Source organism: Canis aureus, chromosome 5 (assembly GCF_053574225.1).
Source record: "Canis aureus isolate CA01 chromosome 5, VMU_Caureus_v.1.0, whole genome shotgun sequence".
NCBI lineage: Eukaryota > Metazoa > Chordata > Mammalia > Carnivora > Canidae > Canis > Canis aureus.
Window position 1 is genome coordinate 42,867,193 of NC_135615.1, and position 144,179 is coordinate 43,011,371.

The 144,179-nt window shown below is 39.2% G+C and overlaps 3 protein-coding genes and 2 pseudogenes across 3 annotated transcripts; 1 reads left to right on the plus strand and 4 right to left on the minus strand.

Annotated features, from left to right (window-relative positions):
- Nucleotides 1-23,743: 23,743 nt before the first annotated feature.
- Nucleotides 23,744-32,426, minus strand: SPINK1 (serine peptidase inhibitor Kazal type 1). The gene is made up of 4 exons (XM_077897786.1): nt 32,300-32,426; nt 29,095-29,129; nt 27,284-27,390; nt 23,744-23,866 (listed from the first exon to the last, which is right to left on the minus strand). The coding sequence occupies exons 1-4, from the start codon at nt 32,352-32,354 to the stop codon at nt 23,821-23,823; spliced, it is 243 nt and encodes an 80-aa protein (XP_077753912.1). The 5' UTR covers nt 32,355-32,426; the 3' UTR covers nt 23,744-23,820.
- Nucleotides 32,427-58,055: 25,629 nt separating this feature from the next.
- Nucleotides 58,056-61,679, plus strand: SCGB3A2 (secretoglobin family 3A member 2). The gene is given in 3 exon segments (XM_077896492.1): nt 58,056-58,107; nt 61,442-61,573; nt 61,576-61,679. Coding segments are annotated over 3 exon segments (288 nt in total).
- On the minus strand, nt 59,882-60,536 carry LOC144313412 (dynein light chain roadblock-type 1 pseudogene; annotated as a pseudogene).
- Nucleotides 61,680-69,240: 7,561 nt separating the features above from the next.
- On the minus strand, nt 69,241-81,891 carry C5H5orf46 (chromosome 5 C5orf46 homolog). The gene is made up of 4 exons (XM_077896451.1): nt 81,750-81,891; nt 77,520-77,655; nt 73,327-73,383; nt 69,241-69,456 (listed from the first exon to the last, which is right to left on the minus strand). The coding sequence occupies exons 1-3, from the start codon at nt 81,817-81,819 to the stop codon at nt 73,335-73,337; spliced, it is 255 nt and encodes an 84-aa protein (XP_077752577.1). The 5' UTR covers nt 81,820-81,891; the 3' UTR covers nt 69,241-69,456; nt 73,327-73,334.
- A 61,294-nt stretch (nt 81,892-143,185) lies between these two features.
- On the minus strand, nt 143,186-143,727 carry LOC144313557 (chromobox protein homolog 3-like; annotated as a pseudogene).
- Between the last annotated feature and the right edge of the window lie 452 nt (nt 143,728-144,179).

Consider the following 144,179-nt stretch of genomic DNA (forward strand, 5'->3'; position numbering starts at 1 on the left):
TATTTTCTTCATTTTCCCAACCATTTTTATCTTGGCCCTAAGATATAATAGTATGAGGATGTCAAAGAGGAAGAGAAAAGTGTTTTATGTCATGCAATAATCCTAATTTCCCAGAATTTTCTGGAAAATAACCTGGGTCTGACTTTACACAGAAGATCTGTATGGAGATATTGTAGAACAGTATAGGTTTGTTTCATATATTCTCCTTGAAGGAGAAATCTTCATTTTACAGACCTCAGTAGGGGATATCATGCCAGGAAGAATATTTTATGCCTAACTGTGACCCCTGTGACTTAAACTCGACTAAGTCAAGGGCCTGGCCTTTTATAGGTCATCATGACAATCTTTGTTATCTCTTGAACCAAAGGCTGGAATGAATATTAATTTTTAAGCCTTAGTTCCTCAGATTAACCTGGTTACATCTCTATAATCAGGATTTTAGAAGCAAGTGGTATGAGACCAAGAAAAATAAAAAGCTTCATACTTTGGCTATAAACATCTCTCCTGGGCTCCCCAGATTTCTTTTTCTTTTTTTTTTTTTTTAAAGATTTTATTTATTTATTCATGAGACACAGACAGAGAGAGAGGCAGAGACACAGACAGAGGGAGAAGCAGGGAGCCCGACATGGGACTCGATCCCGGGTCTCCAGGATCAGGCCCTGGGCTGAAGGCGGCGCCAAACCTCCGAGCCACCCGGCTACCCGATTTCTTTAATCTAAGTTTTAGCTAATATAGCACCAAATAATTGTTTCATCCATTGTTCTCAATCCTCTTCCAATCCTTCATTCTGAGACCTATTCTCAGGCCAGACAGATTCATGTATAATTTGGAGGATGAGAAAATGGTTGAGACCGACAATTCTGGATATGTGATGGCAATTTTTCAATCTAGAGCTTGGTCTGGGAGACTAAACTTGGAGAGGAATCCTGATGCTATTTCTCTCCCTTTTTTCCCCCAAGACATATTGGAGCCACGAGCCACCACCAATCCTTCATTCTGAGACCTATTCTCAGGCCAGACAGATTCATGTATAATTTGGAGGATGAGAAAATGGTTGAGACCGACAATTCTGGATATGTGATGGCAATTTTTCAATCTAGAGCTTGGTCTGGGAGACTAAACTTGGAGAGGAATCCTGATGCTATTTCTCTCCCTTTTTTCCCCCAAGACATATTGGAGCCACGAGCCACCAACATTCCTAGTGTCCTGGTAGTAAGTGCATCACCTCTCCACCTTGATGGCTCAGTAGAGAAGTGATTCCATAACTGTTATCAAGGTTCCTGTAGGACCCTCAGTCTTTTTAGCTTTGCATGGCTTTAGCTTTTGCAATTGGAAACCAGAAGTGTTCCTATCCTTCTTCAGTGAAAAGCCTTCTTCAATGAAACACATCTTTCTTAACTCTTCCTCCAGTCTTGACTTGATTAGAAATTTATCGATAAAATACTGAATCTCACCCTGCCCCAGGATGGATCCCCAGAACTTGTGCAGTCTAACCATAAAGACCAGGATCTTTTAAGTCATGCCTTCTGGCAGGACCTCATATGAACAATGGGGCAGTGCATCTATTCTGCATCCTAAGCCATGAAACAATCTGGGGTTGGTTTTCACACATACATTCTTGTGAACAAATGTGCCACAGCAGAATCAAGTGAAAGAGAGCTTCCCTCTGTCTTATTCTGTTTCTCCTTTCAGTCACTTTGTACTCTGGTCAAGAATCTTAGCACTGAGGGCAGACAGAGAGGAGTAATATAACCCTTTGCTTTATATCATATACTCATCTTCCCAATATTCCTTTTTACACTTAATTGTCTTTTTTTATGTGTAGTCTTTAAAGCCAAAAGAGAGGATTTTTTTCCACTGAGCTACTCCTGAGGACTCCAGAATCAGTGGTAGTCTTAAAAACCTAAGTCTACTATCAAGAAAAGCCTTTCAGACAGGGCTTCATAAACCTCCTCTAATTTGTGCTGATTTAGGTTGGCCCTTCTTATGTTTCCCATATACAAGGAAGTAGGTAGACAGAGGTTACTCTGAAATACCTAGCCTGTCTTGTACTGAAGGCTGAAGGCAGAACTTCACACCCACAGCCACAATGAGGGGAGTCCTTTGGAGACATCTAACCAACCACCTGTGCCTCCAGACTGGGACAGAGCACACACCCTTTTAAAAAAGATTTTTATTTTTAGGTAATCTCTACACCGAACATGGGGCCCAAATTCACAACCCCAAAATCAAGAGGCACGTGATCCACCAACTGGCCACCCAGGCCCCCACAGCACATACTTTCAAGTGGCATAATGACCATTGCCCCTTCCTCGATCTATGTGAGTCTGGCCTTTATGACTAGAACAGACCATTGGAAACTGTCTTATAGAATCAGATTATTATAAAAACAACTTCTGTTGATGATATTGTGGTGAAACAGACACTCTCATAGATTGGTTGTGTGAATGCAAATGGATAGTGAGATGCAGAGGAGGGGCAGGGGAGAAAGAGAGAGAGAGAGAGAGAGAGAAGTACACTAGCTCTGTCCACTGAGAGGGCCTAGCATTAATGGCACACCAGTATCCAAATCTTGATTCCTAAATACCATGCTTCATTAAAAGAAAAGAAGCCAAGGATCCCTGGGGAAATGGATGATTCCGGGGCTGGGGCAGTAAAGTACAAGAAGAGCTAGAACATCTTGCCATACCAGAAAATAAGGAAGTACTCAAAGAATGATGGGACACTTTAAAAGTCAAAGGAGACAGGGAGATCTCTGGGTGGCTCAGCGGTTTAGTGCCTGCCTTCAGCCCAGGCGTGATCCTGGAGTCCTGGGATCGAGTCCCACATCAGGCTCCCTGCTGCGTGGACCCTGCTTCTCCCTCTGCCTGTGTCTCTGTCTCTCTCTTTCTCTCTCTGTGTGTCTCTCATGAATAAATAAATAAAATCTTTAAAAAAAGTTCAAAGGAGACAATTCGTAAGGGCTGCCATTAGCAAAATATGGGAAAGTTGGAACATAAAAATGAATAATGATAGTAATGGAACACAATTCATAAAATAAAATTAGAATCCATGAGTCCATACTGTTATAAACAGATAAATAACGTAGAATAAACAGGGGAGAAGAGAAAGCTCTTTCTTACAGTAGAATGTCAACTAGTAACTATCCAAAAATGATAGTTCCATCACTTGGCAAATAGTCATTTAGCAAATATCATAACAAATATGTTTAGGTATGAACTATCAACGGATCCTAAAACTAGTAAGTGCAAGTTTGAAGAGGAAGAGGCTATTTACAGAGTCTCAAACTATCTCCCCACAAGGTCCCTATTAATTACAAAAGGCAAAATACTAATTTTGCAATAAAGAAAGCTAAGCTGGTTCACATCTCTTTAATCAAGTGATTACAGTTAAAAGCTCCAAGAAGAGGACAAATAGAAACCTCGTGTCTCTTTAACATGACGCACCAATAAGAACTCAGCATCACTTCTGAAGGTATTTCTGCCCAGATGCATTATATATATCAATTCTAATCCATGAGAAAACAGTAGACAAATCCAACTGAGAGACAGTCTACAAAATAACTGACTTACACTCTTCAAAAATGTCAAGGTAATAATAGACAAGGTAAGAGAACTGAGAAAACCTTCTAGATTAAAGACCAGAGACATGATTATTATTAAATGCTGTGGAATTTTGGACTGGATCCTGGGGAACCAAAACAAAATAAAACAATTTGCCATAAAGGACATTAATGGAATAACTGGCAGCATCCGAATGAGCTATATAGATTAGAGAGAATTATATTAATGTTAATTTCCTGATTTTGATAATTGAGCTCTTGTTGTGAAAAGAAATTGTCCTTATTTTTAGAAAATATGCACAGAAGTATTTAGGAGAAAGAACATGATGTCTGGAATTTGACTCTGTAAGTTTTCTCTTTTTCCTCCCCCTCTTTTTCCTCTGATTCTTTCTACTCTTCTCCCCTTCCCCTTCTCTTCTTCCAGTGTTGTTGGAGTGATGCTCACCAGAACCTCAAGTACAGGATACAAATGGAAAAGAACAAGTCCCTTCTCCCTCCTACAGTCTCCTAGTCTCCCTCTAACACTCCCCAATTGGCAGAGTTGGCTGATTGCTCAAGCAGCAATGGGATTTGCATAGTCCCAACCCTAATATCACAAATCAGAGTATTGAAGGGTGAAGTCAAGGTGTGAAAGATGTGTTTCCATTCTCTTAAACTTTCAGAGCTTTGTGGGAGGTGTCTTCATGATTTATACTCCAGTATAAGAGACTCAGCCTTGGTGGGGGAGTTTCATGTTGCTTATTCAGTATACAGAACTCTGATCTCTAAGCGCTCAGAATTCCTAGTGTCATTTCTTAAAAAGGACACTTTCATCCATAGGAAGTGAGCTGTATGCTTTATTCTCATAGTGAGAAGTTTCTATAAAATTCTCAGCAAGTTTTTCACAGCACCGGTGTTGGGACTTTACTTGAGAATCAAGTATTACAAGCTCCTTCTCCAGGGAAGACTGTTTAGAAATCATCTACCTCTTTCCTCCAGAATTTATTAAATGTAAGATCCTTCCATTGCATAGTGAGTGTCTCTCCCTCCCAATGGCATAACCAAATCTCTCTAAATTTGACCTTCAGGGCTGAGATGTTTTTTATTTATTATTATCACTATTTTAAATAGGTGATGACTTCTGGAAGAATATCATCAAGTTAAAAATCAGAAAACTGGGGCAGCCCAGGTGGCTCAGCGGTTTAACACCTGCCTTTGGCCCAGCGCATGATCCTGGAGTCCCGGGATCGAATCTCACATCAGGCTCCCTGCATGGAGCCTGCTTCTCCCTCTGCCTGTGTCTCTGCCTCTCATTCTCTCTCTCTCTCTCACTCTCTCATAAATAAATAAAATCTTTAAAAAATCAAGAAACTGTGTGGTTTGGGGTGGGCTTTTATAGATCTAGTTTGAGAGCAAATTCAATACAGAATTGGGAGAAATAAAGTTTCATATTGCATCTTCTACTGTTCTCCCTAATTCCCCAAGGATTTTTCCTCATTGTATCAAGCCCTGACTTGTAGAAAATACTGGTAAGAAAGATCAGGATTCTGTGCCTCAAGGAATGTCCTTATTCTTTGAGATTTTCATCTACTTTACAGTCATGCTTAATGGCAGAGAAGTGTAGTCAGGACACCTCAGGGGAAGGGATTGCTTCTTGCTACCTGTGAAGCCTATCAGATCTGTCTAGGAGGGGTCTTCAGATCCAGTTCTTAGCATGAGAGACAGTCTATGAAGAATACTTTAAGAAATTATGTATGTCCAGGTTTTCTGCCACTCAATTAAAAGACAGCAGATTATCCTGTCAGAATCTGAGCCTCATACCCCCTCATTGTGGTTGCTGTTATCTGCTAGGTTTTCATTTAGGCTTCATCTTTGGGCTGTGGGTAGCCATGCCAAGTCAGAGTCTCCCAAGTTAGAGAGGGACCCTAAGAGATTATCAAATTCTACCTCTTCCTTCCCGATGGGCTAAATTTAACTCCTCAGAATGAACCCCAAGTCTTTTCTGATGAAAACCTTCGAAATACTTTAACAGTCAGAGTGATGGGAAGAGATTACCTGAACGTCAGAGAAATGAAGACTCCTACTCTATATACTAAACTATTCTGCATTCACCCAGAAGGCTGGGTTCTGTTTTACTTTTACTCTGTTATTTCTGCCCTGCGTTTGTAGTAGAGATCTGATATAGATCGGCCTAAGAGAACAAGGAAAGGGGAATCCTCATAAGGCCACTTAGGAGCTCCTCAGCACTACTGGGTATTGTCTGTGAGACCCAGAGCATACCTGAGAAACCAGAGTGGTGGGTGGGATTTGAGTCCAGTGGGACAATCATTTCTACACCCCTCTCACTTATGTCCCTGGTGCCTCTTCAAGAACTGAAACTTCTAGTCTGTCCTTCCCTCCCTCCCTTCCTTCTTTCTTTCCTTCCTTCCTTCCTTCCTTCCTTCCTTCCTTCCTTCCTTCCTTCCTTCCTTCAAGTAAGCTCTACACCTACCATGGGGCTTGAACTCATGAACCCAAGATCAAGCGTTGCATGCTCCATGGACTGACCTAGTCAGGCTCCCCCTTCTAGTTATTTCTTCATTAACTTAGGGAGGGCTTACTATTTGTCTGGTAAGTGAGATGTAAAACAAAACAATCAATATACACCTAAAATTGAAGCTGAATCCCTAGAATTGGTTGCCATTACTGGCTTTCTTTTTTCCTCTCAGTCTTCACAGCTAAACTCCTTGAAGCATCACTTGCACTAGAGACTGGAGTTAAGGGTTCTCCTCCTAGGTGATTTATAACAGTCCTCTGGGCCCCTGCCTCCCAGCATCCTTCTGGATCAATCAAATATCCCCTCTGTAGAGCTGCCCTGAATAGGTTTGCTGCATTAAGAAGCCCTGAGACACTGACACTGAAAACATGTTTAAGCTTCATTTCCTTCTATTCTTCCTCTTAGAAAACTAGCATTTCACAATATGTCTCTTCCAGATATTTATAATTAATTTAATTTCTATCATGACATGACAATATATTCCTTATCCTTTCTCTCCATTTCTCTGGCCCTTAGTATTCTAGCTCATATTTTCTTAAGCTTTGAGATGCATTGTAAACCTTATTCCTATCTCAATCCCCAATGGAATATTTAGATTTGACTCTGTGCCCTGAGTTGAGTTCTTATTTCCGCAAGAATTTCTATTAGACTTCTTGGTTGTGCTCAGGGATATACTCTAACTACACTAAAATCACAAAATGTTTAATCAGTAGTTGTCTTTACAGGCATCTGTTATCCCCTCCTCTGCCCGAAGACCTGACTTTGGTGCTTGAAAGCTTTACATCTGACTATTTATCTTGCTTAAATCAGCCCAGGTTTTGGTATCATCAGGAGAGATCTCTTTAGTCTACCTTCTAAGACTCTGGAATAAAGAGAGCCCTAAATATTAATGAAAAGTCTGTTCTCCTTCAGAGTTTCTTTCTTCTAATGTGTTGACTCTCCCAAAATACAGCCAGTCAGTAAAAGACTGAATAAAGAAAATGCACACTTCGCTTAGAGGAAAGGAGTAAACCAGGAACTAGATTAGGTAGGAAATGAAATACAATCTTCTGTCTCCTCCGTTGGACTCCTGAGGTCCTGCTCCATGGTTCTTACAGGACATGAGGGCTCAGTTGAGCTGAATGGCTGGGTGATTTTCTTAGCGCTGTACCTGGTCCAGTAACAATTTTCATTGTTGATCAATTCTATGAGGTAATTATTCTTCAAAGAAGTACATTTCAAATGTCCTATAGAGATTGCTTATGTAGGGGAGTTTATTTATTTTTTATTTTTATTTTTGTAGGGGAGTTTAAAAACAGCCAGACTCGGCCTTTTCTATCCTTCCCTTCACAAATCTCACTGCTTGGGCATTGCTGCCCATCCTTGCTAAAAGGAAATAATACCTCAGGTATGGTATAGTAAAGAGCATCAGGAGTACGTTCTCTGGAATGGGAGAGAGTTCCCTGAAATTAGGCATTTAGGAAAGTAGTCTCCATAAAAAGGACAGTGAGAGTAAGACCAATCAGAAAGTCAAGGTAAGCAGACATAGCAAAAACAAGGTAACCATGTGGGCAGGTTTACTGCAAGATCCAGATAATCATATAGAACATGCTGTGTTTTTTACGTGTAGAAAGAAGTCTTTTTTTAAAAAAATATTTTATTTATTTATTAGAGAGAGAAAGAATGAGAGGGGGCAAGCACATAAGTTGCGGGGAGAATCAGAGGGAGAGGGAGAAGCAGGTTCCTCGCTGTGCAGGGAACCTGATGTGGGCTCCATTCCAGGACCCTGGGATCATGACCGGAGCTAAAGGCAGATATGTAAGTGACTGAGCCACCCAGGCACCCCTAGAAAGAAGTCTTTTAGTCAGAATTTCCTGCTCATATTTATAATAGTCTTTTAGGCCTGAGAATCGGTATTTCTGATTTTAAAACTTCTCATATGCTGCAATATATGAATCACTCTTGGTGTAAGTGCTGAAAGTTAGTGATTTTGTATTTACCTAATGACTTAAAAAAAGATTTTTTTTTAGTTATTTGACAGGGGGAGAGAGAGAGAGAGAGAGAGAGAGAGAGAGAGGCAGGCTCCCAGCTGAGCAGAGAGCCTGGTGTGAAGCTCCATCCCAGGACCCTGGGATTATGACTGGAGCCAAAGGCAGATGCTCAACCGAGTCACCCAGGCACTCCTATCTAATGACTTTTTAAAATACCAGTTTTTATATTGAAAATTGATTCATTTGCAGTCTAGTATTAATATGAAAATAAAAGAGGCCAGTTAAATAGCTCTTTCTTATTTCAGGCAAATATAATTTCCAAAATAAAAAAGCTAAAAAAACATTTTCCTTTGACTCCATACTGAGAGACATAGCACATATTGAATATAGATTCCTTTGATTACATATGGTAAAATGCAAACCTGGGGCTTTGAGTAAAGAAATGCAGCAGTCTACCTTAGGGGAAGTGACTCCATTCCTGTTTTCCTGAAACATCAATAAAAAATCTTCTTGTTTGCAGCAAAGAGGATGTACCCATTTAAATTAAGTTGATCTGGGGAGACAGATGAACTTGTTCTACACCTAGCCTGCCTGGGGCAAAAGATATATCCAGCCAGAAACGCTGAGAAAACAGCAGGTTAAACAGGTAAGATAAGATTTACAAGCTGGGTCAGGTGAGTGCCAAGGTTAACCAGAGACTTGGCAAAGAGAATTAGAGAGTTTAGTTGGAATGGAGGGAGGGGAACACTAAAATGGACCGTCTTATGGGTATAATATTGATATGATCTGAGCCCTGAGAAATCTTACTCTAATGTTTGACTTAGTTTTGCTCTGTCCCTTACCTTACACTCTCTGGCCAATCTCGTCCTCAACACCCCTTACACCTGTGGTTTTCCTTCTCTCACGTGTAAAGTGTTCTTTCCCCATTCAGGAGGAACAACTCATCCTAGCAAACTTTGCCCACTCAAAGCTAATTTCAAATGATTATCTTGAAGTATGTTTACCGGGTTTCTGGGATGTAGAGGTATCAGGGGGAGAAACTAAAGTATACACACCTCTCTACTCCTTCATTTCCAAGGGGAATTAGACAGGTGGTGATTTGGTGACTCTCAAAGGGGAGAAATCAGAAGTCCAAGAAGATACAGGCAAATATTTCTATCTGTCGCCTAACCCTTTGTTTTCCTTTTCAGGGAAGAAAAACAAGTGACCTCTGAAATATACTTCATTCTGAAAGGATGGGTGGATAATTATATGTAACCTCAATGCCTGGCATCAGGGCCATGGTGGGCATCATAAAGAGCACCAAGTCTTCCCACATGGGTTTTCTGGGTTTTAAGAGAGACTTCATGTCAGACAATACCAGAGTCTCAAGGATGTGTAGGTCAGAGTGGAGAGGGTAGGGTTATCTGCTCCTGCTTTCTCTTTCCGTCCATTCTAGGGAAGCTCACAATTTCCTTTTCTAGGACCAAAGCACAGACTTTCTCCTTGCTGAAAGGACCCTGTTACAGTGTCAAATTTTTCCTTACTTCCTTGTCTACCACCTGAAAATGACTTTCAGACAGTGTTGTCCTAAGAAAGCAGATGCTGTCTGAGTGTTAGGGAACCTTGTTCTCTGTCCCAGACTTGGTCTCTGCCTGCTTCAGTGACACTCAGAGTATTTCACACAAATTCCTCAAAATAGGCCAGATTGTACCTCTTCTCTCTTTTAAGACTTATATCACTGATACCATCTCAGTTACGCTTGGGTGAAAGTATTTTATATCAGGTAAATAACCTCTGGCCATTGACTATTTGAATGTCTGAGAGGAAAACTCTGTCTAGCTTTCTGAAATAATTAATAAGCCTCCTTCCTCATTAGGAGAGCAAAATACCCCTTTCAATTCTCATAGATACAATTGGTAGGGATGATTTGCTTCACTGTCTTGCAAGAGAACTCTAGCTACACATAGTAAAAACAAAGGCACAATCAGAGGAAGGTAGAAATGAGAGAAGGGCATCAGTTACATTGGGGTAGGATTTGGTAGTAGGGGCATGAAACAAGTGAGAAATCTAGCACAGGGATATCTTTGAGAACAGTGACAATCTTTTCCTTGCAGACAGCTTGCCCTGAGGCCTAGGTATGTTTCCTCATGCCTTATAGCTTTCTCTCCTCCGATGTCTAAGAAGCCTTGTCCTCACTGTTGTCTACCTAGAAGGCAGGGGGTTTATTGGCATCAATCCTCCATCCCTAGACCTTGTTTTCTTTGATGGCTGTGGTTTCTTTTTCCGTGGACAGTGGCCTTTTCTCCTGTCCTAGGATGTTCAGCATTTTATCTATTGAACAGAAGGAGTAGCTCATCCAAGAATCCTCCAGGCTCATGACATTTTGTTGGATTATGCCTGTGATCAGCAGCAGTCTCATGAAGGAGCCTAGGGAGGCTGATTCTTTACCCAGTGGGATAATTCAAACCCCAGTTCTTGAAGTTCTTGGTCATCTTTTTTGTTGGGTTGCTGAAGTTTTCCATTAACTGTGTTACTGAACTTAGAAGAAATGAGAGGCACCCTGGGGAATCCCTTGGGGTCTAGACATAACCCACCCTGTCCTCAATGCGGAGTAGCATACTGCTTTCCCTTAATAACAGAGAACAATGACCTTGTTTGTTTGTTGTCTCGGTGACATGACAATCCTCAAATGGCCAGGTGACAGTCTAATCTTCCAGTTCAGTGAAACCATTATGTAATGTGGTGGAAATACTGTCCTTGGAAATTAAAACTTAAAAAAATAAAATCACAGTTTAAATTCATTGGGAGAGAAAAACCAAAATTATCTAAGTTGGTCATTAACATACTTCTGTCCCTTACTTTCCAAAGGCAACTATTCTGGTTATGATTGAAACAACATATTTTGACTGCTGGTTCAAAGTATATATCATATCTTTAAGGAAAGCATCATAACTTTGGAGGGAATTATCTATTAAGAAGTACCATAACTAAGTCCTCAGAAAGTCCTGTGATGATCTACAGGACTGAGTGTTTTCTAGGTAATGAAATATGTCAGAAGAATACATGAATTTCATGAATGTGGCCCCAATGACACACTTTATTTCCCATGGATAAATTTATTGGTAGCTGTAGTAGGCTAAATAATGGTACCCCAAGATATGTACCTACTAATCCCTGGAACTTATTAATGTCTTACATTATATGGCAAAAGGAATTTTACTCGTGTAATTAAGTTACAGATCTTAAAATAGGGTGCTTATCCTAGGTTTTCTGGGTGGTTCTAATGATGTGACCACAGGTATCCTTATAAGAGGGACATAATAGTATAGGAGAGGAGAGGTGATGTAATGAGGGAAGAAAAGATTGGAGTGATATACTTCAAAAATGGAAAAAGTAGTCATAAAGCTAATAATGCAAACGGGCCACTAAATGTTGAAAAAGGCAAAGTTAACAGATTCTCCTTTCGGAGACTCCAGAAGGGACCAATCCAACCAAGACCTCCAGAATGGTAAGAGAATACATGTGTGCTGTTTTAAGCCTTTAGTGTGCGGTAATGTATTACAGCAACAATAGGAAACAAATACAGCAGCAATGTTACGTGGAATATTAAGATGCCAAATAAAGCATTCAAAGTGGTACCTATAGAGGCACACTTCATGCAGGTATGAGAAATCTGGTCTCAGAATATCTACGTCTTCTAATGAGGACAAATCATTTCCCCTTCTCTTAGAGAAGGGGTTAAATGAGACCAACTTGCCACCAGATAGCAGACTGTTCCCCTCTGGAATAATGTTATTACAGGGACTCAGCATCAACTTCTACAGGAGAGTGGATTTTCAACAGTAGAGTTAGCAAGATCATGCCTGGTGAAATCCACGATGTTGAGCCAAGGAGTGATTTTCATTCATACAACCAGAGGCAGCTTTAACCTGACTACAGAGTTACTGTCAACTTAAAATAAGTTCACATCATTTTAGGAAGGAACCAAGAAAATATAAAAAATGATTTTTAATTAATAAATTTTATGTGCATATTTTATCACCACAATATATCTGGAATAACAGAATCCGTCTATCCCTTGCATTTAACTGGAATTTGTTTTCAGTCTAAAAAAATACGATTTCATTTCAATTTACAGATTTGTAGGTCTGTGGAGACTATAATAGTAAGAGTTATTTAGGAAAGCTCAGGTTAATAGGCATTTATTGAGCCTCCTGAAGACAAAGATATGGATAAGACATGTTCTCTGTCCTTAAGGAACTTTAATATAATGAGAGATACAGATCATACAAACAGATAATTAAAACATGAGGCATGCTATAGAAGTGGTGTGCACACAAGGCCACCAGAGTATAACAAAAGGGTACTGACCCACTTCCTCCATCCATACAATAATAAAGTACTGATGGAGGGAAGAGGTGTAGTGAATGAGCAGAAGAAAAACGTTTATAGATTAATAGAAGTAGATTTAAGGTATGAGAGAGAAAGGGCAGGGTTACTGCAGTTTAAATTAGCACTTAGGCAAAGGTTGAATCCCAGCAGGTATATGAGAAAGTAAAAGCTCTCATTTTATCCTGAAGGCCACTGGTTCCTACCATCTTTGAATTTGAAGGAATTCTTTTTCTTTTTCTTTTTATTATTTTTAAAGATTTATTTATTTATTCATTCGGGGGTGGGTGGGGAGACAGGCAGAGGGAGAAGTGTGCTCCATGCAGGAAGCCCGATGTGGGACTCGATCCGCGGTCTCCAGGATCACGCCCTGAGCTGCAGGCGGCGCTAAACCGCTGCGCCACCGGGGCTGCTCAGAGGGAATTCTTTTTAATGTAAAAACTGGAATGTTTATTGTCCGTTAACTGAGAAAACTCAGAGATGAAAACTTTGTTTTTAAAATAAAAATAATTAATAGTGCTTTCAAATTAATTTTTTAAGAATCTGAACCTCAAATAAATACATATGAACACTTTTGCTACCAATCTGTGGGAGCTATTTCCTGTCTACCAAAAATGCATGGTACATGTAGAGATTAACTGATCTCTTTTACCGTAGTGCACATTAAGAGATAATATTTAATGTTTGGAGGAAGTAAGCATGGTGTCATGGGAGTCAAATAGTTAGACATTCTCATTCTGCTATCCTTTGGCATTAGGAAATTTCTTCTCACCTGAAATATGGACCAAAAGGTCTTACGTAGGTAAGATTTTTAAAGGTGTAGGTATAACCTATGACCTAATGACATAAGGGGGAGGGAGAGATTAGGAAGAAAGAGTGTCCTTATAAGAGGGACATACTACTACAGGACAAGGCAGTGTGAATCCCAGGTTATAAGATGATGACAAGGGGATGGTTGAGTCACTGAAAGAGAATGAAAGGAATGGGCTGGTCCCCAAGGGGTTGGGAAGAGTGGGCCGCTTATTAGGGATGACAGTGAATACCTACTCGCGATGAAAAATGAATTTGATCTACTTAGCAAGTTAGAGCATAATAAGAGTAGAGATATGAGTAGGAAGGCCTATTTTCTAAGTTCCGAAAGAGGAAGAATGAAGGAAGACGATGTAAAAATAGTGCCCGAACATTACTGTCAATACCATATACTTTATCAACAACAACAAAAAAAAACACTGACAAAATCAGAGCATTTTGACAATATATTAAAATGTTGATAGTTTCATTGGTATTACCAGTCACATGTCATAATATGAGGCAAAGAAATGGGCTCCATTTTAAGTCCCATTTTCTTTTTTTTTTTTAATATTTTATTTATTTATTCATGAGAGACACACAGAGAGGGGGGTTGGTGCAGAGGGAGAAGCAGGCTCCATTCAGGGAGCCTGACATGGGATTCAATCCCAGGCCTCCAGGATCAGGCCCTGGACTGAATGCGGCGCTAAACCGCTGAGCAACCCGGACTGCCCATAAGTCCCATTTTCTAATCAATACCAACTTCCTGGTGTTATGGAGGTTAAGAAAGATCCTTCTACAAAATACTCCTATCTCTTCAGCTACTAACTACCCCTTGCCTTGCCTTTTTTTTTTTTTTTTTTTTTTTTAAGATTTACTCATGAGAGAGAAGCAGAGAGACAAGCAGGCTTCATGCAGGGAGCCCAATGTGGGACTCGATCCCGGGACTCCAGGATCACAACCTGGGCCAAAGGTAAGCACCAAACCACTGAGCCACCCAGGGATCTCCAGCCCTTGCCTTTTTCCTCTCTTGTCTTTCCTTCGCTGAGAGCAGAGGCAAAAAGCACATACGTTATTCACCTGAGGCTTATGAAGGTAAGAGGTGTTGGGAAGACAATACCAAAGTCCCATTCAGTTTAAGGAAGTAGACTGGAGAAAATTTTACATTTTTGCCTAATCACATTATAGTGATGAATATCCTTTATTCCACATGTAACTAATTAGAAAATTTTCTGGTTAGTCTTAACTCCTAGAAATATCTAAGAAACAACTCCATGAACAGATAATTCCTGGGAAACTCAGCCCATCTCCTTAACCCCCTATCCTGGGCAAAGCATCAGTCTAATCTCTGTATCTATGAGCTTGTATTTTGTTGTATTTTCTTTTGTTTTTTAGATTCCACATATAAGTGAGGTCATATAGTATTTGTCTTTCTCTGACTTATTTCACTCAACATAATGCTCTCAAGTTCCATCCATGTTGTCACAAATGGCAAAACGTCATTTTTTATGGCTACATAATACTCTAGCATGTGTACCACCTTTTCTTTATCCATTCACCCATCAGTGGACACCTGTTATTTCCATATCTTGGCTGTTGTAAATAATATAGCAATGAACATGGTGGGGTGGAGGGATACTGGGTTTTTTTTAGGGTCCTTAACAGAAGCAAAAAAAAAAAATAGTTCATTATTGTAGCTTAGTAAAACTATAGTTGCAACTGCAGAATCAATGTTGGATATTGTGTATGTAATTTAAAACAAAACCTAAATTGGGTTTTGAAGGTCACAAATATATAAATACACAATATTCAATCAAGTAGAAAATAAAAAGTTAACCACCTAATTAACACAGACATTATTTTTCCTTTATGGATGTCTTACTTAGGTTTCTACTATTCAAAATTTCATTACAATCCCATTTAATCAAACATTTAATTAAAAAATTTTAAAGATTTTATTTATTTATTCATGAGAGCACAGAGAGAGAGAGAGAGAGAAAGAGAGAGAGGCAGAGACACAGGCAGAGGGAGAAGCAGGCTCCACGCAGGGAGCCCCATGTAGGACTCGATCCCAGAACTCCAGGATCATGCCCTGGGCCGAAGGCCAGCACCAAACCACTGAGCCACCCAGGCATCCCTATTAAATTCTTTAAACATGTGGTTCGATTTTAGGGAATTCCACTAGGAATTCCAGAGTTGGTATGATAAATATCTTCAGTTGAAGGCATTTGAGAGTCAATAAAAATAGAAGGAAGGGTGCCTAGGTGGCTTAGTAGGTTATGTGTCGACCTCTTGATTTCAGCTCAGGTCATAAGACCTGAGGGTTGTGAGATTGAGCCACGAGTTGGGTGCACTGGGCATGGAGCCTACTTAAGGTTCTCTCTCTCCCCCTCCCTCTGCCTTTCTTCCTGCTCATGCATGCACATGGGTGCACACATGGGCATACTCTCTCTTTTTCTCAAAAAAAAAAAAAACAAGCAAACAGGGGTAGCCTGGGTGGCTCAGCGGTTTAGCACCGCCTTCAGCCCTGGGCATGATCCTGGAGACCTGGGATCCTGTTCCACATCAGGCTCCCCGCATGGATCCTGCTTCTCCCTCCGCCTGTGTCTCTGCCTCTCTCTCTCTCTCTCTGTGTCTCTCTGTGTGTGTCCTTCATGAATAAATAAATAAAATCTTTAAAAAAAAACAAAGCATGAACACACTTTCTTATATTTCAAGGTTAACTGCAGTTACAGTAAGAGAGGAATCAAAACATTATTATAGGAATTTAGAAGAGAACATTTTGAGGAGTGTCTAGCTGGCTCAGTCAGTGAAGTGTGTGACTCTGGATCTCCAGGTAGTGAGTTGGAGCTTCATGATGGGTGTAGAGGTTACTTTAAAAATAACATCTTAAAAAAGATAGAGAACACTTTGAGAAACATTTAATTGAGACTTAACAACTGAGTTTGATGACAAGTCATGGGGCTCCATCCCAAGTCAGCTGATATCAAATATCTGAAAAGTGAGGCATGGCCACTGAAATTGTAAAGAAGTTCTCCAGGAAGACTTGAAAGGATCTTAAGTTTGAGAACCACTCGCTTAAGTGATAGCACTTGTGTGTGATGTTTATTAAGCAGGTAAAAGTGACAGGTTAAAAAAAAAAGGGCAGAAAGGCAATTTAGTGGGGAAAATGTCTAGAATGAAGGCAAAAACACATGTGGTTTTATATTCCCAGGGCTTGTAACCACTAAGCTAAAGCAGAACTTTCTTTAGTAGACAAGGTGTAGCCACTTCAGCTTTTTCATTGAAGAGTAACTGTTTTTGTGGTTTGGAGGCAATCACTGGTTCAAGAAGGCTTAGCATTTTATAGTGGACAGACTGCAAGGCATGTTGGAGGGGAGATAGGCTGAAAAACTCTGGATAGGTATAGCATCTAGTCAAGTACATTAAACCATATTAGAAGTAATGCTGGGCTAGGTGACGGCAATTCCTAAGAGGCTGGATTTGAGAGAGTGTGCTTTAGGAGGTATTCCATTGTCCAAGTTCCATGAAAAATTTTGTTGGCCCTCACTTTGTAGCTCAGCTAGATACCAGAGGTTTTCTGGTGAGCATGGACTGGGGGAAGGGGAAATAGTGTTTAGCTCTGAAACATATTTAGTGACCCCCTTCAATACCTAAGAGTGTTTGGGATGCCTAGGAAGCCAAGAAAGGAGAAGTTAGAAAACTCTGGGGAGTCCAGGGCTTCTGCAGCAGAAGAGTTCTTAGACATTTCAGAAATGGGCAAGCACATAAAAGGAGCAAAAAGCCAGGCCACAAAATAGGAGTTATAGGAATTTAAGAACGAGTCCTCAGAGGAGGTGATACTTGCATTCTGATAAGCCCTGAAAAAATTAGACAAATGGAGTGTGGGAATGGTTTGTGTGTGTGTGTGTGTGTGTGTGTGTGTGTGTGAATCATGGAGAGGTAAAACAATGAGAACAACTCTGTCAGAGAAGTAATGCAGAGGTCAGAGAGAATGGCAGGTTCAGAAAGCCTGGAGTAGTAATTTTTAAAGAAGGAAAAGCTATAGCTGCTGTTACAGAAGACACAGTGGGCAGCAAGTAGTGAGAGATGGATAGACAGGTAAACCTGACAGAGAAGCCAAGAAGCTGTGCATTTTGAGTAATTCTTACCCTGAGTCAGTTAGAATCTTCGTTTTCTCACTCCTAAAATGAGGATCTAAGAGTTCATAGTGAGGATTCAACAGGAGAATGAATTCATGGGAAGCATTTTGTGTGGGCATTGGCATGTAGAATTACTCAATACAGGCTAGCTCTTATTATCTTTATTACTATTTTTAAAGATTTTATTTATTTATTCATGAGAGACACAGAGAGAGGCAGAGACACAGGCAGAGGGAGAAGCAGGCTCCATGCAGCGAGCCCGACGTGGGACTCGATCCGGGGACTCCAGGATCACGCCCTGGGCTGGAAGGCAGACGCCCAACCGCTGAGCCACCCAGGCGTCCCATCTTTATTATTCTTTATTAACTTTCACTTGATGCAACATCTTTAAGGTTTGAGGATTAATTTCTATTAAGTCGTTTTTTGAAGGTTTTAAAAGTCTCCAGAACCCCCCCAAATTTTTATTTCAAACAGCTGTAAGTTTTAAAGAAAAACACATATAATTCATTTCAGTAAATAAAGGAGCTTCAAAAGGCTGAAATTCAACATGAACAGTTCAAAATATAATAAGGCACTGGCCTTCAAGATCCACATTCACTACAAAATTACACATTCAGGGCAGCCCCTGTGGCTTAGCGGTTTAGTGCCACCTTCAGCCCGGGGTGTGATCCTGGAGACCTGGGATCGAGTCCCACGTCGGGCTGCCTACATGGAGCCTGCTTCTCCCTTTGCCTGTGTCTCTGCCTCTCTCTCTGTCTCCGTGTCTCTCATGAATAAATAAATAAAATCTTTAAAAAAACAAACAAAAAAACCAAAATTACACATTCACTTAACTAAATTTTCTCTATTTTTCTATTTCTCATTCTTTTTCTATTCAGGTGCTTATGTCTAAATTTTTTTTATAGTATGCATGGCTCTTGCTACTTTTTTCCCCTCTAACTTCCACAGGTATGTGTTTTTTCTCACTTTTCCTGCTGTTTTCTTTTTGTGTTTACTTTTCTGTTTCTAACACAAGTCTTGCCCTGGTGACTCCTAATCCCCAACTTTCTCTTATTTCTTTTGCTTGTCAGCCGGGAATAGTGAAAAGCCTCCCCCCCCCAATTGTATTTATTTTATTTTATGGGACGCCTGGGTGGCTCAGCAGTTGAGCATCTGCCTTTTTCTCAGGGCGTGATCCCGGGTGCCTGAAAAAGGCAAGAGCGCAAACAGCATGCCACTCAACTAAATGTCTTTTGCTTTGATCTCCAACCAGCCTTATTTGTTTGTTATTTGTGACTTTTTAGTAAATACTGATTTGTTGAAAGGCAGATTTATGTTATTCCTTTTTCCTAAATATCATTTTATTTTCTATATATTCCACATTTTGAGCTCAAAGTTAGCTACCGCTTAAACAATGGGGAAAAAAAAAACAAAGGAAATTGTTGGCAGTGCTAAGGCATTGAAAAGTAAGAGCCTTTATCTTTTTATGTAATTCCCTCCTGTATTATGCAAATCAACTATATTTTTACCTCTTTGGGTTAAAGTATGGTTTATAGGGGATAAATTGGGTCAAAGAAATGGAAATAAAGTTACAATTTCCATTTTAACTTGGAATGAACCTCCTAAGAAAGGAGGAGGTTCTTTCTTAGGAGGTTCATACAATTTTTTTTAATGTTTCATTTCAAGTGTACTTCTCTAATGAGATAAAAATATTTTTTATATACTATTCCTTTCTGCTAGCTTCACCGTAAAGGAAACTGTTCAGAAATCTATTGGCCCTGTGACCATGCATTCTTAGAGTTTACCTGTAGTTGTGTTTCTGCTTTTAATGAGGGCCACAGTTCTTAGTTTTATCCTGGGATGGAGATCTCACAGCAGGGACCACAAACCCATGCATAAAACTCCATCCATAAAACCTGTTGTCAGTCATGTTCCTATTTGGAGGGGTGTCATTTATAATTCTAAGAATTTTTTATAGTTAAAAGCAGAGAGATTTTAGTGCTATCTTGTACCCAGCAGAGGAATCTCTTCCATAAAACCACTGATAATTCAATAATGCAATGAACTGTTACATGAAGAAGCAAAATTCCTATCAGGGAAATGTTTTTTTTTTTTTTTTTTTTTTTTTTTTATTGGTGTTCAATTTACTAACATACAGAATAACACCCAGTGCCCGTCACCCATTCACTCCCACCCCCTGCCCTCCTCCCCTTCTACCACCCCTAGTTCGTTTCCCAGAGTTAGCAGTCTTTACGTTCTGTCTCCCTTTCTGATATTTCCCACACATTTCTTCTCCCTTCCCTTATTTTCCCTTTCACTATTATTTATATTCCCCAAATGAATGAGAACATATAATGTTTGTCCTTCTCCGACTGACTTACTTCACTCAGCATAATACCCTCCAGTTCCATCCACGTTGAAGCAAATGGTGGGTATTTGTCATTTCTAATAGCTGAGTAATATTCCATTGTATACATAAACCACATCTTCTTTATCCATTCATCTTTCGTTGGACACCGAGGCTCCTTCCACAGTTTGGCTATAGTGGCCATTGCTGCTAGAAACATCGGGGTGCAGGTGTCCCGGCGTTTCATTGCATTTGTATCTTTGGGGTAAATCCCCAACAGTGCAATTGCTGGGTCGTAGGGCAGGTCTATTTTTAACTGTTTGAGGAACCTCCACACAGTTTTCCAGAGTGGCTGCACCAGTTCACATTCCCACCAACAGTGTAAGAGGGTTCCCTTTTCTCCGCATCCTCTCCAACATTTGTTGTTTCCTGCCTTGTTAATTTTCCCCATTCTCACTGGTGTGAGGTGGTATCTCATTGTAGTTTTGATTTGTATTTCCCTATCAGGGAAATGTTAATGCACCAAGAGACCTTTTTAGTGAGTTCAAAGGGTCACAAGATGAATAATAATAATAACAATAATAAACAGCTGATAATTCTTAAGCACTTACTGTGTGGCAGATATGGTGCTAATTGTTGGGAAACTATTATTATTCATCCCATATTAGAGATGAGGGAATGTTCTGGCTTCTCCTAGGGCATGTGGTTATATGGTGGGAAAACTGGATGCCAGCCCAAGCACCAGAAAACAAAGGATCCCATCTTAACCATCCTACTATATGCTTTCCTGCTGAGCCCAAATCAGCTTCCTTTAATCCTCATTTAGTCTAAATTCTCCTTTTAGGGCAACCAGAACATGCTTATAACTTTTCTTTTATGTAACAAAAAGAATATTAATTGAGCACCTCCTAGATGTTACGGTCCTCCAGCTTATAATACAACAATGAAAAAGGAAGATTCTGCTGTTTTTATGGTGTTAACTCTCTCTTAAATGGTGTGAAAAGACCTACCAGATACATAAGGACTTTCCTTTCTTCAGACCAAATTTTCCTACTTCTTTCAAGCATTTATTGGAGGACAAAATTTCAAATTCTTATTAATCCTGGTAGTCTCTGTCTTCTAAAGATACTTCCACTTGCAAATATGTCTTTTAAAATGTAACCACCAGGGATGCCTGGATGGCTCAGTCCGTTGAGGGGCTGCCTTCAGCTCAGGTCCTGATCCCAGGGTCCTGGAAGTCCCTATCAGGCTGCCTTCTCCGCAGGGAGCCTGCCTCTCCGTCTGCCTCGCGCCTCTGTTTCATGAATAAATAAATAAAATCTTTAAAAAAAAAATAAAATGCAACCACCAGACCTGAACACAATAATCCACATGCGTTCTGACAGGTCTGTTAAAAGCAAGGCAACAGACCCAAAATAGGGTCATTTACGCAAACCGCAGAGCAGCAAGCCAAGACCTAGGGTTCCGCTCTCCCGGAGATGGCCTCAGCCGCCCAGTCAGGACTCCCTGATCTCAGGAGCCCCTGGACAGCCCGAGCCCGGGGCTCTGCCTGAGAGACGCTGCCCCCCCACCTGCTCTGCGCCTTTGTTCCCGCCGCCCGGGCTGAGAAGCTCTTTCCCGCCGCGCAGCTGCTCTCCGCCCCGTTCCACCTGCCCGGGGGGCTGTGGCTCGACTGGTCCCCATTTTGTCCAAACGAGCCCCTTGAACTGCGGTGCGCCTCAAGTGCCTCCTCCCACGGTTCTGGAGACACAAGAGGAAACCCAAGGTGGCTCGCAGCTTCCCGCGCTTCTGGCCGCAGCCGGAGGTCCTGGTCCCCCCGCGGGAGCCCCGCTCCGCCTCTCGTCGGGCCCCCGGGCTCTCCCGCAGCATCTCCCTTGCCCAGCGGGATCCAGGACCGGGGCCGCCTGGAGGGGGTCTGGGTTCGCGCGGGGCCGGGTCCGCTTGGATCACCGGCTGGTCCCGGCCGAGGGGTCGAGCCGAGGCCCGGTGGACCGCGGGCTCGCGGGCCGCTCGCGCAGGTGCAGGCAGCGGAGACGAGCTCGGGCTTCAGCGGCCACAGGCGAGACCTTGGGCCGCAGGTGGGCTTCCCCGCCTCGAGGCGCCCGGCCTCCCGCGTGGTCGGGGAGGTGGAGGGAAACGGGCTCCCTCCTCTGAAGCATCTGGTGACCAGGGCGAGAACGCTGGGCCGTCGCGCTCACCCCACAACCTGCAGAAGGTTCTGGAAACTGGGAAAACTGACCGAGGACGACGAAGGCCAAGAATTCCCAACTAAAGTAAGCTCTCCTCTCTCAATCCCTGTCTGCGGCTCCTGGTGCATAGAGGAAGGTAAAATTTCCCTTTGTCCCTTCCTTTCCGAATCCAGATTGGCAGGCAAACAACAACAACAAAATTAAAAAGAAGCCCCAAACCAAAAAACCAACATTAGATCTAAGAATTATGACTTGTGAATTTGCTTTTAGGTGCATTAGTTGTCGATCCCTTCCGAGGGGCAGCTGTTGCCTTCTTGTTCGCCTTGTTTTGTGTCCTGAGAACCTGGCTTGGAGACTGCCAGGTTGGCCGTAACTTCCTCATATTAAATGAGGAACTCGGGCCCTGTGGAAACGGTGGCTGCCTCTGTTTACCTTTTAACAGGTCAGAGAGCGAGCAAACAGAACCATTAAAGGCAACCAGTGTGAGTTTATGTATTGCTTCTACCTATGATCTTCAAACCTCTTCTCTCCGGACCTGTAAAATGGTTCAATTAGACATACTCTCTAGCATTCAGTGATTTACCTTCTGTTTACTGTAGCAAAGTTCTTTAGTGTTAAGGGTGCCCTTCAGGTGTCCTCTGGCATCACAAGGTGCAGGAAGCCATCTTGCATCCATAGGTTCTGTTCGCCTGGTAGCTGCGAGCTGTTAGCTTCTGGTTTGCCCGAGTCGCTCCGGAGGTTGCAGCATCCTCTAGTGGTCACATTTACACTTCAAGAGCCCTTAGTCTAACCATCAGAAGAAATCACCCTAAACCCTAAGAGTGTCAGGCAACCGTGTTGGGACAGATTTTGATGCACCTGATATATCTTAGATTTTCTTAGACCTCTGTCCACCTCTCCATTCCTGGCTAATTCTTTGTAAGGGCTCAGGAATTCAAGCTGCTTTTCCATCTCTTTTTTAGTGGTTAGGTACGTTTTTCTTTTGAGATACTGACTTATTTCTACCTTATTTTCTGTCCTGAAGTACATAGGTTTTTAATTTTTATTTATTTATTTAAACAATATTTAATTTATTTATTCATGAGAGACACACGGAGAGAGAAGCAGAGACACAGGCAGAGAGGGAGAGAAGCAGGCTCCATGCAGGGAGCCCGACATGGGACTCGATCCCAGGTCTCCAGGATCACACCCTGGGCCCAAGGCAGGCGCCAAACCACTGGGCCACCCAGGCGTCCCAGACATAGGTTTTTTAATATAAAGAAGTTACCTAAAGTTCCTACAGAAGAAATAGGCAAGAATAATCCACCTGAGGTGATCTGTGGTTTAGACAAAACATTAGATTTTGAGTTCACCTTGGGTTAAAAACCTAACTTGATACTCTACTTGCTGGTGCTAGTAGTCAGGTTATCTAACTTTTCTAAGTTGACTCACAGGATAAGGATAACCTTACGGAGTTACTGTGGCTCTCATATACAGCCAAGTCAACTACACAGAGTACGGGTACAATAGATGCTCTATTAAATCCCAAGGAAGCCTAAAGGAATTATTATAGTCAATGAAAGCTAACAGTGTGTTTCTGGACTGAGAGTTTTCCAAGTATTCCTTCTGATGCTTGTTTAATTATCTGTGGGGTTATATGTCCCCATGATCAGCTGAGTCCTGTGAGTTAATATCTGTAATCACATTTCCTGAGGTATTCAGTTGTCAGTATGTGAGAAAGGGAATGGGGAAGGAAAAAGCATCATGATGGAAACCTTGTCCAAGATTTCAGGATGGCTGTGTTTTGTAAAATTTGGTCTGTTCTAAGTTTGTCTCAGTCCCCTGATCCCAATCTAATAAAACATGCCTTTGAGGAAAAGGATACAAGAACAACAGGAAGTATTTAGATGCACTTTATTCAACAGTCAGGCCCACTAGGCATTGTAGTAACCACAGGGTATTTTAGAATCTTGGTTATCAACAAGGCCCAGATTTTTCAATCAAGATAGAGGTTTGTCGTTTCCTGTAGAAGAGATTTAAAAAATCAGCTTAAATTTTGCTGACAAAAAAAAAAAATTGACCATAGGAGAAAAACAATGGAAAAACATCAGGTTTATTTAAAGTAGAAAGGTTTCAGATTTATTCCCATTTCCCTGTCTTTCATTCATTTATTCATTCACTTACTCATTAATTCATCAAATATTGACAGACACTATTCCTTACATACATTACAGATACAACAGAAAGGAAAAATGTCTGTCTTTAGAGTTTAAAGATTTACTAAAGGTGGCTTACAGTAAACCTCCAAAATCAATCTCTAATTCATCATTGCGTCTTTTGCTCCTAATATCATTTTCCTAGCCACAAGGTTTCCATCTTAGCTGGTGCCTGGGCTACTTACTACAGAATGTGCTAATTGGCTGATCTTCTGTCTTAGAACTCTGGGGTTTAATATCTGTGAGATCTCACAAAAGGAAATAATATCTATATCCTATCTGATACCTGCTAGCTCTGAGCATCCTCCCATCCAGATAAAAAACTTCTGTGTTCCCCAATACACCACTTTTCCCAAATCAGTTTTCCTTTTGGTCAGCTAAATATTCCTAAATCCTATAATTTTGCCTCATGAGATTGTTTTTCAGAGCTCTCTCTCTCTCTTTTAACCATCCTTTCCTTGAATATACTGGTTTATAAAAATTCTTCTTTTTCTGTTACTTGAGGACATCTGACTTCCATATATCCATGTATGGATTTATCTGGAGCTTGATGATTCTTCATTTTAAGAGTTTTTAATGTTTTGTTGTTCCATAAATATTATCCATGCACAATATTTATGTCTGAGTTGTGTAGCAAACATAGCACAAACATCTAAACACAGCACACAAAATGACCTCCCTTTTACAGCTATGGTATCTTTTTTTTTAAATACTATATTCATTTATTCATGAGAGACATAGAGGGAGAGAGAGAAGCAGAGACACAGGCAGAGATGAAGCAGGCTTCATGCTGGGAGCCTGATGTGGGACTCCATCCCCAGTCTCCAAGATCATGCCCTGGTCTGAAGGTGGCCCTAAACCGCTGAGCAACCTGGGTTGCCCTATAGCTATGATATTTAGTATAGAAGACACCATCTCTGTTTAGCTGTTTAAATTCAAATCAGTTAAAGTTATATAATATTAAACATTTAGTTTCTCAGTTGTACTAGCCACATTTTAAGCACTGGTGGCAAGGCTAATAGCTTCCATACTAGACAACACAGATATAGAACGTTTCCATCATTGCAGAAAGTTCTACTAGAAACTGTTGGTCTATAGAACAGAATTGACATAGAGATAGAAAAAAGTCCTTCCTGACTGTATCTGACAAGTACATATTGATCAAGGAGGTACAAATCTTTGTCTACCCATCTCAAAACCTAACAACTAGGATTATAGCTTGGCTCTAGTAACATCTGCAATGTATTTGGGGCTTTTAATGGGCAGTAGAGAGAAAAATATGGTACATTGCAAGTATTTAACATTAGATAAAAACCACATTTTCTCTCTAGACATTTTTTTAAAAATTAATTTAAAAAATTAATTTATTTGAGAGAGACAGAGAGAGAATAGGGGGAGGGGAAGAGGGAGAGAATCTTCAAGCAGACTCCCCACTTAGCATGAACTGGACTTGGGCTCAGTCCCACAACCGATGAGATCATGACCTGAGCCAAAACCAAGAGTCGGACTCTCAACTCACCTACCTACCCAGGCCTGTTTTCTTATCTGAGAAATATAGGAAGAGAAGTTGTATTTTCTGGCATTCAAATGTTCTTTCCTGGGACGCCTGGGTGGGTCAGTGGTTGAGCCTCTGCCTTCAGCTCAGGGCATGATCCCAGGATGTGGGATGGAGTCCCACATCAGGCTCCCTGCAGGAAGCCTGATATTCCATCTGCCTATGTCTCTGCCTCTCTCTCTCTCTCTCTCTCTCTCTGTGTGTGTGTGTCTCTCATGAATAAAATAAAAAAAATGTTCTTCCCGTATTTAAATATTTTTGAAAAAAAAACAGAACAAGTAAGCAGGAAGGTGGGTTTTAAAGGCTGAGGGAATGAAGTATCTCAGCTCTATGTTCATATTTTCCCAACATTTCACTCTAAATATTGGGCCTTTTAGCACTTGGAAATTTTCTCAAACTCCAGGCTGTTATATAGCTTTCTCTTCCCCTTGGACGGAAATACGATGTTTGACCTTTATGTCAACAGCATAGGTCATGAGAAAATTAACATGTGTTTTTGAGTTCCTTTTACAAATCTTCAGTGTGGAAATAAATTCACCACAAAGCAGAACACTTAATATTTTGGTTCTCATATTTATAAATGAAAATGTTACATAAGTATGTTTTTGCTCACCTAATCTATATAATTATTAATTGCATTTTTGAGGGTTTGAGTATATAATAGTCATTACCATCACCAAGCATGATTTTTTTTGAGATTTTATTTTTTAGTAATCTCTACACCCCACATGTGGCTCAAACTCACAACCTCAAGATCAAGAGTCACATGTTCTAGCAACTGAGCCATCCAGGCACTCCTGTGATTTTTTAAACTGAAAGGTATTTTGGCTATATTAGCTTTTTAAAAATCAGTCTATCAACTGATTTGCTGTAAAAGCATGGATTTTTGTTATACAAGTGATTTTTTTTTAAAGTTGAGAGAATCATTCAACCACTTTCCTCCTCGATTCCACTATCTTTTCCTTAACACATTTATCTTGCATCATGTTATTAATACCTTTCTCCCTTTTGTTCAGATTTTTCTTCTTATTGGAGTGCTTCTCTTTCTCTTTCTTTATGGCCTAGACAAAGCCTCCAAACTTTTCCAAATCCTAGCAGGTATAATTAGTTGTTTTTAATCGTATGCTCTCAGAGCATTTTGCTCTTATTTCCACTCACCACACTGTATTATCATTGAGTGTAAGCAAATTCAGACTTGAAACATGTTGGACTTCCTTCTGTATCTCACACTTAGTCTGGTATCTGACTTTAAAGCACAGTTGAAAGAGCAAGGATTTGGACCCAGATCTGTCACTTACTGCTGGTTGATCTTGAGCAAGTTATTTAAGTTCAGTATCAAATTCTTCATGTGTATAATGGGCTTAGTATTTTCTGCCTCAGGGGTTCATGGATATTCAATGCTTTGCCCGATGCTTAGCACAATAAATATTATTTTCTATCACAGTACACACACATAAATACATGCATATCTGTGTAGATAATCATACCAGATATATAATGAGAAAAAGAGATTGAGAATTATTTTTGGAAAGACCAGATGTTTTGTTTCTCTCATGCTAAGATTAATGTTATTGGTTTATTGATTGGAACTTAGAGGGATAAAATATACAAAAACTTGAAGACCACTAACTTAAAATATATTTTAAAGTAAATTCAAGTCTGTACTCACTTATTTTCAAGACATAGCAAGCATTCATTAGCATAGGTAATTCCATCACTCCCGCAGATAGGATTATAGATCTTGTTACATCCGTTCACCTTAAGGTTACAGTTAGCCTAAAAATGGGATTAAACAGAATCATTTTCCATCACTTAACATTCTTTGAGTTTATAGCAAAGGCTCTCAAATGATTTTCACTTCCCTGGAGTTGGTCAGCTTGAAGATGGAAGCATGGCTGTGACAAAGGGAGTGGTACTGAGTGCCTAAGAGGGAGAATCCAAGGTTTGGAATCAGAATGCCTGATTGCACATAATGCCTCTGCTGTTCACAAGTTGTGAAACATTGGCAAATCTGGTGTCTCTGAGCCTCAGTCACTTCATCTGCACAATGGGAAGGATATTATCACTTCCACACCTATTTCACGGTGGTGGTGTGAGGTCTAAATAAGGTGAGTGAGGTCATGTTCAAGTTTACAATGATGGCAGGTGCTGGTTCCTCTCAGGTCAGCCACACCATGAGCATGTCTTCCTTACTCACTGTGATTCCATCACGTGGCCCTTCTCTTAGTCATGTGACAACACCAGGTGCTTTCTGCCCTGGGAACCCTTGCACAGCCTATTTCCTGGACATCGGTAAGAATCTGTAGTTATGGAATGGCTGTCAAAGGCCAGACACTTTCCTAAGTGTTTTCATGTATTACTCTATTTATTTATTTATTTTTTTAGATTTATTTATTTATTTATTTATTTATTTATTTATTTATTTGAGACACACAGAGAGAGAGAGAGAGAGAGAGAGGCAGAGACACAGGCAGAGGGAGAAGCAGGTGCCATGCAGTGAGGCCGATGTGGGACTCGATCCCGGGTCTCCAGTATCACATCCCGGGCCGCAGGCAGCGCCAAACCGCAGCACCACCGTGGCTGCCCATATTACTCTATTTACACTTTACAACTATCCTATGAACTATTTATTATACTATTCTTCCAATGAAGATACTTAAACACAGAGATTAAATCACCCAGAGGCCACATAACGGGTAATTCCAGATCTAGGATTCAAACCCAGTTGGTCTAGGTCCTGAAGTGGCTTTTAACCACTTCAGTCTACTACTTCTACTCACCAGTTATTTTTTGCTAACATTCACTTGTCCTTCATGGCTCAAAATATATCTCATTCTGTGATCTAACCAGGCTAGGTTCCAGATGGTACCGGAATTTCTTTATAACCCTTAGCATTAGTGTAATAATTTATTTACTCATGCCCTTTTGGTTTGCCATCTGTCTCATCACTAGATATAAATGAATAGAGGGACATTTCCTCCTCTTGTCTTCAAATTCACTGCAATTTACCTTATAAAAGAAAACTTAGATATAGAATATTTTTGTAGAGGAAGAACCAGTTTATTATTTTCTTTTGCTCGTTATAAATTAGAGCTCCACCTTGGGGATTGGGAGAACTTTATGCCGACATGGTCAAACTGGCTGTAAGGAGGAAGGACTGCTTGGAGTGAAGTTCAGCAGAATACCATCCTTCCACTCCAAATCCTTGTCCTACCAGATAGTCTCAGAATGTTCAAAATGCCTTCCCGGCAAGCATTGCATGACTGTGTGGAAACTGCCTGTGTGTCAGTGCATTTGTTCTTCAGCAAAAGCTCTGGTGCGGGCACTGCTGTTACTTTGCACACTTAGCAGGTTCAATCTTGCTAGTACCACACACCTGTCTTGACTTGAGGTAGAACTGAAATGTCACAGCTTCACTGTGTGTTGAGTGGAACAAACAGTTCTAGCCTGAGAGAGAAAAAAGTACAAAATTGTCTTTACCTGTCTCTGCAGCATGTTATTAGCTCTGGTGTTACCTAGAAAACATAAATCAGACATATGAGGTCAAGAACTAAATGAGAGAAGCCAGATCTGCTCTTATTTGCAGTTTTTGGCTTTCATTGAAAACTGTAACTTTTTCTTTTCTTTTTTTTTTAAGATTTTATTTATTTATTCATGAGAGACACAGAGAAAGGCAGAGACACAGGCAGAGGGATAAGCAGGCTCTCTGTAGAAAGCCTGATGCAGGACTCGATCCCCAGTGTGGGGATCACAACCTGAGCGGAAGGCAGACGCTCAACTACTGAGCCACCTAGGCATCCTGACTGTGACTTTTTCTGCTGGCCTCTTCTCCCCTCCTCCTCCTCCTCTTCCTACTCCCCCTCCCCATCTTCCCCCCCTTCTCTTCCCCTCCGCCTTTTTAAAAGATGTATTTATTTATTTATTTGAGAGAGAGAGAGAGAGAGCATGAATAGGGCAAGAGACAGAGGGAGAGGGAGAGAATCCTCAAGCAGACTCCCTGCTGAGCACAGAGCCTGATGCAGGGTGAAATCATGACCTGAGCTGAAATCAAGAGTCAGGCACTCAACCAATTGAGCCACCCAGATGCTCCACTCTACTCCTTCTTATTTCTGTCTTCTCTCAAGGACATCTCACTGGTGTTTAATCATGCCCTACCTGCTGAAGCCTCAAGAAAATGAAGCAGAATTTGATTATGACCAAAGCATCTCAATTGGGCATTTCATAAAAGTTGACATTTGAGTCCTTTATGCTTTTTTCTAGAGCCACCAGTAGCTGTATAATAGTGCTTCTGAATTGGCTTTCTGACATTGAATTGTAATCCAGATTTTGTAACTCTGTGGGAGAGAGGACTGTTTCTGATTCTTTCTTTTGAGGTGAGGTTTTCCTTCTAGTCATTTTGCTCAGTGCAGAGTGGCCAAAAACAAGTTGTATTGGGAAAAGGAGAAAAACAGAGAAGAGAAAGAAGAAAAGAAAAAGCAAAAAAAAAAAAAAAAAAAAAAAAAAGAAGAAGGGAAAAAAAAGAGGAGAAAAAAGGGGGGGGAGCAAACAGAAATCAAAAAACAAAAAACAAGGGGGGAGTATCCTCTGATTCTGTATACTGTGAATCCCTCCACTTCCCCTGGAACTTTATAGTGCTGCTTGGTCAATAATTTGTTTTTCCCCTCTCCGTCTAGCTGGTCTTCTGGCAGAGGGGTCTGTTGTGCTGATTTTCAGGTGTGAGCACTTGGGGGAGCTGCTCAGCCCCCTGCCTGGTGCAGGGCTCAGTGGGGGATGTTTACCCCGTGAGGCCCCAGGAGGAACAGCCCCAGTGGCGGGGCCAGCTCTGGAGCCCTGGGTTCAGCTCCCACAGCAACTCCGGAGCTCTCCGTCTGCAGGGCCTGGAGGCTCCGGGGCGGGGCCGCTGATCTGCTCAGCTCGGGGCAGGAGTGTCCTCGCTGTCCTGGGCCCTCCCGGCCTCTGCCTGTCCCGGGGAAGGCCGGATCCTGGGCTGTGTCCCGGCGCCCTGTGCTCCGGGGCCTGCGCTGTTGGATTCGCGCTCCCGGGCCGCGCAGCCCCCGCCGCGGAGCCTCTTCCTCCGCCCGAGTCCTTCCGAGCTGCTCCGGGTCCCGCCGTGCGCGGTGCAGCCCTTGGGGAGCTCAGCCACGGGGTATGGCGCACTCTCCCCGGGGCGCAGGTGTCTGTTACTGTCCCAGGGAGCCCGAGGGCACCCCCGCCTTCGTGGGGTCCTGCTCCAACTCCCTGCGAGCCCCTTTCCATCTGGGAAATTTGGTGCAGCTCCTGCTTCTCCAGGTCGGGGCTCTCCTGTCCTGGGGGCTCTCACCACGCCCTTAGCCCGGCTCTTCGCGGGGGCCCCTCCCCCTTGGAGGCCTTTTGTTTCTTTAATTCTTTTTCCCCGTCTTCCTACCTTGATAGAAGCGCAAACTCTTCTCACTGTAGCATTCCAGCTGGTCTCTCTTTAAATCTCAGGCCGAATTCGTAGATTTTCAGGATGATTTGAAGGTTATCTAGGTAATTTGGTGGGGACAGGTGACTTGGGGACCCTACTCTTCTGCCGTCTTGCCCCGCCTCTGACACATTTCTTTGAAAATAGAAGTGATGCACGGAACTGCTTGAAATGTGTCAGGCACAGAGCAGATATCTTCTGAATGCTCACCACCTTCTCACAACTGGCTACTAGACCTTTGATCTCATAATTAGTGATGTGAGAAGTGTCTGTGTCTTCAATTCAATTTATAGATGGAGATGTGGAGAGTTTATATGAAAATTTGTGAAATAGCACTAGCACTAACATTATCTTGTGACACAAAACTGCAATTATATGTCTTCTCTAATAAGTAATGTTAAAAACGGAGCTCTTTTGACATCTCACCATGAGTCCCCAAAGAGTTCTTTCCCTCTGATTACACTGATTATTAGTCCAATTCACATTTCTTGTATTTACAGATAGATACTTAAAATTGCCATGCTACACTCCCCAGAAAATAACAGGTCTTGCTGACATCATGTAGGGGATGGTACTTTTGGATGAGTTCATTGAAGGGAAGAGGAACTAACCTGATAATATCCAAAGGAAGATATGTTGGTGAGAATAATTTTGATATTGACAATTTCTGAGGTGATCAAGGTAAGGAAGTAGCTCTTGGTAGCTAAATTTTATGAGAAGCAGCAAAGTGCTTCTGGGCTTGAAGAAATCCCTTGGAATAGGTCCCTGACCTTACTTCATTTCATTGGGACCAAAAGATCTGTCCAGGACTAGACTTTAAGTCTAGAATGTAATGAGCTCAGTAATGCAACAAGTCAAAAAAGTTTTGCTCATTATCCACCTGGGTGGCTCAGCGGTTGAGTGGTCATGGGATTGAGTCCCACATTGGGCTCCCTGCATGGAGCCCGCTTCTCCCTCTGTCTCTGCCTCTCTCTCTCTCTCTCTTTTTAAAAGATTTTATTTATTTATTTATGAGAGGGAGAGAGGGAGGCAGAGACATAGGCAAAGGGAGAAGCAGCCTCTCTGCAGGAGTCCATTGTGGGACCCCATCCCGAACCCCGGGATCACGCCCTGAGTCAAAGGCAGATGCTCAACTGTTGAGCCACCCAGGCATCCCATCTGCCTCTCTGTGTGTTTCTCATGAATAAATAAAATCTTAAAAAAAAAAAGGTTCAAATCAGAAAAATATGCAAAGATACCTACCAGATAAGCTCAACAGGGCCAACGCACTGAGAAGAAAGACGCTTGTTACCTTCATAGCTGAAAGTTCTGCTTCCAGAGCTCAGTTGAAAACTATTGAACTAACCACTTCTCTTCAGAACCCTGAGACTGGAAGAGTTATATAGTCAGGGTGGCCACCCAGGCTCCACCTCCTGCCTTGTCATGGATCTTTGGTGACTGATTGACTCTGTAGCATAGCCTGGCCCCATGTTTCGGGAATGTATCTGCATAAGAAAGTGAAAGAAACAGTGCAGGCCTGGAATATTCAAGGCCAAGATTCTGTCAGAAAAGTTCTGGTGGTTGGTTAGTTGGTTCTCCCCCTAACTTCCTCTCTGACTATGGGGAGCCCCAGTGTTCTCATCTATAAGGTGAACTCAAAGATCCCCTGTATTCTGTAGCTCTGGATATATAAACAGGTGTGGATATCCAAAAATCTTGCTCTATCCTTTCTTCTTTTCCTTCTGCTTTGTCAAGGTAGCTGACATAGAGCCTGGTTAGAGTTAGCCTGACATAGGGCTCAGGTCCCTACAGTATGTATGTGTGCTCGTCAGAAACTTAATAGCTCTGTGTTCTGTAGTTCACTTGTGCTGTGCCTAGACTTTATTCATCTGAGATTTGAAGTAATAATAGCACTTAAAGTGTTTATCTTTCCGTCAATCATACATATTGTGTCTACCTGTGTTATTGGGAGACACTTCTCCATTCTCTCTTATGAGAAGAGAGACTACCTCTGCCTCTTTTCAAGAGTTTGTACAACAAATGGACTGCACTACCTTGCCAAGTGCCTGGTAAATAGGAGATTCTAAGTAAATATTTGCTGAAAACATGAATAAAGTAATACATGCATATGCTTCTTTTCTTGAAGACCCAGATCTATACCTTGTTCATTTCTGTGTCTCTAGTGCCTGCCACAGATAGTCACTTATTGGTTCATTTGGTCTTTTATTTATTCAGCCATCATTATAATTCAGATACCCACTGAGTTCCTCCTATTTACAAGTCCGGACCTGACTGCTAGGGAAATAGATTTTGATTTCTGCATTTATGGGGTTTAGGCTAAGCATTGATAGATAACAGGATGAATGAGTAAAATTGTTTTCTTTTCACCTCACATCATAGTTTAAATAGCAGTTTGGTTGACAGTAAGAAGGTCCAAATCGCCACTGTAAGGGCTGTAAGGGAGTTAATATTTGAGAGAATGAATTTTTCTTTGGTTTCATAAGCAGTCTGAGAAGGGAATTGACTGGGATCTCATTGCAGGAACTCTTCAAGTAATGATATCAGCAGCAATAACATTCAGATTTAGATCTGTCTCATGCCAAACCCTGGGCTTCTTACACCAAACCTTGATTTTTAAACATTTTGACTGTGTACCCAAAGCAAAAAATAAATTTTGTGTTATGGCCTAGTGTATGTATACATATGTGTAGACAAAAAAATTGTTAAGAAACAAAATGTAGCTTTATTATATGTGATGTCTCTTGGTACCCTTTATTTTATTCTATCTCATACTTCACTGATCCTGACTTGCATTTTGAAAAGCTCTTAAGTACGGTAATATCCTGTACCCTCATACCCTTGTGTTCTTAATTGCTATAAAAGTAGGTTAAAATTCTGGTTAGAGACTAGTCCTAAAACTGATGGGAAGTGGCTCTTCGGAGGCAGCAGGTTGAAGAGGACCATGAAGAGGCACACCTGTCTCCAATTACAAGTCTGCCATTTCAACTGCGATATGACTTCGGGTAAATCCTCAACTACAAAAATGTGTGTCATGATATATTCATTTGGTGTGAAAAAATAAACATGGAAAAGCAAATAAATATAGTGCAAGGATGTTATCCTCTATTTCCCCTGGAGTAATCATTACTAGGTGGTAATAACATGAGCCTTCCACAGATTGGAAATAAATGGATAATATATAAGGCTTTCTATGATCACTGTCTTGACAGAATGAATATTGTTTCCCCAAGGGATGAAAAGGGGTAGACATTGGCTGAAACAACTCTCCTCCTCTGCTGGCCTTGGGTAAATCTCTCCGTCTGTCTTTTCTTCTCTAGGTACATATTTAAATGTGCGTGTCGTCAGGAACTTAGCAAACATACTATGACCTACTCCTTCTGTTTCAAGGACTAATTATTCACCTGAATAAAGAGTGATGACAAAACTTAAAAGAACTGTTCTAATGGGTGCTGATAATACTTGCTGGAATGGGGATGTTGCTTGAGCACCTGTTGACTTTCACATCCTTGCCCAAGGTTTGATTGGTAAAAAAAAATGACAGAAACTAGTGACATGGAGCCTCATATATTTAGCCTGACATGTGAAGACCTCTAATTTAGGTGCATCTTAACTCTTCAGTCTTATTTTTCATTATTCGTGGAACTTCATGACTTTGTGAGTTTTGTTTTTTTTTTTAAGATTTATTTATTTGACAGAGAGAGAGGCGGGGGAGTGTCAGGGAAAGGAAGAGGGAGAAGCAGACTCCCTGCTGAGTGGGGAACTCAATACAGGGCTTGATCCCAGGACCCTGGGATCATGACCTGAGCCGAAGGCAGCCCTGAGCCGAAGGCAGATGCTTAACCTACTGAGCCATCCAGGCACCCCATGACTTTGGTTTTTTTTTAGAAAGAGAGAGAGAGAGAGAGAACATGAGCAGGGTGAGGGGAGGGAGAGGGAGAGAGTGAATCATAAGCCTACACCTTGCCCAGTGCAGAGCTGGACTCCTGGCTCCATCTCAGGACCCTGAGATCATGACTGGAGCCGAAATCAACAGTTGGATGCTTAATCAACTGAGCCACTGAGGTGCTCCTATGACTTAATTATAATCCTACTGCTGAAATTTTTCAAAAGCTTCTATGCGAGGCACCATGGTACTTTATTTCCATCATTTTAAATCCTTATAGCATTATTATTCCTATTTTATGAGTAAGGAAATTGAGGTCCAGAGGTTTCAGTTGTTATGTTCCCTGGTTACAGAGGTCAAATACTGATTAAAAAATATAAAAATAGACAAATGCATACAGGTACACATATATGGATAGACATATATGTACGTACATATACAGATACATATTTTATATGTATGTATTTCTGTGTACCTGACTTCAAATCTCTTGTTGTTCATTCTTCCTAATGTACCTTTTCATGCCCTACCACTTCTTACTTTAAAACAGTAATTACAGTCTTTGACCTTAATGACATGTTTAGAGCAGTGACAAACTTCGGAAGGCCTGGGTTCCTAATTTAATATTGCCACTGAAAATCTTTTTTTTTTTTTAAGATTTTATTTATTTATTTGGTACTGAGAGAGAGAGAGCTCAAGCACAAAGGATCAGCAAAGGGAGAGGGAGAAGCAGGCTCTCCCGTGAGCAGAAAGCCTGATGCGAGACTTAACCTGAGATCATGTCCTGAGCCAAAGGCAGATGCTTAACCAACTGAGAGCCACCCAGGTGCCCACCACTGGAAATCTGTCTGAAGTTTATGCAAGATCTCTTTACCCTTCCGGCTTCAGTTTTCTTAGATATATGTGTGATAATTAACTTCTACTGAATAGCTTACATTTTCACTGTCTTAATATCTTTTGATGAAAAAAGATTCTTAATTTTAATTAGTCCAATTTAGCAACCTTTTCCTTTATTGTTAATGCTTTTTGTATCATATTTAAGAAAATGTTTCCGCCCCAAGACTGTTAGGGTATTTTATGTAATCCTAGAAGCTCTATAATGCATTGTAATAAATTTTTGTGGCTGATGTAAGTAGGTTCCAAAATTAGGGGTTTTTAAAAAATGGATTTATGGATAGCCAACTCATTTTCATTTATTGAAACTAGCATTTTCCTTATCACTCTGCAATGCTATTGTCAGAAACCAGTTGACCATATCATTGTGGGTAAGTTTTTGTACCCTATTATTTTTTCTGTCATTGTTCGCATACCTTATGGGATATTTTTCCCCCAGGTTTTTTTTTTTTACATTAAAAAAAATTAATCCAATTTGCCAACATATACTATAACACCCAGTGCTCATCCCATCAAGTGCCCTCCTCAGTGCCCATTACCCAATTACCCCATCCCTCCACCCACCTTCCCTTCTGCAACCCTTTGTTTCCCAGAGTTAGGAGTCTCTCATGGTTTGTCTCCCTCTCTAATTTTTCCCACTCAGTTTCCCTCCTTTCCCTTATAATCCCTTTCACTATTTCTTATATTCCACATATGAGTGAAACCATATGATGATTGCCCTTCTCCAGTTGATTTATTTCACTCAGCATAATACCCTCCAGTTCCATCCACATCAAAGCAAATGGTGGGTATTCATCCTTTCTGATGGCTGAGTAATATTCCCTTGTCGATATAGACCACATCTTCTTTATCCATTCATCTGTCGAAGGACATCGTGGCTCTTCCCACAGACTGGCTATTGTGGACATTGCCGCTATGAACATTGGGTGCATGTGTCTCGGCGTTTCACTACATCAGTATCTTTGGGGTAAATCCCCAGTAGAGTAATTGCTGGGTCCTAGGGTAGCTCTATTTTTAACTTCTTGTGGAACCTCCGCACTGTTTTCCAGAGTGGCTGTACCAGCTTGCATTCCCACCAATGGTGCAAGGGGGTTCTCCTTCACATCCTCTCCAATATTTGTTGTTTCCTGTCTCGTTAATTTTCACCATTCTCACTGGTGTCAGGTGGTATCTCATTGGGGTTTTGATTTGTATTTCCCTGATGGCAAGTGATGTGGAGCATTTTTTCATGTGCTTGTTGGCCATGTGTATGGCTTCTTTGGAGAAATTTTGTTCCTGTCTTGTGCCCATTTCATGATTGGATTGTTTGTTTCTTGGGTGTTCTCCAGGGTTTTGTTTTTTTTTTTTTTTTTTTTTTTTTTTTTTAGATTTTATTTATTTATTTGAGAGAGAGAGCATGAGGGAGGGAAGAGGGAGAGGGAGAAGCAGGCTCCCAGCTGAGCAGAGAGCCCAAAGTGGGGCTTAATTCCAGGACCCTGGGATCATGACCTGAGCCAACCAGAGGCAGGCAGATGCTTAACTGCCTGAGCCACTCAGGCACCCTGTTTTTTTCCTAGTTTTATTGAGAAATAATTGACATGGCACTATATTAAGTTTAAGGCACATGGCACGGTGGTTTGATTTACATATATTGTGAAAAAATTACCACAGTAGATTCAGTTAGCATCCATTTCCTCATATAGGTACAAGAAAAAGTAAAGAAAGAAGAAAAGAATAAAGAAGTTGTGATGCAAACTCCCAGAATTTATTCTAACCTTTCCCTTATTACTAGCAGTTTATACCTTTTGACCGCCTTTCTCCAGTTCCCCCTACCTGCATTCCCTGCCTGTGGTAACCACAAGTCTGATCTCTTTTTCTGGGAGTTTGTTTTTTGTTTTTCAGGGTTTTGGGTTTTTTTTTTTTTTTTTTTGGTTTCAAATGTAAGTGATCACATGGTATTTGTCCTGTGTCTGACTGATTTCACTTAACATAATGCCTTCAAGGTTCATTCATATTGTTTCGAACGGTAGTTATTTCCTCATTTTCTATGGCTGAGTAATATTCCATGGTGCTTCATCTATTCACCTTCAGTGGACTTAACTTAGGTGGTTTCTGTGTCCTGGCTATTGTAAATAATGCTGCTGTGAACATGAGGTTGCAGATATCTTTTCAAGCTAGTGTTTTCATTGTCTTTGGGTAAATACCCAGAAGTGGAATTGCTGGATCATATGGTAGCTCTATTTTTAATTTTTTGAAGATCCTCCATACTATTTTCTATGGTCGCCACACCAATTTACAATCCCACCAGCAGTGTCCCACGGTTCCCTTTTCTCCACATCCCTGCCAGCATTCGGTATCTCTTGGTTTTTTGTTTTTGTTTTTTTTTTTTTCTTGATGGCCATTATAATAGGCATGAAGTGATATCACATTGTGGTTTTCATTTGCATTTCCCTAATGATTAGTGATGTTGAACATCTTCTCATGGACATTTGCAGAAATACTATTCACAAAAAAATGTCTGTGCGTTTTTTAACTGGGTTCCCTGTTTTTTTTTGCTAATTGAGTTGCATGAATTCTTTGTATGTTTTGGATGTTAACCCTTTATTAGATACATGGTTTGTAAAGATTTGTAATGTTGTAAATATTCGTGAAAAGGAAATATTGTCTTTTCACTCTGCAGAAGCTTTTTAGTTTGATGTAGTCCCACTTATTTATTTTTTGTTGCTTGTGCCTTAGGTGTCACATCCAAAAACTCATTACCAAAGTCATGTCAAGGAACAGCATACCTATGTTTTGTTCTACGAGTTTCATGGCTTCAATCTTACATTTAAGTCTTTATCTATTTTGAGTTTATTTTTGTGAGTGATCTAAGATCCAGTGGGCCCAGTTTCATTCTTTCACATGTGACTATCCAAGTATTCCAGCACCATTTATTGAAAGACTGCATACTGTACTTTTTACCTCATGGGGTTTTCTATGTGTATAAAATATCTATTTAGCCCTTACAGATGCACTAATTTTGTTTACTGAAATGCACAGTAAATGCAGCCTTCTGTATGATTCTTGTGTTTCCTATTGGATGATGTTTCTTAACTTTGTAGAGGCCTACCCTGTGGCTTTGGAAAATCCACCCTGACCTATCAGACCACTTTGGTCTCATTGAAGTAGGTCTTTAACTAATACCACTACGAATCTAACTAGAGTTGAAATATTCTTCTCTTTCTTGGGCTTGCTTTTTTGGTAGTCAAAGAATGATGAAAATAGTGGAAGTGAGTGCTTGCAGTTTAGGCATCAGTGAGGTACTGAGATTAGAGGCTCCTCATAATTCTAGTAGTATCATCACAAACATCTCATAGTGAGCCTTAGAGAATATAAATACTACTTTATTATCAACACAGCTTTAAGGCAAAATAAATGTCAAGTGGCTGTTTCAACATGCCTTTCCAAGATTTGCAGTTGTTCTCTAGAATAACTATGTTCCTCACAGGACTGGGAAGGAGAACAGTCATCTCTTCCAACTTTAACTCTCATATTTAAATCTCACCTATTAGTGGGCATCTAGTCAAGCTTAAATCCTTCAGGTGATAGATCAGGATCAGCAGTTGCTTATATGGTGCTGAAACCTCTCTTGGAATTTCGATTTATTTATCTAATCCTTGGCTTCAGAGTAATTCTACTTTATTATCTCCATGATCCTCTTCAAAAGTTAGTTAATCACACCTATAGTCCACTATAAATTTTCTTTGTGTGAGATAATCCAGTCCACCAACAACTTCTCATTTGATAGTGCTTCAGGTTTTCCCTCCTCAGCATGTTTCCTTTCGTCTTTGTGGGTTTTTTTTTTTTTTTAAGATTTTATTTATTTATTTATTCACGAGAGACATAGAGAGAGAGAGAGGCAGAGACACAGGCAGAGGGAGAAGCAGGCTCCATGCAGGGAGTCCGACACGGAACTCGATCCCGGAAACTCCAGGATCGCACTCTGGGGCCGAAGGCAGGCGCCAAACCACTGAGCCACCCAGGCATCCCCTGTCTTTGTGGTTTTGAAAGGGAACTACCGGGAAGGTTATTCATTCCAGGATGGTCTGATGACCACAGTGGCCTAAAGTCCGATACCCTCCCCGCCACCTCCTTACCCCCCTCTCACTCAACACACAAAACTCTAACAATGATGTTCAAAATCTCATTAATTATCTTCTGACTCAAAGCTGCACTTTTACATCACACAAACCACAAGTACTTCTTCCCCTGACTCATATGATGTTCCTGAGTTTCTTTTCTTGCATCTGTCCTTTTGTTGACACTCAACATATCACTTCATCTAGGGTAAGCTAGATGGAGGAGTACATTGACCTCACTGCTTTCAGAGCACATTTTGAAATTTTATAACTGATGTACTTTTTCATTCAACTGATACTTGTATAGATTTAATATGTGTTAGGTTTTGGCAAATGGGATATGCAAATTTTATTTGAAGTAAGTTAGAAAGTGGACAGAAAAAAAAAAAAGAAAGTGGACAGAATGTGAGGACATGGAGACAAAGAACAATGTCCATTTCAAGAAGTTTTGCTCTGGTGAGAGTGAGAAAGAAGGGTTGTTCCCAAACATGGGTTTAACAGGGGTTTTAAGGTGGGAAGTGACGTACTTCAAATAAAGGTTTATGAAGACAACTGTCAGGCCCATTCTAAATACTTTTTTTTTCCTCCAGGCTCAAAATTCTGAGTTCTTTTAATCATTCACCAAAGTGGCAGGAAAATAGTCATAGACCTTCCTTTTTTTTTTTTTTTTTTTAATTCTTATTTACTTATGATAGGCACACAGTGAGAGAGAGAGGCAGAGACACAGGCAGAGGGAGAAGCAGGCTCCATGCACCGGAAGCCCGACGTGGGATTCGATCCCGAATCTTCAGGATCGCGCCCTGGGCCAAAGGCAGGCGCTAAACCGCTGCGCCACCCGAGGATCCCAGTCATAGACCTTCCTTAGAGCTTTCCAGTATTAAGCATCCACTGTTGGGGTAACAAAGGAAGAAAACAGCTTGAGAAAATTATATTTTTTAATATAAGACTGGTAAGAAATAGCAAAAGCAACTGTGGAGCTCAAGAGGGAAATTTCTTCTAGCATTAGGGATCCTAGTAGTGAATTTCCAAACAACAGTTGCTAAAGAAACACATTTCAGTGTCATGTAAAGATGGTCTTCCCTGCTTTGGATGCACTTGTGGATCTAGAAGGAGAATAATGTGACTCTGCTAGGCAGACAGAGTTGCTTCTCTATGTCTGCAGACCCTGCACTTATGCATGCTTCTATTATAGAATGTTAAACTGGGAGTTCTGATTTTTTTCTATTTTATCTCTCTACTGCTAAACTACTAGAGGTCATGACTTTTTGTTTTTCATCTCCAGAATCAAGCACACTGTTCCATGTAAAGGTACTTGATAGGGATGCCTGGTGGCTCAGCAGTTGAGCACCTGCCTTTGGCTCAGGGCATGATCCCGGGATCAGGGATCAAGTCCCGCATCTGGCTCCCTGCAGGGAGCCTGCTTCTCCCTCTGTCTGTGTCTCTGCCTCTCTCTGTGTGTGTGTCTCTCATGAATAAATAAATAAATCTTTTAAAAAAAATAAAAGTACCTGATCAGCACTAAATTCTACTCCTGAGCCAATATTAAACTATATGTTAACTAACTGGAATTTAAATAAAAACTTGTAACAAAAAAATAAATAAATAAGAGTACTTGATAAAATGGGAAAAACCCATTCACTTTAAGCATTCGAGGGCATAGTAGACTTACTATGTTTACAAACTTACTAAGTTTGCAAAGAAATGGTGGAAGGGATAACATCATATATCAGACAACAAAATACCATAAAGCCATGCTTTAGAACCTTTAGAAAGATTTGCCTTTAGGGTCACTCTTACACAGTCTTTCTTGGTCAATTTTACCCCAAGCAGAAACCAAACCCACATATATTTGGTTGCTTCTTTTCCTTCTTCCTCTTTTCTAACTCCTCCACTCAAGAAAGCAACCAGTTTCTTTCCTTATCTAAAGCAGAGCCAAATGACACGTAGGTTCTTGATACCACATCTGGCAAATTTTTTTAAGGATCTTTTCCCAACAAAGACAAATATTTCCCTAAGATAAATTCTAGTGCCACTTGTTAAATTAATGACTTTTACAACACATTATATAGTGATTGAAAGCACAGTCTTTAGAGAACAAAAGACCTGATTTCAAATCTGCCTGTGTGCTTTGAGCGAAGCTACATGTTTATGACCCTCAGTTTTTAGTCTTTTCTCTAAAATCCCTGGTTCTGATGAGTTTTGGAATTCAAATGTTTTTTTAATTTTAGAAAAGTCATATGATGCACATGCTATTTACTACAGAGAGCTCCGTGGTGTCTAGGGTAGCACCCTCTGGTCAAACACACTAGTAATTCTGCAGCAAAACAAGTAATATAAAGAAAATTAATAGCCTTGAGTCATCTCTGATAGGCTTTGCTGTGAAATAAGTTACAAAATAAACAAAACAAAATCCTCTGGTCCTCAGAACTCTGTGGGCTTTGGAATGATGAATTAGGGACTGTGGACCTATACCTACTTCATGGGCTTGTCAGGAAGCATAAAGAAGATAATGCATGTGAAGCTCATAGTTCAGACTATGACACTAAAGGCTTATTAATACATGGTTATTATTACTGCTGACCTACTTTAGCTCGTGTTAAACTTAGAATCAACTTTCTGTCCTTTCTTTTTCCTCTTATAGATAAAATCTTTCCATATTGTGTTTTAATTTATAGGAAACTTCCAAACTGCTCTTGAAATATTGTTGTTATTTTTTTTAAAGGGGTAAGCCATCAGTGTTGCAGACCACCTCCGTTAGACCGAGCGCAGTTGTGAACACCTCGCATTCTTTTTTTTTTTTTTAAAGACTTTATTTATTCATGAGAGACACAGAGAGAGAGAGAGAGAGGCAGAGACATAGGCAGTGAGAGAAGCAGGCTCCATGCAGGGAGCCTGCCATGAGACTTGATCCCTGATCTCCAGGATTACACCCTGGGCCGAAGGCAGGCGTTAAACTGCTGAGCCACCCAGGGATCCCCCACCTCCCATTTTTGCTTACTTGTTGGTGGAGCCCTGAGTCTCACTTTTCAGCAGTTTTGCCTTCTCCAAGACTGGCACCAATTCCTCTCCAGGAATGATTAACTAAAGTTCAAACAGGGGAGAAGGAAGCATTCCAGTTGACAAATATAAATGTTTAGTGAAAGAAAAATGTTTTTATGACATAAAGTCTTTTATAGCCAAAGGTAGAAGCCTGTGTTTGGGCACAAAAGATCAATATATAACTGACCACATTTTTTTTTAAAGATGTATTTATTTATTTATTCATGAGAGACACAGAGACAGAGAGAGAGAGAGGCAGAGACACAGGCAGAGGGAGAAGCAGGCTCCATGCCAGGAGCCCGACGCGGGACTTGATCCCGGGACTCCAGGATCATGCCCTGGGCCGAAGGCAGACACTCAACTGCTGAGCCACCCAGGTATCCCCCTTTTTAAAAAAAAAAAAAACATTTTATTTATTTATTCATGAAAGACACCCAGAGAGAGGCAGAGACATAGGCAGAGAGAGAGGCAGGCTCCCTGGACTCTGGGATCTCAATCTGAGCCAAAGGCTTCAGGTGCTCAACTACTGACCCACCTAGGTGCTCCTAAATTTTTTTTTCTGAAGCTTCTATTTATTAGAGAGAGAGAGATAATGAGAATAAGCATGAGCAAGTGGGTAAGGGAGAGCATGAGCAACGGCAACAGGAAGAGTGTGAGAATGGGCCAAAGGGAGAAGCAGGCTCCTTGCTCAGCATGGAGCTCAATCCCAGGACCTGGGGATCATGACCTGAGCAGAAACCAAGCATCAGAGGCTCAACGGACTTAGCCACCCAGGTGCCCCTGGCTGTACTGCTCTTAAACTAATCTCTCACATTTTATTAATGAATTATTTCTTGTCGATTCTAATGATTCATTGTTAGTCTTTCTCCCATCTCTAGATACACAATATATGCCACCAGCTCTCCCTGCTTTCATTCTACACAGGGCATTTCCAATGAGGCCTTGAAATCTTTTAAGACATACTTTATAAAACAAATCTGATTATCTCTCCTGTCAATCCTTCTTTTCCAAACTTTTCTCATTTTCTTGAGAGTATCATCATCATTTCCGATCTAAGGCTTAAAGGCATTTTTGGTGGCTATACTTCTGTGGCTCTAGATCTAACCAGCCGCCAGTTTTCCTAGTTCATCTTTTATCCACATCCTATTTCTATTCCTCTTCCAGCACTCTACCACATGCCCAGATTATTTCCCTGTGTCTTTAAGGTGGGTTCTCCTATGTGTTATAGTGTGCATCTAATGGTCATAAAGAGGCAGAGGACCTGGGTTTATGAGTTGGTTGGAATACTCACCAACAATATATTCTCTGTCCCTTCTCCATACCTCATCAGTTTCCTTTGTCCCCTGATACAGTCACCAAGCTGTGTTGAAACTATTTTCAGTATATTAACTCTGTTATCTTTCTGAAAATAGTGTCTCTTTACTTCCCTAATTCAGACCTTCATTCTTTGAAATAGTTTCCTAATTGCTCTCATTACATCTTGCTTTTTTTAAGCAAACCTTTGGTTTTTGGATAGTCAAAACATTTATAGAAATGTTAAAAAGATAATACAGAGAGTCCATGTATACCCTCATCCAGTTAACATTTTGTATTACCTTGGTACATTTGTCATCACTAAGGAAGCAACACTGACACATTACTATTAACTAAACCTCAGACTTGATTTCACTTTTGGAATCTATATAAAGTGGAGAATCTATAAATTATTTTGAATTCCTCTGTAAGGAAGAATTGTCTCTTCTATATATTTATTTATTCATGTATCCAATAATTTATTTATATCAGTATAGAAGTACAAAATCTCATGGATATTTATTGTTTATTTTGGTGATAATTCAGTACTACAATATTTATTTTCTGGTCAAATTGTTCCAGCTTTTTCCAGCTGAGAGTGCTTTCCGCTCCTGTAGCCATGCTGTTCTTTTGTTTTCTGATCAATCCCTTAGTGTCGGGCACTATAAGATGCTTGTGAGCCATCTCATATTTTCTGCAACTCAGCCCTAGAATCAGACATTTCTCTTGTGCCAGCTTTTTAATTCTCTAATCTGTTCTTCATGTGGAAACAGAATGATCATGTAACTCTCTTCATTAAACATTTCCACTGACCCATTTTTGCAATAAAATGCATCATTGCTCATTTGTAATTTGTCCCTTGCCTAAGAACAAGTTCACCTACATCTTAGCAAGATTTCACTTCTAGGAAGCCATCTTTCACTCATTCCTAACCCCTCAACATGGGTTTAGCAACCTTTCTACACATTTCCTTAATGCTCTGATCACCTGGTAGTAGGCTCTTGATTAAACTACACTGAATGAATAATATTATGATCTTTACAATGGCAACTAACCAGTGTGTCCTTATTTAGAAAATGGAAATGGTGGCTCCTCTCAGATCATTAGTTTATTCACAATGAGATAGGTTTGTGAAAATCTTATGTGAATTTTAATCAACTCACAGATATGCTAGCAAATAGAGGTTAGGAATGAAGTAAGTTTCATTACTTTAAGACAGTGGTTCTTGGAGAATTGACCCTTTTATCATTATGTGATACTCTTCTTTGATTCTTATAACTTTCCTTTGAAGTCAGTTCTTTCTGAAATTAATATAGTAATTTACTTCGATTACTGTTAACATGGCATACTTTTCTCCATCCATTTACTTTTAATCTTTGTATTTATTTATTTTTAAAAGATTTTATTTATTTGACAGAGAGAGAAAGAACACAAGCAGGAGGTAGGGGCAGAGGGAAAGGGAGAAGCAGGCTCCCCGTTGAGCAGGAAGCCTGATGCGGGGCTTGATCCCAGGACCCTGGGATCATGACCTGAGCCAAAGGCAGATGCTTAACCAACTGAGCCACCCAGGCAGCCCTGTGTCTTTGTATTTAAAGAGGGGATTTTTTTTTGTTCTTATTTTTGTTGTTCTTTTTTTTTTGTAGCAGACATGTAGCTGGGTCATGTTTTTTGATCCACCATGACAATCTCTTATCTTTTTGTATGTATGTATGTATTTATGTATGTATGTATTTTTGAGAGAGAAACAGAGAGAGAGCAAACACGAGTATGGGGAGGGACAGAGAGGTAGGACAAGCCGACTCTAAGCTGAGATGAGCCCAACATGAGGCTCATCATGTGGCTTGATCCCACAACCCAGAGATCATGACCTAAACCAAAATCAAGAGTCAGATGCTTAACCAAATGAGATAACCAGGGCCCTGGCAATCTTATTTTTTAATTGGTACATTTAGACTATTGACATTCAAAGTGATTATTGATATAGTTGGATTAATATCTGCCATGTTCATTGCTGTTTTCTGTTTTTTGGCTGTGTTCTTTGTTCCTTTTCCTGCTTTTGGGGGATTTTAACTGAAATCATTTTATATGATTCTATTTTCTCTCATTTCTTAGTATATCAGTTATACTTTTTAAACTTTTTTTAGTGGTGGTCCTAGAGTTTGCAGTATACATTTAAGACTGAGTCCACTTTCAAATTCACTATACCACTTCATGGGTAGTGTGAGCACCTTATAATAACAGAATAATCCCAACTCTTCCCTCTCATTCCTTGTATCATTGCTGCCATTCATTCCACTTATATATAAGGTACATAAATATATGTATAACATATACATAAGTATACAAAATCAAATGCATGCTTGCTATTATTATTTTGAACTGTTACTTGTTAGCTAATCAAGAATAAAAATAATAAAAGTTTTTACTTTACTTTCACCTATTCCTTCCTTGATACTCTTCCTTACTTTATGTAGATCCAAGCTTCTGACCTATATTATTTTCTTTCTCTCTAAAGTCCTATTTGAAAACACTTTTTACAAGGCAAGTCTACTGGCAACAAAATTTCTCAATTTTTGTTTAAAAAAAGTACTTATTTTTCTTTTATTCATGAAGGATATTTCAAAAGTACAGAATTTTAGGTTGGTAGGATTTTCCTCCCAACACTTTAAATATTTCGCTCCACTCTCTTCTTGCTTGCATGGTTTCTGAGGAAAAGTCAGATGTAATTTTTTTTATAAATTTATTTTTTATTGGTGTTCAATTTGCCAACATACAGAATAACAACCAGTGCTCATCCCGTCAAGTGCCCCCTCACTGCCCATCACCCATTCACCCCCACCCCCCGCCCTCCTCCCCTTCCACCACCCCTAGTTCGTTTCCCAGAGTTAGGAGTCTTTATGTTCTGTCTCCCTTTCTGATATTTCCTACCCATTTCTTCTCCCTTCCCTTCTATTCCCTTTCACTATTATTTATATTCCCCAAATGAATGAGAACATATAATGTTTGTCCTTCAGATGTAATTTTTATCTTTGTTTCTCTATAGGTAATGTGGTATTTTTCCTTTGGCTTCTTTTAGGATTTTTTCTTTATTTTTGATTTTCTTTCTTTCTTGAAAATGTTGTGCATAGGCATCGGGAGTTTTTGGCATTCATCCTGCTTGGGGTCCTCTGAGCTTCCTGGATCCATGGTTTGGTGTCTGAGATCAATTTGGGGACATTCTCATTATTGTTTCAAATATTTCTTCTGTTCCTTTCTCTTTCTTCTCCTTCTGGTTTTCCCATTACATTTATGTTATACCTTTTGTAGTTGTCCCAAAATCCTTGGATATTCTGTGTAATTTTTTTCAGTCTTCGTCTCTTTCTTTTCAGTTTTCAGGACTTGCATTACTATATCCACTAGTTTAGTTTAGTTTAGTGTTTGTCCTAAGCCATGTGCAGTCTACTCATAAGCCTATCAAAAGCATTCTTCATTTCTGTTATAGTATTGTTGTTTTTTAATCTCTAGCATTTCTTTTTGGTTCTTTCTTAAGATTCCCATCTCCCTGCTTACATTGACCTTCTTCCATGCTGTCTATGTATCTATTAGAGCTCTGAGCATATTGATCATACTTGTTTTAAATTCCTGGTCTGATAACTCCAACAACCCTGCCACGTCTGGTTCTAATGCTTGCTCCACCTCTTCCCAGTGTGTTTTTTGCCTTTGGATGCCTTGTAACTTTTTTTTGAGTACCTGGATATGATGTACTAGGTAAAAGGTGGTAATGAGGAGGGAAAGAAAATGTTCTGTGCCCTATGATTAGCTCTCAGTCCTAGTTAGCCTATGCCTCTGGACCATGAACTTCTCAAATGTTTCCTACTTTTTATTCTCCCCACTTAGATGGGACAGGATGGCTAGCGTGGCCTGCAGCTGGGTATTTCTTTTCCCCACACCACTTAGGTTCTAATAATCCCCCAGTTGGTTAGGCTCCGGTTAAATAGTTTCCTCTAAGGACATATCTTGTTAAGAAGAACAGAATGCTCTGGTATATTTTTAAATGGTCACTTTTTCCCTTTCCTCTGCTGGAAGCCCAAGAGATTTTCTGATATATACCATGGGAATCCTGTCAAGCTCCTGGAGGTAAATCTTACAATATTGTGGAGTCCCCTGGAGTTTTTAACTCCCAAACTTGTGGCACTGAGCTTCCAGCAGTTCGTCAATTACAGTTCAGTACCCCAATACTGGTGCCATGGCAGTTTCCACTGATGAGTTTCTGTTCCGGTAAACTGTGATTCCCTGTAATTGCCTATCTCTCTAATCTTGCAGCAGCAGTTCGTCTTACAGATTTAATTGAAGAATTGTTGATTTTTCAGTCTGTTCAGCTTTTTACTTGTTAGGACAGAATGGCAACTTACAGGCTTCTTACATTGGAACTGGAATTAGCTCTGTCCCTTCAAATGCTTTCTGCTGTTGTTGTCGATAATGTTTTGGACGTCCTGGATTTGGCATCCATGCTAAGAAATGCAGAGGATTGGATATCACTTCAGCCTGCATTCAGCAGAAAATCTGTTTGTTTATCATGGTTCTGGCATAACAAATCTTGAAGATCTCCCTCTACACTGCTGAATATTTAGGGATGCTGTAAAAATCTAAGGATTAGAGGCTTCCAGGGATTTTAGATTTATTAATCATTTTGATTACTCTGCCATCACTTCATGTGCAACCTCTCCCCCAGATATACACATGCGCGTGCGCACACACACACACATCCTCAAATCCATTGTAATAGTTTCCACACCTTCTCCTACCTTTGAGATAGTGTGTCTTTTAGCTGGCTTATCATATGAGAAGTATAGCAAAAACCAGAAACAATAGGCCCTCTCTTTCCATTTTTACTTTACAGTTCCTTATTTTCCTCTAGCAGGGTGCCTAGCACAAAGATACTCACTAACCCTTTGTTGCTTTGCTTTGTTTGGTTTTGCAAACTGTAGCACCACCTCTAAACTGGCCAGAAGAGGGCACTGCTGAACTGTTTTTTTAAATGATTCATTTCAAATTTCACAAACCCATGGTTTCTCATAGTTTATCCTTTTTTTATTCTCTCCTGGAAGAACTAAAATGTACAGTTATGGGACTTCTAGAGTAGAGAAACATATCAGACATAATCTAATTCAGCTTGTCAACTTGAAGGCCCCAGCTCTCAGGACTTGTGACTAGTGTCACTTTGTAAAAGTATGAGACAGTGTGAGCTGTTTAAAATATTTCAAAAGAGAAGTATTTTAAGTATTTAAATTGGTATTGAGCATCAAGTAGCTTTGATTCTAACTTAAATTAGTATAATCTCATTTATCTCATAGCCAAAATCTTTTTTTAAAAGCGGGCCCATGGGCAGCCCCGGTGGCCCAGCGATTTGGCGCCGCCTTGGGCCTGGGGTGTGATCCTGGAGACCTGGGATCGAGTCTGGAGTTGGGCTCCCTGCATGGAACCTGCTTCTCCCTCTGCCTGTGTCTCTGCCTCTCTATCTCTCTCTGTCTGTCATGAATAAGCTTCAGGTTAAGGAAGCTGTTAGAATCTATGATAATCGAATTGGAAAAGGTATTAAAGATGATCGAATCCATCTTCTCATCTATTATAAGAACCTTTCTATAGTAATTATGGCCTTAGCCAACTGCTCTTTGTTGGTTTCAGTACCAAATCACTAAACTGTACATTCTTGTAATTACTCATCACATTTCAAAAAAATTCTCAAATTCTGTTCTATATCCTAGTCTATTCTTCTTTCATTAAGATAGCCCTCCAAGTATTTGAATCATATCTTAAGGTCTCCTTGATTCATCTTATTTCAAGGCTGATGTTCCCATATTCATTAACTATCTCTCATATGATCCTTTGAGAGCCTTGGACAGTCTTCTTAATAGGGGTGTGTTGTGGATTAAATATGGCCACATGTTTTTTTGCAATAACTTTCACTGAAGAGTCTATTTCCTCTCTCCTCAGATCTGGACTGGTCCTATGGCTTGATTGTGATCACAGAATATAGCATAAGAAATGTCTATCTGTTGAGGCTTAGAAATTAAGACTTCTACAGTTTCAATTTTCATATCTTGGAATGCACTTTCTTGAACTTATGGACAACCAAGACTTCCTGCAGACAGCTTCTGCTGAGCTTCTAGCCAAAGCCAACCACAAATGCTATTATTTTGGATATCTACCACCCCAGTGTCCCAGTAAATGTCAATGAAGCAAAAGACAAAGCAGTCATTTCCAAGAAACTGAGAAATAATATATGGGGGTTGTTTCAAACCAAGCTTTGGAATAATTTGTTATGCTGCCTGAAATAACTGATAAGATTTTGCAAATGGCTTCAAAATGTTGAATTCAGAGCCAAATAGGTTGCCTTGAATAATAATAATAAAACGAGATTTTTTTCTTCTGTGATTTTGATACCACATTCATATAATTCCAGTAGAATTTTACATCTGTGTTTCATAGCCTGTGGAATTTTAAATCGTTTCTGAGACCTGAACACTTTTTGCTCATGTTGAATTGAAAAGAAAGACCATGGAAATTGTGTCTTATTTCTCGGTTCCTTCTTCTGGCAATCAAGGAATGAGTCCTGAGTTTTTTTTTCTAGATCTGATGGAATGAAACTATGATTTTGGTTATTGTAATGCCGACTTCAAACATATACTAAAGGGACTGAACATATACCATCTTTTTTTTAAGATTTTATTTATTTATTCATGAGACACATACACAAACATACAGAGAGAGAGAGAGAGAGAGAGAGGCAGAGACACGGGCAGAGGGAGAAGCAGGCTCCATGCAGGTAGCCCGACATGCGACTTGATCCCTGGACTCCAGGATCACACCCTGGGCTGAAGGGGGCACTAAACTGCTGAGCCACCTGGGCTGCCCTATACCATCTAAATTAATCCATAAAACTCTCTATGGTAGACATTAATGACTCTTCTTTATAGATGACTAAACTGAGAGTCAGAAAAGTGAAATGATTTGCTACAGGAATAAATAAAAGAGATTGGGCTTGATTAAAATTTCTGACCCCTGTAAACTGTTCTTTGTATTTCATCATCAATACAAGGGGATGGAGCTAGTAAACTGAAGCATGAATACAAGATAAGATCAGACCTTGGACACCCCAATTGAAATGAGCAACCTAGGACATAGATGATTCCACAATATTACTCTTATACTAAGTACTAAGGGTCACTCCTTGGAGAAGGGGTTTATTCAGGGCTGGGGGCAGAAAATTTTGATGGTAAGCCTGGAACATCTGGTAGTACCAGAAAGCAGGCAGTGCACAAAGAATGTTGGGGACACACCCAAAGGCAAAGAGGCCACATTGAAGGGGCTCAAAATTTGGAGCTCAAGTAAAGCATTAGAGTAATGGATCATAATCCATTTAACAAAGTAGGAAACCACGAGTCCATGATATTTAAATGTTAATTGGAAAATTTGATTAGGAATGGGATACTTAGATAGTTTTAGAGTGACTTCCTACAAAATACTTGTTAATTACAGCAGGAAAAAAGTATCCTGGAGAAGTCTGGCAGATTTCACATTAATCAAGTGATGAACATAAATCAGTAAGAGGACAAGCCTCTGCCAACTTGAAAGGGATCCACTAGGAACACAGGCTGGCTTCTTCCATAACCTGGACCCAGCCACAAGGAAATATCAGACAAACCCAAATGAGCAACATTCTACAGAAAAGCTGGCCTGTAATCTTCAAAAATGTCAAGGTCATGAATGTCAAGGAGAGACTGAGGAAGTCTTCCAGACCCAAGATGACTAAAAGACCTGACAACTGAGTATAAAGCGTGATTTTGAACCAGATCCTTCACTGTAAGGAACATTATTCAGACAACTGATGAAATTTGAATTGGGTCTAACTCTTAAGTAGTAGCAATGTATGAATGTTAAATTCCTGATTATGGATATGTTGGAGAATGTCTTTGCTTATACGTACTATTTGTAAGTAAGAGAGTATCCAGTCAGCAATTTACTCTTAAATGGTTCTGAAAAAAAAAATTGGTACTGTACTCAAATCTTTTCAGTAAGTCTGAAATCGTCTCAAATTCGAGGCCATATACTGAAAAACCTTCCCTTATGTATTTGCTGGATACAGTGATTATCTGTTCCCCTTCTTATATTCTTAGTAGCAAGCTAAAGATATATGGAATTCTTTAAAGAGAAAATTGTAAACAAAATTTCCCAAATATCACTCAAAATTAAATTAGTGAGTACTGTTCATGAAGTTGTTGGTCATGGTGGCTGCTGTGTCTGAGGTTATGATTAAGAGGCTGGAGAAGTGGTGGTGATGATGATGATGATGATGGTGATGTTTATAGTAGTATCTAACATATATTGAGTGCTCATTCTGAGGTACTAATTTTTATAAGCATATTGCATGCATTAACTTATTACTCCTTTTTAACAATCCTATAAGGAACTTATTTTGTTAGCTTTATTCTGTAAGTTAATAAAACTGATGCCCAGAGAGATAACATAACTTCCCCAGTGAAGGAGCTGTAACATGAATCCGAAAAAGCTGGCCCCAGGACCTGCATTCTCAGTCACTAAAGGAAGAATAAGGGCATTCAAGGAACAAAAGAGCAGTTGCAATACTGGAAAGATATGGAGAAGTTGGAGATACTGTTGAGCAATCATCCTCTGTTGTGCATATTTGTATGAGGCTGGCCAGGGGCCCACACACCTTACTAAAAGTGCCATTGCAAACTGTACTGCTGGTCTTTGTACAGAGAAAAAAAAAAAAAAAAGACTTCTTGACTTGCTTCTAACAGTTTTCTTTAATATGATTAAAATGAGGCAAGAGTCATTCCTGCTTTTATTCCTGCTGTATTCCTAGCATCTACCCCAGAGCCAAAAATACCAAACATGCTCAGTAAATCATTGTTGAACGGCTATTGGAATTTTCATTCCTGATTATAAATTTAATCTCTACAAAAAATTCATTCGAAAAGTACATCCCATATTAATTTAGAAATACTGGCACTTACTTCCTTTCATTTTATTTATCTTAATGAATCGATTTATTTTATCAATGCTTACTGGAAATGCATATTGATAAGTTTAAAAGTAAAGAAATACAAATCAGAAAAGGAAGGACTTAAATTCTGGTTGCATTATTTATTATTGAAGTAATCTTGGCAACTAATTCATTGCTTCTGACTTCAGACATCTCATTTTGTAAAGTGGGATAAAAGCTCTTACGGTCAGGGATTTTGTGAGTATGAAGTAGATACTATATGCAAAGTGTAGTACCGGGCACTGATTAGCAGTTCTTAATAATATTATCAAGTGTGTAAGCCTTTGTGTTAGGATTCAAACATGAATGAGCCAGACCCCCCTCAGGATGTTTACAAATTAGTCCTGGCAAAGAAAACATTAATTCAAATAATTATACTGCAAAGAAAGTATCAATAGCATCACCAAGGCACAAGAAAAGACTAGGTTCCTGTTTTAAAATATAAATCTCATTATTTTTCAGGCCAACAGATCAGGAGATGACTGCCATTGAAAAGACTGTAATATAGATCCCTGTGGCATCACAGAGGGTGGGGGCAGAAGGCAAGAATGAGATGTTAGGAGGAGGCTGGAGTAGGGGGTGAGGGGTGGGTAAGAGTCTTTACTGTGTTTTCTTTTTGGAAAGGATGGATGAGACAGAGTAAGCAGGTTTAGGATTAGCTAGTTTGAATAATTTTTGTTGGTTTTGAGGTGTAGGGGCTGTCTCTTCTTGTCTGGTACCTGGCCCTGGGTGATTAGGGTAGGGGTGTAATGGCCCAGAGTATAAGAGTTCCATAAAGGAGGTAGTTGGCTATATGGCCTCAGGTTGGTTGGTTTGCATATGAAAGGGGCACCTCCAAATGAATTATTTGCTATCTCTAGGAATTAGCTGCCCTAGGAAGGGCAGTACCACCAAGGTCAGCAAGCCTCCAAGATCTCAAAGCATCAGAAATATGGAACAAAAAGATCTGATGAATGCAGTGGCTGTGAACTTACGAAACAGAGAAGTAGCCAAGTCCAAGTCTCTTTTCAAGTCTGACTATACCTGAGAGGAGATTTTACATGTTCTTGGAGAGAAGATTTTACATGTTCTTGGATCAATCAGAGATTTGGTTGTGGAAATCCTTTTTGAACAAGATAATGAGGAGAAAATGTTGCCACTTTGATACTGGATTCCCTTATACAGTGCCCAATTGACACAAGAAAGCAACTAGCAGAGAATCTGGTAGCCATAGGTGGCACATCTATGTTGCCAGGATTTCTCCACAGATTGCTTTCAGAAATAAGATATTTGATAAAAAAAAAAAAAAACAAAATAGAAAAAAGTACTTGGCACCAAGACATTCCGAATTCATACTCCACCTGCAAAGGCTAATTGCGTGGCCTGGTTGGGAGGAGCTATTTTTGGAGCACTGCAGGACATATTTGGGAGGCGTTCAGTCTCAAAGGAATATTATAATCAGACAGGCCTTATACCTGATTGGTGTTCTCTTAATAACCCACCTTTGGAAATGATGTTTGATGTCGGGAAAGCACAGCCACCACTGATGAAGAGAGTATTTTCCACTGAGAAATAAAAATTTTTTTTTTTGAGAAATAAAAATTTGATTGAAATTCAACTTTGCTTTTTATCAAATATCTAATTAATTACAAGCAAATTGTATAAAGTATATAGGATGCTGTTAGAGATGACTTTATTTGGAAGTGAAAACATTTCTGTAGTTATTCTTTTATACAAAAGAGTCCAAGTCTCTTTTCAAGTCTGACTATACCCCCAGTCCACTTGTTCCCTATCACAGCACCCTATTTGCTTCTTACTATTTACTGCTTGTTCTTTGCCTTGCTTACCTGTTCATTCGCTGTCTATCCCATTACACTGACACTTCCAGGAGGACAATAAATTTGCTTGTCTGGCTTATTGCTCCAGTTCTGGTTCCTGACACACAGAGGATGATCAATAAACATTTGTTGAACAAGTGAGTGAAAACAGTCATGGGTATGTGTGCATGTGCACATAGGCACATATGACTGTTCATGCATGTGTAAGATTGGGAGTATTTGTGTTGGTGAATGTGTGTGTGTGTGTTACATGAAGCAGGTTCTAGCCCTCCATCTAAGCTATGTCTGCTCCTAGGTTTCAGCCAATGCTGAATATCTGGCTGAATATCTGGCAGGTTATTCAATAGGCCCATCTGAATCTAGCACTCAGGTCTTCCTGGAGAAGACATGCTATCGGGCCAGCAGGCAAGCTCAAGACAGTGCCAGACACCTCAGAGGTTGGAAAGGAGGAGCATCTTTGTGTATAATGCTATATTTCTCTTGGAGGAGTTTTGGCCCTGTTACTCGTGGACTTATAACTTATCACTTGTGTGAGAGACACCTCTTTAAAAACTGAAAGATCTATTTAAAAAAAAAACTCTATAATATTTTAGAGTATTAGATTCTAACCAGAAAATCAAAGCCATACCAGTTGATCAAAGAGGAAGAATAATTTAACTTGGAGAATAATTTACAAGGTGCTAGAAATGCAATTAGAGTAAGAAGCAGGGAGGTGAGTCAATCCAGATACTAGAAAATGCTGGAAACTGCTGCTGCTCTTTGGCCAGGAGTAAAGAGCTAGGGCCAGGAGCTGGGACTATGCCATAGAAGCCAAAAATATGGTGGGTTGGCCTGGCTTGGGTGGACCCACAGACACAGGGCCTTTTTAGAAGGAGCTGGAGTCATAGAGAAGATGGAATCACTGGTCAAGATATTTCCTAAAGCAGACAAAGGGAGAAATAGTCTGGCTTCTCCCATTTTCTCCCTCTGAATCTTCTATCAGTGCCCTCCATCAGCTGAATCTAACCAGACAGTGGGCACAGGAAGCTTGGAAACCACAGTTTGGAAACCAGCTTCCTCTGGGAGAGAGCAGAGGAGAGGATATACAGGGAAAGGATATGAAAGGAAACTGGCAAATGGCAAGTACAGAGGAAGGGAATGCTGGTTAGTATCCCATAAAGTCCCATCTTTATGGGATACTAACCAGTATCCCTTGGATTTAATCCCCAGACTCTTGGATTTAAAAAGTTTAATTCAAGAGTCACAACATAAAAACTTAATTTTTTTTTTATTTTATTTTAAGCAGGCTCCAATCCCAACATGGGACTTGAACTCATGACTTCGAATTCAAGAGTCACAGGCTCTAACCACTGAGCAAGCCAGATGCCCCTCAACATAAAAATAAAGGCTGACATCAACTCATCACCACTTTACCACACAACTTTGGCCTTTTGAGTGTTTTGGCAGATCAATATCCTTGGCTAGGTATTAATACCCAAGAGAAATGGAAGCAACTTCTGGCAGAGACAGCCGGTAGAAGTGAAAGGAGAAAATTAGCATGGTGATAGTTCATAACCTCCTTCATGCAGTTTATAAAGTAACATAAAAATAAAGAAGTGGCAGTCACAACTCCATACTTTATAAGAATGAATAACAGGTAACACTGTATTAATCTTATTTTGGCAGTTAAATTCTCTGTTTGCATGATTTTACTAAATGCTGACAATGCCACACCCTCAAGCAGAGCCCCAGCTCCTGGCCCTGCACTGCACCATAAGGGGCTCATGTGTCAGCGTATCTTCCTCAGAATGTTTTGTGTCCCTCCCTCATGGTGGCAATGGCTGAGGCCAGCAGTGCTGTTGGACCTGAGGCTGGCACCTATCTGCATCCTGATTGCTGTTGTTCTCAGTCAGGGTTCTTTCTTTCCCTCTTTCTTGCATAGGAGGCCCCAAAAGTCTCAAGGAATTCCAGGGCTCGTACTTCCATGTAGGGATGTCCTGAAGCTCCCTGGTTGAGTTTCCAGGGGAGGCAGCCTTGCAAGCATATTGCTCCTGTGGCTGGCACAGTATTTCTTTTGTGTGATTGTGTGGGATTGCCGGAATGGTTCTGAAATGCATGTTTTGGTGACCAAAATTATTTATGTGGACAAGGTTTTACAAGTTGTTTCCTTTTTGGACCCTCGGGGTCACACCAATCCTATAGATTTAAAAAGTTTAATCCAAGAGTACATCAAGAGTAAATATTGAATCCTAGGCTTTTACAAAGGCATTTTGATTTTTAGATCCTATTTTTAGATCCTATAGCCTATTATTCTATATGAGGACAGAGAAGGCATACTCTAGGGATTCGCAAAATAACTGGGAGATGCTAGAAAAGAGGTCTTAAAGTATGTCAGTGGGGATGGGGTAGATGGAGGTAAATTCTAGAAAAAGATAGCACTAAAGGCAATGAAGCTGAGTCTGTATATACTACAGCTGATGGAATCTCCTAATTGCTTCCACGACTAGGTACTTACCAAGTAATGTGATTCTGCAAACTTTAAATGAATAGAAAGCTGAAGGAAAACAGAACCTTTGCTCCTTTTAATCCCAATATAAAACTTCCCCTTCTTTCAATATTCTTTTAAGAGAAGGACTGTTAGAGCTATCTGCTCTCACTGGTAGGGCTTTTATGAGAGGTCTTTAAGAATGCTTCAAGTTAGGGCTTTGTTTGCTGTGGGAACATGAGGGGAAGTGGAAGAAACTCCAATTTGGTTAGTGAGAAAACATGACCTTCATGGTGAATTAAGTGGTAGTGACTGAAATTTAGGTCATTACTAGTATATAAATGTGTGCAAGTGCAGAAAGCAGCTGTCACACTTTGTACAGTAAGTGGAGCCACTAGCTCAGTGGATTCACTGCATTTTGCAGTTCAATTTTAAACTCCAAGTAAACATCACAGAAAACCTGACATGAAGTTGGTAACTGTGTTTCTGCTGGTGACCATCAGCATTTGCACTTACTCTGATAAGTAACCTGAACATACACTTCTCTACTTTTCTGTTAATAGGAATGTAATCAGTAAGTGTAGGCTCCCAGGGGAAGACAGCGAAAGGAGTTTTAGAACCATAGAATTGGGGGGTTGGAAGGGATCTCAGATGCAGCCACCACTTACCCCCAACTCCAGCCTACCAAACTCTAACCCAATAGAAGTACTATCCTTAGTGAATCCTACATTAAGAAAGTAGCCAACTCATGCTAAAGGTCAACATTCTGGAACATTGTCACCATAGTTTTTCTTGTCTTTATTAATCTTGAGTCAAAATCTCACTTTGTAACTTCTTTCTTTTGAAACTATATGGAGTCATTCTTTCTATCATCTATAATCAGTTGCCAGGTGGTTTTTCCTGAGACACAGCTACATTTATCTATTCATGCAGTCAATGGATATTTACTGAATGGCTGCAACCTTTGGGCACTTGGATAAGCATTGGAAGATTTGGATATGAATCAGACACAATGGTTGTTTACAAGGTTCTTGTCTGACAGGAGAGATAAGACTTCTTCAGACAGAAGTCACTATGATGCTAGACTAATAAGCAGAGACATAGGCATATAGAGCTCTGTGGGAGGACTGAGGGGAGAACAGTTCAATTTCTAGGTGACATATGGAAGTTGGATTCTTGGAGAAGAATGGGAACTGATCCATTCTTTTTGAATGGAGTCTTTTTAACTACAGGAAGATGTATTTGGATGCATCTGCAAAATGCACTGTGATGGCCACTGCTCAAAGAATAGAAAGCCTTGAGGGTCTTCCCCTGGAAGTAAATAAGTATACATAGAGAAGATATTCACCAAAACCTTTGAAATAAGTAGGGAGATTAAAATTGAGAAATTTGGTGCTGTCCACACCCACATTGGCAACTTTGGCTTGCGCTTTTTCTGAAATTTTGGACCCATTTGTAACTTCACCAGTTTTGGCTATTTTGTTGTCCTTAATGGCTAATGGCATGTGTTTACAGACAGAGGTGACAAAAGAAAAGTGGGTAGAGGGCAGCCCCGGTGGCTCAGCGGTTTAGCGCCGCCTATGGCCAGGGACGTGATCCTGGAGACCCGGGATCGAGTCCCATATCCGGCTCCCTGCATGGAGCCTGCTTCTCCCTCTGCCTGTATCTCTACCTCTCTCTCTTTCTCTCTCCTCTCTGTGTATTCTCATGAATAAATAAATAAAATCTTAAAAAAAAAAAAGAAAAGTGGGTGGAAGGAAGTAAATATCCCTCCTCTGGGAAACAATTTAGAAGGGAAAAGAGATGGTAGAAGATGAAGGGAAGATAGATGCATAGACTCCACTTGTACTATTTGAATGGGGAATGAAAAGGATCCCAAAGGAAAATGAACTATGGCAGGTTCTTACTCTGAAGATATGTGTTCTTATGTGTGTGCTCATGCATGTGTGTTTACATATCTGCACATGCATCTTGTAAAAATGTATGTTGTATGTATTTTTCTCATTATCTACACTTTCCCTCCCATATTCTATATGAAAGTTATCTTTCTAAAGCCAAAGATACAAAATGCATTTGTCCCATAAAAGAGCCTTGATACCTCCCCATTGCCCTTGGGAAAAAAGTCTGAAACTCATTAGTATGGCATTCAAAGCTCTGAAAAATCTGACCTCACCTGGGTTTTGCTGCCTTACCTCCTTCCCTCACCTATGCGTACGTCACTGGAATTCTGCACTCCAGCTGCTCTGGAAGGCTCACCAGGCAGTGTGGCCACTTTCATTTCCACATTTCTTTCTTTCTTTTTTTTTTTTTTAAGCATTTTAGTTATTTTTAGTTAAAGAAAAACAGACTTTTCCAAGGGTGACAAAGTGAACTGAAGGTCAGATGGAAGGAAGCAGGGTGTGTGGGCTGTTCAAAGCTCTTGCTCCAAAATCTGGAGGCGAGGAAAGAAGGTCCTCCCAAGAATTCAAGGGTGACTGGCCAGCAGAGGGATGACTTTGATGACTTTGGGCACTGGATCAGTCTAAGTAGGCTCTAAGGAGATTTCCACCTGCTAGTTGGTTGACATGATTAATATTATCACTCTTAGGGGCTATTACATTAAGGAATGACGCAGGAAGCCAAGAGAGTGGCTTATTCAGTTGGATTCTGAATCACAATCAGGAAATAGTTTTTATCTGGTGCCACCATAATTTCATTTTTCTTGGAGCGAATTCGAAGGAAGGTGAGGTCATTCTGGGGGTCAATTTCACACACGGTGCTCCAGGCCTTCAAGATGAAGTTGTGCATGAGGTTGGCATACTGTGTGGTAGTGGGATTGTCCATTGTGCTCTGATGGGAATGCCTTCTGTGTTCACCACGATGATGCCCTGTACTCCCTTCTGGCTCTGAAGTCGCTTCAGTGTCTCCTCCACCTCTGCCATTTCCAACCGATCCCGTAGCTTCGCGACGCCCCATTTCCACATTTCAATACCTATGTTATTTTTGTTCCTTTTTAAAATGTACCTCCCCTACTTTACCTTGTGACCCTGGAATCTACCTCAAGACACAGCTCCAGGAACATCTCCCTGGGAAGATTACTCCAACACTCTACCACATTAGAATTAGTCATCCCTTTTCTTATGCTTCCATAGAGCTTTATCCACACTGTTGGCATAGCAAATGCCACACTGTGGCATGCATAGATCTTTATTGTCTGCTAGACTGTGTAAGTTCCTTGAGTGGAATATCCTAGTCTTACTCATTTACATATCTGCACTAACCGTGACAGAGTTGGTGTTTAGTTATGTTTGCAGCATTGAGTTGAAGTGTTTGGGAGCAGTTTCCTGGGCTGTGGTTGGTTGGGTTCATGTATGTCCTCAAGTGAAGATTCATTATAGAATCTCCTCAAAGTCATGAACTGTGGAGATAGCCATATGCAAAGTGCGTACCTATTCAGTCAACCACCAGGATCTTCTGAGTGCTTACTGCATGCCAGAGGCTGTTCTAGGTATGAGGTACAATAGTAAATAAAATATAAACTCCTTGTTCTCATTGAGCCTGCATATAGTGAGAGTCTGAAGGAAAGAAATAAATGAGATTTACTATTTTAGGTAATGCTAAAAAAAAAAAAAAAAAAGGAAGTTAGAGGATAATGGTACCTTATGAGGAGATAACATTTGAGGAGAGATAACATTTCTGAAGAAAGAAAGTTCTAAGGAGACAGAACAGCAGATCCAAAGGCCCTGAGGGAGAAGTTTTCATGGGAAATCAAGTGAGGCTAGAATGGAGCCATTGATGGACACAGTGGAAAGTAGCGCAGTCATAGACAGGAGTTGACTGTGCCTATTTCACTCAGTTTCCATTTTGCTCTGCAGCTACTGCCTTCCTTTCCAACAGTTTGCCAGATGCTGTCAACAAAGCCTTACCTTTACCTGTGGACAACATTCTCCCCTTTATGGATCTGTTAAAGCTTCTTCTGAAAACTCTCGGCATTTCTGTTGAGCACCTGTGGAAGGGCTAAGAAAGTGTGTGAATGAGCTGGGACCAGAGGCTGCTGAGGTAGTGAAGAAGCTGCTGGTACCTATAGGTTGTGGGCTTATTTGTCAATAAGCAGGGCTTAATCACCTGATCTCCCACCCTCCCCTCCACACTCCCACCAACCCTTTCTCACCTGTGGACATGTAATTCCATCTTACTGAATGTACTTGTACAAAGTTTGCATGTCCAGGAATCTCAAGGAAGGTGCAACATCTACATTTCTAGAAGGGAGTTTTGAATGAAAGAAACCTATATTCTTATTGTGACTTTGCATTTTTCAGCTTAGTGATGCTAGTTGGGACTTGACCACTCTAGGCCTCCATTTCCACATCAGTAAAATGGTGGCTAAATAGGTTGGTGACTATTTTTGGAAACATGCTAAGTACATGTAAGCCCCTTTATTTTTATTCCTTTTTTCTTTTTTTTTTACTGCAACATTAGTTTTTATTTTTTTATTTATTTTTATTTATTTTTATTTTTTTAAATTTATTTTTTATTGATGTTCAATTTACTAACATACAGAATAACCCCCAGTGCCCGTCACCCATTCACTCCCACCCCCCGCCCTCCTCCCCTTCTACCACCCCTAGTTCGTTTCCCAGAGTTAGCAGTCTTTACGTTCTGTCTCCCTTTCTGATATTTCCCACACATTTCTTCTCCCTTCCCTTATATTCCCTTTCAGTATTATTTATATTCCCCAAATGAATGAGAACATATAATGTTTGTCCTTCTCCGACTGACTTACTTCACTCAGCATAATACCCTCCAGTTCCATCCACGTTGAAGCAAATGGTGGGTATTTGTCATTTCTAATAGCTGAGTAATATTCCATTGTATACATAAACCACATCTTCTTTATCCATTCATCTTTCGTTGGACACCGAGGCTCCTTCCACAGTTTGGCTATCGTGGCCATTGCTGCTATAAACATCGGGGTGCAGGTGTCCCGGCGTTTCATTGCATTTGTATCTTTGGGGTAAATCCCCAACAGTGCAATTGCTGGGTCGTAGGGCAGGTCTATTTTTAACTGTTTGAGGAACCTCCACACAGTTTTCCAGAGTGGCTGCACCAGTTCACATTCCCACCAACAGTGTAAGAGGGTTCCCTTTTCTCCGCATCCTCTCCAACATTTGTTGTTTCCTGCCTTGTTAATTTGCCCCATTCTCACTGGTGTGAGGTGGTATCTCATTGTGGTTTTGATTTGTATTTCCCTGATGGCAAGTGATGCAGAGCATTTTCTCATATGCATGTTGGCCATGTCTATGTCTTCCTCTGTGAGATTTCTCTTCATGTCTTTTGCCCATTTCATGATTGGATTGTTTGTTTCTTTGGTGTTGAGTTTAATAAGTTCTTTATAGATCTTGGAAACTAGCCCTTTATCTGATATGTCATTTGCAAATATCTTCTCCCATTCTGTAGGTTGTCTTTGAGTTTTGTTGACTGTATCCTTTGCTGTGCAAAAGCTTCTTATCTTGATGAAGTCCCAATAGTTCATTTTTGCTTTTGTTTCTTTTGCCTTCATGGATGTATCTTGCAAGAAGTTACTATGGCCGAGTTCAAAAAGGGTGTTGCCTGTGTTCTTCTCTAGGATTTTGATGGAATCTTGTCTCACATTTAGATCTTTCATCCATTTTGAGTTTATCTTTGTGTATGGTGAAAGAGAGTGGTCTAGTTTCATTCTTCTGCATGTGGATGTCCAATTTTCCCAGCACCATTTATTGAAGAGACTGTCTTTCTTCCAATGGATAGTCTTTCCTCCTTTATCGAATATTAGTTGCCCATAAAGTTCAGGGTCCACTTCTGGATTCTCTATTCTGTTCCATTGATCTATGTGTCTGTTTTTGTGCCAGTACCACACTGTCTTGATGACCACAGCTTTGTAGTACAACCTGAAATCTGGCATTGTGATGCCCCCAGATATGGTTTTCTTTTTTAAAATTCCCCTGGCTATTCGCGGTCTTTTCTGATTCCACACAAATCTTAAAATAATTTGTTCTAACTCTCTGAAGAAAGTCCATGGTATTTTGATAGGGATTGCATTAAACGTGTATATTGCCCTGGGTAACATTGACATTTTCACAATATTAATTCTGCCAATCCATGAGAATGGAATATTTTTCCATCTCTTTGTGTCTTCCTCAATTTCTTTCAGAAGTGTTCTATAGTTTTGAGGGTATAGATCCTTTACCTCTTTGGTTAGGTTTATTCCTAGGTATCTTATGCTTTTGGGTGCAATTGTAAATGGGATTGACTCCTTAATTTCTCTTTCTTCAGTCTCATTGTTAGTGTATAGAAATCCACTGATTTCTGGGCATTGATTTTGTATCCTGCCACACTACCGAATTGCTGTATGAGTTCTAGCAATCTTGGGGTGGAGGCTTTTGGGTTTTCTATGTAGAGTATCATGTCATCAGCGAAGAAGAGTTTGACTTCTTCTTTGCCAATTTGAATGCGTTTAATGTCTTTTTGTTGTCTGATTGCTGAGGCTAGGACTTCCAGTACTATGTTGAATAGCAGTGGTGAGAGTGGACATCCCTGTCTTGTTCCTGATCTTAGGGGAAAGGCTCCCAGTGCTTCCCCATTGAGAATGATATTTGCTGTGGGCTTTTCATAGATGGCTTTTAAGATGTCGAGGAATGTTCCCTCTATCCCTACACTCTGAAGAGTTTTGATCAGAAATGGATGCTGTATTTTGTCAAATGCTTTCTCTGCATCTAATGAGAGGATCATATGGTTCTTGGTTTTTCTCTTGCTGATATATATGATGAATCACATTGATTGTTTTACGGGTGTTGAACCAGCCTTGTGTCCCAGGGATAAATCCTACTTGGTCATGGTGAATAATTTTCTTAATGTACTGTTGGATCCTATTGGCCAGTATCTTGTTGAGAATTTTTGCATCCATGTTCATCAGGGATATTGGTCTGTAATTCTCCTTTTTGGTGGGGTCTTTGTCTGGTTTTGGAATTAAGGTGATGCTGGCCTCATAGAACGAATTTGGAAGTACTCCATCTCTTTCTATCTTTCCAAACAGCTTTAGGAGAATAGGTATGGTTTCTTCTTTAAACGTTTGATAAAATTCCCCTGGGAAGCCATCTGGCCCTGGACTCTTGTGTCTTGGGAGGTTTTTGATGACTGCTTCAATTTCCTCCCTGGTTATTGGCCTGTTAAGGTTTTCTATTTCTTCCTGTTCCAGTTTTGGTAGTTTGTGGCTTTCCAGGAATGCGTCCATTTCTCCTAGATTGCCTAATTTATTGGCGTATAGCTGTTCATAATATGTTTTTAAAATCGTTTGTATTTCCTTGGTGTTGGTAGTGATCTCTCCTTTCTCATTCATGATTTTATTAATTTGAGTCTTCTCTCTCTTCTTTTTAATAAGGCTGGCTAATGGTTTATCTATCTTATTAATTCTTTCAAAGAACCAACTCCTGGTTCTGTTGATCTGTTCCACAGTTCTTCTGGTCTCGATTTCGTTGAGTTCTGCTCGAATCTTTATTAACTCCCTTCTTCTCTTGGGTGTAGGATCTATTTGCTGTTTTTTCTCTAGCTCCTTTATGTGTAAGGTTAGCTTTTGTATTTGAGTTCTTTCCAGTTTTTGAATGGATGCTTGTATTGCGATGTATTTCCCCCTTAGTCCCTTAGGACTGCTTTTGCTACATCCCAAAGATTTTGAACGGTTGTATCTTCATTCTCATTAGTTTCCATGAATCTTTTTAATTCTTCCTTAATTTCCTGGTTGACCCTTTCATCTTTTAGCAGGATGGTCCTTAACCTCCACGTGTTTGAGGTCCTTCCAAACTTCTTGTTGTGATTTAGTTCTAATTTCAAGGCATTATGGTCTGAGAATATGCAGGGGACGATCCCAATCTTTTGGTATCGGTTCAGACCCGATTTGTGACCCAATACGTGGTCTATTCTGGAGAAAGTTCCATGTGCACTTGAGAAGAATGTGTATTCAGTTGAGTTTGGATGTAAAGTTCTGTAGATATCTGTGAAATCCATCTGGTCCAGTGTATCATTTAAAGCTCTCGTTTCTTTGGAGATGTTGTGCTTAGAAGACCTATCGAGTATAGAAAGAGCTAGATTGAAGTCACCAAGTATAAGTGTATTATTATCTATGTATTTCTTCACTTTGGTTAATAATTGATTTATATATTTGGCAGCTCCCACATTCGGGGCATATATATTGAGGATTGTTAAGTCCTCTTGTTGAATAGATCCTTTAAGTATGATATAGTGTCCCTCTTCATCTCTCACTACAGTCTTTGGGGTAAATTTTAGTTTATCTGATATAAGGATGGCTACCCCTGCTTTCTTTTGAGGACCATTCGAATGGTAAATGGTTCTCCAACCTTTTATTTTCAGGCTGTAGGTGTCCTTCTGTCTAAAATGAGTCTCTTGTAGACAGCAAATAGATGGGTCCTGCTTTTTTATCCAGTCTGAAACCCTGCGCCTTTTGATGGGGTCATTAAGCCCGTTCACGTTCAGAGTTACTATTGAGAGATATGAATTTAGTGTCATCATGATATCTATTCAGTCCTTGTTTTTGTGGAATGTTCCACTGAACTTCTCTTCTTAAAGGGGAATTTTAAGAGTCCCCCTTAAAATTTCCTGCAGAGCTGGTTTGGAGGTCACATATTCTTTTAGTTGCTGCCTGTCTTGGAAGCTCTTTATCTCTCCTTCCATTTTGAATGAGAGCCTTGCTGGATAAAGTATTCTTGGTTGCATGTTCTTCTCATTTACGACCCTGAATATATCCTGCCAGCCCTTTCTGGCCTGCCAGGTCTCTGTGGAGAGGTCTGCTGTTACCCTAATACTCCGCCCCATAAAAGTCAGGGATTTCTTGTCTCTTGCTGCTTTAAGGATCTTCTCCTTATCTTTGGAATTTGCAAGCTTCACTATTAAATGTCGAGGTGTTGAACGGTTTTTATTGATTTTAGGGGGGATCTCTCTATTTCCTGGATCTGAATGCCTGTTTCCCTTCCCAGATTAGGAAAGTTTTCAGCTAGAATTTGTTCAAATACATATTCTGGCCCTCTGTCCCTTTTGGCACCCTCGGGAACACCAATTAAACATAGGTTTTTCTTCCTCAGGCTGTCGTTTATTTCCCTTAATCTATCTTCATGGTCTTTTAATTGTTTGTCTCTTTTTTCCTCAGTTTCCCTCTTTGCTATCAACTTGTCTTCTATGTCACTCACTCGTTCTTCCACTTCGTTAACCCTCGTCGTTAGGACTTCTAGTTTGGATTGCATCTCATTCAATTGATTTTTAATTTCTGCCTGATTAGCTCTAAATTCTGCAGTCATGAAGTCTCTTGAGTCCTTTATGCTTTTTTCTAGAGCCACCAGTAGCTGTATAATAGTGCTTCTGAATTGGCTTTCTGACATTGAATTGTAATCCAGATTTTGTAACTCTGTGGGAGAGAGGACTGTTTCTGATTCTTTCTTTTGAGGTGAGGTTTTCCTTCTAGTCATTTTGCTCAGTGCAGAGTGGCCAAAAGCAAGTTGTATTGGGAAAAGGAGAAAAAGAGAGGAGAGAAAGAAGTAAAGAAAAGAGAAAGAGAAAAAAAGGAAGAAAAAAAACGAAAAAAAAAAGAAGAAAAAGAGAAAGAAAAAGAAAGAAAGGAGAAAAAGGGGGTGGGGGAAGGAAACAAATCAAAAAGCAAAAAAATAAAAAATAAAAAAAAAAGAACCACGGGGGAGTATCTTCTGATTCTGTGTACTTTAAGGCCTTTGGCTTCTCCTGGAAGTTGTCCATCTAGCTGGTCTTCTGGGGGAGAGGCCTGTTGTGCTGATTTTCAGGTGTTGGCACTTGGAGAAGCTGCTCTGCCCCCTGCCTGGTGCAGGGCTCAGTGGGGGTTGTTTACCCCGTGAGGCCCCAGGAGGAACAGCCCCAGTGGCGGGGCCAGCTCTGGAGCCCTGGATTCAGCCCCCGCAGGAACTCCGGAGCTCTCCGTCTGCAGGGCCTGGAGGCCCCGGGGTGGGGCCGCTGATCTGCTCAGCTCGGGGCAGGAGCGTCCTTGCTGTCCTGGGCCCTCCCAGCCTCTGCCTGTCCCGGGGGGAGGCCGGATCCTGGACTGTGTCCCGGCGCCCTGTGCTCCGGAGCCTGCGCTGGTGGATTCGCGCCCCCGGACCGCACAACCCCCTCTGCGGAGCCGCCGCCCGAGCCCCTCCGAGCTGCTCCTGGAACCGCGCAGCCCCCTCCGCGGAGCCTCTTCCTCTGCCCGAGCCCCTCCGAGCTGCTCCCGGGGCCGCGCAGCCCCCTCCGCGGAGCCGCCGCCTGAGCCCCCCGAGCTGCTCCGGGTCCCGCCGGGTCCCGCCGTGCGCGCTGCAGCCCTTAGGGAGCTCGGCGCACTCTCCTGGGCGCGCAGTTGCTCTGTTACTGTCCCGGGGAACCCGAGGGCATCCTCGCCCTTCTGGGTCCTGCTCCAGCTCCCTGCGAGCCCCTTTCCGCCCGGGAAGGTCGGTGCAGCTCCTGCTCCTCCGGGACGGGGCTCTCCTGTCCTGGGGACACTCGCCCCGGCCTCAGCCCGGCTCCTCGTGGGCCCCTCCCCCTTGGAGGCCTTTTGTTTCTTTATTTTTTCCCCGTCTTCCTACCTGATAGAAGCGCAAACTCTTCTCACTGTAGCATTCCAGGTGTTCTCTCTTTAATTCTCAGGCCGAATTCATAGATTTTTCAGGATAATTTGAAGGTTTTCTAGGTAATTTGGTGGAGACAGGTGATTTGGGGACCCTACTCTTCCGCCGTCTTGCCCCTCCCTTCCGTATTTTTGGTATTTTGTAGGTGTTTACTCTTTGTGTAGTTATCTATATTATTAAAGGTCCTTTCTGTTGGCTGAAGACAAATTTTGGCTATTAAAATAGGAAGCAAGACAAACAAAAGATTTATTGAAACACTGGTGTTCCTTTTAGAGTGAGAATGCTTAGGAAAGGCCAAACCCAGCACAACTCTTGAGAACTCAATAGAAGTAGAGAGATCCTTTATTCTAGAACACTGCCATGATTATTATCATCATCATGTTCCATGATTTCAGTCTGGTCTTACTGTCCATATAATAATTCTGGGAGAATCTTTCCGACTCAGATAGGTCAGGTTTTATAGGGGTTTAATCCTCCTCTATGACCAAGTTGGCAAGAACCATAGCAATGGTTACTGGGTACCTGCCTCTGTGTAATCAGGTGGTAGAACAAATATGAGAGCTGCACAAGACTTTTCCAGGACTCTTCCATCCCTGATACTCTGCTATTCTATGAGAATGATAAAGACTCTCAGGAATAGTAATAGGCTTGTTAATTTAAAAAAATGATTGGTTTTTAGTCCAGGAGAGTGGGCTCAGATATATTTGAAAGACTTTCCAAAAAGGACATGTGAAACTTTTAACTGTGAAATGTCATACATTTGTAGGGCTAAGAGTTTGTTCTTTGGAGTCAGGTTCAAATTCTTCTTCTGTCATTTACTGTGACTTTGGACTTGTTACTTTATCTGGGCTTTAGCTTCCTTATTTTGAACCATCCTTTGGTTATTGTAGTTAATAATAATTGTATATTTTATATTTTTTTGCATCATTAAAAACTTTGAATATGCTCAGGAGAGTTACTGGTACCAACAAAAATCTCCTCAGTTGACTAGGATATGTGACATTAAGAAGACACATTTATTCTGACTTCTAGAGGCAAGAATGCTAAGTCAGGATGTTCAAAATAGTTGTGTTTGGTTGAACCAGGTCCTGAATCCTGAGAACTTGCTTGGAGCTGCTTTTGGGGCCTCTGCTCTGGAGGACTCCTGAAGCAGAACTGGAAAAGCAGGATTGGCTGCCCTTGGGTTATTCTGGAACCTTGTGGGGTGTGTCCTTAGAAACACAAGCCAGATAGAGGGAAACAATTACCAACTATAGAGGGCTTAATATTTAAGAAAAATAACAAAAAGTTTTTAATCTTTTCTCTAACATTTTTATGTCTCTGCACTTTAAAATGTGAAATGATTTACAATGATATCAACCATAATACTATTTGAGGAAATAAGCAACGACAACAAAAATGAAAATGCAAGATATATGTGGCAAGAATCAGCAACAAAGATGAAGGGAGGATGCTCATAGGTTAAATTTAGGGATAAAGTGAGTCATCAGTTTTAGTTTGAGTTTCTGGATAGACAGGAAAAAAAAAATAAAAGAATAGACCATGCTACATAAATCTTACAATCAGAAAGGAAGAAGTAGTTTTTAGGGAAGGCAAATTTTTCTTTCTCTAAATTCAACAAGAAATTTTTCCCATAAGACATCATGGAGTGGATATTAAGGAATGTCATGCCCAACTGTAGTTTGCTCTTCAACGGCATAAGGATTTCCTATTAAATGTATTTATTCCCTCCACCCCACCCCAAAATGTATTTATTCCCAGGTCCCTCAGAAAGTTCTGACTCAACAACTCTACAGATGTGATCTACTGAGTACATAGTATATTTTTTCTTAATTCAAAACACATAATTAGAATTTAAGAATTCATGAAGCACTTTCCCAACTTTTACTTCTTTGACAATAGCCTAGTGAGGTTCATCAGATTTTTTTAACTACAAGAAGAAAATTTATACCTTAAGATGTCCAGTGACTTAAGACACTAGGGTACTTGAATCCCTATGATTTATTTCAAATGATGCTGGACAATAGGAAATAAGTTTTAAGGCTACTAACATAAGGAAGTTGTACCAATGTGATCAAGCAGAGGTTGGGAGGGTCTCAGATTAAGTGTCCAACTATTGCATGAGTTGCTTTTGAGACTCTGTCCTATCAGTCATCTGAGACATGTACAGAAGTTCACCTTCTTTGTAAAGCCCTTTAAGTGCTCACCGCTCTCTCCAGACATGTCCCTTACTTCCTTTCTCCAAGGCATGTCCAAGGCACTTTTATACATGACTTTAATTTCCCTCCAGAGTCCTGGGGTACGTTGTGCTAAATGATAGCCCACGCTGTCAACTTCTCAATGGCTGGACATCATTATTTATTTTGATAGAAATAGGTAGAATCTGACACATAGTAAGTGCAGATTAAATAAGCACTAAAGGAGTCTGTAAGAAAGGGGCATGTGTTATAGGAGAAAGATGGGGTATCCATGTATCTATCCGTCTGTCTATCTTAATTTAGGACAAACCTAGAACTTTGGTCATCTTTTCTATTTTCTATACTGGAGAAATAGGCAATGCTGTGAGTCATTTAATTCTAAAGTGGTGACTTGCTTTTGATTAGATGTGGCAATTATCATACACGTGCAACTTTTAAAGCTACCTATTACATGCATAATCACTAGGGTTTAAAGAGATACTCCTGATCAAACCATTCAAAATTTGATCTTGGCCTTCCCTCTCTAGGGAGAGGCTTCCCTCTCCCTAGCCCATTTTTTTATGTCCCTAAGTTGAGCCATTCCTCCTTGCCCATCAGAGCATGCACAATTGGTTCATGAACCTACTCAACGTTTTTTTATATGCAGTTAAAATTCTGGCATTAAGGTCTGGAACAATTAAGTTCCCTAAATTTTTGACCTTAATAAGGAGTGAAGTGAAACTCAGGGAGGCCAAGTGACCTCCCCAGGGTTGCACAACCAAGAACAGACAAGTTCAACAGCTTGAACTTCTTTCTTCTCCATCTCTTCTGCTCTTTATATTCCTTAATGGCATCTTGTCTATTGGACTATCTCCCACATTGAATGGCTGGTGTAGAATTCCAAGGATTCAGGGTGTGGGTACCAATGGTAGAGGTGCGTGCCAGCAGCCTCTGAATAAACCAGCTGAGGGTTGGAACCTGCAACAAGAGGTAAGCTGTGCTCTAAGAAGATGGAAATGGGAAATGCAAGCGTAAGTGAGTGTTCTTAGAAGCTTAGCTGGTTTGGGGGTCTGGGTTGAGTATGTCTTGATTCCAATGCCCAGAACTGATTTCTGTCCTTAGAAGCTTACAGAAAAGAATAGGTTAAGTTCCTGGGTAATATGATAGTAACTTGCTGAGCCGACATTACTAACACTCAGGTCATAAAGTGGAGACAATAGGGAAAAGGAGCATTCCTAGATCAGATATGAAATAGAGTTAGGAAAGACCGTGCTTCCTGGAAATACATGTAAGATAACTCAATTAACCAAAGGGGTGGTGTTTTGTTTCTGTGGGCACCTTGAAGGCATGTGTAAGATCACACAGCTTGCTCACTCTTTTCAACTGCTTCCTTCTGCACTGTTCTTTGTTATTTACTAGCACTACTGCATAGTGATAGAATGCACAACCTGGAATTAGGCTGCCTGAGTTCAAATCTTTCCCTCTTCCCTTTCTCACTTGGCCATGTTAGTGACTTGGTCATAGTCCTTACTTATAAAATTAAAGAATAACAATACTCATTTTTATAGTGATGTTAGAGTGAAATTAGGTACTATATATACAGCACTTAGCTTAATGCTTAAAGCAGAGTATGTATTGTTTATGCTAGCTACTCATAAAATAATTGTTCTCAGCTATATCATTTCTGTTTTTGTATTTCTTTTTTTTTTGTTTTTGTATTTCAATATCCATTCTCCCAAGAGAATAGAATAAGGAACCAGTGAGTGTTTCTGAGCACTCAAACTATATTGTTTCTAGTTCCCCCTTATTCATGGTTTTGCTTTCCACAATTCCAGTTACCCACAGCCAACTGAAGTCTGGAAGCAGACGATCTTATTTCTAACATAATGTCAGGACATCAATAGTAGTCTAATGCTATATCACAATGTCTGTATCATTTGTGTCACTTCATCTCATCATGGGGCCATTTTATAATCTCACTTCATCATCATCATCAGAAGGGTGAGTACAGTACACTAAGATATTCTGAGAGAGAGAGAGAGACCACATTTACATAACTTTTATTTCAGTATATTATTAAAATTCTCCTATTTTATTATTAGTTATTATTGTTAATCTGTAACAGTGCCTAGTTTGTAAATTAAACTTTATCACGGGTATGTATATATATAGGAAAAAGCATAGTATCAATGAGATCCAGTGTCAGGTATCCACCGGTGTATTGGAATGTATTCTTCACAGATAAGGGGAGACAACTATAAATCCAACTATGTGAGATTAGAGAGTTTGTTAGTCTTTTCTCCTGAAATTAGGTTCAGCAAATCTCACTCTTCTCATAAGTAACTAATTGCACAGTTACATGGGCCTATTTTAGTGCACACAATCCCCTCATGTGCCAAGCACACAAAGCAAGTGACTAGCAGAGTTGGGGCAGGACCAGGTCTCCTAACTCCCAGTGCTTACATGTTGCACCCTGCAGCTGTGCCTCCTTTCTTAAGATAATCTTATTAGGTCTGTGACTTTATGATGATAAAAAAATATGTATTTAAAATTAAGTTTAAGAAACTACAGCAAAAACAAATGCAAAAACACAAAAAAATACACCTTTTTTGCTTATAGGTAGGCACAGGGATGCCCAAATTAATTAAATAAAATAAGACAGACCCTTTGTTCAGTATGCTATTATTTTAGCTATAAATTGTAAGTTAAAATCACCTGGGGAGGGCACCTATGTGGCTCTGTTGGTTAAGCATCTGCCTTTGGCTCAGGTTGTGTTCCCAGGGTCCTAGGATCCAGCCCCACATCTGGCTCCCTGCTCAGAAGGGAGCCTCCTTCTCCCTCTGCCTCTGCATTACCCCCTGTCTCTTATGAATAAATAAATAAAATCTTTGAAAAAAAAGTCACCTGGGAAGTCACTTTGTTGAATGTTCTCCTTGTTTATCATCAAATTCCATAAATCCTCTTGAAAAGAAAAAAGATAAAGACAAAAAATAAATTAGGATTGAGATTAAATAAGAATGTTAGGATAATCACTAGGATGTCTTAAAATATTTGAGCCAGTTTTCTTCTGTAGATTTTCCTATGTCATAAATAAGTGCCATAAATAAGTGTCATAAATTCAATACCTCCATAACAGCTTGTAGTTTGTGAATTATCTGTTTGCACAGCTACCTCTTTGAATTTGCCAAAAAAAATCTATTCATTAGGTGTCTATTTATATATAAACTGTATAAGACGGATATATTGGTATATTTGTTTAGTAATATATCCCCAGCACCTAGAACAGTGCCTGGCATATAGTATAAATTAATAAATGTTTGCATTAAATAAATAGTAAATGGATAAATGAATGAATTTTTATCTTTTTATGTACGAAAAAAAACTTCTAAAGATCAAAGAGATTAAACAACATGTCCAAGTCACAAAGCTGGTAAACTGCAAAGTCTAAAACTGAGATCTCTAGAATCAGGAGTTAATACTAGAAGAACTATACTGTTCAAGGGTAGAGTGCAGGGTAGCTGCTGAAAGGATAAAATGATTAATCTATGGCCTTTGGAGGAGTTCATAGTCTAGTGGAGAAAATAGACACAATTGAAAACAATGAGGGGGAAAGAAAACAGACATGAAGGTTCCTACAAAGCATTAGGAAATCCAGAGTATAAATATCGGCATTCTGTAATTGTAGGGGTCTGTGATGTCTTCACAGAGCTTGTCTTTGAATTGGACTTGAAAAAATGATTAGACTTGCTAGGTAAACAAGCAAGTCTACCTCGTAAGGCCTTGTTGGCACAGCGAAGAGCCATGTGCAAGGATGTTGGGGGTTTATGCAAACATGACCAATTCTGAAACAAATCGTTTGTCATTGAGGCATCAGGCGTTTGACCTCAGGAGTGAGATTCGCGATTGAAAGATACACAGGCCTCAGGGAAGAACATTTTAACATCAGCCAAATGCATTTGTTCTGATTTTCAGCCTATGGAAATTCACAAAAGGGTTTCAAGCATAGCAGTAATAGAACCCAACTTGTGTTTTTGTTATCTGACAATGAGTAGAGGATGGTTTGGAGGAAGGACAGACAGAAACAGTGGAACCAACCATAAATAATAAAAAGAGCTCAGGAAAGAGGCGAGGAAGGACTCTGCTAGGCCAGCTAGTCAGTGGAGCTGAAGAAAAACAATGATAAAGCAAAAAAATTTAGAGGTAGAATATTCAGTGATTCAAGAAAGGTGGTGACAAGCAGGAAAGATCCGGTAATAATATTGCCCATCTGAAGACCCACGCTGGCTATATTTGGAGCTTCAAGGAGTAATGTTTAAGGGCAGATGCATAAAGAAAAGTCAGAAAGAATGCAAAAGAATGGCTAGAGGTAGGGAGGAAACAGGAAAATATATGTCATGGAAATTCAGCAGGTGACAGGAAATTCACAAAGACTGGAACCTTCTTGAGGGGTCAGAGCAATTAAGAATATGTATGTTTTTCAGACAATGGTGACCAGAATCCAGTCAACATAGCTCTAATCCAGAGTGGAGAAAGTGAGCTATTCTAGTCAGTGCCCTGAAAAGCACTCATATGGTATTTATTATGTGCCTTACACAGTACTTACACATCAGATATATTAGAGTAAATCAAGAAAATTCTCATCTTTATAAAGTTCCCCCATCCCTGTCATTCTCTCTAATCAAATCTCATTTTATCTTTGAAGGCCCAAATTGTATCTCATCCTTGCCATAAACACTTCCCTAAGTATCCTGCTGTCAGTGACAACTTCATTCTCTAGAAATTACCTGAGATGATTTGCTGACATTTATCTTAGTTAGCATATTAGTCATCACTGCATTTGCTATGTCATTTTACCATAAGGACTGCAAATCTTTGACAAGGGAATTACATTCTACAAGGGATTTGTCCTTCCCAGTTTTTGCCCCTACTTTGTGTCTAAGGACTTAGAATACATCTTGATGGTCTCCTCCCATTCCCCATCCCCATTATATTTATGGTCTTCCCTTGGAAGAAAGGACGGCTAGATTTTTCCCTTGAGCAAGGACTGCTGTGTCTTTCAACAAAGATCCCTCAGGCTTTCTCAGTCAAATTGCAATAATGGGTTTTAGATCTGATCTCTAAGATACTTTTCCTTAGTTAATCAATTCAACAATTATTTTCTGAATGTCTCATTCAATCTGTAAGGTACTGTGTTAGAGCCATGAACTAGATAGATCTGGTCCCCACTTTCATATAGCTACATGATTAAAAATAAATAAAGATGGTGATATATATTATAACGACACTATGACAAGGTAAAGTAAGAGAGAAGAACTATAGGGAATGAGAGAAGATAGTGTGAATAAGAGAGGCAATAGAATTGTTTTCCAAGGTGGTGACTTTTAGATGAGCTACAGGACAAAGCACTAGTCACGAGAGAAGGAAAGAGCATTTTAGGCAGAAATGAAAGCAAGGGCAGAGAGCCTGAGGTGGTTTTAAATTCCAGAAACAGAAAGAACATCATTTACTTAGAAAACAATGTGGAAAAGAGGAAATGGTTGAAGTCAAGCTGCCATTCCCAAACCCAGAGCTGACATCAGTTGTCTTATATTTCAGATAATGAGCTTTCAGGGTTAACAGAGAAAAAAAAGTTCCAGTTTACATCTGGGGAATTCCCCAGGCAAGAAATAAAAAGAAATACTATCTCAACTCCTTGCATTGCTATTGTTGTGCTTTGTAACAATATTCAACAGGAGTGCAATAAGTACTTTGTGCTTGCTTGCGGGCTTCCTCTCTGTTTATATTAACAATCCCAGGAACTCAGTGGTTGCAAAAGCAATCATAATAAGAAAAATAACAATACAAAAATAAACATCTGTGAGTTTCAATAGTTTGTGCATGAGGATGGTATGCAGAATCCTGCCTATCCACATGATAACATATTGATTTAAGCAAATCAGAGATTACAACATGGCCCTTGATTACTTCTCTGTAGAAGTGTTTCTTAATCTGTTATTGGTCATAGACCCTTTTGAGAATCGAACAGAAGTCAGAAGCATTTTCCCTAAAACAAAAGTCAAGATGCACATTTACACAAATATGAATAAAAATTTAAAGGGTAGGTGGACCTTTAAGGTCCATGTAGTGCAGAGCATCTAATGGAGGGCTTTCAAAATTGATGGGCTATCAGAATCACCAGAAAGCTTGTTAAAAAGCATATCCCTAGCTTTGCCCTAGGAAGATGCAAGACGGGATGAAGGAAACTTCATTTTGTACAAGTTCTCCAGGAGATTCTAGACCACACTTTGTCAAGCTCTGCTTTGGGGCCTTTGAAAGAGAGACTCAGTGAGTGGAGATTGAAAATGCCTGGAAATTCAGAGCAGGTTGGATCCAGGAAAGCTGAAAGTAGGGAGATGACTGTGGGTGGAATGACAATAGGGCAAAGTAGAAGTGAAAATCAGAGCTGTGTATAGACTGGAGTAAGATGTGTTAGGAGTTGGACACAGGGGCTTGGAAGCAGGTAGGGAACCCTGGGAAGATTCTGGGCTATATGCTCTGCCACCATGGCAATCCCTCATGATCAATACTCATATGAGAGGTTCTCTAGATTGTCTCTGAAAAGAGATCAGCTATTCCCTCTGCTAACCCTCTTCAGTTTCTCAAACTAGAAGATAAAGGCAGGAGTCATCACACCTCTTACTAATGAACACGTCACTGCCCACCATCTTCACCAAAGAATTACAGTGCCTGGACTGGGTGGGTCCTTTATTCTTTTAACTATACAGATGAGGAAACTGAGGCACTCAGAGAAGGAGTTCACCCAGTCAAGTAGCACATGTGTGAAGACCAGAACCTGGCTTTCTATTCCCTGGTCTAGTGCTCCTACCCCACTGGCACTGAGATAAAAAATATTTTATGGAACTACATGTTGGGAATGTACACACTCCAAAAGAGTTTAGGAAAATTCATTGCGATGCAAATTTATCTTAAGGTAGGGCAATACTTTTCAACTCAAATAATATATTGTCATGCACAATTTTGTTTCTCATTCATTTTAATGCAATGTGGTCATTACCAACAGCAAACTGGACAAAAGCAAGGTCTGTCTCAGTGCTTACGTGCTCCTCGTCATGGAGCGAAGGATGAACTCCACTGCATTCTCAATGATCTCTGTGCCCAAAAGGTTTAGGAATTTGGGGAATTCTGGCTCTGTTTTTTTGTCTGAGGCATCTGGCTGGTCATCTGGTTTGTCATCTGAAAAACAGAACAGAATCTCAGGTGATTCTCAGCAATAAAGGGATCCCTAGACCACTTTGTATCCCCTCATTAATTATACAGCTTATTTTTATTGAACAACTATATTTATTGAACATTTAATGCCTGCCTGGACAAAGTCTTCACTTGTATCATCTAACTCTTAAAAACGACATATATTGATACTTAGGTAGACGTGGGTTTCCTTTCTGTTTGAGAAAACTGAAGCTCATGGAAGTTAGTAGCTTGTCCAGAGTTAAGCAACTAGTAAATCCCAGAATGCCCTCCCCTCCTTTTTAAGATTATTTATTTATTTTAGAGAGACAATGTAAGTGCAAGAGTGAGCAGAGGGAGAGAGAATTTCAAGCAGACTCTGCACAAAGTGAGGAGCCTGACAGGGGACTCGGTTCCATTACCTTGAGATCATGACCTGAACTGAAATCAAGAGTCAGCAACTTAACCAACTGAGCCCAGGCACCCCCAGAATGCCCTCCCCTTTTTAAAGATTTTATTTATTTATTTATTTATTTATTTATTTATTTATTTATTTATGAAAGACAGAGAGAGGCAGGGACACAGGCAGAGGGAGAAGCAGGCTCCATGCAGGGAGCCTGATGTGGGACTCGATCCCGGCACTCCAGGATCATGCCCTAAGCCAAAGGCAGACACTCAACCACTGAGCCACCCAGGCGCCCCCAGAATGCCCATTTAATGTATTTTTCTCCATGCAGTCCCCAGCCTGTGGTAATGATAATAATGGTGACATAATAATGGGTAGCATTTGTTAAGGATAGACCTATGACAGGTGATCTGCATGCACTGTTACATCATTTTATTCTTGCAGCAGCCCTATTAGGCAAAACTATGTCAAGCTAAAAGTTAAGAAGTTGAAATTGAGAGTGTTTGAGGAGCCAATTCAAAGCAGAGTTAGTGAGTGACCAAAATAGAGGTCAATCCCATGTCTGACTGGTATTAAAATCTGGATTCAAAAGCACTCTGTGCTGAACTGCATAGCCTTTTTTTTTTTTTTTTTTACAGTGGAGATACCTTTATTTCTTTATATTCTTTAATTTTTCTACAACAAACATAGAATACTTATAAAATACAAGGTATCAACAACAAAAACAAATATGAGCTATATGGCCTTTGATAGAAAAGTTATGATCTAACCACAAGTATGTTATAAGATTGAAAGCAGTATAATAAGAATGACAAGGAGAAATTCTATCACTTGTATATCATTTGATAGTCTGTAAATAGGACTACAGGACTAGTCCTGTAAATAGGATATACAGGACTTTACAAATGCCCTGTGATTTTACCCTTGACCATTCTTATGGGGTATGCACTTACTAAGAAATTGAACTAAGAAACTGAAAAGATTAGGAAACTGAAAAGATTAAGTGACTTGCAGGAGATCTCACAAATAGGAAGAGAGGATGGAACTCTAAATTCAGGTTTCTCACTCTTAACTCTTAGTCAAGTGCCCATTAAATGAGGACCAAGGATCCAGAGAGTGAAGCTGGGGACATGCAAGTTCCCTTGGGGGGTATTGGCTTTGCTTTATGGTCTAAATGGTTCAGGAGATTAAAAATAATGAAGAGTGGCATTTAGCAGGTTCAAGTGGCCTCCCTCTTGGACTCCGGGGTTTGGATGAAGTGGGACCTTTAGCTTTTAGTGTTATTGTAGCTTCACAAGTAGTGTTGCCAGATTTGGTAAATAAAAAACATGATATAATACTATCCTTGAGCAGTTTTCCCCTGAAGACATTTATGAGGTACAAAACAGCAATTCTTTGCATGAAAGGTGAGTTCCTTTTGCCCCATGTTGCTCTATGCTTACTTGCATAACAAGTTGATTTTACTGACGTTTTATTTTAATATGATGCAAAATGCTAACTTTTCAATATGCAAAGAGCCCTGGTTTGGAGTATGTGTGAAGATTGGATCCTTAGCCCCAGCCCTTGAACCACATCTGTATTAAGAAGTTTCAGAGTGGGATCCCTGGGTGGCTCAGTGGTTTAGCGCCTGCCTCTGGCTCAGGGCGTGATCCTGGAGACCCAGGATCGAGTCCTGCATCGGGCTCCCTGTATGGGGCCTGCTTCTCCCTCTGCCTGTGTCTCTGCGTCTCTCTCTCTCGGTGTCTCTTAGGAATAAACAAATAAAATAAAATAAAATAAAATAAAATAAAATAAAATAAAATAAAATAAGAAGTTTCAGAGTATGGTGGACCATGTGTTTTGGAGTCCTGTATACCTGAGTTTGATTCCTGTCTTCAGCAAAAAAATCCATCATGTGACCTTACACACAATACTTAACCACTCTCAGTTTTCTCATTGTGTTTAGGATCGGAAGATATTTTGTATATCTTCATATGTATCACATACGTATGTGTATACCCAAATCTATATATCCATATCATGTGTATACCACTTATCACAGTACCAGGTCCTTGGTAAACCCACAATAAATAACTGCTGCATTATTATGGATATATGTCCATAATAATGGGTGCATATATAAATAAAATATATTAGTAATAATAGTAACAAAATGATTCATAGTTTTTTTTTCCTCTGGTGCTTTAGGAGATTATGAAAATTAAAAACTGCAGTTAAGGAATTAAGAAATTTGAAAATGTTGAAAAGCAGAAAAATAAATAAAAATAATAAAAATGAAGAAGTCTGACATACTGGAAACAAAATATCAAAGCCAATAGTAGAATATTTTTTTCTTTTCAAGTATAATATGGACTAGTCTTTATTTACATCAACTACTTGGTTGAGGTTTTCTGTCAAGGTAATCACAAAATTCTGAAAAAATACACTCCTGCTGATATTTATATAGTGTTCATGGTTTACAAAGTGATAACAAGGGTATATTCACTTGATCTGGTGAAGTTGATTGTTATCCCATTTTACAGATGAAGAAACTGAAGTTCAAAGCAGTGAACTGATTTAACTAGTTTCGGAGTCATGAGACATGGAGCTGGGGACTGGTCCTAGAGCAGCCATCTCATCTTTCCCTTTATTGTGGTGATGACTTCAGGAGGTGACAGACACATTAGTGTCTGAGGTCGTCTTTGTGGCAGTCTGCCTGTATGTTCTGCGGGTGGACAGTGGCTGGCTGACGATGTGGAGTTCTGACAAGTTACATTCAGAACATTTCAAAGGGCTCTGTTACTAAATTACTTGCACTGGCTGTGTTTTCTGACCTATCCTTCTGAATAAAGACAAGTCAAGAGCTTACCTTCTTCTGCAAGCCCAAAATAAATTAAGGAGAATCTTCAAGCTGCCTTGTAGTCCCCTACGTGCTCAGAACAGACACGAAAGAAGTAGGCACTTGGTCATAATGGACAGAATCGAGGGACCCGAGGTTCCAGTCCCAGGCATGTCACTTCTACCTGTATCTATGCCCAAGTGACTTGCCTTTTGCAAGCTTTGTTAACCTGCTGAAGGAGAAGTGATAAAACTTGGAATGTTTACTTAAAAGGATTTTTATGAGAATCAAATGAGATAATATATGATAACAATAACAGTTAATATTTAGCAGGTGCTTATTAAGGACCAGACTTTTGTCTCTTATTCAGTTTTCTTCAGTTTTCATCACTTTATATGAAAGTTAACTATTGATACTCCCTTTAACACGTGAGGCCCAGAGAGGTTGAATAACCTGCCTGAAGTCACATTTCTGATGAGTGGTAAAGCCAGATTCACGAGACTTACTCCAGGGTATATGTTCTTTACCTTTGAACATTGTTAGTTAGAATCATCAAAAAATAAGTACCCCCTCGGCTGTCAAAAAAATTATAATATATTAGTGTCACTGCACTGCATGAATATGTAAGAAAAAAGATCATTCCAAACTTCATACATTTGCTGAGGTTAGAGGCTGTCACTGAAGCACATTAGAATACAAATCCTACTTTCTTTTTGTTAGAAGATCTGCCTCTTGTCCTCTTGCCCAGGGCTCTTTCTGCACTGCCCAAAGCCCCGTCTCCCTCTTTCCTCTTTGAGTTCTGGATCAGTGCCACCACCTTCCTCTAATCCTGGCTAACTACCCCACATTGCATGGGCTGCTCTTGGAAGCACTTACCGGCCTGGCAAGTCAGGATCAAGATGAGTAGTCCCAGGACGATCGTCAGCCGCAGCACTGAGACAGCCATGCTTGCAGCCTTGGGTACAGGTGCAGATAACCTGCTCAAATGCACCCCAAGACTTGCTCCATTTATAGAGCCTTTATAGGTGACATCATCTGCTGTGGAATTTAGGTTGTTGCGCAAGATATCTGCACAGCTTGCGCTTGGATTTCTACTAATGAACCCTGCCCTATCTTTTAAACCCTAAGTTTTTCACTTAGGTAAAGGAAAACCCTATTGCTTTCTGTAATGTGTATTTTATAAACAGCACTACAGTAACCCTGTTAGAGGTAGTTCCAATGGCAGCATCAATGATTTGATGGCTATCAGGCAGTTACTATGCAGGGCTAAGGAGCAGGCCACAAATCAGATTGGTAAGGTGTGCCTACCGCCCTCCTTCTGCCCTCTGCTTGTTTTTCCATGCTCTGAACTAATTACTTGTCCCCACATCGACATGCCCATTCACACCCTCTTGCCACTGGCTCATGCTCTTTATTTTTCCCAGGATAAACCTCCCCATCATCTCCTCTTATTCCTACTTATTCCTCGGACTCAGGTTTAAATGCCCCTTCCTGTGGAACCTTCATGATGATGATTCCACCCCACTCCAGACAGTTGCTCTATCATCTGCCTTCTGGAACCCTAACATATTATTTGAGAACTAAGTACTTGAAGAGATCTCTTCTCCTTTTGCACATGGATCTCTTAACGACAGAGTTTTTTTTTTGTTTTTTTTTTTTACTACTGAATCTTCAAGGAGCTTAGTATGGATCTTCTAAATGGTCTCAGCTTTGACTTCACATCCTTGGGAAGCTCATTCTGGTTCTTCCTGACAGAGGTAGATGCTCCGCTAGGTGCCTGATAGGTGGGTGTTTAAATGTCTCCATCAATACACTGTAGACTCCTTAAGGGCAAGACTTGTTTTCAGAGTTAGATACATGTTACTCAAGGCATATAGCAAACATCAAAAAAGAAAAGAAAAATACATTTTTCACTCAGTAAAAGGGAATATTGAGGTTGAAATGCTGCTATGTATCTCAAGTGTAAAATATATTTCCTCCTGAATATGAACAATCAAGGGGATAAAATTTAGTTCAAGTCTATATGATATTGGTTATCCTTATACCTTTTATAAATTTAACTAATTGGGATGAGCCTTTAGTTCCTAAACTTATAGATTGGCCAAAACATATATACTGTATCAGATGGCCCTATTATGTTAATTGACATATGGAAACAGGAGGCTTGTCTGGTGTCACAGAGCCCGGACATGGCCCTCTCACTCAGGTTAGTACTTCTTACAAGACACAAAGCTGCACTTGGAAGCCATCAGGCAGCTCTGCTTGGACCCTTCCAGGTTTCCTCTCCAACTCCAATCTATCTTTTTTTTTTTTTTAAGAGAGTGTGGAGGTGATGGTTGGAGGGGCAGATAGAAAAAGAATCTTAAGCAGCCTCCATATCCAGCATGGAGCCCAACATGGGGTTCAATATTAGAACCCTGAGATCATGACATAAGCTAAAATTGAGAATGGCCACTTAACCGACTGAGTCACCCTGGTGTCCCACTCCAAATTATCTTCTTAAGACCCTAATCCTGTTTCTCCTATACAAAGGGTTGTGATCTAGAGATAGTAGTCCATAGTAGGGAGCTTTCAATGAGTTAGATTTATGCCATCAGGGTTACTGCTTAGGAGAGAGCACAGTGTTTGTCTAGTGGTATTTGTGGGAAAAAATACTCAAGCTTCCTCTTTTAGCCATGCCATGGCCCCTAATATGTGGCTGTAATTTGCACAGGAAAGGCTAATAGTACCTCTGCTTTGCACGAGCTTTGAGCGCTCAGGGGGCTCTAATTCACCATAAGAACGCTGTACAGGCAAGCAAAGACTCTAATGTTGCAACCTGGAAGCTAGGCCCTGCTGGCTTCTCAAAGATATCAGCTAAATGGGGCATTCAGACAAGTTCCTGAATCAGCTTTCAGTGTCTGGTGTCAAGGAAATAACACCACATTGAGGGTCAGGATAGCAGGATTCTATTCCTGTCAGTACAACTAACTCATTTTGTGACCCTGATTAAATACTCCCTGGGTCTGTTGCTCAGTTGTCTGTGTTTGCTGTATTTTAATCTTTTCATTTCTGTTGGTTTATTCCTTTTAGTTTCAGATTTCAGTTAAAATGCCTCTTTTTTTTTGAGAAAACTGTGATTCTAATCTAACCCAGACCTCTCTTTCGTAATCTTTTATACACTCTGTATTCTTCCTTCTTAGGATTTAAATATTATTTTTTCTTTCATTATTTAATGCCTTTCTTTGCCAGAGATGTTAAAATCCACTGTGGAAGGATTCTGGTCTCTGTTCACTGAGACATCTCTGGTTTCCAGAATACCCAACAGATGCCTATGAAATAAATGAATTAATAAATAGTTTTGAGAAAAGAAGTCTGGACTTGTGTGATAGTTCTATCAGTTAATATCTGTGATGCTGGCAAATGATTGATGCCACACTCTCGGTTTCCTCATCTATAAAACTGGAACATATTGTAAGTCCCAGCCTACTTGTCTGCATTATTTAAAGATATAGAAGATAACAGATAAAATACCTGATAAGCTGTAAAGAACCTTTATTTGTTTCCTCAGTTTTATTGAGATATAATTGACATACATCACTATATAAGCTCAAGGCATACAGCATGATGTTTTGATTTACATATATTGTGAAATGGTTACTGCGGTAGGTTTAGCTAACATCCATCTTCTCATGTAAATACGATAAAAAGAAAGAAAAAAGGAAAAAAATTTCTTCTTGTGATAACTCACAGAATTTATTCCCTTAACAACTTTCCTATGTATTATAAAGTAGTGTTAGTTAGACTCCTATTGTACATTCAGAAATGAGAGTTTGTACCTTTTGACCACCTTCCTCCAATTTTCTCTCTCCCCCTTCTCTGCCTTGGGTAACCACAAATCCATCTCATTTTATGTGAGTTTGGATTTTTATTGTAGTTTTTAAAAATTCCACATATAAGTGAGATCATACGGTATTTGTCTTCATCAGTCTGACTTATCTGACAGCATAATGCCTTCAAAGTCCATCCTTGTTGTTACAAATGGTAGGATTTCCTTTATTTTTTTATAGATGAATAATATTCTGGTGTGTGTGTGTGTGTGTGTGTGTGTAAAGCAGCATCTTCATTCATTCATCCACTGATGGCCACTTAGGTTGCTTCTGTGTCTTGGCTGTTGCCTTTAATGTGTGCCATATGAGTAGCAGTTTACAAGCTGTGACTTATCCTCCATTGGTATAAACAAATGAATTGGATTTGCTTTTAACTAGGAGAAACTGAGATTTTGAAAGATTGTTTTATCCAAGTTGGAAAGAGGAAGAGAAGGAACTTGCCTTGGAATGACATTCTAGCTTGGAAAGAAGATATGAGAATGGAAGGAATAGGAACTCTAACTCCTATGGACATTTCCATGCATAAATGAAAGTCATCAGATTTCTTAGTCCAGGAAAGAACTGCAATCGGGGTTGGAAATCTCACAGAAGGATTTTGATATATGTGTTACTGGTCAAGCGTGCATGGACCTGGGGATCAGATAGACCTGGGTTTGAGTTTCAGATTTGCCACTTACAAGTTGTATGACCTTGTCACCTTACAAGTACTTCCTAATTTCTTTATGCTTTGTAGATCCAATATCTACAACATAGGAATAATGATATCTCTCAGGGTTGTTACAATGATTGGATGAGAAAATAAATGCATACAGTCAGCACAGTGCCTTGAATATGCTAAGTAAAAAATAAGTGGTAGACTAATCATACTATTCCATTCTGTTCCATTCCACCCTACCCTATCCTATTATTCTACCCTGTTTTATTTTATCCTGTTATGTCTTATCATCTTCCCTCCTGTCTAGTACCATCCTGTTCCACCCTGAGTTGTCCCAGAGGAAGGAGTGACAGTTAGCCATGGAAGCAGCATTACAGGTAATAATAGTAATAGGCTAATGTTGGTAACTCTGGCCAGGTATCACACTAGATGCAACATGTCAGTGAATCTGGTGGGAGGCTACTATTACTATCCTAATTTATATAAGGAATTCAAGCTTGGAGAAATTAAGTAATTTGTCCAGACTTACAAATCATGTGTGAGCTCCAGCAAGGAATTCAACTCAAGGATGTGTGGTTTCAAAGTTTGTACTCTTAACTATTACATTATGTTGCACTGGCATGTTCTCAGGGCTGTTATTGGCAAAAAGCAAGGGTCAAACAAGGAAGCTTGCACTCACTGGCCTCTTCACTCACAGATCCATCTGTGTTTTTGTTTTTCCCATTGGTCTGTAGGTTTCCCACTGATTTCTGGATAAAGATCTGACTCACCTCATTCACCTCTGTTGTATCTCAGTTTGATATATCAGAGATACCAAGTGTCTTAATCCTTGGCAGAAAATAAACCAGAGATAGGGTTATAGAATAAAACACAAGGTGTCCACTTAAATTTGAATTTCAGATAAACAGTGAATAATTTTTTCATATAAGTATGTCCTAAATATTTCACAGGACAAAGTTATACTAAAAAATATTTGTTATTTAGCTGAAATTTAAATTCAATCTGGCATCTTATACTTTTATTTACCCAATATTGGCAACCCTTAAAAGGATAGGCCCTCTTGAGTGTTTTCTTGCATTTAACTCCAGATCAGAGAGTGAATGACTAGAATGGGGGGAGTCAAGTAAACGATTAAAAGTTAGTATGTAAGAAGTTAAAATCACATGTGGAAAGTGGAAATCAGAAGTTATTGAGGGCCCAGTTCCTCTTTAATATCACATCTGGGACATATTTTACCCCTGTGTTCCTCATAAGGAAATTATTAGCCCATCTCTTGTTCTTGGTTCACTCTAGCCAAAGTTTCAGACCAGCCCTGGAAAGAATGCATGTGGCTTAAGGAAGGGCTTCCCTGCCCATGGTGACCACATGCTGAGGAGTGACCATAGCCTTTGTCACCTTTCTGCACGTAACTTACATCTTAGTCAACCCTTATGCCACTGATCAATTTATTAATTTCTTATTTATTGGGAATTTATTGAGCTTGTGTTATTGCCAGGTGCTCTGCTATGCATGAGGGACAAGAAAATTTAAAACACTAGTTCCTGACCTCGCCTTTGTTGAGGAGGCAAATATGTAACCAAATGACTACCATTTAAATATGAGACATACTAAGGGAGCTATGAATAGATTCCTATGGGAGTGTATCACATAGTAGTTAACATTGTCTCAGGAGGCAATCATGGAGGTATCATTTGTTTGGGGCCTTGAAAAATGGGTCTGTGGGTGCTCAATATGCAAGCAAGTTGTGGAGAAGACACGTCAAGTAGGAGACATGACATCTGCAAAAGCACAGAAGCATGGAAGAGCGTAACGTATTTCCAGGAATGAACCTTCAGACTCTTGAGTATTAATAGAAGTGAACATTACAGTGAGCTAACTGAATCTTGAAATTTATTTTAATTAATGAACATGCCAAGAAGAAATAATAGAAAAAGAGAGAGGGAGGGAGAAGAAGAAACAGAGAACATTAGTAGGAGTAAGAAATAACAGAGAAGTGTTAAAGCCCATGGTTAGTTTTTCCTCTCTTCTTATTTTCCTGTTACAATCTTAGATAAGCACATTGCTATCATCAATTATAAGACTTAGAAATGCAATTTTCTTTGACTATTTTTTCACTTTGGAACCCACTTGTTTACAAAGTCCTATCAATTCTCCTCTTAAATATCCTTCACATTTATCAAATGATCTTCATTTCCCTCATAAGTGTCATAGTTTAGGACTTCGTCTTGACTGTTGCAATAACAACCTTGTCTTCTTGATGTATACCTCTCCTATCACCTCAACATCACTATCATTTTTATGTTTCTAAGCATGATTATGTTTACATCTTCTGTCATTTCCCTTCTCTAATAATTCCATGGCTCCTTACTGCATATGGATAAAACTCTGTTAGTTTTATTTGGAATACCCAATTCCCACCAACTCATCCTTCAAATATTACATACTTCAGAAAAACATTGTGACCACATCCCTGGTCTAATCCATGGCAAAATTAATCACATCTGCTATGGGCTCATTTGCACACAACTTTATTATAGTATGGATTGTTTTGAGTCATAAGTTATTGTTTTATTTTCGACACCTTCATTAAGCAACAGGCTCCTCAAACATGGGCCCTACCTTATTTATCCTCAGATATTCTTTGCCTACAATCATGACTATCAAGTAGACAGTGCTAAATAATACAGTGGGTATTCAATGGATGCTAATTAGATGTGTGAATGAACAATTGGGGATAGTGGCAAAGGTGATTCTGGATTCCCACTGAAATGAGAGCCAAAACGCAGGCCAAGAGATGAGGTATACATAGAAAGGTAATATAAGAGTCCAGTGGCTTTTGTTTTTCTAGCAGCTAGATCTGTGGCTGAGGGTGGAAGCAATATTCGAGAATAGGTACTTACTTGTCCGTGCCTCACTTTGGCACATGGGATAGAATGAAGAGGACTTTAAAAAAGGATTAAGCATACATTGATCACATGGAAATGGTAATTTTCCTCTAAATTATGAAGACCTTAGCCTTAAAATCACAGAATAAATATTTGTCAGTGATATATAATTTATCTATGCCAGACAGGAGTATAATAAACTTAAGTCACAAGGTTTTTCTGGAATCAAATGAGGTAATGGATATAGAATTATTTGAAAACTATAAATTGTTAGAGTATAAATTGAAAACTATACAATGATGGAAAACCAGTTGGGTCTATTGAGTCAACAACAGAGATAAAATAGATCCATAAAAATACTCATTTAATTCAAATATAGGTGAAAAAGAGGGGAAAGAAAGAATAGATGGAATTTTTAAAAATCTAGCAACATTGTTGCTATATACAATCATAATAATTACACTAAATGTAAATAAGCTAAAACATCAATAATAAGAGATTGTCAAACTATACTGTATACAGATACTTTAAATATAAAGACATAGGTAAGAGGAAGTGAATGCAAAAATATATATCATCAAACAGTAATCAAAAGAAAGTTAGGATGGTTATATTAATATCAGAAAACATAGTGTTCAGAACAAGAAATATTATCAGAGATAAAGAGGGACATCGTATAATCATAAAGTGATCAATTTATTAAGAAGATGTAATAATCCTATAGTGTATATGACTAAAATTGGATCTCAAAATCCGTGTAACAAAGACTGACAAGAGGGGAGGAATATATAAATTGACAATTATAGATGGAGGCATTGAAACTAGTCTCTCAGTGGTTGATAGAACAAGCAGATAAACAATCAGGAAGGATGCAGAAAACCTGAATACCACTATTAACCAAATTGACCTAAATTACATTATAAAATACTCTACTCCAAGCAGTGTATTCATTTGCAAAGGAAACATTGTTCAAGATAGATTTTGCTGGATCATTAAATAAGCCTTAATGCATTTAAGAAAATTGAAATAATGCAAACTATCTTTTTTTACTGTAATGGTATCCAACTAACTAGAAATCAAGTAATCAACTATGTCAAAAGTTTCCAAATATTTGTAAATTAAACTTTAAAAGTTTTATATAATCCATGAGTCAAAGAGAATGTCCCAAGAGATACTGAAATATATATATATCTTTAATATATATATTAAAGATTTTATTTATTCATTCATGAGAGACAGAGAGAGAAAGGCAGAGACACAGGCAGAGGGAGAAGCAGGCTCCATGCAGGGAGCCTGACATAGGACATGATCCCGAGACTCCAGGATCACGCCCTGGGCTGAACGCGGTGCTAAACCGCTGAGCCACCCAGGCTGCCCTGAAATATATTTTGAATTGGATGAAAGTGAACATATGAAAATTTATAGGAGGCAGCTAATACAATGTTTAGTAGTAAATTTATATCATTAAAGTCTTGTACTAAAAGAAGCTGTGTTTTATGTATACAATGGAATATTAACCCACCATTTGCTTTGATGTGGATGGAACTGGAGGGTATGATGCTGAGTGAAGTAAGTCAATCGGAGAAGAACAAACATTATGTAGTCTCATTCATTTGGGGAATAGAAAAATAGTGAAAGGGAATAAAGGGGAAAGGAGAGAAAATGAGTGAAAATATCAGAGGGAGACAGAACATGAGAGACTCCTAACTCTGGAAAACAAACAAAGGGTAGTGGAAAGGGAGGTGGGTGGGGGGTTGGGGTGACTGGGTGAGGGGCACTGAGGGGGGCACTTGATGGGATGAGCACTGAGTGATATGCTATATGTTGGCAAATCGAACTCCAATTTAAAAAAATAATTAAAATAAAAAAATAAAAGAGAGGGAAATCAATGAGCTCAGCTTCCACCATAAACAAACAAACAAAAAGGCAACTTAAACTCAAAATAAATAACATAGTAAAGATAAGAGCATAAATCCATTACGTTGAGAATAGAGAAAAGTTAATGAAGTGAGGATCTAATCCTTCGAAAAAATAATAAAAGTGGTATACATTTTGACATATTTGTCAATAAGAGAAATGGAAAGAGAGAGAGGGAAAGAGAAAGAGAATGGCAGAGATAAAGTGAAGACATGAACTACAAATATCAGGACCAAAAAAGGAACATCACCTTAGATCCCAGTTGTTTAATAATAAGGAATAATATGAACAGCCTTATATCCATAGAAGTGACGACTTAGATGAAATGGACATTCCTTGACACAAACCAAAGAAAGTCATTCAGGAAAAAATAGGTAATTTGAATAGTTCTGTATCAATTAAAAATGAAATCCATATCTGAAAGCTATTCAGTAGAGGAAATCCCAGGATAAGAATAGTTTCACTAATGAATTCTAACACTTCGGGAACACATAATAACAGATCTACAGAAAACTAATTTCGAATCTAGAAGAGGAGGGACCAGTTCCCAACTAAATGTTTTAAGAACTTTATTGAAATATAATTCACATACCATCAATTCAACCATTTAAAGTGTACATTCAGAGTTGTCATAAACAATTTTATAGCTTTTTCATTACTCCCCTAAAACCCATCCTTATTATCAGTCACTCCCCACATCTCCCTAATCCTCCTCCCCTCCAGCCCTAGCAATCACTAAACTGCTTTTGGTCTCTTAAGATTTGCCTATTATGAACATTTCATGTAAATGTAATCATATAAAATGTGGCCTTTTGTGTCCAGCTTCTTTCACTTAGTATAATGTTTACAAGGCTCATTTATGTTGTAGCAGGCATCATACTTATTCCTTTGTTTTGCCAAATAATATTCCAATGTTGAATTTTGTTTAATAATTCATTAGTTAATAGAAATTTGGGTTGATTCCAGTATTTGGCTATTATGGATAATACTGTTGTGAACATTCCTCCTACAAGTGTTTGATTAAATGTATGTTTTTATTCTCTTAAGTATATATAGGAATGAAATTGCTGTGTCATATAACTCTAAGTTTAATCTGTTGAGGAACTGCCCGACTTTTCCAATATATCTACACCATTTTACATTCTCACTTGCAATGCATAAGGGGTCCAGTTTCTCTATATCATAACTAGCCCTTTTTACTATGTCTTTTTAATTCTAGTCATTCTAGTGGATGTGAAATATTATCTAATTTTTATTTTGATTTTGATTTCCCTAATAGCTAGTAATACTGAGCATCTTTCATTGTACTTTGCCATTTTATGAGACCAACATTATAGTTGCCAAAATTAAAAAAAAACTATAATACAAAAAAATTATAGATCAATATCCTTCAGAAACATAAACATAAAACCCCCAAAGAAAGTACTAGCAGATGAAGGAAGCCTTATACCTGGACTGCAGAGCTTTTCAATATTTGAAAATCAATAAATGCAGTTTACCATATGGCTAGATTAAAGAAGAAAAACCATATAATTATCTGGATAAGTACAGAAATAATTTTTAAAAATTCAATATTCATTATATGCATTGCCTCTCAGCAAAATAGGAATAAAAAGGAAATTCTTCAACTTGAGAGTATCTATAAAACATCCACAGCTAACATCATGTTTAATATTGAAATATGAATGCTTTTCACTGAAGTCAGGAACAAGACAAAGATATCCTTTCTCACTACTCCTTTTCTGTATTGCCATAAAGGTTTTTACTAGTGCAGTATGGCAAGAAAAAGAATTAAACGGCACACTGATTGGAAAGAGAGAAATAAAACTGTTTCTATTCACAGAAGACATGCCTGTCTGTGTAGAGAATCCCAAATAAAACATTAAAATGCTGTAGAACTGATAAGTACATTTAACAAGTTTGTAGAACACAAGGTTAACTTACAAAAATCAGTGGCATGTCTTACTACTTACAAAGAACAAATGGAAATTGAGATTAAAATATATGTAATTTCCAACAGCACCAAAAAACATAAAATACTCAGGTATAAATCAAACAAAATATTGCACAATATGTATGCTGATAACTATACAATTTTGTTGAAAGAAATAAAAAATGACCAAAATAAACCAAAAGATTTATTATGTTCATTCATTGGAATACTAAATATTACTAAGATGTAAATTCTTTCCAAAGTAATTTTATATAGAAAATGACAAAGTGATTTTAAAATTTATATGGAAAGGCAGAGAACTGGAATAACTAAAAAAATTTTGTGGAGAAAACAAATTCTGAGGAGTCCTTTTACCTGATTTCAAGAATTCTATAAAGCTCACTAATTAAGACAGTATTATATCGGAGAAAGGATATACACATTGATGAAACAGAATAGAGTCTAGAAATATACTCACACTTACATGATCAACTGATTTTCAACAAAGGTACAAAAGTCATTCAATGGAGAAGCAATGGTCTTTTCAAAATATGGTACTGAAACTATTGGACATCCATATTAAAAAATAGATTTTCATCTATATCTTCTATAATATAGAAAAAATAATTCAAAATATGTCACAGAACTACATGTAACAACTTAAACTCTAAACTTTCTAGAAAAACTATAGAGAAAAAGCTTTATATCCTTGGGTTAAACAAAGATTTCTTAGATGTAGTATCAACAACATGATCCACATACACAAAAAAACACTGTTTATAAAAAGCAAAGACAAGCCAGAGAGTAGGAGAAAACTAACATATCTGTTAGAGGATTTATATATAGCCAGAATATATAAATTTTTCTCAAAACTAAGTAATAGGAAAACTATTAAAAGGAAAGGGCAAAAGATCTGAACATATATTTCATCAAAGTAGGTATGTAGTTGACAAACACATAAAAAGCTATATTTTGCACCATTCGACATCAGAGAAATACAAATTAAAAACCAAAATGAGGTATCACTACTCACCTTTTTGAATTGCTAAAATTTAAAAAAAACAAAACAAAACTGACCATAGTAAGTGCTAGAGAGTATACAGATAAACTAGAACTCTCACGGATTGCTGGAAGAAGTGTAAAATGGGAAAACATTTTGGCAGTTTCACATAAAATTAAACGTATCCTTAACCATATAACCCAGCAGTCTTACTCCTAGGTGTACAATCAAGTGAAATAAATATTTATGTTCAAAGAAAAAACATACATGTTAGTTTAAGCGGCTTTGCTGGTAATGGCCCTAAACTGGAAATAATACAATGTTCTTCAATTGGTAAATGAATAAACAAATGTGGTGCATCCACATAAAGTACTACTCAGCATTAATATGATTGAACTCCTGATACATCAACAGCATGGATGAATTTCAAATGTATTATTATTATTATTATTATTATTATTCTCTAAGTAGGCTCTATGCCCAGCATAGAGCCCAACATGGGACTTGAACTAAGGTTGTCAGATGCTTAACGATTGAGCCACTCAGGTGACACTCAAACACATTATTCTAAGTGAAACTCAAAATGCTGCATACTGTCTAATTCTAATTTCATTTATATGATATTCTGAAAAAGACAAAATTCTAGGGACAGCAGATAGATGTGTACATTGAGCCAGGAGAAAAGGGCTTCCTGTAAATGGCCTGAGAGAATTGTTCAGGATGGTGGACACTTTATGCAATGAGTATGCTCATATCACAAAATTTTCTATTTAGTAAAAGACACAGAACTTCATATTTTAAAAGACAAATTTGGGATCCCTGGGTGGCTCATTGGTTTGGCACCTGCCTTTGGCTCAGGGTGTGATCCTGGAGTCCCAGGATTGAATCCCACGTCGGGCTCCCTGCATGGAGCTTGCTTCTCCCTCTGCCTATGTCTCTGCCTCTCTCTGTGTCTCTCATGAATAACTAAATAAAAATATTTAAAAAATAAAAAAATAAAAGACAAATTTAATATGATTTTACTCATATGCAGAACTTAAGAAACAAAACAAATGAGCAAAGGGGAAAAAAAGAGAAGGGAAGCAAACCAAGAAACAGACTCTTAACAATAGAGAACAAATTGATGGTGACCAGAGGGGAAGTGAGTGGGCGGATGGGTGAAATAGGTGATGGAGGATTAAGGACAGCACTTGTGATGAGCCCTGGGTGTTGTATGGAAGTGCTGAATCACTATATTGTACATCTGAGACTCATACCATACTGTATGTTAACTGTATTTAAATTAAAACTTTTAAAAAATAAAAGGTAAATTTAAACTGTATGTAAATTGTACCTTAGAATGTTAGTACATGTAAATTATATCCTGATAAGGGAAAAGAAAAATAATTTTAATAGCTTTCTAGTTAAAATAATTATAATAGTCTTGTAGATGGAGTGATTAGAATGTATAGTGAACTGGTGACTTATATTCAGTGACTCTGCAACTAACTTGCTGGATGTCCTTGGATACTTCTTTTTCCCATTCCAGGGCCCAAATGTCTCCATTTTTCCAACGAGACTGTTGAATGGAATATTGACTAGAATGCCTCTAGCCTTGGCACTCTGTGATGACTAAAGAGGCTGTCTCACTGGTTGCTTTTATATTCCTTTCATCTTTGAGACAAGGTGCTCTGGCTGAAATCTGGGCTGGCCCGGTGTTCTGAGGCATTACCATACACAACAGGCGGGTGTGTGTTGTGGATGTCTAGGGCTAGACTTATGTGGCCACCACCCTTTATCCTTCATATCCTTCCTTCAGCAGGCTGTTTGTGGCTGAGCTGTGAAGAGCTGACATCAACAGCTACCCAGACCTTCAGGATAAACAAAAGAAAACATCTGTCCTGCACACTGATTGGCATTGGCCCTCTGTTTCTCTGGAATAAATAGCTCAATACTGTTTAGTAAGAATAATTCTCATTCCTAAGGCCCTCTCCCATGTGAGAACTCATGCATTCCTCATAATTACCCTACTTGAAATGTAGGTCAGGATGGGTATAATTATCCTCATTTTGTAAATTGTTAAAAACAAAACAAAATAAACTAACAGCAACAATGAGAAAATAAACGAAGGTGTGGGCATTTTAATTCCCTAATCTAATATCACTCTACTAGGAAGGGGCCAAGATTGGACTTGAACAGTTCTATCTGATGTGAAAACCAGTGATAAGAATGCATTTTACTGGGTTCTAGTCTGGAATACAGGAACCCAGTTACTTCTCCTATGCTTATTTATCCATTCCTACATTTACACAATTATCAGCAAATACTTTCTGACCTCAGAAAGAGGAGATTTGACATGAGATATGGATCTGGGAGTCATCACTGAAACATAAAGCCATGGATATAGATGGAATAATTCAAGGATAGTTGGAGGATTAGAAAAGAAGAGCATTTAACCAGATGCTTTAGAAACATCCACATTTAACAAGAAGGCCCTGGAGGAGAATTTTAGACAAAGCTATCAGAAGGGCAGAAGGAAAAAAGAGGATATTTAGGATGCTTTGTAAGCCAAAGGAAGAAAGGCTTTATGAAAGGGAGAGCTGTTTTTGTTGGCAATTGCTTGGAGATAAGAGTTGTGATGTTTCATTAATCTCATGACAAGGAGACTTTGGTCACTTGCAGGAGGGGAGCTGTTGTAGCAGTGGTGATCACACCTCACTATCTGGTGTCAGAGAGTCAAGAAAGTTGATTCCATGCACCGCTCTCAGGGCTGGTTTCTTTACCTGTGAAATATGTATCCAACAGCCTTCTCTACTTCTCTTAAGTAGACTCTGTACTAATCACGTAGCACGGGTCAAAGCTTGATCTCAGGACCCAGAGATCACCACCTGAGCCAAAATCAAGAGTCAGCTAAGCCACCCAGGTGCCCCTCATTTTCTATTATTGTTCCTTCAAGTGTGCATCCAAATTTTATAATGACATTTCTGAAGATGGGCAGTCCACTACCTCTTGGGACAACATAGTGGGTACTGCATAGGATAGACTCTGAAGTCAGAACTCAGTTTGGATGCTACTCAATCAGTGATATTTGCGCAAGTTATTTGAACTCTCAAAACTTCAGTTTCTTATCTGTAAAATGGAGATTATAATAGCTACCTCTATGACTCATCAAGAGACTCAAATGTAATGATCCATGGAGAGCAAATAGCACAGCCTGTGGCAGAGAGAATATGTTTTTTTAAAAAAAGATAGATGGGACGCCTGGGTGGCTCAGTTGGTTAGGCCTCTGACTCTTGATTTAGGTTCAGGTCATGATCTCAGAGTCATGAGATGGAGCCCTGCGTGCGTGTGTGTTGTGTGTGTGTGTGTGTGTGTATCTCAAAAAAAAAAATAGCAACAGTGATGCAGAGGAGCTTTAAAAACATGGCCTTTGGGGATCCCTGGGTGGCTCAGTGGTTTAGCGCCTGCCTTTGGCCCAGGGCGCGATCCTGGAGTCCTGGGATCGAGTCCCACGTCGGGCTCCCGGCATGGAGCCTGCTTCTCTCTCCTGTGTCTCTGCCTCTCTCTCTCTCTCTCTCTCTCTATCATAAATAAACAAATCTTTAAAAAAAAAAACATGGCCTTTGAGGAAAGTTTGAAGAACTTGAGATGTTCACCATAGAAGAGCTAGTTAATAGGAAATGAAGAAGAGCATAATGAGTAAGTTGCAGTAAACTGGTGGAACACTAAACTGAGGTTGGTTGTGTTGAAAAGTATGGGAATCATTTTACCTTCATCATCAGATCATCCAGTCTTGCATTGCTTAGCACCAAAAAAGATCCCCTTCTCCATGATTTTGTCATTGAAAACAGGAGCAGGAAGATCCCAGCGCCTTCACCATAGTAGATGCACACCATAACCGTTGCCACACAGCTTTTTTTTTTTTTTTTTTTTTTTGTGGGGGTCACTGCCTTAAACATCAAATTTATTGTGCTGTTCTTACATTCCAAACCCAACCCCCTCTCCCAATGGAGGTGACCAGAGGGAAGGATTTTCACAGTACCTGCATGCCTCCTTGCCAGACTTCCCCTTCACTTAACCCTCAGTCCATCTATCTGTGGTCCACTGCAACACAGCCAGGGACAAGGGCTGAGGAGAAATGGGAATCTCCTTTGGAGAGCAGGAGGAAGAGGCCAGAGAACTTGATACCGCCCACCTCCCATACCCTAGGAGAACAGAGGTCAGCAAATGGTCAGCAAACTGAAAATCCCTACAGTTTTTGCTGATGCTGACTCCAGCTAGTGGAGCTGCCTGGGGAGCTGCTTTGCACCCCTCATCCCAGGCCAGAGCAGCCACTGCTCCCAGCCGCATTGGTGCCAGGGCTTTTGATTCACCTGCCCCATTCTGGCACATGACTGGGGCCCTGGCTTCACACTTGCTCCATGTGCATATGTGCTCTGGGCCCTGGTGCTGCTGCCACTTCATGCGTGCCTGGTGCACCAGACCCCAGCTCCGCAAACACGTGGAAACTAAAGAATATGCTCTTAAACAACTATTGAGTCAGAGGCAGTCAAAGAGAGTATAAAAGTATCTTGATACAGAGAACAGATCAGTGGTTACCAGGAGGAGAGGAATTGGGGGTGGGTGTAAGGGGTGAAGGTGGTCATTTGTAGGGTGATGGATGATAAATAGGGATGATCACTTTGTAGTATATACAGATGTCAAATTATAATGTCATACACTTGAAACACACAACAATTTAAAAAGTATCTTGAGACAAAAATGAAAACAGAACATACCAAAATTTATAGGATGCAGCACAAGTAGTACTAGGAGGGAAGTTTTTAGTGATAGACACCTACATTGAGGAAGAAGAAAGATCTCAAATGAACAACCTAACATTACACCTAAAGGAAATGGAAAAAGAAAAATAAGCTTAGCCCAAAGTTAGCAAAAGGAAGGAAATAATAAAGATTAGAGCAGAAATAAATTGAAGGAAATAATAAAGATTAGAGCAGAAATAAATTGAATATAGAATTTAAAAATGGGAAAAAATCAATAAAACTAAGAGTTGTGTTTTAAAAAAATGATAAGCAAAATTAACAAACCCTTAGTTAGACTAAGAAAAAGAAGGAGGAAAACTCAAATAAATAAAATCAGGAATGAAAGAAGAGACATTACAAAGGATGTCTTGGAAATAGAAAGGATGATAGGATCTATTATGAAGAATCACATGCCAAAAACCTGGATAACCTAGATGGAATGGATAAATTCCTAGAAACATACAACATACTAAAATTCAATCAAGGAGAAATTGACAGCCTGAATAAATCAATAATGAATAAAGAGATGAAATCAGTAATTGAAAACCTCCAGCAATGAAAAGCCTAAGACCAAATGTTTTCATGGGTGAGTTCTACCAACCACGTAAAGAATTAACATCAATCCTTCTTAAACTGTCAAGAAAATGAAAATGAGGGAACACTTCCAAACTCATTTTGAGACCAGCATCACCCAGATACCAAAACCAGACAAAGGCACTACAAAGAAAAAAAACTATAGGGTAATCCTCCTGATAAATATAGCAGAGAGGATAGTGATGGTCCTTCAGGTAAGGGGAAATGGGAAGATGTTGGTCAAGGTGTATAGAGTTTCAGTTATGCCAGGTAAATAAGTTCTGGAGATCTCTTTTTCATCATAAGTATAGTTAATGATACTGTACTATGTACAAAATTTGCTGAGAGTGGATCTTAAGTGTCCTTAACCCACACAAAAATGATGCGAACTATGCTATGTAGGGAGATGTATATGTAATATAGCTTGATTGTCATGATTATTTAATAATGTTCTGTGTATCAAATTATTATGTTGTGTAACTTACACATTTACAAGTTTTAATTATCAATTATACCACATTAAAGTTGGAAACAAATGGTTTCATAAGAAGTAGTAACTTTAAATTTTTGGGAAAAGACTCATGAACAGCTTAACACTATATACCTACCTACCTACATACATTCATATATATAAAGAATATTAAAATTCATGAACTGTGTAGCTGAATAGAATCTTTATTATTTTATTCTTTTTCTCCAAAGTACTCATGTGACAAACACAAACACAAACATTTTAAAGCTCTTACTAAACAGACAAATACAAAACTAAGAGTTTTCCAATTAGAGGCCTCTGGGTCAGTTATTAAAATAATCAGGGGATCCCTGGGTGGCGCAGCGGTTTGGCGCCTGCCTTTGGCCCAGGGCGCGATCCTGGAGACCCGGGATCGAATCCCACATCGGGCTCCCGGTGCATGGAGCCTGCTTCTCCCTCTGCCTGTGTCTCTGCCTCTCTCTCTCTCTCTCTCTCTGTGACTATCATAAATAAATAAATAAATAAATAAATAAATAAATAAATAAATAAAAAAGAAAATAATCAACTTGCCATTCAAAAGAAAAAAACTAGGAATGTCTGGAAGGCTCAGTGGTTGAGTGTCTGCCTTTGGCTCAGGGTGTGATCCTGGGGTCTGGGGATTGAGTCCCACATCAGGCTCCCTGCATGGAGCCTGCTTCTCCCTCTGTCTGTGTCTCTGCCCCCCTCTCTCTCTGTGTCTCTCATGAATGAATAAATAAAATCTTTAAAAAAAAAAAAGAAAGGAAAAAACTGTTGCTTTTTTTTTGTTTTAAAGATTTTATGTATTTATTCATGAGAGACACAGAGAGAGACAGGCACAGACACAGGCAGAGGGAGAAGCAGGCTCCATGCAGGTAACCCAATGTGGGACTCGATCCGGGTCTCCAGGATCAGACCCTGGGCTGAAGTCGGTGCTAAACTGCTGAGCCACCTGGGCTGCCCAAAACTGTTGCTTTTGTATATTATAGCAACTTTTGCTTCTGTTTTTATTTTTTTTTTTTTATTTTTTTTTTATTTTTTTAATTTTTATTTATGATAGTCACAGAGAGAGCAAGAGAGAGAGGTGCAGAGACACAGGCAGAGGGAGAAGCAGGCTCCATGCACCGGGAGCCCGATGTGGGATTCGATCCTGGGTCTCCAGGATCGCGCCCTGGGCCAAAGGCAGGCGCCAAACCGCTGCGCCACCCAGGGATCCCCTTGCTTCTGTTTTTAAAATAAGTTTAAGACATGAAAAAAGTAACCATATTAAACTACTGTAAAATCAGTCATGTTTTCATTGGTGGCTAATAATGATTAATGAGAATAAGATAATGAGAAAAAATTAGATTCCAAATAAACTTCTAGGGCATATGACAATGAGATTAATAAAAACTTTTCTCCACACATAATCATTAACAGATGAATAAAGCTTGTTTCAATGAAGACAATATGAAAATAGTAAAACATACTCTATTAAAAATTACAAGTTGCTTATTTTCTTTGGAAATCACTATAATGAGCATTTTATTGAAAAACCAGAAGCATTAGGGTGTCTGGTTTAAGAAGGATCTAGACATGTCATTTTCTCTTTCATCCTTTGCATCTTGATTTTTCTTTTTCCCTTAAAGACCCTCTTCCCCATCTTCTACTCTCTCCTTGGCAACATAGTCATCATAATATTTATCCTGAAATTCTTTTTTGAATGAGAGGTCTGTTTCCTATTCTCTCTTTTTATTTTTTTTAAGATTTATTTATTTATTTATTTATTTATTTATTTATTTATGAGAGAGAGAGAGAGAGAGAAGCAGAGACACAGGAGGAGGGAGAAGCAGGCTCCGTGCCAGGAGCCTGACATGGGACTCGATCCCGGGACTCCAGGATCGCGCCCTGTGCCAAAGGCAGGCACTAAACTGCTGAGCCACCCAGGGATCCCCTCTTTCCCAATTCTGAACTTGCTTCATCTTACTCTCCTTCTCATCCTTCTCCTCCTTCTCTTCCTCCTCTTCCTCTTCCTCATATTCTCTGGATGAACCAGCTCCATCCTCCCCATTGTCTTCATATATGGTTATTTTCATCCTCATCCTCCTCCTCTTTAGAGCTGATGTTCATTATCTTTCTTATCAAATCCGTTTAAGTATGTTATGCTGTAGCAGTTTAAAAAGCTTTCTCAACTAATAGGATTATGACATCATAGTTAAATCATGACTTTTCTATTTTTTAATATTTTTCTGAACATCTACTGAACCTCAGTTGGTTCCATTCAGATTAAAGTAGCTAGAATTTGGTCATTTCCCTTCCAGAACGTCCACGCCCCTAGAAATGATATTAAGACTTCTGGTCAATGAGGTTAGTTCCACTATAGCCATACTTAGAAATCCTGGTTTTTAAAAATGACCATTCATGCTTTCAGTTTCCCAATGGCTGACTAGCAGGTCGGTCATTCAGGGTCTTCATTGCCCCCCTTTTCCTTAAGTACCATGAATCTTGTTTCTCATTTCTTCCCTCTCACAGTATCTCCAATTCCAAAACTTGCAAAAAATTTGGAAATGAATGAAAAGAAAGACACTAACACTAACAAAAAATATAAAGGAGGTAAAAAAAACAAACAAACAGATGGAGTGCAGAGTTGGAATGCTCTTATTGCCTCCCCTCATCCTTGTTTACACATTCATAGTTATTTTCCCTTCAACAGCTATTTAGAGGCTTGAATGATTTTTTTAAATGTCTGATATAATCAGAACTGTATTTTTGGAATATTAATCTGATCTGTGTGGAAATTGGGCTAGAGAGGGGAAAAAACAAGAAGCAAGAAATTAGGAAGTGATTTTATTAGCCAACAAAAGAAAAAAATTGAGAAATTAAACAATAATCTTGTCACTGGAAAATAAGCAAAGGATATAACTACAAGTGGTATCACGGAGTTGGCTTTGAGACTGGGTGATTGGTGGGAGAGATGGTGACTTTATCATGAAAAGGAAGCAAAGGAGAGAGCTCACGGGAAAGATGCTGAGTGTAGTTGGGCACTTGAGGTTGGAAGGCTTCTTCATCATGTAGGTGGGAGTTCCCTATAAGTAAGTGGCAAATGGGGGCAGTCCAGTGGCTCAGCGGTTTAGCACCGCCCTTGGGCTGGGGCCTGATCCTGGGGTCCCCGGATTGAGTCCCATGTCGGGCTCCCTGAATGGAGCCTGCTTTTCCCTCTGCCTGTGTCTCTGCCTCTCTCTCTCTCTGTGTCTCTCATGAATAAATGGATAAAATCTTAAAAAAAAAAAAAAAAAGTATGTGGCAAATGTACTGGAGAAATGGGGTTGAGAGGAAGCCCCAAAGATAGGGTATCAGAGCCTTTGGTAGATAAAACATTTGGGATTATCAATTTTTAAAAAGCTACTGTATTTAAGAAGAGATACTTAGGAATGAATCGGAGAAGAAACAGTAAGATAATGAGCAGGGGAAGCCTGATTGCTGATTCTCTAGAGGCTGAGAGGGAAGGGAATTTGGAGAGGTAAGAGATGCTTACTCAGAGGCAGAGAATAGTGAGAAGTTTTTGAGTTGACGGCAGAAACACTGACAGAGGGTTTAACCTGCCAGTGAAGAGACATACTGCTCTTCCACAGACAGTAGTGTCATCCAGTTCTAGGTGAAATGTGCAGGTACAAAATAGCAAAGTACACCCCTTTTCCTCCCTTTTTCCCCCTTGACATTCGTTCCATGCTGAGCGAAAGAAGAGGTGGAACTGAGCTTGGTCTGGTCTCTTCAGAGAGTCAGAAGTGCATTGGATGGCATCCATGTGCCCTTCCAAAACCACCCTGTTTTTCTGTAGTCTGGTTTTTGCCCTTTGAGGCTGACCTGGCTGGATTATAATGATGGGCTTTTTGCCTCCTAACAGCCTGTTGGTTTTGTCTCACGGTGATGTTCAGTGGGAAGTCACAGGGCAGTAGGAAAGTAGTATGGAGTATTTCCTCCCAATTCTTCCATGGCACATAATTATATGTTGTCTGTGTGACTTTGTGATGCCTTGTCTGTACTAGGGTGTCACAGCATTTTGGCCTGATGGTAGCTCAGAGTAGTGATGTGAACATCGATAAGGGCCAAAGACGGAGCACTTTGTAATATTTAGGCTTCATATTTCTAACTTGACCAACTATTGTTTTCCTTTTAAAATTGACATTCTGTGATTATGAACTAGTGCTATGCTATTCGAAGTATATAGTCTGTGGACTAGCAGAAACAGCTTCTCTTGGGAGCTCATTAGAAATGCAGATTTGCAGGTCCTACACCGAACCCACTGAATTGCAATCTATAGTTGCAAAAGACACCCAGGTGATTTATATACACATCAGGATTTGAGAAATACTAAGCTAATATACCATCATAGTTACTTATTAGCTCTAAGAATTTGTGACAATTTACTATCCCTTTCTAATCTCAAATTCCAAATTTCTAATCTTAAATTTCTGAACAATTATAATAACAATCAATAGGGTTGCTGCCAAGAGTCAACAAGACAAAGTGATCCTATATTGTTGTATAACACTTTTTTTATTAAAATACTTCTGGTATCTTCATGTGCCAAGTACTGTGCTTGATGAGTCCTTGGTCTCATGCAACTTACATTGTTTGAGTCTTGTGGACCAAAGTTATTCCTGTTTTTGATTATGGCAGCATCGTATTGTAGATAGATCACTGACCCCAAAGGTGAGAATATATAGATGGCAATCCTCTTTGATTACCACAATCAAGTTAGTTGATACTTCTAAAATCTCACATAGTTATTTTTCTGTGTGTGTGGTGAGAATACTTAAAATCTACTTCAGTAAATTGCAAGTATATGAAATTATAATATTAAGGATAGTCAGCATACTGCACATTAGATCCTAAGAACTTATTCACAACTCAAAAGTTTGTATCCTTTGACCTATATCTCCTCATTTTGGCATCCCTTGGCCCCCAGCAACCACCACTGTACTCTCTGTTTTTATGAAATTGGCAAGTGTGTATACATGTATTTAGATTCCACATAAAAATGATACCATGCAGTATTTGTGTCACTCTGTCTGGCCTATTTCATTTAGCATCATGCCCTTCAGGTCCACCCACATTGTTGCAAATCAGTCCTTCTTCTTTGGAATGCACTCTATAAGGCCTTAAACAAGTCATTTCTGCTTTCTGAACATTGCAAATGGAATCTTAAGAATACCAGACCAGAAAGTGCTTCATAGAATAGTGAATGTGTGCACTTCTCCATGGAGGGGATAAAAAAAATATAAATATGGCCAAGAAAGTTGGGAAACTTATTTCCCTATTAGGAGATCACAATACACTTTTACTATAGTAAAATCTTCAAGAAGTACTGAATAAAATAGCCCTTTAATTTGGCATAATCCCACATTTCTGGCACTTATCATCAAAGATTTCTTCCTTTCTTTTACTCCTGCCTCCCTTCCTTTCCTTCTTTCTGTCACAGTAATTTGGGGAGATCTTAGACTGGCTCTCTAAGGCCATTTATGGCCATGATATTTAGCGGATCTGTCTTAGAAACATCAGGAGGGAAGGAGGATTTTGCAAGGACAGTTCCCATAGTGGCTGGTCAAGACGACTCCCAGTGGTTGTTTGGTTTCCCAAGAGGAAGCATTCAGTTTTAATAAAAGGTCAGGGAATAGGAGCACAGTCTTTAGGAGTCTCCTGACATTGAGCAAGTCTCTAGCTCTCAGTTTCTGTGTCTATGAGAGGGTGTGGGATCAACCTGGTGACTCTGTCATGGTCTGGAATGTCTAAGCTGTGGAGGAATGGAAGAAGGCTGGAAATGTCTCTGCCTCAGCGAGGAGAGGGCTCTGTGTTGTTGCCCATGAAATTCAGATAGTGCTTTTCTTGCTTGATTTGGAAATGGTGTTTTCCCCAGTGAAAGCTGGGCTTCCTCTCAGTGTGAGGACTGGAGAGTCCTACATTTGGCTTGAAGAGGGCTTACTGACTCAATTAAGTGACCAAACCTGTCCCACTTGCTTAGAGTGTGGGTTTCAGAAATATGGCCACAATCCAGAGGGAAATAAGCCCAGAGCTTGTCTCAGCAGGTATTTTTGAGGTTGTTTCTTCTCCACATAAAGTTCTCAAGCTTTTGGTGTGAAGAAAAGCACTTACTATCATGTTTTACTTTCTAAAGTTTCCTGTACACTGATAAATAGAAACCGTAAGCACATGTACTTCCAGGTTTAGTGCAGGGAGAAGGAAGGCAGATAGTAATGCACCAGTAATTTTGAACAGGAGGTTTGACAGGTAAGAGGTAGTAGACTCAAAGAAAAGGGTACTGAGGTGATGAAGGAAAGTCTCCTGGTCACATTCAAAAGAAAAGTTCTTCTAACCACCTAGATTCGAGACAGAAACGGGCATAGGGACCACACAGAAGCTCCACATATCTGGGGGATACAAAGCAGTTCCTAAGAATATGGACTCTGAGGCAGTCAAACCCAAATCCAAGCCTGTTGAAGGAGGTCATTGAGAGGATGTGACCACCGGTTGACCCATGAGCTGGACCCAGGCAATTACAGGCTCCTCATTTCCTCACCCCTCCCACCCCCATCCTTGGAATGTACGTTCCGCCCACTGTCCACGCTAGGTGTCATTTTCAAGGACACAGCCTTGAGACAGTAATGTGTTATTGAGACCATCGGGACTGGATACGTGACACTATCCCGCTCAAAACCTCTGTATGAACTTCTAAGATTCTGTCAGAGAGGTGCAGAAATCTACTTGCCTTGCTATTATCCAAGACAAGGCTTATACGTAAGTTCCCTTGCTTATTAACCTTGCTACTTACCAATCTAGAGTGGCCCACCTCTTAGATAGTCACTCACATATCTTGATAATTCAAGAAGAGATTTTGAGGTTATATGGTGCTGTGAAAAAAAAGAATCTGTCTGACGTCTGTTCAAATCCTGGTTAAAATAAATTCCTAGTTTGGGTTAAATCCCAAATAATAAGTCCCAAACTAGGGATTTATTTTAACCTCTCTGAAACCTTGCAAGGTTATGAAGATTAAATGGATGACAAATCCATGTACCTATTATTAGCGTCTGCCTTACATAAGCCTTCAGTAATAATAGCTGTTACCGTTGTTAATATAGAATATTGGAGTTCTAAAATATGAACGTGAAAAAAGAAAGACAAGCACCGTATGATTTCACTTATGTGTGGCATCTAAAAAATAAAACAAAGGAAGAAACAAACAAAAAGCAGAATCAGACCTGTAAACAAATTGATTGCCAAAGAAGAGGGGGGTGAGAGGGTAGGCAAAATGGGTAAAGGACTGTGGAAGATACGGCTTGAGTATCTTGAGTAAGCAACAGGGATGAGAGGTACAGCGTAGGGAATGTAGTCAGTGGTACTGTAATAGTGTCGTATGGTGACAGATGGGAGCTACATGTGTGGTGAGCATAGTATAATATATAGACTTAGTGGATTACTGTTTTCACCTGAAACTAATGTAACAGTGTGCATCAACTCTACTTCAATAAAAAATAAATACAAATAGATGAAGTCAATAAACTTCTGAGGGGAAAAATGACTTCTCCAAAGTCATAGAAAACTATAGACTAGAACCCAGTCCTCCAAGCTCTAAGCCAAATGCTTTTTGCGTCTACATACTCAGCCTTCTCCATGAAGTAGTATGTGAAGCACATACTTCATGGAGTACATACAGTGGAGAAGTGTAGTGACACATCTTATGGAGCCCAGGGGACTCACAGTCAGAAATTGAAGTTAAAAATCTGGCTCTGCCACATACTGACTTTTGTGATCTTGTTAAAGCCATGCAACTTCTATGAACCTCCTTTCCCTCATCTTGTAAAATGGTGATAATGACCCTTGCTTGCTTTCCAGGACTGTTGTGAAGTTCAAACGAGTTGAAAGAGAAGTTTAAAACTGTAAAGAGCAGCAGGTGTGTCAGGGATTGATATTTATATCACATGCTTAAAAGTGGCAAGGGAGCATAATTTGCTTGATATTGGTTCATCAGTATCAGAGAAACGATTTATTTGATAAGTCTGCTTGCAGTCCAGGAGAAGCAAAACAGGGTAAGAGTTGCTCATTCTAACAAGGTGGGAGCATGTGGGGTGGGGGTGCCTCTGAGGACTGTTGCTCTAACCAGAATAAATCCAAGAACTGCAGTTGGCTGGAGTTCTCTGTGCAGCCGTGTTCAAAGAAACCAAGTCTGAGTCCAAAAGTGATTAGAAGTGATTCAGGTCTTTAGTTGAATCCCTTGGCAGATGTCTACAGGGATGTAATTCCTACCCAGTTCTTCTACATCCTCCTTTGTCCAGCCTCCCATCTTCACATGGCTCGCACCGTATAGCCACCCCAAGCCTTTATGTTAAACCTTCACCATCAATCCTCCATGGAACTTACCTTGGCAAAAATACAACACAAAACAAAACTGAGCCTTAGTGATCTTCACGTTTCTTTTTTCTCTCTTATCCTTTGCCTCTATATTTTATGCGTCTAGTTAACTAAATATTCATTTGCCTTTCTGATGAAATTTCTCTCCACTTCTCCATTCTTCTCTCTTCTCATTTGCCAATTCTCTGTTAAAAAAAAAAAAAAAAAGAGCTAGAAGCAGAGCTGCAGCATTTTGAATTTGAATTTGAAGGTGGGGAAGGATTAAGGTACAGCGAAAAAAAATTATATAAATATAGTCTAAATTTATTACAGTTTGTTTGTTTTCCTCTCTCCAAAGGAATGACTGAATTAGCAATGTGGTTATGAGGTATGAAATTTGTGTTATGGGACCAGATGTAGGGAAGCTAGTTGTAGGGATTTGCTTATGTTTTGGTTCATACTCATAAAAGTTTTTTGCTCATATTTTCTTCAGGCATTTAAGTGTCTCTCTCGTGCCCTAAATTTGTGCTACTGACCACACCTTCTATCTGCTCACCTTATTTTTATTAGTTTACTTTTAAGATCTACTCTCAGAGACTCCTAACTCTGGGAAAAGAACAAAGGGGAGTGGACAGGAGAATGGGGTGACTGGGTGATGGGCACTGAGGGGGGCACTAGACAGGATGAGCACTGGGTGTCATGGTATATGTTGGCAAATCAAACTCCAATAAAAAATATACAAAAAAATAAAATTGTAAATAAATTAAATTAAATAATTTAAAGATCTACTCTCAGCAAGTTTCAAATATGTAATAGTATCATTAACTATAGTTACTGTACTGTATGTCCATCCCCATGACTTATGTGCTCCCCTTAAATACTGGCTTGAAGTCCTGCGTTTGGAAGAAAATGCCTTCATTACAAGTGCTGACTCACCCTCATGGGTCCTCATTTTGAGTTACTTATCTGATTGCTTGAGACGGTTAGCAGAAAAAGCCACTGTTTTTTGCTGAGCACCACCTTGTGGATAATTAATGAGCTGTGATGGCATAACTGGTATGTTCCAACAGTGTCTGGGTCAGAATTCTTGGATTAGAATTCTTGCTCTCCTACCTACTAGCTTTGTGACTGTGGAGAAGCTGCTTAATCTGTGTCTGCGTTTCCTCTGTAGAAGGAGATAATCTACCAATTCTGTGGTGCCTGGTATTATAGTAAGCACACAGAGCTACTAATTTGATGTTATTATGTATAACAGTTTGAGAGCATTGGTCAAATAAGAGCAGATTTCTAGATAAGGGCAATCGTAATAACCAGTATCAATACTATTATTAATAAGATGATAATAGCTAGTATTTACTGAATGCCTACCAGCAGCAGATGCTGTGCTGCATTCTTTGTGTGTGTGTGTGTGTGTGTGTGTGTGTACTACATTCTTTACATGAATCATTTCATTCAATCCTCACAATGCTCCTTTGTATTGAGCACTTTTATTATGCTCAGTTAATACGTGAGGGGCCTGGGTCTCTGAGATAACTGGTTCATCCAGAGCTACACATCCAACAAAGGCAGAGCTGCAATCAAATCCAAGTATGACATTAAACATGTCATTTTAACTGCTCTAAGCTCTAAGCTCCTTGTGAGAGTTGAGTAAGGAAATTGTACTTCATAGGTAGAAGACAGTATGCATATCCACTCCCAGGCCCAAGTTCCCCATGCATTTTGGGGGGCCAGCAGGACTGTGATGAGGCCAAGCTTGTGGATATTCCCCACATGGACATTGAGGCGCTGAAGAAACTCAAAGAGGATAAAAAAAATTAGTCAAGAAGCCGGTCATGTGGGACACCTGGGTGGCTCTGTGATTGAGCGTCTGCTTTCAGCTCAGGTCATGATCCCAGGGTCCTGGGATCAAGTCCTGAGTCGGGCTCCCTGCATGGAGCCTGCTTCTCCCTCTGCCTGTGTCTCTGCCTCTCTCTTGTGCCTCTCATGAATAAATAAATAAAATCTTTAAAAATGAGAGAGAGAGAGAAGCTGACCAAGAAGTAGGAGGCCTTTTTGGCTTCAGACTCTCTAATCAGGCAGGTCGCATGAATCCTGGGCCCAGGCCTGAATAAGGTAGCCAGTTTCCTTCCTTGCTGACCCACAGTGAGAACATGGTGGCCAAAGTGGATGAAATGAAGTCCACCCTCAACTTCCAGATGAAGAAGGTGCTGTGTCTGGCAGTGGCCATTAGCCATGTGAATATGACAGGTGATAAGCTTGGGTACATTATCCACTTAGCTCTCAGTTTCCTGGCGTCATTGCTCAAGAGGAATTGGGAGAACGTGTGGGCTTAATGTATCAAGAACACTGCAGGCAAGCCCCAAAACCTGTCCTAAGGCACAGCTTAATAAACCCTGGTATTATCATTAAGAAAAAAAAGATGGGGGGGCACCTGGGTGGCTCAGAGGTTGAGTGTCTGCCTTCGGCCTAGGGCCTGATCCTGGAGACCCTGGATCGAGTTCCACGTCAGGCTCCCTGCACGGAGCCTGCTTCTCCCTCTGCCTGTGTCTCTGCCTCTCTCTCTGTGAGTCTGTGTCTCTCAGGAATAAATAAGATCTTTTTTAAAAAAAGATGTGATGCTTCTGCTGGAATTGTGCATTATATAGTATACTTTTGATTAAAAGTCATAGAATAAAAACTAGTTTAAGGAAAAAAGTTCATTGTAAGGATTGGGAGGTACCTCAAGACATCCACAGGCAAGAATAAGACAGCTGAAGGTGGAGTCTGCAATCCCATGCTTTCTCTCTCCATCCAGAATTTATGCTCCTGCCCACAGGTTATACTTGTTTCTTCTTCACTTCTCTGCAGAAGAGCTTTCTCTCTCGGTTTCTCTGTCCACTTGGTAGGCAGTAGATACCCGTTTGATGGCTGCTGAGACGACACGTCTCTGACAAGACTGATCTTGACAAAGAAAAAGATTCTTACTTTTAGTTTCAATTCTTAACTTTTTGTTGGTGATGCATTTTTTTTTATCACTTTGTTTTATTTCATCATGATGTGTATACTCTTTTATCTCCATCCGCTATTTCCTACATCCTCCCACCCATCTTCTTTCTGGTAGCCATCAGTTTGTTGTCTATACTTAAGAATTTGTTTCTTGGTTTGTCTCTTTTTGCTTTGTTCATTTGTTTTGTTTCTTAAATTCTACATATGTATGAAATCATATGGTATTTGTCTTTCTCTGACTGGCTTATTTCACTTAGCATTATTCCCTCAAGCTCTATCCACTTCATTGCAAGTGGCAAGATTTCATTTTTTCTGATGGCTGAATAATATTATATATATATATATATATATATATATAAAATAAAATAAATCACATCTCTTTTATCCATTCATCTAGTGGGCACCTGGGTGCTTCCATAGTTTGGCTATCGTAAATAATGCTGCTGTAAAATAGGGGTCCATGTATCCCTTTAAATTAGTGTTTTTGTATTCTTTGGGTAAATACCCAGTAGTGCAATTGCTGGATCATAGAGTAGTTCTATTTTTAACTTTTCGGGGAATCTCCATACTATTTTCACAGGGGTTGCACCAGTTTGTATCCCCACCAACAGTGCAAGAGGACTCCTTTTTCTGCACATCCTCACCAACACTTGATGTTTCTTGTGTTGTTGGTTTTAGCCATTTAGCCATTAGACAGTTGTGAGATGGTATCCAATTGTGGTTTTGATTTGTATTTCCCTGATGATGAGTGATGTTGAGCATCTTTTCATTTATCTGTTGGCTATCTGGATGTCTTTGGAGAAATGTCTGCTTATGTCTTCCACCCATTTTTAATTGCATTATTTGCTTTTTGGTTATTGAATTGTGTTAGTTATTTATATATTTTGGATATTAACCCTTTGTCAGATATATAATTGGCAAATGTTTTCTCCCATTCAGTAGGTTGCATATTAGTTTTGTTGATTGTTTCCTTCTCTGTGCATTTTTTTTTATTTTGATGTAGTCCCAATACTTTATTTTTGCTTTTATTTTCCTTGCCTCAGGAGACCTATCCAGAAAAATGTTGCTATGGCTGATATCAGAGAGATTAATGCCTGTGCTCTTTTCAAGGATTTTTATGGTGTCAGTGTCACATTTAGGTCTGTAATTCATTTTAAATTTATTTTTGTTTATGGTGTAAGCAAGTGGTCCAGTTTCATTCTTTTTTGAAAAGATTCTAGTTATCTAGTTTTCCCAACACTATTTGTTGAAGAGACTCTTTTTCTCATTGTATATTCATTCCTCTTTTGTCGAAGATTAATTCAAATTTGAATAAAATTCAAATAACATGAAATTAACCATTTTAGACTATACAAGTAAATGTCATTTAGTACTTTCACAATATTGTGAAACTGTTACCTCTGTTTAGCTCCAAAGTATTTTTATCACCTCCAAAGTAGACCATTTACCCAATAAGCAGTCACTTGCCATTCGTTTCCCCCAAGGCCAGGACAATCACTAATCTGCTTTCTGTTGGTGGATTTACACATTTCTGCATGGGAAATGCAGAAACAATACAGTGTATGACCTTTTATATCTGGCTTCTTTCACTTAGCAAAATGTTTTTTGTTGTTGTAGCATGTTTCAGTATTCCATTCCTTTTATGGCTCAATAATTTTCATTGTATGAGTATACCACAGTTTGTTTATCCATTCATTTGTTGATGGATATTTGGGTTGTTTCTTGCTTTTTGGCTGTTGTGAATAATGCTACAGGTTTTGTGTGGATACCCATTTCAGATTCTTTTAAGCATATCATAGGAGTGAGATTGATGAGTCATATGGTAAAATTTTGTTTTACATTCTGAAGAGTTGCCAAACTGTTTTCCACAATGACTGTGCTATTCTACACTCCTACATGCAACGTAGAAGGGCTCTAATTTCTCCACATCCATGCCAATACTTTCTATTTTCTTTCCATTTAAAAAAAAATTATGACTCCAGTAAGTCAATATCTAGTGAAAATATTATCTTGGTGGTTATGATTTATATTATTCTAATGACTAAAGAAATCAAATGTAATTTCTCCTCCAGTTTTATTGAGATATAACGAGCATACATCATTGTATAAATATGTTTATGGTATCCAGCATAATGGTTCAACTTATATATATGTATAGTGAAATGATTACCACCATGACTTTAGTTAGCACCATCATCTCATATAGATACAATAAAAAGAGAAAGAAAAAAAAAGAAGAAAGAAAAGATTCTTTCTTGTGATGAGAACTCTTAGGATTTACTTTCTTAGCAATTTTCCTATATTTCATACAGTGGTGTTAGCCACAGTCATCATGTTGTACATTACATCCCTAGTACTTTGTACCTCTTGACTACTTTCTTCCAGGTCTTTCTTCACTATACTCATCTCGCCTTTGGTAAATACAATATGGTCCCTTTTTTCTATGAGATTGATTTTTTTTTTTGAGTTTGGGTTTTTTTTTATTTCACATATATGAAAGATCATACTGTATTTGTCTTTTTCTATCTGACTTATTTCACATAGTATAATGCCCTCAAAGTTCATCTATGTCGTTGCATATTTTATGGCTGAATAATATTCCATTGTGTAGATATACCACCATTTCTTTATCCATTTATTGATCAATGGACCTTAGGTTGATTTCATATCTTAGCTATTATAAAAAATACTGCTGTGAACATGGAAGGGCAGGTATTTTTCAAGTAGGTGTCTTTGTTCCCTTAGGATATATTCTCAAAAGTGAAATTGCTGGGTCATAGGGTATTTCTGTTTTTAATTTTTTAAGGATCCTCCATATTGTTTTCCATAATGGCTGCACCAGTTTATGTAATCAACAGTCAGCACATTTTTAATATCATCCATTTATAATTGATTAGTGTACTTGTAATGGATTTTAATGACATCCATTTGTATCTGATTAATGTACTTCTTTGGAGAAATCTCTATTTAAATTCATTGCCCATTTAAAAAATTAGTTTATCTTTTTGTTGTTGAGTGTTACACTTCTTTATATATTCTGGATAACAGTCCCTTAACAGATACAGTGGATTCTCATTATTTACAGGTTCTATATTTGTGAATGTGCTTACCTGATAAAATTTATTCATAACTCAAAGATCAATATGATTTTGTCACCATTTGAAGACATGCAGAAAGTGAAGATTTTAGTTGCCAGAGGCATATTTCCCCAGCTGATAGAATAGAGTGTCACTCTACCTTCTTGTTCCAGCTGTCTCACAGAGATGACCAGAGGATGGAGACGGCCAGGTAGTGCAATGAAGTCCAGCTCTGGGGCCTATTGGACAGGTTTGAATCCCAACCCTGGCATCCATTACCATCTCAGGTAAGTTACTTAAATTTTCTGACCCTTGCTTTTTTATGTAAAATTTTAAAAAGATGGCTTTTAAAAAGCATCTGCCTTTGGCTCAGGTCGTGATCTGGGGTCCCAGGAACAAGTCCAACATCGGGCCCCCAGCAGGGAGCCTGCTTCTCCCTCTGCCTATGTCTCTGTCTCTTTCTCTGTGTCTCTCACGACTAAATAAATAAAATCATTAAAAAAAAAAAAGAAGGCCAAGATGAATTTTTTTTAGGATTCAAGACTATAATCTATGTGATTACATTCCTTCTCTCTATATATCCCTTATCTATATATATTCCTAGGAGCGGTGTTTCAGTTTTTTCTAATTCAGTGTTTGCCATGACTTCTAGAATGTTTCACAAATAACAAGAACAGACTATATAATTTATAAATATTATCTTCATTTATTAGGTCTTGTCACTTATTTGATAGTGTCTTTTGATACATGATTTTAATTTTGATGGAGTCCAAATTCTCTATTCTCTCCTGTGGCTTAGGTCTCCAATTCTAACTTTTGAGGGGAAGTGGATTTGCTTAGTTCAATGATGGATGAAGCAATTATGCTTAAGTTTATTTCCATTCATTGATAATTGGCTGCAGAAGTGCTCAGGAGAGAAGGTGAATTGATGTACCCAGATTTGATATAGCTAAGGAAGGGCAGAGTTGAGAATGCAACTGACACCTGATGTTAAAACCTGCAATCTTAACTGCTCTAATTATGCAGAGAAGGGATCACTGTAGTGAACTAAAGAAAGCACTAAAGGCAATCAACTTTCTCTCAAGAAGTGGCTAGCATTTAGATAAAGAGGAGAAAGGAAGTAGTTTTCTCTGTAGGGCATTCTTATTTGTAGAAGGTGTATTCAATTAGAGCAGATCTGTACAAATAATGACAAACGCTTATCACCACCTCAACTTCTTTGTTCCACATATTTTGCTCTCAGACCTTAGGCCTCAATAGATGTCCCTAATACTTGGTGGGGTTGGCTGGTGTGATCACCAATTACAGACACAAGAGGGCGCTAAAAGATCTCTGGTCCTGTGGTCCTTCAGGACCAGGTGTAGGAAATTTGTTACCTTCCATTATTGTTATTTCTATTTGCAGAAAGAAATTTAGATTACAAAACTCAGGGAAATATGAAGACAACTAATAAAAATACAGCCTAATATACAAATATTTGGATTTCAAGATTGACTGTCCAGTCTCAGAGTTGTTGATGATTTACCATCATTTTAAATGAAATAGTAGAATTTCAGAGCTAAAAGAACATTTGAAATTGCCTTTCCTTTTCTCTCCTCTCTGTTTTTTCTCCTTCCTTCCTGGCTGTCTAGTCTCTCCAGTTCAGAAAACAAAACAAACCAAAAGTAGAGCTGTCATATATATATATAGACATATATGACATACGTAAAATATACATAAACTTCATGTGCAGAGATTTTTTTTTATCAAAGCACATAAATAAATACATTTGAAAACCATCTAGTCTAATGCTACTGTTTCAGAAGTGGGAAAAATAAAATCAAGAGAGAAAAAAAGATGATTACTCAAGGTCCCAGAGCAAGTTATTAGCAGAGTAAGCTGGAGGCTCCTACTCTTTTCACTATATCATTTTACAAACACACCCGCCCATCCTGCACTGCCCTCCAGGCTGGGGTTTCTGAAGTAAAGCTCACCTGTGGGGACTTCAGAGTCACTTTATCACTAGACATAGTACCATAGAATACATTTTTAAAAAGTTTTCCTAGTTGTTATGGGTCTTGGATTTTTTGGCCACCTGTGTGCTTTGAATTCTAGGCAGAGGCTGAGGATTACTGTAAATTGGCCCCAAATGTTTTCTGTGGGCTTGCAAGTATCACATAGATAGGTGCAGTAGAAATCTGCACACATGCTACATGGCACAAACAACCTTTGCTTTAGGAGTGTGGTGCTGGAAACAAAGAGATTGGAAAAGTTTCTGTAATTGATTTTGGACTCAGAATGACAGCCTACTTAGGAAAGTCACAAGCCAGGAGGAACACAAAAAACTTGTACATCTCTAAAAGAAGGTCCAAGGTAATAGAAACTGGGAAACATGTCTATGAAGAAAAGTAGAAGACATGGGGGTCTTAGCTCAGAAAACTTGGATGCCAAAATTATCATCTGCAAGTACCCTAACAACTAACCTGAGAGAGGAGGAGCTTACCCACTCCATAAGCTTAGAACTAAGACCTATGGGTAGAATTTGCCGGGATTTAGAGCTTAATCAGAGGTGTCTAATGATGCCCTGGATGTCATAGAGACTTGGATATCAGAGAGACGTGGGTATGGTTCCTGGCTCCATCCCTATTGCCTGTATGACCCTGGGAGTTGTGGTTATGAAGAAGAGTAATATTTTGCAATATTGTGTAGATAGCTCTTTTAAGAAAAATATTTTATTTATTTATTCATGGGAGACACAGAGAGAGAGGCAGAGACATAGGCAGAGGAAGAAACAGGCTCCCTATGGGGAGCCCGATGTGTGACTTGATTCCAGGACCCTGGGATCATGACCTGAGCTGAAGGCAGACGCTCAACCACTGAGCCACCCAGATGCCTGATAGCTCTTTTGTCCCTTTACCACATGGCCTTCTACATCAAGCTCTCACTGCCAACTTATATAGCCAGGATTTTGAAAGTAAAGACTAAGAGAATAGTTTGAGAAAAAGAGTTTTGAGTATCTTAAAGTCTGACTTTCAGAATCAAAGGCCAGAATGTCTGGAAGGAAACAGAGCATATAGTATATACTAAAACAATAGGTTTGGAAACAGAGTAGGAGTCACACTGCACCACCGCCTAAGACCAAATAAAAATTCCATGGGCTAGAGGTTCAGGTGTGGAGAAAGGATAATGTCGAGGGAGGATGTTGGTAGAACTCAGCCTGCCTGGAGCTCAATATGCTAGGAGGAACCGGGTCAGAGTAGTAAAATCAGTGCTAAGACTCGTCACCTACCAACAGGGAAACATTTATCACAAGGTAGGAGCCAAATCCTTAATGCCGATCATGGGATCACATTAGGCAATTGCACCAGGGTTGTAAATCATTCATGCCATAGAGCTGTATTAGCTATCCTAGTTTTTCCTCATTACTTCCTTATGAAGATCTCTACCAAAGCACTAGCAGAGTGCTCCTTTATGTCCTATAAGAGTAACAACTCTTTGGGACCCATATTTTGCTCAGCCCCATCCAATTTGTCTTCTATGGAAAAAGCTTTTGTTTGCCTGGTATGTTCTAAGGCCCAGTTGAAATGCCAGGAGGTCTCCTGAATACTGAAAGGAGGAATGATTATATGGAAGGGCAACCTTGTTTCTGTGCCTTAGGAAAATAGATCTAGTGTGAGAGGTCCAGCCTTGCTCCTTCCCCATCTCATTCAAAACAGTAGTTCCAGCTACACATTAACCATTCTTCCACCCTTCCCATCCAGTTACAGTTACAGTTAACTTGTCTAGGTCTTTTTTTCTGTTATAGATTTATAACCTTAATCATTATTTTATAAGTTTGATCCAAGATTAAATGTGATAATGCATAAAAATATTTAAAATATTGGGGGAAGCTCGGATGGCTCAGCAGTTTAACGCCTGCCTTCATTCTAGGGCGTGATCCTGGAGTCCCGGATTGAGTCCCACATCGGGCTCCCGGCATGGAGCCTGCTTCTCCCTCTACCTGTGTCTCTGCCTCTCTCTCTCTCTCTCTGTCTCTCATGAATAAATACATAAAATCTTTAAAATAAAATAAATAAAATATTGGGATGCCTGGGTGGCTCAGTGGTTGAGTGTCTGCCTTGGCTCAGGGTGAGATCCTGGTCCTGGGATTGAGTCCCGCATCAGGTTCCCTGCATGGAGCCTGCTTCCCCCTCTGCCTATGTTTCTACCTCTCTCTCTGTGTCTCTCATGAATACATAAATAAAATCTTAAAAAAATAAAATAAAATAAAATATTAACCTATCATGGGGTACTTGGATGGCTCAGTCGGTTAAGTATCTGCTTTTGGTTCAGGTGATGATCTCAGAGTCCTGGGATTGCACTCCACATTGGACTCCCTGCTCAACAGGAAGGTTTGCTTCTCTTTCTTTCTCTGCCCTTACCCCCACTTCTTCTCACTCTTTCTCAAATAAACAGACAAAATCTTTTTTAAAAATTTAACCTATTGATTGTCTTATAACATGCTCATCAGATGGAAGCTGTTATTATTATTCATAAGATGATGATCTCATAATCCCTTTAGGTATTCTTGTGAAACTGAATGACTACTTGGTGTTTATGTGGTAAAGGTTATTCAAATTTCTGAATGTGATAGTTGTGAGCGATTTGTCAGTTTAGATTCAGTATTTTTCAACCTGTTGTACATGGGCTCCTATAGGCTAGTTGTATCAGAATAACCTGGGATAACTTCTCTTTTAGAAAAGATTTTAGTTTTAAGCAACCTCTACTCTCGATGCAGAAAAAAAAAACTTACAAACCTGAGATCAGCAGTTCTATACTCTACAGACTGAGCTAGTCAAATGCCTCAACTTGGGATAGTTTTTTTTTTTAATATATAAATCTGGGCCCCAATCCAAATACTTTAGTAGATCTAGAGAAGGGTTCAAGATTCTGTGTTATTAACAAGCTACTTTCTTCTGGAGGCTATAGGGAAGAATCTATTTCTTTGGCTTTTCCACCATCTACCACATTCCTTGGTTTACAGCCCTGTATCGCTTGAGCCTCTGCTTCTGTTGTCACATCTCCTTTCTGACTCTGTTCCTCTTATAAGGACCTTTGTGATTATATTGATCCCTCCAGGAAAATCCAGGGAAATCTTTTTATCTAAAGTTTCTTAACTCGATCATATCTGCAGCATCCCCTTTGCCATATAAAATAACATATTCACAAATTCTGGGGATATCTTTGGGAGGCCATTATTCTGTTATTGATGGTAAACTGTTTTTTTGTTTTTTGTTTTTTTGTTTTTGTTTTTGTTTTTGTTTTTTTTGGTGGGAGGACTGTCAACTACACAGAGAAATCCCAAGGTGATTTCACTCACTCCCACCTAAATCTGCATGTGAGAGATTTTTTTCTTGTACATCATTAACCCTCTCAGTGCCCATTTCATTGGTATACAGGTGTCTCAGGAGACTGAGGAAGAGTTGACAATTCTAGGGTAAGATGAATGGGAACAGAACAAGTCTAAGGGTGAGGATATAAATGCTGTCACTCTCGCTAGTTGATCAGTGGACTAGTTACTGACTTCTGTCAAAGAGAGGACTTCATGATAGCTCTTCAGTACAGTCAGCATAAGACTTCATGGATGAAGGCACCAGCCTCCATCCCTGGGCCCTGGCTACAGGTAATGCACACTCAAATGGACACTGGGCACTCCCTGGATGTTGACTCAGTACTGTCCTCATGATCCCTCTGGCTCTGTCCCCTCCTTCTTTGTCGAACTAATTTCAAGTCTCTCCTGTTTCTTTCTTCTCAGCCTTGGAAGTCCATTCTTTATTTTGAAGGTAGGAAAAATTTAACATTCAAATCATTATCATATCACATATTCTCTCAGAATCTCATGCATCAGAACAAGTGGGGTGCTACACTTGAAAGCCGACAATTGACTGTTTTCTCTCCTTTCTGCTGTCAGTTCATCTCTAAGACAATGGGTAAGAATGCTTAGCTGAATGAGGGAAAGAACAGAGATTGAAGGAAATTCTGGAAACAAAAGGATATAACATTTCAAGATATTATCCATCTTCATGATGTTTAAAATCCAAAGACACAACTTCACCAAGTCGACAACTAGTGCTTGTTCTACTATACCACACCCCTTTGTGCCATTTTCAGCTTTTTGACTTCAGTAATTCGTCTAGTAACTTCAAGACCTTGGATTTCCAAAGTGACAATGGCATATTCCACCTCCACCAATACACCTCCCACAGTTTCTAAATATCTACTCTCACTGTGTGACAAGAGCATCCTGCTCTCTAACTCCTGGGAAACATTGAATACCAAGAGCTCTGCACCACCCTAGGTTCAGCTGCCAGTCTGTCTTTCCACAATTTCAGCCAACTCTGTCTCTGACTCAGCTCTCTGTCTGCTAAACCAGGCAAGGACTTGCAGAAAGCATCTCCTATTCCTTGTCTTCTCCCAGGGAAAATCGGATTAGCATTCAGTACACTGAAGACAGGGCAGCTCCCTTTCAGTTTGTTTGTCTAGTATTAAAAGGGGATGGGAACTAGCTTAACATCTGAAATGAGTTCCTTCCCACAGATACCTGCCACCCTCTAATACCCAGGTACACATCAAGAATGTGTACTCTGCTTGGCAGCTCAACTGGTCCAGCTTCCTTAATGCAAGTGGCTGCTTGTCTAGTGCTGTCTCACCATTCTTTATAGTGAAACAGTACAAAGAGACAGCCTCGATTAGTATGTAAGTTGCTCTGTGTTTGCATCAGAAAAAATGTGGATTGAGTCCCAATTCTGCTGCTTACTAATTATGTGACCTTGGGCAAGTTACTTAACTTCCTAAATCTTCTATTGCTTCTTTATAAAGCAAGACTGAAGGCACCCACATCACTGGATTGCTGTAAGGAATAAATAAAATAAAATAGGTAAAGCACTTAGTGGCCTGCCTGACACACGTTACTCCACAAAGGGTTCTACTCTGTTTTACTTTATAAGATGTGCTGAGCCCTTATTACGAAAAATACCATGCTTGTATTATGGAAGTGAATAAAGAAGGAGGAGATGTGCTCCCTGTCCTCAAGGAATATTGTGGACTAAAGGGAGAGAGAGAGAGAGAGAGAGAGAGAGAGAGAGAGAGAGAGAAAATATCAAAATAAGTAAAGGGAATGGATGAAACAAGTTAAGGTTAAAGGGAAAGAACTGAGTGAACGTGAAGCTGGAACTGTACAGCCTGGAGGAGGGTCCCGAGAGACCTCACTGAAGAAGTGTAGGAAAGGCCACTTTATGTGACATCCTATCTTATGAGCAAAAGCTTTACCCATGTCCTTGTGCAAGACTCTTCTATTCAGTAGTGTTGCACCAGGACCAGGAATGCATATGCCTCTATTATTATGTATTTTGGGGAATAACCATGGATTGGAGCTACAGTTAGGAGACTCTAGAAAAATGAACAAAGAAACATCTCTTTCTTTCTACTCCACTTGTCCTTCCTTTATACTGTGATCCTCCGGTTCACAACGAAAAAGCCTGATTTTTTTTTTTTTCTTTTTCTAGATGCTGTTCAACCATAGAAAATTTCCTGGGCAAGTTTTAGCTATCCCTAAAATTTGGAATGAAAATTAACTGAAGTGTAGGCATGCCAAGCTGAGTGCATGTCTGCTGCCCTCTCTACACTAGATAAAGCACGCATTGCGAGTGTGGGCTGAATAGTACATGGGGAGCTGGCTGGATCATTCCTCAGCTCACTAGCACAAAAGTTACAAAACTTTCCTGTTCCCCAAATGTCACAAGGAGGCAATGGATTATTATGAGAATCAGGGCATCTATACAGGTTTTCTTCAATTTATGATGGGGTTAATAAATATTTAGGTCAAAAATGCATTTAATACACCTAACCTAATGAATATTGTAGCTTAGCCAGCCTACCTTTAACGTGCCCAGAACATTTTCATTAGCCTAGTTGGGCAAAATCATCTAATGCAAAGCCTGTTTTGAAATAAAGTGCTAAATATCTCGTGTAATTTATTGAATACTGTACTAAAAGTGAAAAACTGAATGGTGGTAAGAGTACAGAATGGTTATAAGTGTACTGATTGTCTAACCTCATGATCATATGGCTCACTACAAGTGCCTACCATTTTGAAAGAATATCATACCAATGTTACTAGCCCAGAAAAAGATCCAAATTCAAAATTTGAATATTGTATTATACTGAATGCATATTGCTTTCTCACCATCACAGGTCAAAATATCGTAGGTCAGACCATCTTAAATTGGGGATTATCTATATTTTAGTTACAGCCCAGCTGTGACAGTTGTATGTAAAGTCAGGCAAATTTTCTTAATTGCTTTCTCAATAAGCAAAATAGGTGAAGTAATCCTTGCCCATGGCTCTGTAGAACACAAATGTAATTTTCTTTGAAGAATCTGATACTTCTTGTTGTAAAATGGTGAGAAACAATAACTTTAGCTTGGACCACTATACCTGAATATTAGGCAATACAAAGGAAAACATTTTGGCAGCTTTGTCTTCAAGGCTAGTTTTAAATGTCTGAGAAGATCGACTACGTTCCCATTAAGGTTTCTCCAGATTGGTCATTTCTTGTTGCTCCATCTTTGTAGGGATTCTAGGTTTCTGTAGACCCTTGAAAGCTGGTCAGTCTAGGCTGGTGAATGGATTGTGATCATCCACAACAGACATATCTTGCAGAACGTTCATCAGTCTCAGATTTTCCAATTCTAGTAGGGAGACAATAGGAAAGGGAGTGACCTCAATGTACTTAAATCATTCCAATGCCTTCTGGTTGCACTTGGAAGAAAATCTAGACTTGTTACTGAAGACTGCCAGCATTCACATGCTCTGGCCCCGGCTTACCTTGAGCAACCTGCATTATGATCTAGTCATATGGACATTCTGTTCTCCATATATGCTAAAACCACTCTTGCCCTAGGGCTTTTGCTCCTACTCTTCCCTCCTCCTATAATGCTCGTCCACTAAACCTTTGCATGGCTGGCTGTCATACCTTTCTCCTCATTCCTTTCTCATCTCAAAACTAACTTCCTTAGAGAGGCCTTTCCCAATTATGCTAAGGTTCCCTCCTTTGCCCCCATCACCATCTCCTTAATTTATAGCTCTTATCACAATCTGCAATTGAGTTATGCATTGTTTCATTCACTTGTTTACTCTGTACCTTCTCAATAGAATGAAACCTGTGCTCCCAGTGTGATATTCCAAATATTTAACAACTAGTATCAAATGGCACTAATCAATTGGATTTGATACTACCCAAAGTCTTGGATCAGCAGCCAGGAAGCCTCTCTTTCTGCCCTTTAGCCTTTAAGTTGCTGGCATGTGGGGAGGTCTAGAAATCCTGAGGGAGGAGTTGGAATAAATAGGGCAATGCATGGGAAGTAGAGGACTCAAGGAAATGGTTAGTCATCCATTACTAAGAAAATATTTCAGTATTTTATTTTATTTTTTAAGATTTTATTTATTTATTTGAGAGAGAGAGAGGGAGAGAGCACATGAGCTTGTGGGAATGCACGTTGAGAGAGGGACAGAGGGAGATGGAAAGAGAGAATCTTAAGCAGACTCACACTGAGCACAGAGCCTGACACGGTGCTCGATCCCACAATGTGAAATCATGACCTGAACCTAAATCAAGAATAGACCTCTCAGCAAACTGAGCCACCTAGGCACCCTGAAAATATTTCAGCAATCTAGCAATGCTTTCTAGAAGAGTTGTAAGTGCCCTGGGTTTATGGATTCTTGAAAGGGGTAAGTGCAGGTGTATTTAGGCCACAGATTTTGGTTTAATAATAACTAATATTTGTAACTCTTCATAGTTTACAAAATCTACACATCAATTGTCTCATTTTATCTTCACAACTCTCCTGAGAGCATAGCAGGACAAGAACTATTGTATTCATTTTTCAGTTGAGTGAACTCAGGCTCCTCTAAGACAAGTGATGGAAAGAGTAGGCAGAGCTTGGACTATTGTTCTTTCCCCTAGCTTGTATATTCTGTCCTCAGCTGGATGGATCTGAACCTAAGCATGGAAGCAGCCACTGGATATATGTATAAATTCTGACCTCCACAAGTAGGATTACAAAATTGGAGATTTCAAGCAAGATTGACCAACCTATGAGGGAGAGTGTAGAGGGCCCTAGAAACCCTATCCAAGAGCTTGGAGGAACAATTAATGACTAATGTGGAAAAGCCTTAATGGAAATATAGTTGATCTTTTCAGACACTTAAAAAATCAGTCTTGAAGACAAGATAGTCACTACTTTTTCAGCAAGTTCACAGGGCAGAGTTAATACCAGTGGTGAAAAATAATTGCAAAAATCAAGGTTTTTTGTTTTTGTTTTTAAAATTTTTTTAGACTCCAATATGATTAACATATAGTATTATATTAGTTTCACGTATACAGAATAGTGATTCAACAATTCTACCCATTACTCAGTGCTCATCATAAGTGTACTTAAAATATACGTTTAAAAATGAGAACATAGATTAGGGCAATGTTTGCTAAAATACAGTACATACAAAAAGGTGCTAAGAAATGGTTTTTACTTAGAATGTGGTTGAACACTTTGAATACTTTTAGTTGTATGAATTTATTTTAATGTATATTAGAGAAAATACATAACTAGTAGACAAATTTTGTGATTTCAGATATTTTAAGAAGTGGTTAAAATAAGTTTTTTAAAAAACCAAGGTCACTCAAGGAGGAGTTTTTAAAAGATTTTATTTATTTATTTATTTATTTATTTATTTATTTATTTATTTATTTTAGAGATAAGGGGGGAGAGAGAGAATATGAGAGGAGGAGCAGAGGGAGAAGGACAAGCAGACTAAGTACAGAACCCAAGGTGGGCCTCAATCCCACAAACCCAAGATCAGGACCTGAGCTGAAACCAAGAGTTAGATTCCCAATTGACTTAGCCACTCAGGTGCCCCTAAAGAGGAATATAAAGTACATAATAGTTATGATGTTTCTCAGACATAATACAAATAAATTGATAGATGAGTGAATAAAATCTGTGAAAAATCATATTCCTTGAAACTAGCTCTATCACTTTGCATGACCTTGAGCACATTCCTAACATTTCCTCACCTGTTTAATAATTCTGTGGCAAGGATTCAATGGTTGAAGGCACAGAAAGCATTCAGCGCAGCTTGACACATAGAACTCAACAAATGCTAGCTATTGTTTTCACATTTTATCAGTAACAGTGAAAACTGTTGAACCATGGAAAGCTGTGAAGCAGAAAGCTCCTCATCTTTGGAGGTGTGTAAACAAGACTAGGTGGGTTGTTGTCAGGGATGCTTCAAAGGACATTCCTTCATGGCTGGGAGCTCAGCTAGAACTTTGAAGTGATTCCAACTGGTAGATTTCTGTAATTCTGATTTTGGGTGAATTCTTAGAACTAGAGGTTTTCCCCCCTACATCTTGGGAGGCCCCTTAAGTTGCTACTCATCAGGACTCAAAGAGCCATTGCTCTGTGAGCACCATTGTTGGCTGTGACACCCGACTTGGCCTTTCAATCACCCACATCACTATCAAGGAGAGCTGTTTGAGAACCACACAGCTATTGTCCCATAGTTCTTGCCCAACCAGGAAAAATGCCTGTTCTGTCCTCACATCCTTCCTCACCACCGTGGGAAAGACTAGAAGAGCTTCTCATGGGTACAAAGAGGATCCATCCTGTCTAACTCTCAACTGGAACCTGGCCTATTCCCAGTAGTGGCTGCTGACAGGCATCAGGTCCACCTTGAGAGCTCTAGCTATGGGAAACCTTTTTTAAAACAAGCTGAAATATGTTTCTCTGTAGCTTTCACCCACATGCCCTAGTTTCATCTCCTTGAACCACAAAGAACAAGTCTCATTGCCTCCCATGGGAATCTTGCAGAAGATTGCAGACTAATGGAGTGTTTGTCCTGTGGTTGTTCATTTCCTTGTCATTCTGCATTGTTCCCACAGATGGATTGTTTCTGTGGAGCAGCCTCCAGTACCCTCCTCTTCCTCATCATCAGTATCATGTTCTAATACAGTGCATCTCTGCCTCTTTTGAAGGCCAGACATTTTAGACTCTGGGCCCCCTTTTCTTCATAAAGAGAGTTGCTCTCAGTAACAGTTTAGTTATAAGGAATTCAGTAAATGTACTCATGTGAAGTCATTAGTAATAGATCATGGCATGTTTGGTGCTTTTTAGAGCTGTGGTCCCCCAGGGATAACCACTATTCCAGTTTCTTTTTCCTGTTTTTGAACTTTTATTAAGTATATTCACACAGTATATGCTTTTTTGTGTTTGGCTTCCTTTACTGTACATGTCTGTACATTGTTCTGATAATCATATATTACTGTATGTAATAAGACTTTGTTCTCGTTGCTATCTGGTATTTCATTATATCTGAGTTCTATTTTGTGACTATTTACATTTCCATTGTAGGTATATACTAGAATTTATTTTTCTAGTCCCTTATTAATGGATACTTAGACTGTTTCCAATCTTTTGATATACAAACAATGTTGCAATGGACAATTTATGTTATTTTGTACGTATGCAACTATAGCTACCAGATAAATTCCTAGAAGTATACCTACTGGGTTAACAGGTATACATATTTGTAATGTTGAAGAATGTTGACAAATTACCCTCTATATAAGATGTGCCCTTTACATTCCCACCAGCAGATTATTTGAGAGTTTATTTTCTTAAAATTTTAAAGCTTAGAGCTTGAAGAGTTAAAAATCACATTGTGTAATCCACTCATCTTACATGAAAGAAATTGAAGACCTTAAAGGTGAAAAGACTTGCACAAAGCCATAGAACAAGTTAGTTACAATCTTCACATTCTGAAGGAGGCTAAGTTGCTGATCTCACATATTAGAGAGACCAAACAGAACCTCAGACACCCTGTTTTGCCTATAGCTATTGTCATCCTGCTTCTCTCTCCCCTTCTCTCCCCAACTGCCTTCATTTTTAAAAAAGATTTTATTTATTCATTTATTTAAGAGGGAGGCAGGAAGAGAGTAAGAGAGAGAGAGTGTGAGAGCACATGTTTGCTTGCACACATATGGGGGGGCAGAAGGGGAGGGAGAGGGACTTCCCAAAATGAGGCTCAATATGAGGCTCTATGTCATGACCAAGAGATCATGACCCTAAGATCATGACCTGAGCCAAAATCAAGAATCAGATGCTTAACCAGCTGAGCCACCTGGACACCCTATCCTCAACTGCCTTCAAAGAGAAACATAAAAAGCCCAGTCACATACACCAGGACCACCAACCTAAGAGATCTCCAATTCTGCTGCGCTAGTTTCCATCCACAGACTGAGGATTCTAATATCTTACTCTAATGTCATTTCTCTGCTGATTTCCAGAATTATACACAGTGGCCTCTTGGATATTTATGCATGAATATCTTTTATTTATTTATTTATTTATTTATTTATTTATTTATTTATTCATTCATTCATTCATTCATTCATTCATTCATGAGAGACACAAAGAGAGAGGCAGAGACATAGGCAGAGGAAGAAGCAGGCTGCCTCTGGGACCCTCATGTGGGACTCGATCCCAGGACCCTGGGATCACACCCTGAGCCAAAGACAGATGCTCAACCACTGAGCCACCCAGGCCTCCCTACACATGAATATCTTAAGGGTGTTTCAATCTCACCATGCTCAGGACTAAACCTATCCACTTTCTGTCAATTTGCCCATCTCTGCAATGAGGATAGTAACAGGACATACTTTACAGGATTGTTATGAAGATTACATGAATGAAAATGTGCATAAAACACTTAGTAAGTGATAAATTTAGTTTGTAGCTATTATTAGTGAGTATTGGACAGCAAATAAACAAAATATGCTGAATGCTGATGTGGGGGGAAAATGAAGTCGGAGAGGTTGGGAAGTGCTGCTAGGGACAGAAAAATGCTTCAGGGCAATTTTGGAAAAATGGTATGTTCCTCAAAGTTTTCTTCTAGCAGGCAACAAATGTGTGAGGAAATTCTTGGCAAACCATAAAGCATATATATAAACCATTACAGTTGGTTGGTCATGATGAGTGTTTTTCAAGTTGTTCAAGATGGTCATTATGAGGAGCCTTCTGCCCAGTGGCTAAAGTCACTTCTGGGTCTTGGATCCATTTCTCTGGACTCCTCAGAGGGAGTGAGTTCATGGTAGGGTTATTTTCCAAGGAATAAGAGATTGCATTTGCAGATGGCAATAGCTTGCCTCATCAGAGTCTATGCCAAGTCAAGTATCAGGTTGCTGCGGAGAAGGGTCTTGTGAACCTTGGAAGGGTGATTGGTTAGACTTGACTCACAGAGCTATGCCACTCCGGGTGCTGTCTGCAAGATGCTGCTGGTTCACAAACTGTCACATCAAACCACAAGTAGTCATGTTTTGGAATTATTGCTGATTGTCCCATTCAGATGAGTGTATGGAATCAGAAAAGATGCAGGCCACAAACTAACTGTAGATTTCAGATAGAAAAAGTCCTTCATCCTTCCATCTCTTTCACTTAGGAAACAAAGGTGACAAATAAGAGTGCTACAGTGCTGAAGCCCAAAACCATTCCAGGGCAAAGTGCTGGCTTGATGGGTTTCAACCCTGGGGCTACTGAGAAGATGAAGAGCTCTGCCTTTTTGTATTAACTGTCTTCAGTCACGCAGACCCTGCATTTCCTGACTCAGCATAGAGGGCAAGAAGCGATTCGACTCATTTTACTTTGGACGGTGTCCAGGCATTTCCCTGGGAAGGAAAGAATCTCAGAGACAATTTAAGGGCTCCACCCAGATTAAAGCTTTCTGGCGTAATACAACGAGTGGAAGATTTCCAGCTGGGGGAATGTTCAACCCCACAGATGACCAGTATCACCAACTACACGTGAAGAGAAGAGCTGGGGAAAGAATTCATGAGACATCTGAAGGGAGGCAATAAGGAGTAATGCAGGGAGTCCCAGGCTTTGGAGCTTGAGCTAAGATTCAACTCCCCACTCTTTCCTCTACAAGCTTTTGATTTGGGGTCCTTGTGTACTTATGGAAGGCCGCACCTCTTTTGCAAATTTGCACTTTGCATGGTTGATGTGAACCATAAGTGAAAACTAGATAAGCGTCTGTAAACTATAAAAAAACCACAGTTCGGTTAGATTAATAAGGCTTCCACTGAATTGCATCAGACTATCAATACTATTTGTGGAGTTGACATGGCTCTCTTGGTCACAACACTATAAGTGAAACTTGAAAGACACTGTGAGAAAATACTTGTAGGCGTGGAATTGCATCATGTATAAATATGGTGATAGTATGTGTATGCATGTGTGTACATGTTTGCACTATTTCAGTGCTATATTTGTGCTCCAGTGTTAATTAAGTTTTGATGGAATGGGATCAGGTGCAATGTGGGACAAAGGTTCAGAGCAAGGGCTTTGAAGTCAGAAGGACTCATGTCTCAACTCCATCTTACAGCCTTGGTGACAAAATTACTTAATTTGTCTGAGCTTTACTTTCATCATTTGCCAAATGGTGATAGTAACACATATATTTCATAGTGTGGACAGGAAAATTAAATATTATAAAAATATGAAACATTAGCAAGTACTGAGAACAATGAACGACTCCAATAAATGCCAGTTATTGTCATTGATGTTATTATTATTAACCATAAAACCCACTTGATGCCTATGTGTGGATGGATGGAGACTCTTGCCTGAGTGGCAGTGCCTGCATAGGGAAAGGCGAGAAGAGATAATCACTGTGTGTGGAAGAAATATCATTTCTAGAGTCTGCACTTTCCTGGTTTGCAGTGGAAGTCTCCACAATCAGAGCCATGGTTTGATTCTCTATTCCTTTTCTCTGTAACTTCTTCTAGAAATGGAAGAAGCCTGTGTGTTCTGGGAATTGTTAACGAGAAAAATGAAAGAATAAAAAAATATTTATAGTCTCTTCTGAAATCATTCAGGGAATTAAGCAAGTTGAATAGAGAGACCAGCAAGGAAGGTGAAGGTGATCCCGCTGAGGAGAAAGAGGACAAATGACACACGGGCACAGTTAGGACAACTGGTAGGTTATCCTTAGGACCAAGGAGTTGGAAGACTCAGAAAAACATAGTAAGTAGATAACAGAACTGACTTTAACATCAGGCAAAGCTGGGTTCAAATTCCATTCTATCACAAGCCATTGTGTAGTTGGCAAGTTAATTGAACTCACTGTAAAATGCAAAGTGAAAATAAAAATAATACTTTTTTCCCCCTGAGATAAGATAATATATGTAAAGGACTTGGCAAAGTCATCATACTTCTGCTACTTTTAGTAGCTAAGAACCAGAAACTTTTCTTTTGTAAACTTGTTTGATTTTATTCCCTAAAATTATTAACTCACCTATTTGGCATAGACAGATGAAGATGTTCATTTTGAAAATGCTACTCTGGTTTACATATTAAGATCATCAAGGAAAAATGATTCAGATCCAATTGGGGACACAGTTGTAAACAGAGGAAGATGTAGGGTTTACCTGAGTCAAGTCTGCCAGAACTGCTCTATCTCTTCTGGGGATTATGGTCCCGACACACTTCACTTTTAAAATCTACAAATAGGTGTGCCTGGGCGACTTAATTGGCTAAGTGTCTGCCTTCAGCTCAGGTCATGATTCCCGGGTCTTGGAATTGAGCCCCGTGTGGGGCTTTCTGCTCAGTGGGGAGTTTGCTCCTCCCTCTCCCTCTGTCGCTCCCTCTGCTTGTGCTCTCTCTCTCTCTCAAATAAATAAATAAAATCTTTTAAAAAATCTTACAAATATTTAGTCTAACTTAACTATATAAACTGTTGCCTAATCAATTACTTTTTCAGTTCTTAATTTTCCCCCCACAATTTTAAAGATTTATTTATTTATTTATGACAGACATAGAGAGAGAGAAAGAGGCAGAGACACAGGCAGAGGGAGAAGCAGGCTCCATGCCCGGAGCCCCACGTGGGACTCCATCCCGGGACTCCAGGATCGCGCCCTGGGCCAAAGGCAGGCACTAAACTGCTGAGCCACCCAGGGATCCCCTTTTTCCCACAATTTTAAATGCCTGCTTGTTCTTTAATGTTTTTTGTTGGTTTTGTAATAACAGTTCCTGACATTAGAATAAAAAGAGAGGACTCCGATTTCTATTTTCAAATAACTACTACACATGGCAGCATGTGATAAGAGAGCTAAGAGAAAAAATTTCATGAAAAGGGGAAGCCAAGACCTAGAATTTGAATTATAGAGCTATTTTTAAAAAATATTTTATTTATTTATTCATGAGAGACACACAGAGAGAGGCAGAGAAATAGGCAGAGGATGAAGCAGCCTCCCTGTGGGGAGCCTGCCATGGGACTCAGTCCCAGGACCCCGGGATCATGACCTGAACTGAAGGCAGATGCTCAACCACTGAGCCACCCAGTGATCCTAGAACTATTTTTTTCTAAAGATTTTATTTATTTATTTGAGAGAGACAGAGATAGTTCCATCAGGGGGGCGGGGAGAGGGAGCCTAATGTGGGGCTTCATTCCAGGACCCTGGGATTGTGACTGGTACTGAAGGCAGATCCTTAACCAACAGACACCCAAACAGCCTGCATTAGAGAGCTATTTTAATAGTTCATGAAAATCACATTTCAGAAGGAGACAAGGGTGTGGAAAGAGACTCAAAGACCAGTACATAGTTTGGTATGGAGGGGTTGGTTCTCAGGAATGACTCTAGAATTAATCCATGATCAAGATGTCAGCGTAAGTACACTGGAGTCCAGACTGCTTTATTTCAGCGCCAGCTTTACTTCTTAACTAGCTTATGTGACCTATGGCGAGTAACATAATGTCTTTGTGTGTCTGTTTCTGCCTCTATAAAATGGAATCATAATAATATTAATAACTTTCAGAATGGCTGGAAGGATTAGATTAGATAATCAGTGTCACATTATTAGCACAAGGCCTGGCACATTGTAAGTCCTCACTTAGTGTAAATAATTATTATTATTGGAATCATTCTGAATTATTTTTAAGGAGACAACAGAGAAAGTTTAAAATTTGTATTAAGATTTGTTTTGAGGTAAACACCAATTTCTTGAAACTTGGACTACAAAAGCTTGGTCAGAAGATATAACAGTGAAGGAATCCTTTAGAATATGATTCCTTATAAGAGTCTGACTTGAGTCTCTGTTTTTTCTTTGTATAAAGTATGTATACCAATACTTATATATCTATGGTACTCTGAACTAACACAACATAATTATATCATAATACATGATGTTAACAAGGAAAGCAGTGGTAACTCTCATGATGTTAACAAGGAAAGCAGTGGTCTATTCTCTTTGGTCCTATTTGTGTCAAACTGCTGATTCTTCTAAGCCTGATTAGATGGTCTTTCTTTTGAATTAGTGTTGCTGGCAAATTTAATAGCCATTCCTCTCTTTTAAATACATTTAATTTAACATACTTTCTCCTAAGCAAAACATTCAAAATAAAACTATTTTAATATTTACAGTTGTTTATGAAGATGTTAGGTAGTATTTTTGTATCGTGCTGTATTTTATACCTAAGTTGTAGAGCATGATGTTTAAAGGCTTGATTTTAGTCCTTGCACAATTCCACAGGTAGCCATACATATAGATGACATCAGTGATGCCAACTAGAGTTTTTACACTATAGTAGTTCATACTGGCAAGTTGTTTAATCTCTTGTATCTTGGTTCCTTACTTTTAATTTTTTTTTCAGAAATCCATTCATATTACAAGGTTTTTGCAAAGTTCATTTAGGTTATGTAGATAAAATATTTAACACATTATTTGGCAAATAGTGAAGCATAAGTGGGGGCTGTAATTATGGTATTCATGATCACTATCTCCCTTAAATCTTACAGCAACTCTCCAAACTTGATAGCCATTCTTCTATCCACTTTACAAAGCAAGGGATATGGCACTGTAAAAAAATAATTACTTTTCAAAGCCCTAACACAATGAACCTCTAAGGTAACAAATTGTACCATAACATTAAATAATATAATAATACTATTTTTATGCAATTAAGTTATACATTTAATTTTTTAATTGTGGCTTTTCTTTATTTAAATAAATGGCGTTCTTTGTCATTGTGTGGACGTATGCAGAAACAAGGGTTTAAACCGTAAGGATCAAAACAACTGAGTGTCTGTTTTACCACTTTGGCCACCGAAATTTAGGTGAGATACGCTGCCATCTTCACATTCCTGAGAACTGAGAACCTTTAGGCAGGTTGACTCCCAAGACACGTCACTTTGAGTGTGGCTTTCTTTGAATGACACCAATTACAACAATGCAAAAGACTGCCTGTGAGTTTTCCCCCTCCCAGAAAAATGTGAAAGTACACATGGGGAAACTATTTCCTTAGTCACTAGATTTGTTGAGGGAAGGCATTAGTATGTTGTGGGTTAAAGGATGCATTTATTTGCTGAGTGTTATTCAGAAAGGTACTTATAATTGCAGTGAAAGAATTTGTAATATTTAGTAATGGTGGGAACAGAGTGACTCATGAGTGAGAGATGCAGAGTCAAGAAATAAAAATAATTTGTGAAACGTTGGACAGGTCGACTGTACATTAGAATGTTTTCTTCACATAATTTCGACTTTGTATTTTTCATTAAATAAGAAGGCTACCTTTTGATTATATTTCATCCACTTGAATACTTATTTAATAATTATTTTACTGGAAAAGGTTTATTAAGCATTCTTCTTAGGGCATGGGACACAGTGTAAGATGAAATAGGATATAATTCCTGCTCTGCCAATCAAGCAGGGAAGACAGAAAAATGAATTACTTTAGATAAAGAGTGCAGAGGGAGAGCTTACCTTGTCTAGTAGGTCATGGAGGACCTTGCAAAAATTCGCTACACCCTAAAGCAGGTCTGGTTCTGTGCATTCATTCATTTACTCTCCCATCCTTTTCTGCAACAATACGTATTGTTTTCCTCCAGTTAGGTGTGTTGTATTCTAAACTTTAAGGACTTAGAAATGCACAAGAATGTTCTAAGACATGGGAGTAAAGAAACAGGTAAACCAATGTGTAAGATTATCTCAGGTACTGGTGAAGGATAAGAAGAAGGAAAGGAAAATTGCAACAGGAAGATCTGTTAGGGTTTGATCTGGGAAGGTCTGTCTGAAGAGATGACATTTCAAATGACCCTTAAATTGAGAGGAATCAGCCATGCAAAGAGCCTTTTAAGGTATCCTCAGTGTTTACCCTTCCTTTCATTATCCGCAAAGCTTCAATGAATTCTAATCAAAAAGTAGGGCTTTTATTCAGGGATGTTTTGAAGAGCAACGCAAAAGTGTTAAACAAACCCTGTTCTTCAGCTGAGGCCGGAAGAGAATAACAATCGTGATCTCCTCCGGACAATAGCTGTATCAAACAAAATAATAATTTGCAAGGGTTACTGATAACAGAGACTTCAGGATGCTGGCATGGTAAAGCAGAGAGGGCAGATGAATTAGAAGTTTTATTTATTCTAACTACATAAACCTCAGAAATACTTGAGAAACCTGTAGGATGGATGGGATTTTTTCTTTTCTTTTCTTTTTCTTTAAAGATTTTATTTATTTATTTGAGAGAGAGAGATAGTGAAAGAAAGCACGAGCTGGGGATGATGGGGAGGAGAGGAGCAGAGGGAGAAGTAGACTCCCTCCTGAGCAGGAGGCCTGACTTTGGGCTCCATCCCAGGACCCTGGGAATCATGACCTGAGCTGAAGACAGACATAACCGACAAGCCACCCAGGTGCCAATGGATACATGGCTTTGACCAGAGGTTCATTAATCCTGTCACAATTTGGTTATAGAAAGGAAGTATGACCTCATTTTACTGTCATATCCTGGGAAGCCTAGAATATGTGGTTTATACTTAGCTGTGGGCATTTTTATTCAACAAACAAAAGACTACTTATGCTGTAATAATTGCTAACACTTAGCGAATATTAACTATGCGTCACCCTCCCCTCTATGTGCTTACATATGTTAACTCATGTAATACTCATGACATCTCCATGAGGGAGCTACTATTATGTTTTTGTATTTCATATCTGAGGTGGAGAGGAGTTAGAGAATTTGCCCAAGTTCACAGTAGATGTTCAAGAATCAAGCCCAGGCAGTCCAGAGCTGGGGTTCTTCTTCATTTTGCAAACCTGTTCCTTATGCCACATCTGTGGTTCTTCTCATCAGCCACTAGGTAACCCCAGTGTGTTGTTTGCCACGTATGTGTTCATCCTGAGAGAGAGAGAGAGGGACAGAGAGGGAGAGAGAGGCAAACAGAGTGAGAGAGAGCTAGCAAATGTGTGGATAGGTTACACCACCAGAATTAATCCACTGAAAAAATTCGGAAGAAGTAAAAGAACAATTTTTCAAGTATTGTTCCACATGCAGTCCCTATTTCTCTCAAGTCTCAAAGCAAACAAGGTATTTTTAGCCCTATTTTACAGATGAAGAAATTAAGCTCAGATAAGTTCAGCAGCTTGGGTATGCCTTATGCCTAGATTTACACTTTTTATGGTACTGTTCCCTAGGGGTGTTTGTAAAAAGAAGAAAAAGAAGAAGAAGGAGAAAGGCAAAAATAAAGGCATTATCTGACCTGTAGTTCTAGTTTGATAATGCTGTGATAGGATTTTACCCAAAGAGAAATTGAAGGAAGCTTTTTATTAAAGATTGCAAAAACATACTGTAAAATTAATTTAATCTTATAAAAATCTACATGATCTACTAACAAAATATACACTCATGGAAGAAGGGAAGACATGCCAGTATCCTCAGCATGAGGCTAGGAGACCTTGTAGCATCACACCGAGGATGTTGGAATGTCTTTTTCTCCATTGGTTTCAAGTGTGTACACACACACATATGCATGAAAGAATAATAAAAATTCTTTTGTAGCACAAAAAAAGAACGTACACAGAACTAATAATTTTGAGGAAAAATATACACTATGTTAGAGGCTTCATGTACAGAGGTCCTTTCTTTAATTTAGGAGGGTCTCTAAATATGACTACTGCCTTTATCACAAAAGATAAAGAGAATCACCTTAATTAAGTTATCCTTCTATTATTATTATTATTATTATTATTATTATTATTATTATTTCCAGGCTTGTTTGGTTTTCTTCTCTTATTGTATTTTTCATATTTTAGATTGTTTCATATAAAGTCATCCAGACACTCTTTCAAAAACATACCCCTCTAAATGGCCATTTACTAATGTATCCTTCCTTTAATATTGTAAGGTTTATGCTAGTGCATTTTTTCTTGATTAGAGTCAATAATGTTGGTCTATATTGCTAGTCATATTTAAGGAATTGGTCTAAGCTAATTTAGGTGTACTTCTAATTTCGAAATTAGATATAACAACTTGATTTTCTTCTATTTATCTTCTTGTGTGATTTTATTTTACTTTGTGCTCTGAGTAATTCTTTGGCTAGATTCTATAAGTTCTAGATTACATTCATAAAAATGTAGGTTTTAAACTTTAATTATTTTAAGTATTTTTCAGGGGCTTGCTTTTGTCACAAATTTGTTTCATCTGCAATAATTCATTTTCTGCCTTAATAAAAAACTTAGATTTGTATCATAGTTCTTTAAATATCTGTATTTTGTTTTTCATATCCCTTTCATTCATAATGTTTTCTGTATATTTTCAAATTATTATAACTTTAATTATTATAAAATAAGCCTCCAAAACTTTCCTGCTATGCTTTGTCTTTTTCCTTTTAGTCTGAAGTCAGTATTGGCAACCCTATTCTTCTTTTACTTAAGCATGATTTGTTTTCATTTTTTCCCAGTCTTTTAAATCAATGTATTGATTAATTAATTAGTAATTTTGTTTTAGAAATATCTCTTAAAAGCAGTGTTGCTAACTTTCTTTTGAGATGCACTTGGAAACTTCTTGTTTTTGATTAGGGAAGTTTAGACCATTTACACTTACTGAATAATTTTTCATAATTTAACTTTCGTTATCTTCTTATTTATTTTTTTGATTTATTTATATTTATTGTTTGTTTCCTTCCTTAAATAAACTTTAAAAAATCTTGTGATATATTTTTTCTTAAAAGCCTGTGAAAGTGCAGTATATATATATATAGAAAAATGTAGAAGAAAAATAGATGATATGGGTAAATTTGTAGTGAAATGTGTATTCTACAACACTATCTAATTTTAATGCCTGTTGTTATTGTAAATTAGCATAGTATCATAAAAATATGGTTTGGGGTCAATAATCCTATTTATAATGATCTACCCTAAGAAAATAATTGAAGACAAAGAAAAACCTTTCTATACAAAACATTTATTTTAATACTTTATTACAATAAATATGCAAATAAATTACATGTTGGGGAAATGTGAAGGCACTTAACATTTCCGACAGAGTGAACTCTGTCAATATATATTGTATAGTAAATATAAATAACATATGGGGGGCACCTGGCTGGCTCAGTTGGTATAATATATGGCTCTTGATCTTGGGGTTGTGAGTTCAAGCCCTGCATTGGGTGTAAAGATTACTTAAATAAACCTTAAAAAATATAAATACCATAAGAGTACAAAAGATGTGTACAGCATATATGAAGTACAGAACACAAAATTTTATGTATGCTTTGACCATGTGAAATAGGTAGGTGGTTGTAGTAGGATTAGAATAATTTATGGAAAAAGCAGTTGATGAAACAGGTTAATAACATATCAGGTATATATTTTTAAACAATTTCTTTAAGTCTACCAACAAGTTTATACAATGTATAAAGCAAAATTAGGTCAGATTCTCAAGTGTCTGGAAAAGAGTAGGTGTGGACCTCCTTGACTTCTGATTCTCTTTCGTCTGAAATCTGCTGAGCCTTTACTAAGTGAAGGGTGAAATCTTCCACTGCCATTGATGAGAACTAAGTGAATTATAGTGGGAGTAGACAGACCGGCCCTTCCTTCGTGAGGATGACTAACTGACAAACCCTCTTGTTGGGGTGTGACCTGGGGCTGACCCTTGATGACTGGGGATGGATTAAATACAGGATGCTCACTTTTCCCTGCTTTTCTATGAGGTTTCAAATGGGCCTGGGCTATTACTAGATCCTTTCAGTAAATATATCAGTACTGAATCTACCTGAGATGATTATTTAGTTATAAAATCAATTCTTTCATCCTATGTGGAAATCCCTCCCAGTACCTGCCTCTGCATGTATGATATGTACTTATTACCACTGAGTGTAGCTTATTTTTTTTAATAAAAAACAAGCTTCTTTGACAACAGACCACCTTTTCATGCAACAGATCCTAATAGACCGTCTTCTGAAACACAATTTGGGAAAGACTGAATCCTAAATAATTGTTTAATCCTCTTACAAAAAGAGTGTGTCAAGTAAAGAAACTTGGGATGTGTAAGAGATTTTTTTTTAATTTTTTTGTATTTATTTATGATAGTCAGAGAGAGAGAGAGAGAGAGAGAGAGAGAGAGAGAGGCGGTGCAGAGACACAGGCAGAGGGAGAAGCAGGCTCCATGCACCGGGAGCCCGACGTGGGATTCGATCCCGGGTCTCCAGAATCGCGCCCTGGGCCAAAGGCAGGCGCTAAACCGCTGCGCCACCCAGGGATCCCCTGTGTAAGAGTTATTATATTTGTTTTTCAAGATCTCAAGGAGGACAAAAACTAGAATAAAAGAATAAAATTATAGTGAGTTAGGGAACCATGTAAAAAGATGTTTTTATTCTAGAAGCCAAGCTTTGCATTACTAACAGTTCTCCAACATGGATTTGATGATCATTTGCTGTGAATACCATGAAGAGAATTCACGAGTTAGATAGGAACTTAAAAGAACTTGGAAGATTTGTGACTTTCAGCCCTGACTGGGCATCAAAATCTTCTGAGAACTTTGTTTAAAAAGGGTAGGGATGAAAAGAAGGAAGGGGAAAAAAAAATACCTGAGCCAAGCCCTACTGAATTGGAGTATCTGGGTTTGGAGCCTAGGAATTTGAACTTCTAATAAGTTGCCTAGGTGATTCTTTCTATACAGTTGAAGAAAGTAGCAAATGAAAACCAATGGGCCAGATTGCTTTTTAAGGATACTCACACTCATAAAAGTCTGTTTCCATGGTACAAACAACAGTATGGCAAATTAGGCAATTAGAAATATTGAAGAAGTGCCTTTGCTTGTCATCTAAGAATCACAGAGCAGAGACCTGGTTTCTGAGATTTTTTAGTCCAGGCACAATGGGACCAGTTTGTGCTACTGAATTTGTTATCCTGAGAGATAAATGGAAGTGATGAGAACTAGGGAAGGAGGAGGTGGCCCAGGAGGGCAGCTTTGGAAGCTGACTCCTCCACCCATGTACAATCCCTTCCTTGCTGTACAAAACTAAGATTTTGATTGCTTGAATGTGTGGCTATTGCTTCATGGAGTTTAATGAGGTTCATCCCATACAAAGAAGCTGCTAGACTTCTCGGATGGTTGTTACAGGGAGTGGCTTCTTGATCACGGCAATCCATTAATCTGCCAGCAAGGGTCTGGCAGGATGTATCTGTGCTGCCAGAGATCCAACTCTAACAGTGCCAGCTGGTTTTGCCCAAACCAAGGGAGTGACCTCAGACAGTATTTGCCCCAAGTTGCAGTTTGTTTTAACTGCAAATCTTAGTTCTGCCTCATGTTATATAGAGATCTAGGAAAGAGACAGCCCCTTGTAGAAAAGTGACCTGGATACTGGTTCTGGGTGGCTAGGAAATGTGGATGCCCCTCCCAGAAATCCCATGCTTTTTACCCAGGTGTATGTGAAATCATTGCTACCAGGGATGGCTAAAATCTGTGCAACTGAAAGGTATTTATCGGATCCATTATTCTTACTCATTTATCTGTACTTGTCAAGTGTAACTCTGTGCCTTTTACTTCACTGTGGATCCTGAAGGTAAAGTAATAGGTAAAAACAGATAGCCAGTAGTTTACAGTCTTGCTAAATTTCTGTACTTGCTCTGCCTGGGAATTAGTCAGCCTCTCTTGGTGATAATCAATAATATAATAGCAGCTAACATTTATGGACTTGGCAGCTATGTGCTGAAAACATTTTAATGGCATATTCCTAATAACATAAGTATTATTACACCCATTTTCTGGATGATAAAATGGAGTTGCATAGATAAGGACCAAAATACATGGCCTCCATTCATCATGAGGGTGGGCATGACAAGGCAAAGATTTAGAATTTCTTCATCACATCATACGATCTTGAGTGTTGCTTGCTCTTGATCTCTGGGTTAGGGTCTGAACTAGGCCATGCTCTGTTACTACTGCATTAATACAGTGTGGTCTCCAGCCCCAATGAGGATCATTCTAAAGAACAGGGATTATATTTATGCCCTGAGTAAAAAGAGAAATGGGATTGGCAGGAGCTAGCGTTGGAATCTTAGGAGACCTAATAGTCTCAAGAGAGGAAGGAAGATTCTCAGAGTTTGGAGAAGGGTACAGGTTTTCCTTTGGGTGGACCGGAGGGTGAGGCTCTTTTTATGAAACTCGAACTGTAAGGAGTCAACAGGACACCTGAATCCGACTTCCTGGGTTCAGAGGGTCAGCTGGACCTAACCCCAGTGGGTCAAGGAGACTAGACAAACCTGAAGAACAGGGTCCTGGCCAAGTAGCTCAGATTTAGTTAAGTTTTGTTCCCCTGTAATACTGAAAAATCTATGTGAATGTGATTCATTTTAATGAGATTTAGGCATAATGCAACAGAGTTGAGGTTCCTCCAGTTTGTAAATTCTGAACTATCTTATGGAGCCATATCTCATAATGTAAATCATCATTTTGATTTTTAAAAAGATTCTCTTGAGGTGCCTGAGTGACTCAGTTGGTTGAGCCCCTGACTCTCAATTTCAGCTCAGATTGTGGGATAGAGCCCCGGGTCGGGCTCTGTGCTCAGTGCAAAGTCAGCTTGTCCCTCTCCTTCTGCTCCTTTCCAGCTCGAACTCTCCTCTCTCTTTTGAATAAGTAAATAAATAAAATCTTAAAAAAAATAAAACAAGATTCCCTCTATGTTCTTAAATTAATTTTTATTATTCCTTCATAATAGGCTTACCAAAATCTGTAAATTCTTATGTATATATTTACAAAATTCTTATTTACAGATTTTATATTTATCTTCATCAAGCCAAGGATGATATTGCCTATATTCACAACTGCACTCAAATATTTACTACTTTTATTTGTTTTAATTTGAGAGAGAGAGAGAGAGAGCACTAGCAAGAGAGGAAGAAGCAGACTCCCCACTAAGCAGGAAGCCCAGGACCCCAAGATCATGACCTGAGCTGAAGGCAGAGACTTAACCAACTGAACCACACAGGCAGGTGCCCTTTACTGAGTACTATTTAAAAACAAAGTTGGAATCATTATACTCTGTATGTATATATTTGTATTATTTTTCTCCCTAAACATGTCCAAGAATATTCCAGAACATTTAGATGAATGATAGTCTGTCATACAGATAAACTATGATATTTTAACAATTTCTCTCTTACAATATCTAAGCACTCTCTCATTTTACAGTTCACATTTATAACAGCGGTGGAAAAAATCAGGAACAATCTGAATGCTAACTGTTTGGCATACGTTTGATCATAAATCTTTCCAATAAGTTATAGTGGGTCAAATATTGATACTTAAAATTTTCTTATTATAGAACATCTAACTAATTTTTAAGATGGTTGTATGAATTTTTATTAGTGACTGGAAAGGTTACTCAATCTGTGCCTCTCCTTCCTTATCTCTAATATAGGCATAACATTAGTATCTACTTCATAGGTTTATGTTGCCATATAGAAGGTACTCAGAACGGTGGATGAGTAGTACCGAGAATGGCACATTCTCGACGTCTGTTTGCTAATTTTGATTATACTCCTACCAACATTAATGCCATTTTTCTGTGGCAAATTTGGCAGCTTTTCCTTTTATTATATATTTTTAAAATACTAATTTAATAGTTAAACGTTAACCACTTTTTATTTGCACTTCCTTGATTACTAGTAAATTTTGACATGTTATTCTATATTTGTTTACCTCCTTGTATTTCTTTTGCCTGCATTTTATTCCTGCTTTACCTAGAGTCTCATTGTTTTTCCAATCAATTTTATGACCTCTTTTTATGGTGACCCTTTGCTGCCATTTATGTTATAGTTATGTTCCTGGTTTGTAAGAGATCCTATGCTTGGCACTAGTTGTTTTTGATTGTAGGTCAGAGAGGACTGGGAATGCTTGAGGGAAGAAGTCATGGTTGGGCAGCTGGTTGAGCAGAGGTGAGTGGACTTTGCAGATGCAGGGGCAATGACTATGGCTATGGAAAAAACATCCTGCATCATGGATCAGGGACTGCAGTTTTATTCCTGATTTTTCCCTTTGGACAAACCAGTTAATATCTCCAAACTCAAATGTAGTTATTCTTACAATGGGTTTATATTAATGATTGCAGAGTATCCATCAAATGAGTTCCCATATTTTAAGCTTTTGCATAAACTAAACTAGCCCCATGTAACTGTGAACTTATTGCTACTTTTTCTTTTTTTTTTTTTTAAGGAATATAAAACTATTTACTGACCACTGTTTAGCAGTATTTACAATAAAGTAAACAATATACAGTTGGATAACATTCTGACTACAAAGTTATTGTTTTTCCTGGTTTCTGCTGAACCAGTAATTCAAATATTGAGAAGATTGAGCCTACATGTTAGAAATGAGTTGGGGTGAAGAAAAAGCATGCACGTCAAGAATTTGAATTATAGAAGTCTGTCCACCAATTTATTCCAGCGGGTGCTAAATTGCCAACATCTCTAACCATCTGGTTATGATTGGGTTTCCATGAACAAAGACTTAGACACTCCATGAATCACGACCTTTTAGTCAATACAGCACAAGGGTTTTCAACTTCTTGAAAAGGAATGGTTCACTAGAAGGAACCTTTAAATGTCCATTTAAATAAGTTTTGCTTACCTAATTAAAGTATACCAAAACTTGTCTAGTTTTGCCCTTTGGGTTGGGGAGGTTGTTGGTGGTGATTAAAATCTTCCTTTCAGGGATCTTGCAAATAAACTTGCATTTATATAATTGTAACTAGGGATATGGATTCTGATATGCCTGCTTTTAAATTGTCCAATTTACACCCTTTACATTGTATTTAAATTGTCCAATTAATTACAAAATTTGAAAGGTTAAGGCTTCAGGAAAAATTTCAATGTAACTTTAAGTGATTTATTTCTTAAGTTGCTGAAAATGATAGCATCCTAGAAACATGGGCTTATCCATGGTTATAAAATGCTGTTTTTGTTTTGGTGACTGTTTCAAAAATAACAAAAAGAAAAGAAAACCATTTATGTATGTACTTTTAAGTATACACACAAAAAAACCCTAATTAAACAAAAAACCCAGAATGGTCCTTAGGCATATAGGAGTTAAACACAAATTCTGACTGAGTAACGACTATGAAAATTTCCCCCAACATTTAGAAAAGGTGTTCTCTAATGCAGGGAGATAATATGCCATGGTCTCAAATATTCTTTTCTGACAAAGGAAACAACTACAGAAAGCTTTTATTTGTTCAAAGTAACCAGTGCTATAGATGCAGAAAACCCTAACAACTCCCCCAATACTACTTCAAAACAAACATATCAAACTTGATTTTCATTAGAATGTTATTTCTTCACACTAATAAATAAAAAAAAAACAAAGACCCAGATTTTATATATATATATATATATATATATATATATATATATATATAGCAACACAAACAATTATTGAGGTTCATCTTCTGGACAAGAATGCCAAATTAGTCTCTCTTCATAAAACGCAATTACAATTTGAGGACACTTCATACTTGCCTATTTTGCCAGCACCAAGTTGGCCTCATCTGAATCTTTCCGTTTCATGAGAAACATTAATTCTCCACTGCTGTCTGAGCCACCAATTATTCATTCAGGATCAAGACCTCTGGCAAAGCCTCTTGGTTTATCAGCAGCATCTCTTTTCTTCTTTGATTTGCTGTCATCAGATTCACTGTCAGCTGAAGATTTTCTTTTTGTACCATCTTTTTCTCTACCAGCTTTTTGAGAATTAAGAAATGCTTCAATTAACTCTGGACAATCTAAGTTTTCTTCAGGTTCCCAAGTATTGTCAGCATCTGTAAATCCCTTCCACTTGAGGAAATACTCCACCTTCCCATTCACTACACGGTGGGTCCAGTACTCTTTCCACCACAGATTCTTCAGGCTCCGCCTCTTCTACTTGTTTTGCTCTTTCCATTCTGTTTCTTTCCCATTTTTTGGAATGTAGTTTTATTGGAGGCCGTTTTTTATTGCAGGCTTGAAGAGCTATTATTATTCGCCGCCTCTGAGCTGCTCCGGGTCCAGCTACTTTTTCTTTTATTTTTGACATATATCAAAGTCAGAAGAAAGCCACCTTTGCATTTAAGGTCTGTTGTGCTTGCCCAGGATGGGCTTCCTATTCCTCCAGACCTGGTTAGCTTGTTACGCAGATACCAGCTTAACTGACCCATTAGAACCTTCCCCTCACTACATGCCCTCCCTCCCCGCACACCTACACCTCCTTGATTAGGTCAGGTCTCCACTGTTCTCTTACAGTGCAGGTGCCTCTTCTTTGTAGCATTCTACACAGTTACAGTTTCACATTTGCTTATGTGACTGCTTGATAAAAGCCTGTCTCTCCCTGTAGACAGCAAGCTCTGCAAGGGCAGAGACCAGGCTTTTTTTGCTTACTGTAGTTTTCTACATGTTCACGATGTAG

What these genes read in the sequence shown, in the direction of transcription:
- SPINK1 (XM_077897786.1), bottom strand. Translation starts at nt 32,354, where the DNA reads ATGAAGGTAACAAGCGTCTTTCTTCTCAGTGCGTTGGCCCTGTTGAGC. An exon ending in ATAACATGCTGCAGAGACAG is followed by an intron (nt 27,391 to 29,094) that starts GTAAAGACAATT and finishes TCCCATTTTTAG; the next exon opens with GCTAACTGTAACCTTAAGGT. An exon ending in TTGCTATGTCTTGAAAATAA is followed by an intron (nt 23,867 to 27,283) that starts GTGAGTACAGAC and finishes TCTCTTCTACAG; the next exon opens with GAAACGACAAACCTCTATCT.
- C5H5orf46 (XM_077896451.1), bottom strand. Translation starts at nt 81,819, where the DNA reads ATGGCTGTCTCAGTGCTGCGGCTGACGATCGTCCTGGGACTACTCATC. An exon ending in GATCCTGACTTGCCAGGCCG is followed by an intron (nt 77,656 to 81,749) that starts GTAAGTGCTTCC and finishes TCTGTTTTTCAG; the next exon opens with ATGACAAACCAGATGACCAG. An exon ending in CGCTCCATGACGAGGAGCAC is followed by an intron (nt 73,384 to 77,519) that starts GTAAGCACTGAG and finishes TTTCTTTTCAAG; the next exon opens with AGGATTTATGGAATTTGATG.